At 35.7% G+C, this 133911-nt stretch overlaps 1 protein-coding gene and 1 long non-coding RNA gene across 5 annotated transcripts; both read right to left on the bottom strand.

Annotated features, from left to right (window-relative positions):
• Positions 1 to 16389: 16389 nt before the first annotated feature.
• Positions 16390 to 45821, bottom strand: LOC132598001 (uncharacterized). The gene is made up of 3 exons (XR_009565601.1): positions 45696 to 45821; positions 26612 to 26688; positions 16390 to 16852 (listed from the first exon to the last, which is right to left on the bottom strand). It is a non-coding gene; the product is annotated as an uncharacterized lncRNA (long non-coding RNA).
• Positions 45822 to 64715: 18894 nt separating this feature from the next.
• On the bottom strand, positions 64716 to 112873 carry SLC6A15 (solute carrier family 6 member 15). Of its 4 annotated transcripts, XM_060305555.1 has the most exons (13): positions 112677 to 112873; positions 112025 to 112131; positions 92288 to 92754; positions 88098 to 88267; positions 87617 to 87743; positions 86402 to 86583; positions 79446 to 79556; positions 76088 to 76329; positions 75797 to 75989; positions 74709 to 74901; positions 71696 to 71855; positions 67203 to 67365; positions 64716 to 66090 (listed from the first exon to the last, which is right to left on the bottom strand). In XM_060305555.1, the coding sequence occupies exons 3-13, from the start codon at positions 92574 to 92576 to the stop codon at positions 65710 to 65712; spliced, it is 2211 nt and encodes a 736-aa protein (XP_060161538.1). In that variant the 5' UTR covers positions 92577 to 92754; positions 112025 to 112131; positions 112677 to 112873; the 3' UTR covers positions 64716 to 65709. The 4 variants fall into 4 exon arrangements, with proteins under 4 accessions (XP_060161538.1, XP_060161539.1, XP_060161537.1 ...); XM_060305556.1 differs by lacking the exon at positions 112677 to 112873 and having other exon boundaries at positions 111988 to 112435; XM_060305554.1 differs by lacking the exon at positions 112677 to 112873 and having other exon boundaries at positions 112025 to 112435.
• Positions 112874 to 133911: the final 21038 nt, after the last annotated feature.

Raw genomic sequence — 133911 nt, 5'->3', positions numbered from 1 at the left:
AAACTAGGACATGTTTAATAACATAAATACAAGAAGTGGCATGATATTCTTATTTCTCCCAAATGAAGGAAATCACCCCTGTATCCAGCCTGAATTGGGAATTTCTTCTATATTTCCCCACTCCACCCCCCAATAAAACTTGAATTCATCATCACATTACTACATATAAAACAGAAAGTGAATCAGGCTAAATTCAGAGAACTGTGAGAGAATAAATTTCTGTTGTTTAAGCAATCCAGTTTGTGATACTTTGTTAAGATAGCCCTAGGAAACAAACACAATGTAAGTAATAGCAAATTTTGGTATGAGAGATCTATTATGAGGCTGCTTTGACAATTCACCATTCTGCATCATGCAGATTAGTGGCAGAATACGATGGTAAATGGGAGTGTTTCCTTAATTTCTCTTTCAGATTTTTCATCATTAGTGTATAGGAATGCAAGAGATTTCTGTGCATTAATTTTGTATCCTGCTAATTTACCAAATTCATTGATTAGCTCTAGTAGTTTTCTAGTGGCATCTTTAGGATTCTCTATGTATAGTATCATGTCATCTGCAAACAGTGACAGTTTTACTTCTTCTTTTCCAATTTGTATTCCTTTTATTTCTTTTTCTTCTCTGATTGCCGTGGCTAGGACTTCCAAAACTATGTTGAATACTGGTGAGAGTGGACATCCTCATCTTTTTCCTGATCTTAGAGGAAATTTTTTCAGTTTTTCACCATTGAGAATGATGTTTGCTGTGGGTTTGTCATATATGGCCTTTATTATGTTGAGGTAGGTTCCCTCTTTGCCCACTATCTGGAGAGTTTTTATCATAAATTGGTGTTGAATTTTGCCAGAAGCTTTTTCTGCGTCTACTGAGATGATCATATGGTTTCTATTTTTCAATTTGTTAATATAGTGTATCACATTGATTGATTTGCATTTGTTGAAGAATCCTTGTACCCCTGTGATAAATCCCACTTGATCATGGTGTATGATCCTTTTAATGTGTTGTTGGATTCTGTTTGCTAGTATCTTGTTGAGGATTTTTGCATCTATATTCATCAGTGATATTGTTCTGTAATTTTCTTTTTTTGTAGTATCTTTGTCTGGTTTTGGTATGAGGGTGATGGTGGCCTCATAGAATGAGTTTGGGAGTGCTCCTTCCTCTGCAATATTTTGGAATAGGTTAAGAAGGATGGGTGTTACCTCTTCTCTGAATGTTTGATAGAATTCATCTGTGAAGCCATCTGGTCCTGGACTTTTGTTTGTTGGAAGATTTTTTATCACAGTTTCCATTTCATTACTTATGATTGGTCTGTTGATATTTTCTATTTCTTCCTGGTTCAGTCATGGAAGGTTATACATTTCTAAGAATTTGTCCATTTCTTCCAGGTTGTCCATTTTATTGGCATAGAGTTGCTTGTTGTAGTCTTTTAGGATGCTTTGTATTTCTGTGGTATCTGTTTTAACTTCTCCTTTTTCATTTCTAATTTTATTGATTTGAGTCCTCTCCCTCTTTTTCTTGATGAGTCTGGCTAAAGGTTTATCAATTTTCTTTATCTTCTCAGAGAACCAGGTTTTAGTTTTATTGATCTTTGCTATTGTTTCCTTTGTTTCTATTTCATTTATTTCTGCTCTGATCCTTATGATTTCTTGATTTCTTTCCTTCTACTAACTTTGGGTTTTGTTTGTTTTTCTTTCTCTAGATATTTTAGGTGTAAGTTTAGATTGTTTATTTGAGATTTGTCTTGTTTCTTGAGGTATGCTTGTATTGCTATAAACTTCCCTCTTAGAACTGCTTTTGCTGCATCCCATAGGTTTTGGATCATCGTTTTTTTGTTGTCATTTGTCTCTAAGTATTTTCTGATTTCCTCTCTGATTTCTTCAGTGATCACTTGGTTATTTAGTAACATATTGTTTAGCCTCCATGTGTTTGTATTTTTTTACATTTTTTTCCCTGTAATTGATTTCTAGTCTCATAGCGTTGTGGTCAGAAAAGATGCTTGATATGATTCTAATTTTCTTAAATTTACTGAGCCTTGATTTGTGACCCAAGATGTAATCTATCCTGGAGAATGTTTCATGCACACTTGAGAAGTGTAATCTGCTGTTTTTGGATGGAATGTCCTATAAATATCAATTAAACCTATCTGGTCTGTTGTATCATTTAAAGCTTGTATTTCCTTATTAATATTCTGTTTGGATGATCTGTCCATTGGTGTAAGTGAGGTGTTAAAGTCCCCCACTTTTATTGTGTTAGTGTCGATTTCCTCTTTTCTAGCTGTTAGCAGTTGCCTTATGTATTGAGGTACCCCTATCTTGGGTGCATATATATTTATAATTGTTATATCTTTTCAGAATGATCCCTTGATCATTATGTAGTGTCCTTCCTTGTCTCTTGTAACATTCTTTATTTTAAAGTCCATTTTACTTGACATGAGTATTGCTACTCCAGCTTTCTTTTGATTTCCATTTGCATGGAATATCTTTTTCCATCCCCTCACTTTCAGTCTGTATGTGTCTCTAGATTTGAAGTGGGTCTCTTATAGACCACATATATGGATCTTGTTTTTGTATCCATTCCACGAGCCTGTGTCTTTTGATTGGAGCATTTAATCCATTCACGTTAAGGTAATTATCGATATGTATGTTCCTATTACCATTTTCTTAATTGTTTTGGGTTTGTTTTTTTAGGTCTTTTTCTCCTCTTGTGTTTCCCACTTAGAGAAGTTCCTTTAGCATTTGTTGTGGAGCCGGTTTGGTGGTGCTGAATTCTCTTAGCTTTCTCTTGTCTGTAAAGCTTTTGATTTCTCTGTCCAATCTGAGTGAGATCCTTGCTGGGTAGAGTAATCTTGGTTGTAGGTTCTTCCCTTTCATCACTTTAAATATGTCATGGCACTCCCTTCTGGCTTGTAGAGTTTCTCCTGAGAAATCAGCTGTTAACCTTATGGGAGTTCCCTTGTATGTTATTTGTCATTTTTCTCTTGTTGCTTTCAATAATTTTTCTTTGTCTTTAATTTTTGTCAGTTTGATTACTATGTGTCTCAGCATGTTTCTCCTTGGTTTATCCTGCCTGGGACTCTCTGCACTTTCTGGACTTGGGTGTCTATTCCCTTTCCCGTGTTAGGGAAGTTTTCAACTATAGTCTCTTCAAATATTTTCTCGGGTCCTTTCTGTCTCTCTTCTCCTTCTGGGACCCCTGTAATGCAAATGTTGTTGCATTTAATGTTGTCCCAGAGGTCTCTTAGGCTGCCTTCATTTCTTTTCCTTCTTTCTTTTTTACTCTGCTCCAGGGCAGTGAATTCCACCATTCTGTCTTCCAGGTCATTTATCTGTTCTTCTGCCTCAGTTATTCTGCTATTGTTTCCTTCTAGTGTAGTTTTCATTTCAGTTACTGTATTGCTCGTCTGTGTTTGTTCTTTAATTCTTCTAAGTCTTTCTTAAACATTTCTTGCATCTTCTTGATATTTGCCTCCATTCTTTTTCCGAGGTCCTGGGTCAACTTCACAATCATTATTCTGAATTCTTTTTCTGGAAGGTTTCCCCTCTCCACTTCATTTAGTTGTTTTTCTGGGGTTTTATCTTGTTCCTTCATCTGATACATAGCCCTCTGTCTTTTCATCTTGTGTATCTTTCTGTGAATGTGGTTTTTGTTCCACAGGCTGCAGGATTATAGTTCTTCTTGCTTCTGCTGTCTGCCCTCTCTCCTTTTATTATTCTTGTACAGTCTGCCATTGTAATATTCATAATAGTTGTGAAAATGGTGTGCAGTTTACCAGAAAGAAACTACAATGCCTAAAGAGCTTCTCAAGGTAAATCTTATTGGTGTTCTGGCAGAGTATATATAAGACATTATTTCGGGATTTTAACATCTTTCCTTACCCACTTTAGAAAGGCTGACAGTCGTTTAGTTGTGGAATTGAATACCTTTGTCAGGGGCTGGAATATGCACTCAGCTGATACATGGATATAAACATGCGATCCCCGTTCCCAAGTCCAGAGTGGAAATGTACTTATATGAGTTGCCATTTACAACACTTAGTGATAAATCCTGAGGGTGGGGGGACAGACAAGGTGCACTGGCCACAATGTCAGCTTAGTGGAATAGAAAATATCTGAGCTTACTTTTAATAAAGGAATAGTAATTTGCTCAGAAAATAAGGAAAAAGAGTTCCCTAGCAGGAAGAACTGTAAGAGCAATGATAAAAAGACCAGGGTATGTGTGGCATATTTGAGAGGTGAAAACTATTTAGTGTTCCTGAAGTATAAACAGAACATTTGTAGAGTCAAGATAGAAAGCAGGATAAGAAAAGCAGTCCTTAAACTTAAGTGGTCCTGAATCTATGCCAAGCAATTTAAATTTAATTTTGTAGGTAATGGGGAGTCATTAAGGAATTTTGAAAAGGGTGGAACTGGAAGTAGAAACCAATCCTAGGCTGACAAAAGTCCAAGGAAGAGGAACACAAAGCAGATAAAACAAAGTAACAGAGGAAGGTTAAAGAAATAAAGCTTTCATTTATTATTTAAGCAACTGCTTGAGAAGATTTACAAGGATGGACAAGTCTGCATGATTTTCAAGTTTCTAACTTGTGATACTAGGTGAATTGTATGCTATTTTGTTACATAGAATATAATAGATTCAAAGAAAGTCAGTGTATTTAGTTTTGAGGTAACTGATGGACCTGACGAAATTTCCAGAAGAGGCTTAGACAAAAAAATAATGTTGGCTCTTAAGAGAGGAAAGAGATATTGACTGCAAATAAAGTTGTTGGTGTATATGTAGCAATTAATGCCACAGGGTTAAATTCACTAATAATTTGACTCATCAATAAGTATTCATATATATCACAAGGTTATTAACTTTATATATTACAAAATATATAACGAATGTGAAAATAAAACATAAATCAACACCAATATCAATTTTATAATATAACCTCTATTCATTTATCATGCATCTAACCCATGATGTCTCATATACTGTCCATTTCTCAACACACATGAAGTCAGAAATATTTAACAAATCATTTAAGCACTTTGCAGACTTACAGTAATTCATATAGAACATAAATATCTAATTACAGTCAACAAAATCTGACTGCTTCTGTAAACCACAAAGAGATGTTTTTGACATGCACATCAGTTGTTAGGGAGCTATTATAATGTTCCTAACAAATAACATTATGGTCTTGCAGTAATGCAGTGACATGGATATAGAAAAACGAGCTCAGAGTAAAAGCACTTCTGTGTTTAAGAAAGAAGTTAGAAGTTAATTGAATATAATAGTAGCCAACAATTTTTATTTAACACCTGCTAGTCACCATTCTAAGCACTTTACATGTGTTGACTCATTTGATCCTCACTACAGTCCTAGGAGATAAATACTATTATTGCTTCCATTTTATGGATAGAAAACTGAAGTAAAAAAAGGAATCAAATTTAGGCCAGAATTTATACTATAGTAAACACCTTTTAAAGACTGGAAGTCTGGGTTCAAATACATGCTGTAATCTTCTACACTAGATTTGTGGTCGTTCCTAGCCTTTTGGTATACTCTACTATGTTCCATGAAGTAGTATCATACATATTTATAATAATAACTTTATCACAAATGAAAAAGCTTAATCCGTTCATGAATCCAAATCGGTAAACCTACACAGAGGTGGTCAAGAAGTATGTATTTTTTATTCTGTCATGTGAATGTAGGCTCAATAAAGATAGGTAGAGATTTTTGCTTATAACCCTGTCGTATCCACAGCGCGTAGAACTAAAGTACTTAGTGAGCACTTAAAATATATATTTAAATTAAGAAATGAATAAACAAATTAATTAAGCCATAATGGTCTGAAATATGGGAGAATAGTCTATTTTAATTGAAGAATATATATTGGCAAACACAAGTCTTTTCCTTTAAGAGATTACTGCATAGAAAATTTGTTTACTATTAACAAGTGATTAGAGAAAAAATAATACAATTTATTTGCAATATGCCCAAATACTAATGAAAGGCACTGACATAATTTTAATACAGGGGTTTGATTTCCAACTCCTCTTTAAAAATAACACTTTGTGATTGGTATGACTATACATATTTTTGAAGAAAATATGTACGCTAAAAGAAGATATAAATACAAAATTGAAAAGAACTTATAATGCATCATCCAGGGATAACCATTGTTAAACATTCAGGGTCTGAATATCTAATATCCACTCTATGAATGTGATTAAATTTCATTTAAAAAATTAGACTTAAACTATGTATATTGTTTTATTATCTTCTTTCTTCTCTTAAGAGTGTACCGTCAAAATTTCCACATGCCATTAAATATTATTTGAAAACTTAGTTTTAGGGATACATAGCATTCCATTTTATGAATATATCACAATAAATCTGACTTTTGTGATTCCTAGTACAGTAAGTCTCCTACATATGAACCTTCAAGTTGCAAACTTTCAAAGATGCAAACGTGTGTTCACATGTCCAATCACATAAGTTAGTTCACGTGTCTGGCGTACGTTGTCATGTGTGTGCTTCTTCTACAAGTGGTTGTACTTTTGTGTACTTTACTGTACAGTACTGTATAGAGTACAGTAGTATAGTTTCTTTATTTCAAGCCCAGGATGTCCAGAAGCAAGAGTAAAAGCAGTGGTGATGTAGCTGTTACTGCTAAGAAGCGCCAGGAATTGGAGGCCCAGAGAAAGGATGAAGAAAGACAAGAGGAAGAACTAACTGAAGAACTGAAGAGCTTTATGATGCAGGAAAGGGAAAGGGGATTTTCTTTATTTGAGGAGACACTGTTAGTTTTTTGAGGCATGGGACCCAAACGTAGAAAGATACACGAAGGTTGCAGCAGCCGTTCAGAATGCAATCCAGTGTTATTGTGTCATCTATGACTAGAGAAAAAGAGCTACTACCCCGACATCACTGGATCATTTTTTCAAGAGGGTAGATAGAATTGAATCCAGCAAGGAACCAGAACCTGTGCCATCAACGCCAGGCGTGAGTGAAACTGCAGCTTGCCCTCCATCTCCTATTGCTGACAATCCTTCAGCTCTACCATCTCCCACCTCCTCTCCCTCCTCCAGTCAGTAACTCTTCTTGCCTGTTCACTCGATGCCAGCCCCCGTATGCCAGCTGTTGTACTGTACTACTGTACTTTTCAAGATACTGTACTGTAAGATTAAAAATGTTTTCTTTATTTTTTGTTTGTTTTTTAAAGTATTATTTGTGTGAAAAGTATTATAAACCTATTACAGTATAGTACTATATAGCTGACTGTGTTAGTTGGGTACCTAGGCTAATTTTGTTGGACTTATGAACAAACGACTTAACGAACGCGCTCTCAGAACGGAACTCATTCCTATGTAGGGGACTTACTGTATTTCATTTTACTGATTTCTGTAAATAACACTGTGCAGCCATTCTTACATGTAAATACTTGAGCACATCTCTAATTATATTTAAGAATAAATTAGGAAAGCTTAAATTTAAGAGGTCAGAGTTGATTTAATAATTGTTAGAGCTTTAAGAAGGCTAAGTTATAATAGAAAATGATACATTTGTGTATAATGTCTATCTATTAAGTAAAAAATGGCTTGCATTATTCTATATAAATATCATCAGGTATAACTAAGCCTTCTTTATTTCTTTCATTATTTAGTATTTATAGAGAAGTCTACTATGGATCAAGCAAATTGCTGGTCATAAGACATAAAATTAAATGGCAATTATGTGATAGGTTTTCATGTATTTATTGTCTTCATCTATGCATGCTTAAAATTGACGAACTATTGATTTATGGAAGTGTTTGAAATAAAATTGGATCATTATTGAAAAAGAATAAATTTCTAGATTTGGAATCTATCATTATTTTTCAGTTGAAATGACTATCAACTCACTAATCATTAAATGTAGATTTGAGCGTCATATAGAATTGCCTGTTTCCCTCAAATGTTCTCTAATTTAATATGTTTTCCTTTAATCAGTAAAACAATTACAGGCTTTATTGGCACAACTTAGAGTAATAGGCATTAACACAATAAAAGTTAAGTAAATAGAAGTTAATGATTATGATCAAATATTATTCTGCTAAGAGTAATAAACCTCTGCCTAGAGGTTTAAATTCTCTTTCATAACTGTTTGTTTACATTTATTTTAATTTTATAGTGTTAAATTAATTTAGACATGATTTTTGATCCAAAATCAAATTTTGCAACTAGACAAGCTTGCAAAATCAAGAGATCTTAAATCACAAATCTATGAAAAGCCTGATAGCTTCCCGAATAGATGGCGGAGATGAAAATTTTAAAGCGAACCTACAAGAATAAACCCACTTATAAATTCTCATGTAAAATTCAACTGAATATTAACATCTTCACATTCCTTAAATTTAAAAGCAACACATTTATTCACATTTTTACCCTAGAAATCATGATAAAATCAGACAAGATTTCATCTCAGGAAATATTGCACTCACTGTAGGCACACATGCTTTTATATTAGGAGCAGAGAGCAGAAATTTTTTTGCATGGTAGGAAAATTAAAGTCTGTCTGTAACACTCAACTGATACCTAACATATTATTTTCTATTGTAATTGCCTGGTTGCTTATCTCTTCAGGTGTGTGGAGCATTTTGAGAACTACTTATATAAATAATTTAATACTGACCCCTAAGTCATCTACCATTGACCACTTTTATCAGATATGTCCATGACTCAGTGTAAACGATTAACCCTCACATATGTCAGCATAAAATGGCCTTTTAAAACTTTCTGTATTGAAACTATGAGAACTGAGGACGTTTGTAGCAAGGACAGAAAAGGGGGAAAATGAGTACTTTAAGAAAAAATACATAATAAACCTGAATCAAAAGATTAGTCAAATTAAATAATTATTTCAAAGAAAATAGAAACAATAAAGACATCACTACTTTGTATTCCTGGTAAACTATCCGTTCAATGTTACTGTTATTTTTGAATTCTACAGAAGTGTCCAAAGTGTGCTCTACAGACTATTAAAGCAGATATGTAGCTGTTAATATTTTAAAACAAAAACCAAGGAGAGACAATCAAAGTTCTGTAGCCAAATAATTTGAGGAAACTTGGTTAAACAGAACTGTATACTTTTAATTGTTGTTTTGGTTCTGTAGTTTCTTTTCTTATAGTTAATATGTTTATGGGTACTGTAAATTCTTAGGATATTTGTATCATTTATTTACTGATATATAATAAACCACCCCAAAGCTTTGAATCTATGAATTTTTGAGCAGCTCTGCTGACCTGGACCAGGCTCCACTGACGTCTGTGTTCTCTCATACTTCTCTCATCAGCAAGCAGGTCAGGTAGGGATGGTCTACTGTCCTCAGCTGGGGCAACTTTACTCTGCTTCACATGGTCTTTCATCCTCCAATAGGCTAGCCTGAGCTTGCTCTCCTAGCAGAGGCAGAATACAAAAGAGAGAATGGAAGCATGCCAGATCTCCTGAACCTACACTTAAAAATGGCAAACATCACTTTCCCTGTATTATATGGGCCGAAGCAAGTCACAGGTGCAGCACAAATTTAAGGGGTAGAGAAATAGATTGAACCTTTTGATAAAAACACCTCTTGGTAAGAGTTATACTGCAAAAGATATGTACAAAGAGAGAAATGGAATATGGGGAATAATACTGTAACCAATGTACTGTACACTTTGACTTGGGAACCCCTTTTTTTTCACATAATGCCTTTCAAGATTGAATTTGTAGCTCATATCTCATAAATGCTAACATATAAGGATTTTATAATCCACCTTATTCAATAAATATTAATTGAGCACTGAGTCCAGTCAGCAACTAGATTTTTGGCACACAGGGTGAGTTGAGAGCATGTTCTCTATCTTCAAGATAATTCAGGGACTTCCCTGGTGGTCCAGTAGCTAAGACTCTGTGCTCCCAGGGCAGGGGGCCTGGGTTTGATCCCTGCTCAGGGAACTAGATCCCACGTGCTGCAACTAAAGATCCCACGTGCAAAATATAAGACCCAGAACAGCCATATATCTATATATATATATATACATGTATATATATATACATATATATATATATATAAAAGATAATTCAGTGCAGCTTTCAGTGGTTGCCCATGTACGTGAAGCAAACTGTTGCATTGGTGTATTCCAGTAAACTACACTTAGTGTTATTACATACCTGTATTCCTCTTCAATGCTGAAGCTTGGCCATGTAATTTGCATATCAGTGGGATATTAGTGAGTGTGATGAAAGTAGAGGCTTGATAAGTGCTAGCAAAGAGGTTTGTCCTCTTGGAACATTACCTCTTGAGCCTCAGAGACCACTATCTATGGGAAAACTCAAGCTAGTCACATGGAAAAGCTAATGCAGAAGAACCAAGAAATTGAATGGATATCCAGATCCAAGACCCCAGATATATGGTCCCAGTCAACGTACTTTAATCAGCTCCAGCCATTCAAGCCACAACATTTTAGGCTACAGTCATTATGGAACTGATACCAGCAGTCTCTGCTTTCCTTGCCTGAAATTCTGACCCACAGAATTATGAACAAATAAAGTGTTTCTTATTTTAATATACTGTTTGGGGTGGTATGCTATGTACCAATAGATAACTGTGAGAGAAATTGATACCAGAAGAGTAGTGCTGCTGTAACAAAAACCTAAATGCAATATTGGCCTTGGGACTTGAAAGCAGGCAAAGGTTTACATGTACATGGCATTTCTTATGGAAAACAAAGATAGACTCAGATGGAAGGAGAAAACCCAGAGACAACAACTCTATGGAAAAGAACTAGCCTATAATCAAGGACCATGTCCTGTCTCCCAAAAAAGGATACCTGGCTATATGGAGCTGGTTGGATTTTAGACTTGTTATGGACCAGTGACTGCTATGTGTTATACTTTTTTAATAGGAATGTGTGCTTCAGTTTTCCTATTATTATCTCATCATTAAATAGTGGGTATGTAAAGGCAGAAGACTTCCCTTTTTAGTTCACAGATTTCTGGATTAAGAAGAGTAATACCTGAGCAGCTGCATCCAAAGAACTATGTCTAAAGATCCTCATTTGTACCTGAACCTTTTTCAAATGACAAGAGCCTAACTAAGCCTGATACCATAAGGAAATATGATGTTGAGGATCTTGGGAGGAGGGAAGTGTACTTTGCATATGGAAGGGCTGTGAATTATTAGACATCAAAGTATGGACTGAGGTAAACAGTTGCATCAGTTGCTGCCGCAAACCCATACCTTTCAATATTCATACCCTTATATAGTCTCCTCTAATTCCAGCTGATTCTGGAATCAGCTGTGTATCTTGCTTTGGCCAATGGGACATTAGAAATACACTTGATAGGCACCAACACATTGGTTTAGTCCTCATGTAGTGCACCCTCTTTGGACTCTGAGACCACCTTTTTATGAGAAAGTACAAGCTAGCTACATGGAGAGATCACATGCAGGAGAACTGAGGAACCCAGTTAGTCACTAAAACTGAATCTCCAGACATCTGGCCTCAACTGAGCTGTTGTAGTCAGCTCCCACCTGTTCAAGGCAGCCCACATGAGATCCCAACATCACGAAGCAAGATGAGTTACTTCCATTGTTCCCTGCTCAATTTCTGACTGTAGAATCATGGTCCAAGATGTTACTGTGAGTCACTAAGTTTTGGAATTGTTATGGAGAAATAGATAACTGAAACAACAGAGTATGCTGCAGGTTGGTAGAAGAGTGAACATCATTGAGGAATCAGATGGATCAACAAGTATCAGCGCAGGTATAACAGAAATATTATATAATGAAAAGTGTGGCTGCCTCACAGAGACGATAGATAGGTAGATAGATAGATATAGATAGATAGCCAGCCATTGGTCTTTTCCTTTTATTGAGATAATTGGATAATTGAAACCTAGCTCTATGACTTAGAGATTAAACTGTTCAAGTGCACATAACCCACCAAGTCCTTTCACATTATATTGTAAAATTTAATCACATTCTTACTTGATTAGCATAGGCTTTATAAAATCTAGACAGTCATATTATAAGCAAGTTACATATGCCTACTTTCATTTTAATTAGGTTTACGATCCTAAAGCAATTTAATGAAAACTGGCAAATAAAGGGAGATGGTCTTATTCCAAAGAAGTAGATGTAAAGAGAGACTACACAAGAAAGAAAATTTTCCTAAAGAATTCTTTATTAAGAATATCTGTTATAAGGCACAGTGTTTTATATTTGGATATTCTAAGTTGCATCTAACCCTATCTCGATCTGAGAACATTTTAATATGAAATATTATATATCTAATAATTTGAGAATTACTAAAAATGCCAATGCGGAAGTTTTCTATGATTTTCTATTTCTTAAAAAAAATTTAACGTGAAATTTTAATATTTTTCTCTGTATAACTTACTATGAAGTTATATATACTAGTTAAATGATACACCTGTAATAGAAGGGAGGAAACGCATTAACATGTTTTCACTTAATACAAATTAGAAATCCCCATGTATAAAAATATTAAACAATTAATTCCTAAGTTATATCATATTTCTGTGATCTATGCTGATTGAAGGGAGGTTTTATGAGTATGTTTGTTTGTTTGAAACAATCCTATGGCCAATTGGTTAAGAACAACAACTTCAGAGCTCAATTTGCCAAGGTTCAAATCCTCACTCTGTCACTTCTTAACTGTATGATCTGTGTCTCTGATTCCACAATGTTAAAATGGAGACAATATTAGTAACTTTTTCAGAGCGTTGGTATGAGAATTAAATAAGGTAATATACATAAGGCAATCAAAGCAGTACCAGAAACAATATCACACGCAGTACCTAAGTGTAAGATATTGTTATTCTTAGCAGTTTAGTTGCTAAATTTCTCTTCAATTTAGGTAAATTGTCCATCCCAGTCATTCGTACTTCTTTGCGAATTGTTAATAATTTCTTTAAAAGGAAAAAGAAATTAACTTACCGACTGCCAAGAAATCTTTTAACAGCTTTACTATTAGAAGTAATGTATTGATTGATTTGATCATTACAAGCACCACTATGAAGCAGAAACTATCATCATCCTTACTTTAGAAATGCAAAAACAGAGCTTCAAACAGTTTAAAGAGGCTGCCCATGATATGCCCCTAGTAAATGATGAAGTCAGCACTCAAAGTATTAGAGCTCCAGAACCTGCAATCTTAATTATTATATTAAATGACCTCTGAACCACTCTGGATTATATAATTTCCAATTTTTTCTGTCAAAATCGGACCCTATGAAAATTATTGCCTCTAACAGTCTTCTTTCAACATCTTTATCTTTGCAGAAAACACAGAGAAGAAAATAATAGTGCATGAAAGAATCAACAGAAAATGCAGATTGGTGAAAGAGGAGAAAAGAACAAAGGGGTCCATAAACCATTGCAGTGAGCACCTGTGCTGTTCTAGGAACCGTGGATACCGGAATAAAAAAACTGACACTGAGAAGCTCTTTGCCTGTGAGGAGTTTGCATTGATTCCAGAGAAGTCTTGTAATGAAATGATGACAAAATTAAAGAATCAATACAAGTTAAATGAGTAATAAGCACTGGATAAAAGGTAAGGGAGAATCAGGATATGCCACACCAAAATATGCCACTTTGGCATACTGATTAATTTGAGCTGAAAGCAATTGAGAAACAGCAGATGCAGGAAAAGCTCTCTATCTTTCCTCTATCTGCCTAAAAACAGGACATAAATTTCCCGTGAAAAAGGTGCCCTCCCTGTACCAAGAGAAGAGAGCACTCTTTATCACCAGAGACAGAGTCGATGCCAAGATGATTCTGCATAAGCAAGCATTTCTAAAATAACCCTTATCTTCCATTAGTTTCCTCCATATATTTCTTAGTCACTTTCCCACAATTTATTGGCCCTAGAAGCCCAAACACCCTTTTTTTTGCCTAGTCACTTCCCTACAAGTTAATGCCCTCTGTTTAAATTGGTGCATAAGCTGTTAATTTGCCTTTTGTCAGTTTAATTCGCAGGTCCCAGTGACTTAACCTAAAAAGGCAGAGGAAAAGTTTTTCCTCCCTTACAAGGGTAATGACATAGAGAGGTCAGGGCATGCTATTTTGGAGACTGTACCAAGCAAAGCCTCTCTAAGTAAACATCATTTGTATTAAGACTTGAGAAACTAAAAACGTGTGTTGCAGGTAGAGGGACCAGCAATAGCTGTGGCCTGAAGTGAAAGGAATGGTGGTCTGTTCAAAGCACAATGAGACCAATGTGAATAGAGTGTAGTGAGCAAGGGGGAGAGGTGAAGAAGATAAGTTTCTAGAAGACAGAGACCCAGGGAGGGATTTGTGTACCAGGCTAAGGAGTTTAGAGTTTATTCTAATTAAACTAGAAAGCCACTGAACAACTTTAAGCAGGAGACTGACTCCATTTGATAAAAGAATATTTCGTGTCATTCATTCATGGAGGTCACCATGCATACCCCTCTGTGACAGAAATGCAAGGCAGTATGTGGAATAGTGTTTGTTATTTATTTTGTTAAGTGTAGAAAGGAAGCCTCTTATTGAAACAGATCCATGTGTCCAGCATAATATAGAACACATCTTCTGCATTGCGTTAGGTCTTTAATTGCCATTCAGACTTGTTAATAAACCTTAAATTTATTCTTTTCCTGAACTATTTTTTTCTTTTTGTTTAAAACTGTACCCTAATGTGATTTAGTCTTAATGATTTTAAAATGTCACAGGTGTAGTAAATGTGAAAATTATACTTGAGACATTTTTATTAGCAAACAGTAAATATTTATACCATTACAGAGTAGGGTTTTTTTTTTTAAGATCTGACTTTTAAGGTTGAATTAATAACAGATTGAAGCAGTTAGAATAAAGATAAAAATCATAAACTCCTAAGGATTTTGTTAAATCTCTATAGCCCTCTAAGTATACTTTAGTTTTTTTCTTGCTAATTAGCATGCAATTGGGACACAAAATGAAGGCTTTTTCTCTGAGCCATTGTGGTCCCTCTGAAGCTGCTGCAAAAATTGAATAGTTCAGAAATAAACCAAAGTAGCTTTCAGTCCATTTTCTTGGAAAGGTCTTGCCTGAGGGGGTAGTTAGAGGTGTGCCATAATGTTTGATTTTAATGCTAAAGAGAAGTTATTTGATTTGCCCAAGGTCATCAATTGCCACTACAAGAACTGAGAAACAATTCCAGCTCTTTACATCATTCACTGTATCAATGATTTATATCATTTTGTTCTGAAACTGGAAAACATAACAAAACTTCCTACTGGGTAAGTGAATTTTTTATTATTTTTCACTGAGATATAATTGACATACAACCTTATATTAGTTTCAGGTGTACAACATAATAACTCAATATTTGTATATAAATTGCAAAATGATCACCATGACTTGTCTAGGTAATATCCATCACGATACACAGTTACAGCATTGAATTTTCACTTTTTATGTGACTTTCTCCATTTTGGCGTACTATCCAGGGTAGTGTACTGGAAAGAGCACAAAATGTTGGGACAGGTAATCAGAAGACTTTAATTATAGTCTCAGGTACACTTACTAGTTCTTCCACTTACTATTGCAATAGAACATATCATCCTGATGCTTAGTGACTTAAAACAACAAAAGTCATTGTGCTATTATCACTCCCAGTTGCCGGGGGTTATTGAACTCTCATCTGGAATTTCTTACACCGTTGCTGTCAGATTGTAGCTGAGAATGGAGTCATCTCCAATACTTCTTCCCTCATGTGCCTGTTGATTGATGCTAGCTGTTGGCCGTATGGCCTACAGGAGGCCTTTTCGCAAGGCTTGAGGTGCCTCACAGCATGGTAGCTTTTATAACCTAACTTCAGAAGTCGCATAGCTTCAATTCTAGTCTAGCCAAGGGCCTGCCCTGCTTTGGGGGAGTGAACATGGACACTTGCATCTCTCAGTGGGAAGAATGTCGATGTCACTGTGTAAGAAGAGCATCTGGAACTGGACAGCTTGTTACAGCCATCATGGAAAATACACTCTGCATACTAGCTATGCTATCTTAATCAAGTTTCTGAATCCCTCTGTGCTTCCATTCTTCCATCTATAAAATAGAAATAGTAACTGCTTGACTTATTCCAAACTGGGGTTATGAAAGTCAGATATTAGGATGTATAAGAAAAGATGTAATAAACTTTCAAACACAGTAGCTGAAAGCTGTTATTAGGATATACATATTCTCTAACTTATGTGACAAGGAGGAGAGGATTGAAATCTTAGATTCCAGCTACTCGTCTAGAGTTATTTCTAGCTTGGCAATGACTTGCCCATATGAGATATGCAATCGAATTAACTAAATATTAAAACAAAAAAAAATGAAGCCCTATAAAGCTGATTCCAAAAATTCTGTACATGTACAAACTTAAAAATGAATTGTCATAAGAATTAAAATGCTTTATTTATGATAAAATAATGATTCAATATGCTGTGCAATTGTCAAAATCTTGGGAACTTTAAATTTAATTTTTCTAATGAAACAGTGCTTTTGCATATAACTTTTCTATGCTTCAGTTGTCTTCATCAGTAAAATTAAAATACTAGCACTTTTTAATATATATTAAATAATCAATTAGATAAAGTTTAGAATAATACCAACATCAGTGGTAAATATAATCTGGTATAAAAATTATCGTTGGGGGCTTCCCTGGTGGCGCAGTGGTTGAGAGTCCGCCTGCCAATGCAGGGGACACGGGTTCGTGCCCCCATCCGGGAGGATCCCACATGCCGCGGAGCGTCTAGGCCTGTGAACCATGGCCGCTGGGCCTGCACGTCCCGAGCCTGTGCTCCGCAACGGGAGAGGCCACAACAGTGAGAGGCCCACATACTGCAAAAAAAAAATAAATATCATTGGAATTTGATTCTGAGTTAGGCTTGATCAGACCACATAGAAAGCATGAAATAATGACCAAATTTATGCCCCCTGCCAGATATCCTACTCATATCAAGGGCATATATTTAAGCATATCAAGGGTCTTATATTTGGATTTTTCTTTGCCTATGAAATCTGATGATAACACTTTTTAGTTCTGGCTTTCACTAAAGCTGTTTTCTAATGATTCAAATGCAGAAAAACATGACAAATACTATTTAACTAAGAAACTTAGAGAGTAGGATCATGGATCAATATGCGTGTACGTGCCTAAGAAAATAAACTGAAGACTATATAGTTTAGTAATTCATCGTCATTATCTTAGTGAACAATGATAGAAGGAAAAGAATTATTTTTTAATTAAAATCCAAACAATTATAATTTAAAAAATCATTTTGACTGAGCTATAAATTGATTTCTTTTTTCTCTAAATAAGTAAGCACAAATCATTCTAAAATAGGGAGATTGACTGCATATGCCATCACTTTTTTCAACTAAAATTTATACAATACCAGCAATACTAACTTTGAAGATTTTAAGGAATGTAAGTGGTACAGTGGAGTGTGATTAAAGGCAGCAATTTTCACAGTCATCTAAAAATATCACCCCTCACCAACAGTGATTCATTTAAAAAATATTTACTGGGCACCATAGTTTCTATGTGCATGGCATTTTTTCTTAGATCTAAGAAGACAGAAATGGAAGAGACACAAGCACTGTCCTTAAGGGACTTCAAACAAAGCAACATGATGATTTTCTATAAAGGAATCATGTGATTTAATTGTATAATTGTATTTTCAACAATTATCTTCCTATGGCAGAGACTAGTATACTGTTTATCAAACTAGTTGCATATTCTTTTTGGATACACAATTATCCACATTTTTCCCAGCCTCATTTGCAATTGAATGTGGCTTTGTGTCTGAGATTTAGCCAGTGGAATAATAGTGACAGTGAAAAGTACCACTTTCAGGACTAGACCATGAACTTCCTAGGGTATCATTCACTGTTATTCCTCACACAACCTGTTTGATATTGAAAAACAATGAAAACTTCAAAGCTATGTGAAGATGATGCAAAACTCAAGAAGTGACCAAAATCACTTTAATGTTTCCCTCAGCTTGACTAAACTTTAAACAGGTTTCTTATTGACTGTAGACCCCTGACCTCCCTTTTCTTAGAGCATTTACTAGAATATTTGCAATCCAGTACTTCTCCACTAGCTGACCCTAGCACTTAAAAAAATCTCCCATCCTATGTTGAGTTCAACCTCTCCCTCCGATTGCAATAGTCTTGACACCTATTGCCATAGTCTTGAATAGTCTTCTTTGCCAGTTTAACTTTTCTGATGCATTTTCTTTTGGTGTAGGAAAACTGGGTCTCTATATCACCTCATGGATTCCAACACAAGCTATACAGTAATACCTGTTTTGGACTTAGCATAAATGAAAAATCAATTATCTTGATTGAGCTATAAAACTTGGGATTTGTTGCTTAGAAAAATTAGCTTTCCCTTAGTTAACATAATCCCCACAATAATGCAAGCCTCTGAGGACAAATATCCTTTTTTTCTTATTCACCATTGTTGTCCTATAACTATGAGAACATAGAAGAAGGGACAAGATCTAATTAGGATGATTCAGGAAAGTCTTCATATAAGATAACATTGATTTGAAACATTAGTGAGAAGGAATTTTCTGAGAGTTGATGCTCTCCAAAGAGTGATCAACATATATGAAACCCTGGCCATAGAAGTAAGCATAATATATAGAAACTAGTCCTTAGCTATAATTAGGTTACTTAAAGGCAAGAAGTTTGCATTAGTATTAGATGAATAAATAGAGGGTGAATTTTAGTATCTGAATCTCTCTCTCACTGATTGATGAATTTTAAGGTTCACCAGAGCAATGGGTTTTCTTTGGACCAAGGATGAGAGAAAAAGGCAAAGAATCAGAGGACATGAAAATCAGAGGACTGAACAAATCCAGGAGGTTATTTGGGAACTTAATTTAAAAATCTGAAGAAATAATTAGGCCAGAAGCAAATACCAAAGCCAAGCTTATAGAGCCAAGAATATATGAATCACAGATATTAGCCAGAAGAATGTAGTTGGTTACTGCAACGGTTCAGGAGAAGTCTAAAGACCTACATTTGTGGCATTATGGTAGAGGAAAGAAACCAGACAGAAGATATGAAATCTGTAGAATTCTGTGATCAACAGACTTTGAGAAATTATATAGAGGAAAATCCACTGGGCTTTGGTTTATGGCTTCTGGCCTAGGAAAGTAAACGACAATGTACTCATTCACTGAAAGTGATTTAAAAGGGAGCAACTATTTTTGAAGTAAAAAAAAAAGAATTACAAGATCATTTAGGATAAATTAAATTTTGAAACCTTTATGGGCTATCCAGGTGGAATCCAATCTTCTTAAGTTGTCTGAAACTTGAATCATCACCTAGATACCCCATAAGAGTTTCAAAAAGAAGATGAAGGATGAAGAGTTGAGGAGTCTGGAAGTTTTTTTTTATTATGAAATAGGGGTGGTAGAGCACACAGTAGATTATAAAGGGGGTCATCAGTTGCAAATGAGTCAGTGACAGAGCAAAAGTAAAACACTCTGAACTTCAGTAATGAGAAAAAAACTGATGGCTGGAGGTGCTTGTCAGGGTCTGTGGATATTTGTTTTATATAAAAATAAGTCATGTACTACACAGATTAGGGTGCATGACACCTACTGGCATGGCTAGTGCAGTGAGGAAACTAGTCTTCAGATGCTATCCTTTTCACTGCCAAAAACCATCCTCAACAAAGTTACATGTTGGATTAGCCCAAGCTGAGAATAAATATGATATTGAAAGTAGGATTTATTAGATTATCTGTTTGATTCCTGCAATCAACAGCAGGTAATAAGCAGATTTTGAGTGAATAAGGCAAAAAATAGTATTTTTGATTAACTGAGAATTTAAGAGCAGTTGACATTGGAGCACCAGCTATCTGAACCAGAAAATGGTGGCCAGTGATCAATATGAAAGTTATTTTCCCCACTTGAAGATGTAGTAGGAGTGGACATATGATGTAGTAAGTGGGGTGGACATCGAACATACAGTACACACTTGACTTTTGTTAAGTTTGTTAAGTAATCATTGCACTCATTTTAGAAATGTTTTCACATGATTATTTTTTCCTAAAATTTAAAGAAAATTTTTTTGTAATTTTTACAACTATCTCAGGGAGATTGTCAAACATTGAGCTGTCTGTAAAATTTTGTCAGCTCTCTTTCACTAGATTGATTATACAGTCTTCTAATTAAAGTGTTTATTTTCCTTTTTCCATTATTAAAAAGAAGTCAAAACCTTGAGATTGAGAACTTGTATGTGAACTGTAAGATTCTCAAGCATTACATCTTAAGACAAAAGACTATTTATTGGCCTTTACAGAGTTACATATAACTTGTTTGAAGGTTTTAACTGGAAAAATGGTAAGAATATTTTGGAACCTCAATCATCACAGCACCTTGTCAATAGACAGTGCTCTCTCTCTCTCTCTCTCTCTCTCTCTTTAAAGCTATCCATTGTTCTTCATTCAGGTCAAAATTTTAAAAGCAGGGTAAAATACAAAGTATATGCACTAGAAAACTATCAGTTATTCTCGACACTACAGTGCAGTGTTTTGTGAGGTGCTGTCAATTTTGGAATGGGTTACACTATCAGGAACTCTGGGAAATATTGCAATGTCATTTTATTTAGGAACAATTGACTTACAAAGTAGCTAATTTATTTTTAAATACAGCTGTGCTAAGGCATCAAATAAAACTAATTAGGCAACAAGATGTTTATTGCTCAGGCTCTAAAGACAAGCCGACTGGTTTCAAATTAAGTTTCTGTCACTTACTGGCATGTGACTTTGTTCAGGCTGTTAAACTCCTGAAGCCTCAGTTTTTTCACCTTTAACATTAGTAAAATAACAATACCTACTATACCTTACTTAAATAGGGGTTTTATAAAATAATGTACATTAAATGCTTTAAAATACATATTGTTTTTTAAATAAATAATTGAAGCTTTCATTGGAAGATGAGTATAACAGGGCAGAGGTGCGGGCTAGGAGCACAATTAAAGTACTGTGGAGAGGCACTTTAATCACTGGATAAAATTATTTCCTTTATCCTAAACAATATGGTCTAATTTATAGCACAACACTGTTAACTGACTCATGACCAGATAATTTTGTTATTAATTGTGAAGATCTGCTCAAATTGCACCATGAGGAAAACTCTTTTACTTTCTTACATCTTTCCCCCTAATTCACAGATAGTAAGCATCCCCTTCACTGTACTTTCTTAATGTATACCTAGTGAATTCCAAAAAGAGGAATCGATTCAGCAGCATAATATTACGGTGATATCTGCCATCAAAGAACGGGTGCTATTTTGACAGCAATTCCCCTGGTGGTTGATCATTTATCCCTGGTGACACTAGAAATGCAAAGCCATCAGCAGCCACCAGTTAAGTGAAAAGATTAGTAGAGCACATGTTCAACAAATAGATTTACTCTAGAAAGATCCATTTGAGTCCTTATTTGATTTTACACTTTCTCTATAAATTGTAGCTTTATTGATTCAAGAAGCTACATTTGATTGAATAAAAATAACTAAACATAATTTCTTCCATTTACATATTAGCAGTCAAAGAAAATTCTGTTTGAAGCATGTAGGAATATTGAGTTTATCCAGATGCAAGGTGTTAACGAGGCTTCAAGATGAATGTGTCAATACTAAATGAGTGGAAATGGAGTGAGAGTGGGAAAGTATGGAGTCCGATTAGTCAGCAAGTGCTAGAAGTAAAGGAAGGTCATAATAAAGCAGTGACCATTCGTTGTTCAGCTTTTTTAATTTCTAAAACTAGCTATAGAGAATATAATGGGAAAGCCCTTCAGAGACTGAGAAGTGGAGTTTGTACTATAACAGATGAAGCAAAAAACAGAGTAAGAGAGTGTTACAGACTGAATTGTGTCCCTCCAAAATGTGTTTGTTGAAGTCCTAACCCCCCAGCACCTCAGAATGTAACCATGTTTGGAGATAAGGTTTTTAAAGATGTGATTAATTAGGGCTTCCCTGGTGGCGCAGTGGTTGAGAGTCCGCCTGCCGATGCAGGGGACACGGGTTTGTGCCCTGGTCCAGGAGGATCCCACATGCCGTGGAGCGGCTGGGCCCGTGAGCCATGGCCGCTGAGCCTGTGCGTCCAGAGCCTGTGCTCTGCAACGGGAGAGGCCACAACAGTGAGAGGCCCGCGTATCGCCAAAAAAAAAAAAGATGTGATTAATTAAATTTTGAGGTCTTTAGCATGGGTCCTTATCCAATATGACTTGGTATCATAGTAAGAGGAAATTTGAATACAGACATGCACACCCACAGATGCCTTGATCTCAGACTTACAGCCTCCAGAACAATGAGAAAGTAAATGTTTAAGCCACCTAGTCTGTAGTGCTTTGTTATGGCAGCACTATAAAACTAATACAGAGAGAAAAAGAAGAGGGCAAGGTTGGGGAAGGCAGGTATTCCAGGTCCTCCAAGATCATACTATGCCATCATCATCTCCTTCCTGCTGAGGTGACCCTTATTCAGTCTCTAATAGCCTAGATCTGCAAGAGGGTACTTGAGGTATAAACCTTTTCCTTGATCTCCTTGGTGGTCCTTATTTAAAATTCTTTGTACATTATGTTGAAAAAAATCATTGACTATTCCTGTTTCTTGGAAACTTTTCTGTAATAATTCTCAATCAAAGGTGGAAACCTTTGACCGGTTGAGTGTTGGCACAAGAAATCATGGGAGTTGATACATAGATTGACTTTCTCAGATATATAATATTACCCTTGGACATGAAATTTTCAAGTCTATATGTTAGTAAAAATTTTCAATTGTAAGTTAACTCATTAGTATCCAAGAACATTAATAAAGCAAGATAACTTATTGAAATATTAATGTCTGCTTGTTCTTTCATTTTTCTTTTTTGCTTCTCTGCCACTCTCACTGTCTTCTACCAAAGTAGGTAGCCAGGCTTTGGAAGTCCAGGGACTTTTGGTGGGGTGGAAAACTTCAGAAGTAAGTGATGTAATAAATTATTTTTGTCTTTTGAAAAAAAGATGTTTAACTGGGAGCTGAAACAGGCCAGCAGGAGTGTCAATATTGTTAAAAATATGAAATTCGCAACAAGCTTCACTATTCTTTATTATAGTCAGTCTGATTCTAGGAGACAAGTCAGCTTGAAATCCCTGAGCCCTAAACCAATAAAAAAAAGATTATGTTAGGTGTATGGGCAGAGTTTGGAAGAAAGAGTACCTTTAAGAATCAAGGAGGCAGAGAAAAGGATTATGGAATGGAAGATAGTATTCTGAGTTCCACAGGTAATGGGGCATCTAAGTACTCCTCCATGCGGCACCAGGGAAGATGACTCAGTCTTTAAAGAGACGGCTGTATAATCTATCTTAAGGAGATGCTATATCTATTACAAAAAGACAGAGAAACAGATCCAAGAGCTTGAAGAAAAGCAGTTTATTGGCTTACATGGCTGAAAATTTCAGGAGTTATTTGATCAGCTGTTGAAGTGATGCCCCAGGATTCAGTTTCCTGTCCTCTACCTTTCAGTTCTATTCACCTTAACATCAGTGCTATTCTCCAGCAGACTCTCCCCTCTTGGTTTTAAGACAGCTTAAGTAGCTCCAAACTATACATGATCTGAGCTTCATATTTTAAAGGAAAAATGAGATTCTCTTATCCAGGATCCCCTCCCTGAGGTAAGGTATCATTCATTTCATTAGCCCTGAATGTATCACATGTCATCTATGAACCAATCACTGTAGCCAGAGGAATGCACTGTGCTGATTGGCCAGGCTAAGGTAGTATGCATACTGCTGGGTCTTGAGGTTAAAATCAGCTTTACCCAAACCACATAGGATGAGATTGAAAGAAATGACAGCTTTCAAGGACAAAAATGGTTTCCAAAAATAGAATAATTAGACAAAGATTTCTATAGCCCACATCTAACATGAAAGCACAAAACTGCAGGACACCAAGGGAACACTGCAGACTTAGACAAAAAAGATACCAGCATTAAATAGTAAACAAGAGCTTACAACTCATTATCTCATTTGGGGGGTAGTGTCTAGATCTCCTGATTTCTGAGTGAAACTGGAAGAGGAAGGATCCTATAATGACTGAGAAGAAATTCTCATCCAGCACAGGAAAAGTGCAACTTTGAGACCAATCTGAATTGATTTAATGGTATGTACAAAGTAATATTTCTTTTACTCTTGGACTTGTGGAGTAAATTTAATATCCTTTCATAAGGGTCTTAGACTTCCTTTTAAATGCTGACCCAGCCAGGTTACTGAACTTGTAAGATTAAATGATATCACTGAAATCATGAAAAGTCACCACAGAAATGCCAACATATGATAACTATATATGACTTGGGATAATTTCGTTATGACATATTCATGAATTAATGAATATGTAAAACTATAACCATCCATTTACTGAAACCTATCTTAAAAACTATACCATTTCTTCCAAAGTTATCAAATGAATTTAAGAAAAATAAATAGAGTAGACAGCGGGGACTGTTTTACTTAAAGACAAAGCCTCATTAAAGAAATAAAATCAAAGAAGAAGACAAAATCCATGTATCACATTCCTCTTGATACCTCTCTAATTTAACTCCTATTTCTGGAAATATTAAAAATGTATGTCTGTACTTCAGAAAGAGGAGACCCTTTTGTTACCAGCGTTAGGGTTGTGTTTTAATTAAAAAAAAAAACAATGAAAAACTATAATGTGGATCCAACCATAAATAAATATGGAAGTATTTCAAGTCCTAAAAACCTAGATTTTTGCCCACACATTCCAGCAGAATAAAAAATGAAACCAGATGACCTCCAGTGGTGACAGATGGGCTCAGTTTTTGACAATGTGATTCTTATATTTTGCCCTAAGCTAGAACATCTTTAAACTTGATGAGGAATAAAATGAGAATTTTATTGCACAATTTAAAATAAGACTCAGTCATATAAATTGAGCATGAACCTGGAGAATTAATTTGCAATAACTTGAGCTACATATAATTATACAAACATTTATTCTAAGTCAGTAAAGCAGAAGCAATTTTACAATATAGTAGTTCAGTTTGCCAGGATGGTGTAGGGTTGATAGTTAATTAGTTTTTTCCTTTGTTTCGCAAGAATATTTGAAAATTAATTTGTTTTCTTTCTCTTGGTTACTTGGTTAATTTAGTGAATGTTTCTCCAAAAGTAAATACCTTCATGCCAAAAGTAAATACCTTCAAAAGCCTAAGAAATTGTCTTCATTTGATTACCTGTATGTCTATGATTTAGAAACCAGTTGTTCTCTATAGAAAGTTTGTTTTATTAATTATTAGGCTATATAGTTTTCTTTCCTCTCTCTGGTGCCCAAAACATTTATTTTAGAAAAATAGGTGTTCTTTTTGTTATTCATAATATTTTGAGTCAATAAGTAAGAAAAAATCCAAAGAAACTTAAAGTTTGAGATTTTACATAAGGTTTCGGTACCCCTCAGTATACTGAGATAAACTACCTGCCAAAACATTTATGTGTTTATTTCATGCAAGATACCAAATTTTCCTCTTCTTTTTCCAAGTTATAGTTAGCTAGGGATCTTTTCATTTTGGTCTTAAATTGAATCAATGGGGGGCAAGTATGTATGCATTTTAGAATATATCACAGAATGATTTTCCACTATAACTTTCCTATGGGAGCAGTCTGCTACCAGACAAGTGTTTTAGCTGCTTTCCACCAGATCATTCCAGTTATGGAATGCATAACTACTTTGAATCCTGCTTTTTATTAGGTTGGGTTGTTGACATTAATATCTAGGGTGCATTAAAAAAAAACCAAGTATAGGTAAATCAAGTAGTTAGGGAAAGGAGAGGGCTCCCTTTTTGACTCATTTGAACCAATATACATGTGAAACAAAAATTTTTGTTTGATTAATTGAAATATTTAAGGCAAACTGACCAATCAGCCTTCTTAATTCTCCTCTCTCTCTTTGCTTTTGCTTGTCAAGGGGAAGCTATAGGCAATGGTGAGTGGCAATACAGATTCTTCAGTCAGATTATTATACAGGTAATCAGAAATACTAAAATGATTTTTTTCAAAATGCAAAACTACTGAATGTCCACAGGGCAATAATTATTGTGTTCCACTTGACAGAATTCATTTATATTTCTATGGATATGAATTATTTACTTTTCTATCAATATCCTACACCTTGGAACAGTAAAATACCAACAACCAAAGTCACAGATAACCCAGCAGGCTGAGTTAAACAGGTCTTCCAGGAATCTTTTTTACCCATTTCAAAGTCTCCCACATTTCTTCTTGACAATAAAATGGATAGGAAGCAGAAGCATATTAGTTGTTTGATGAGAATAGCATGTTACATCTTCCAGATAAAGAAAAAAAAGGAAAGGAAGAGAGCAAGGAAGAGAGAGGACGGATGGGAAGAGAGAAGGCAGACAAATAGAAACTTCACAAAGAAAAGGAGTCTACAAAAACAATAGTCCAAATAGGACACAGCTAAAATGTGACATAATTTAAATGACTGAGGGATGTAAGAAAATATAATCCATTTGACCTTGACTCTAAGAACATTCTCTTTCAAAGAGCAATCCAGAACCTACCAGATGTTATCTGCAGTGGCTAAAACTCACAGTCATAATAATGGAAATGGAATTTATTTGTTTTCATCCTTTGGAATCTGTTAAAACAAAAGTGAAAGAATAATTTATGAGATAGCTAGTGGGAAGCAACTGCACAACACAGGGAGATCAGCTCGGTGCTTTGTGACCACCTAGAGGGGTGGGATAGGGAGGGTGAGAGAGAGATGCAAGAGGGAAGGGATATGGGGATATATGTATACATATAGCTGATTCACTTTGTTATACAGCAGAAACTAACACAACAATGTAAGGCAATTATACTCCAATAAAGATGTTAAAAAAATAATTTATGGTTTACACAAAAATATATAAATATGAAAGATATAAAATATACTGCAGAAGGATCCAAATGTGTCTCAGCATTCAAAACAGAAAATAAAAGCAAAGAATATTTCATCATTAAGCAGTAAAAAATAGCTAACATTTATTTAAAATGTGAAAGACACCTTAGTAAGCAGTTTACATTTATCATCTCATTTATTCCTCACAAAACCACTATCAGTAAGGTGCATTTTTATTGCCAATTTACTACTAAGGAAAATGAGGCACAGAGAAACTTTGTAGCTGGTGATCAGATTACACAACGAGTGTCAGAATCTGGACTTAAACCAGGCAGTTTGACACCTAGGTTAACATAGGAGAAATTGGAAACTAAGATTTCTCAAGAAAATACTACAAATACACAGAAAACCAAACATCTGTATTATAACTCTTTCTGTAGTGAGTATCAGAAAACAGAATCCAAACTGGATTGGGCCAAAGGAGAATTTATGGGTTAACAGATCTGACAGGCCCAAGAGTATAAATAACTTCAAGAACAGCTTTATTCAAGGGCATAGACAATGCCATCTCTCTCCGTTTGCAGTTATGTTTTCCATGGCTTCTATATTTAGGTTTCATTTGGTATCAAGATGGTTCTCAGCAGCTCTAAGTCCACATCTGCCAGGTTAAATTCCAAAGAGGAAAGGAAAGAGGGAGGGGGGAGAAGGAAGAGATATAGTTCCACAGATGTCCTAGCCTGTGTCCCTGTTGAATTGTTATAAAACCATCCTGAACCAATCAATGTGACCAGCACAATGTGATGTTCTGCTTGGCTTGGTTTAATATGCATATCTATTCTGGACCTAGAATCTGAGCTAAAGCAACCAAATCATCACAGACTGATCTTGGGACATATTTCACTTCCTGCAGAAAAATTGGGTTGCTAATACCTAAAGGGTGAAAAAAATACTAGTTGGTAAAAATGAGATATCTAATATATCAGATATATGCAGTCCTTCGTCAATTTGTAGGAATTACAACTCTCTCCTTATATATAAGCCTGTGTCCAGAAAAATGTCCAGAACTCACAAAAATAGAATAATAGCTTGAAATATGATAGAATATTGGATTTTTGTTCTCAAAAGCTCTAGCAGTATTGTAACTTCATTGTATGAATGCAGTGTGAGTAACTCTTAATAAGTCAGCTGATTACTCGTAAGAAATTATTGCTTATACCTAAAAATAAAAGGCAATGGGATAATATATCATTTGACTGTAAGAACTAAATAAGGGAATAGTCTTGTTTTTATCAGCTCCTCCCCATGAGGCAGATACTCCAACTCCACAGTTTGGGAACACCTGGCCTAGAGCACTGAAATACTTACCATGACATACAACATATTACAAAAGTTAATCTAACTTACCTTCGTGGTACACTGCTGCATCCCACAACTCTCACCTTCTCACATATGAAACATGTCATCACTTTTGAAACAATCTGTACCTTCATGCCTTTATGTTTTGGTGTTTTCTCATTTTTTTTTAGACAGCTCTTTCCTGTCTACCTGTCTTCTCAACCAGGTGAATTGATAATCACCCTTCATAACTAAATATATATCACTTCTTCTTGGAAATTTTCCCGGAAAAGGCCACATAAGTTTAGATGCTCCTACAAAGTGGACTCACATGACACAATTATATTACTGATTATATTTGTGTAACTGGTATATTTCCTTTCCCAAATTCTCACTTTTCAATGACAGGGATTGTGTTTTATTCATCAGTCTACTTCTAGCACCTACTATAGCATGGTGTTGAGAACAAAGAAGGAACTCATAAATACCATATTTCATTAAATCTAAAAACGTCATCTGATGTAAGATGCACTGTCATACTATATACCATTAAGAAAGAACATAATAACTTTAGCAATTAGAGTTCTCATTTTATAATTCCTGAGAGACTTTATCATACTTTCCTGAAACTTCTTGAGTCTGACTTCTCAGAATTCTTTTTCAACTCTGATAGATTGATACCTATTTTTTCCACACAATGTCAGCCTCTGTGCTATTACCAACATCAATGATGCAGCATTTCATTAAAAGTTTCCTAACAATTATTCAGAATTTTCTTTTCAAAGTGCTGACATGTTTTTATACTGGGCTTCCTTGGTATTAATAGACCAAGGACTCACTTGCCACTTCAGTTGTACTTAAATGTACTTAAGTACTTTAGCAATTAAATGTTTACTGATGAAAATGTCAGTAGTTTACAGTTGTCTTGTTTTATCACCAATAAGAAAAATCAAGTTAGTGTATGCCTTAGGCTGAAGTATGTTAAAAATGAATAAATAACTAAAAGAAAATTTATACCCTATATTTATTTTTTCTAAGATATTATAATAAAAACTTTCCAACATGGAAAAAACTTGAAAGGTTTTTTCAGTAAAGACCTAGTTCATAGGTGATACAATTAATACTTTGTTATGTTTGCTTTATCATATATCTGTTCATTAATTCATCCCTCTATTCATCCATCAACCTATATTACTTTTGGTGTACTACAAGATTATTTGCAGACATCAGTACACTTCCCTATAAAGACTTCAGGATATATATAATTACCTACAGTTTAAGCTTTGTTTCTTTTGAGATAAAACTTACAAACAATTAAATGCATAAATATTTGTGTACCATTTAAAGAGTTCTCACAAATGCATACACCTGTGCAACCTAGTAAAGATATAGAATATTACCATCACCCCAGAAAGTTCCCTCATGCCTCTTCATAGTAAATCACTGCACCAACTCCCCAGAGACAAATACTATTTTGATTTTTTTTTGCCTATTCTAGAACCTCTTTTAAATGAAGTCATACAGTATTTATTCTTCTGTACAATCTTTCTTTCACATCCATATTGTTTGAGATTCATTCATGTATGAATAGCTCATTCTTTTTATTGCTGAGTAGTATTTCATTTTATGAATATATCACAATTTGTTTATCAGTTCTGTTACTGCTGGACACTTGGGATATTTCCAGAAAGTTTGGGCTGTTATGAATATAACCGATATGAATATTTTTATAGGTATTTTTTGTGGACATGTTTTTAATTCTATTGGATAAATACCTAGGCTTGGAATTTCTGGTTTATGGGTAAATATGTGTTTGGTTTTTTCTTTTTTTTTTTTTTGCGGTACGCGGGCCTCTCACTGTTGTGGCCTCTCCCATTGCGGAGCACAGGCTCCGGACGCGCAGGCTCAGTGGCCATGGCTCACGGACCCAGCCGCTCTGCGGCATGTGGGATCTTCCCCGACCGGGGCACGAACCCGTGTCCCCTGCATCGGCAGGCGGACTCACAACCACTGCGCCACCAGGGAAGCCCTCAGACTGTGTCTTGAACATTATGAATGAAATGTTGTAGAAGTTCTAACTATTATATTCCTCCAAACTTTTTTTTTTTTTAACCAAGACTAAATTTACACTTCAAACTGCAAGTTCTTGTTTCCCCTTTAGTGGAAGATAGCTTAAACCTCAGATCAGTTCATTTAGCGTTTTCTGGGCTGCTTGGAGTCTTTTCCACACATACATATTCAGGGGTCAACCAAGATATAGGCAGAGTTTATACATAGAACATAGGTTCCTCTCTCTGACTTTCCTCCTCTTAGGATTTAACTTCTAGCTTTCCAGGAAGTTTGGCCCTGAACCCTGTCCTGTTCTTCATGACAGCAAGAAACAAGGTTTTCCATTGAAGTTTTAGCTGACCCACAAGGTGTTGTCTGGGACCTGCCCTTATGGTAAAAGCTGTAAAAATAGGATATTCACCTAGTGTCATTCTCTCCTTCCAAATGTCACCTCATCTTCAGAATCTACCTACTTCTGTCTACTCTCCAGGCTTCAGGTAGTTGTTTTATACATAGCTTCCAGAGTTTGCAGTTATTATCTATGGTATGGTTGGTCCAACAAGTGCTACACAACCATAGCTGAAGTAGAACTCCTACATTCATTCTTTACTTACAATTATATGTAATTAATTTCTTCCACCAATAAAACACATTGTGGTACATTGTGATTTTTCAATAGTATTGGTGATAATTTTACTCCATCTTTATAAAACTAATGGAAAATACTGGGTTAATAAAGTTTGAACTAGTAGTGAAAAGATAAAAGTTATTTAGAAAAAAAACAAAGATAATATTAAGCTTTCTCTTTTTGTTTGATAAGTTTTTGCCAAATGCATAAAAAATCCCAGAACAGAACTATTCCTTTGTCTTTTCTTTTTGGGAAATAGAAACATTTCATATGCCTAATAAATAGCTTTTATGTTACTGAGAGATAACCACTTTAAGGCCAATGCCTTAAAACAAGACACCAAATTTATCAGAAAATTCTGAATAAAATAATTTTTTATTCCTCTAATACTCCTAAATATAAAATGATACCTTCAAGCCCTTTATATATAAATGTGTAACTCTCTGTAAATGTAATAGGAAAATATGAAAATTGTAGAATATTGTTACAGTGAAATCAATAAAAAACACAAAAGCCAGCTAATCTGCCACTGTAGATTTTAAGATCTAGCCTCTTAGCAATTTTGAAGTATATAATACAGTACTGTTGACTATAGTCACTATGCTATGCATTAGATCTTCAGAACTTATTCATCTTCCAGAGGCAAGATTATACTCTTTAACATCTCCCCAATTCCCCCACCATTATTGATTTTAATACATTGTATGAAAACACTGGAATAAATGTGAATCTATCAATCTTGTCTCTATGAATTTACCAAAAATAATCCAAATTATCTAAATAAGTGTCTGAATGTTTTTAACATACTATATAAAAGGTGTTTTGGATTAGTTATTGCCATAATTCCATCAAGCAGTCAATATTTTTGAGTACTTACCTGTGCAGACCTGTACAAAGAAGAGTTATTAAAAATGAAAAAAGTTAAAAGAATGATAGACAGAGAAACAGAGCACAACCATAAGAAAGAAAAACACAAATGGCATTATTAAAAAAAAAAGATTGAGACTGGCATTTGGAAAGAATTAGCAATAGAAAATAGGAAGTTATGAGATTAAAAAGTTTAAAAGGTAAAAACAATGAAATCCAAATTAGAACCAGCTTTTCCAGAATGAAATGAAATCCAAGTTACAAGAGGGAAAGAAAATTATGAAACATGTTTATAACAAACTGAAATCCATCGTAGGGCACTTAAATGTTAAGTCCAGTTGACATAAGTGCTTAGTAGACAGATGACTGTAGTTAAAATTGGAAAAAATAATTAAGATAGAATTTAGTTAGAATATAAAAGTGTAAATAGACTCATAAAATCAAATCAAAGGTAAAGGGTCTAAAACAAGTTGAAATAGATGGGGCTTGAAGTATACCACTTCCAAAAAGCACAGATTGGTATTTGACAGTGTAAAGATATTTCTCACTAGACAGATGAAAGAATACCATTTGACATTTGTTGCTTTCCAAAGTTCATCCTTATTATAACATATTTCCCTAGTCTCATGTATAAAACTTAAATAAAAAACACACACTTTTTTTTTCATTTTCTATGAGAACTTGTGATTCATATATATTTGGAATGGAGTTATAATTTTTTTAGCCTGTGATGTTGAAGTTTTCATTCCCAGTCCTAAGAGAATTGAATGAAATTTTTTATCTTGAACTTGCAGAAATGAATAGTCAAATAATAAAAACAATAAAATGAAATGTGTTCCATTTTGAAAGAATCTTAGAGAGGTCTTGGTTCTCACCAAAAAAAAAAAAAAAAATTATTGGCATTTATATGTGCTCCTAATATCTCCTAGTTACTACTGTCTACATTTGATTCATGGGCCTGCCTTAGATTCCATTATCTAGAGTAGATAAACTATGTAATAAATGATTTAGCTTCATTTTTCAGTATGATTTTTAGATAAGAGCAATGTAGCAAAGAAAAGTGATAAGGGAGAAACTTTCAAAGATAAAAATGAAAGTTATATTTACTCTAAATATTTCTGTTTTTATAATAACTGAAGTAAGTTATCACTATTCTAGGAAATAATAATAAAAATATTTACATTTAAATTAGTAACAGATATTATTGCATATGTAGTATATCTTATATAGTACCCTATGTTGCTAAAGAGGCTGAGCTCTGGGGACAGGTGTTTTGTTCAAATCCTGTCTTCAGATGTTTTGTCACATTATTTAGTTTCCTTACGTTGCAGCTTTATATCTGTACTATGGGGATCGTGATGTTACCTTTCAGGTTTATTGTAAAGTTAGTATATAAAAAGTGCTTATAATAGTGCTTCCTATGTTATTACTATTATAGTTATTTGTACATAATACACAAGGAAGTGGAACTCAAAATTGAAAACTATGAATATTACTAACCATTGAGTGTTTACTTATCAGCCTTTTCTAGTCTCGTTATCAGTATGTGATCTTCGAAGCCAAGAGTAAGAGATGAGGCATGTGGAGAGATATCTGCAACCACAGAGGATTTTTTTTTTTTTCTCAAAATAGATCTGCCTTAAAGCTATATGAAGCTACAAAATTAGAATTCAGGACACGGGTGAAATTGAGAGGAGAGGCAAATTTTGTCTGTCACCCTCTCATCCTCAACCTTTGAAAGCCATTTGTCCAGGATCTAGACTCCTGAATGACTCACCCAGAGACTGCCTGATGACAGTAACTATGACAGTATTAGGCTTTTCTCTAGACGTATATAACACTTTCTGAAATGTTAGTTCCATTTTTGTGTGTGTGTGTTAATTTGGTGACTATTTTGGGTTCTCTTTGTGTGGTTATTTATAAACTTTTCATCTCTTCATTTAACAGAATAATTTGTGAGCCTATCATGTACCTGGCAAAACAAAAAAAGAACAAAGTACATTTCCTGGCTTCACAATAAACTGGGAAGAAAGCCTGAAACTCACTGGGGAGAAAGTCTAAATTTTCGAAAAAGAGTAGAAGGCAACTCTCCAGCTAGGCTTTCTTGAAGGTAGGGTTTACTGGGTTTCAGGTTAAGGTCTAAGATGAAGAGAGTCCACTGAAGCAGAAGCCCAACATTGTGAGAGAATGTTTTCCCCTGGGTTCTTGGAGATCTTAGAAGCAACAGCCATGAGAATCTCAACAGGGTAAAGAGAAAGGGAAGGAAATGTTTCATTATTTCTATGTTGCAAAATACACAAATATTCTTAATTTAAAAGAACCTAACTAGTAATTTGCTAACTTTCCACTTATTTTATAGCCCTGTTGGCATTGGTCTAATTTGTTTCCAGTACCTTCTCAATCTTTCCCTGCATTCATTCCCATTCTACATGAGAAGCCCCAAATGTCATTCCTGTCTGTGATCTGTGTTCATCAAGAAATTGAGCATTTATCTACCAAGATCATTTAGTCCCCAAATTGGAACCATTTACTTTTTTCTAAATACTTCCCATGCTTGATCTTATGTGTGACCCTTCCTCACTCTTCCCGCATTTCTCCCCAGCCCTACAGGTTAATCCTACTTATACTTCAAGGCCTGGTTCTCCTTCTGTGCTCTCAGCAGCCCTCTGTTCCTTCTTTATGATACCTCATATTGTATTTTGTCATAATTTATTGTTACCTGTTCCATTTTTATGCATTCTCTACCAGATCTATTCAATAGTTACATTCCTACAAAATTCAGTGTCCATTAAAATTATGCAAAAATATCCTTTGTGTTTATATATAAAATGAAAGGAGGTTCTAGTCTCAAATAATTATAAGTGAGTTTTTCCACCTGCAAGATTGGCTATGGAAATATTTAAAAGTCATTAGGACACAGGAAAATTATTTTTTATGTGGGACTCTCTCCCACATTCCAGGATTTCTAGCGCTCTGATGTGAGAGCTCTGAATGATAGCAGTGCAAAATGATAGTGACACCTAAAAACCCACTCCACAACATTCCAACTCCTGCCCAACTCTCAGGAGTTAATGTGATTTTTAAAGTAGCCAGTATTAAGATTAATTTTACTCAGGGAGAAGTACCCTACCAACACCATCACCATCCAGGATATAGTGAAAATATTTCTTAGTGATGGGGAAGTGTTTGAAGAACTCACGCCTTCCTGTTCTCTGGGAACTAATTTTTAGATGATTGTTTAATGGACCATGAAGGTATAATTTGACAGAAAAAGACCTAGGGAGGAACACAAAGAATGTGGGGCGGAACTCCAGCACAGCTTCCCGAATTATGTTCCAGAAAAGAAAGGAGAGAAGTGGAGTCCTGCTGTTGGTGAAGAGAAGGGAAAATAGGGCTTGCATTTATTAATGTTTATTTTTAATTTAGGGGCAGGTTGTCTCTGACCTGCTATCCAAATGATCCAGGTCATAAGACATTTGATCTGCCTCTTCCAGGCGGACAACAGGAGGGAACTATTCTTCCAAACCACCATATCTCACCTGCTAACTGCACACCTGGGAAGTCAGGCAGCCCAGAAGATTTTGCTCTGCCGCTCTCTGTCTACCACTGAGTACATATTCCACAATATCTGAGAACGCACATCGGCCTAAAATGAGTTTCTGAGTGTGCAGCAGTGCATTTCTGGTGGGGTACAATTCCCATACCTGCCTTTGACAGAGAGTGCTAGAGTGAGTGAACTGAGACCTTGGAGGTGGTTCTTATAATTCATAAGGATTATAAACCCCTTGAAGGTGAGATGATCATTTATCTTTGTAATCCCACCCCTACCACCACAACCACCATGAGATCTTAACACACTCTGCGAAAGATAGATTCCCAACACATTTTTTAATTGATTCCAATCTCTTTTTTCATTATTTACTATTCCTTTGCAAAGAGAGTGTGCTTTTAAAGTGTTGCCTCTTCGTTATACTCTAGGATTTTTCTAAACCCAAACTGTTTATAGCTTTCAAATGTATGTGTGTATAGTATGGAACTAATAATTGGTCAAACCAACTGTGCGTATGTACAGGTGTTATATTTGGAACACAAAATGAGTACCTTAAGAAATATTTGTCGAATTGGATATAAACTTGTTACACTCACTACATCCATGATCCTTTTTTCTGTTTTTTTTCCCATATTTTGCATAATTAGAATTGTTGAGGTTTGTCCCTAAGTGCTTTGCACAATATTGTGTACATTATAGGATTAAGTAAAACTTCTTGAGTGAATTAATAAATGAATGACTGAATAAAGTGACTACTAATTGTTAGGCAAGAGGTGTAGCCAGAGACCCAAAATGATCTGCATTTAGCTTCTATCTTGTCAATTCTGAATTGATTACTTTGATTTTAACCATTCTTGTAATTTTAGAAAATAAGACTGGGGGATTTTGAAGCTGAGAGTGGAGTCTTTTCTTCTTTTCTATACCTATACTTGCAATTACATCAAGAACAACAAATGCACAACCATCTTTTCATCTTTTGAGTGTGGTCTCCTGTGCCACAAACTACGTAAATAAATCACAACTGGATGGCCTAGGTCAGGGAAGAGCACACAGGCACCAGCTTCAATTCTGTTTAGCCAGTCTAGGGATCAATGCCTCATATATGCCCTGTCAGTGTGGGCAACCTCTGCAGCTACGGGGTTGCTGAAGTGCTGTATAATGGAAACTGTAGACCCTGTTGGACCAAAAGTAAACAATGATGAAATAGTGAGTTCTTGAGAGACCACAAGTGTATTTAAGTAGAAAAACAGCATCCCACCATGTGATGACTTTAGCCAGCTGTGTGAATTTTCCTTGGACTGAACCAGACTTTTGGCAGTGCCAATTCCTCATTAGTAGAACTCTGGGCATGCACCTTTTGGAGCCAAGAAAATGAGATGGGATGGGGGGAGGGAGACTCTGAGTACCTGGGTGCTTTTTGGCAAGCAAACCAGCTGGACACAATCATAATCTAAACTTTGCTTGGTCATAGCATAAATGTTGGGAATAAATGTCTAACTGATTTGTTTGCCCTTGCTTGCTTGAATAATAGAGCATTAAATCAGCCATGAACACCAGACAATGTTTCTCTATCCGGAGAAATGTAAAACAGCAATTATTCATTACATTATAGCAATGCAGAGAAGCTAACATATCTTTATACTCCCCCCTTTTTAAAAAGAGTCAACAAATATTTATTACCCATCTACTCTGTGCTAGGAGGTGTTATGTTTGCTTAGTACATACCTCTGAAATAATACCACTGTCCTTAAAAAATTTATGTTCTAATAATAAACTCAAAAACAAATAAAAATAATGTATGTGTATACATGTGGAGAGAGAGAGAAGGGGAGAGAGAGAGCCTAAGGAATATATAATAAGCTAGTGTAATAGGCTACTGTAATAAAGAGGGATGAAGATAGGACATTTGAAGGTGGGTACTTCTTTTACAGGGGCAGTTACAGAAGACCTCTCTGAAGTGACATCTGAGTTTATATGTTTTCATTCATTTATCAAACACATGCTATGGTATAGGAATTTCCTATCAGTTTGGCAATATCTGTGAACAAAGCTCCCCTACATCACTACCTTCTAGTGATGGTAAAGAGGAGTGAGAACAGAAATTGATTAGTAAACATAATAAATAATGTGGTAGAATGTGAAATGTGCTATAGAAAAAGTGATGCAAAAAAGGAAGAGCAGAAGAGCTAGTGGCAAGTTGTCATTTGAATGGGGTGATCAGAAGGCTTACTGAGGAGACAATATTTGATCAAATACTTGAAAAAGTAAGAGATCTGCTAAGGGATATTTGGGGTAAAATTATTCCAGGCTGAAGAAACATTTAGTGCAAAATTTGGGGGTGGTTTGCTTAGGGATTTTCAGAAACAACAAGGAAGCCAGTTATGACCAGAGCAGAGTTGAGGAGGGGAAGAGAATTGAGAAATGATTGCAGAGGTCTCTGGGTTTAGTTCTGAATAATGAGGCTGTGACAATGTGTCAGATTTTTACGTCACCAATCGGTACTTCTCTGTTTAGGAGGAAAGAAACTTTGAGAGGAGGAGGTTCACCTGCTCAGAATAAAACTCTCCTCTTCTTTCTTATCCGTAAAAAACTTCCACCCCTAAACCCCGTCCACATGCCTCCCCAACACACACCTATACCTGTGTGCACTCTCGGCAGAGAGAAACATTAGTCTAAGCCCGTGGTTTGCCACCTTAGCTGAGACTCAGAATCAGCAGTGCAGCTTATTAACTGCACACATGTCAGGGGCCCACTGGGTGATCCAGATTCAGATCTGTGTTATGGCACAGGCCTCTCTTTTGGTGTAGAATCTCCCCGAGGTAACTTTGATGGGCAGTCAGGCATAGAATCCAGTGCTCTACATGTACTTGGTGTGTGGTCTGAGCAATGTGAGTGTTATCTGGGAGCTTGTTACAAATGTACAATCTCAGACCTCATCAGAGAACTGTGGAATCAGAATCTGTGTTTTAACAAACTCAAGAGATATGTATGCACATCCAAGTTTGAGACACACATCTCCACATCGTTGCCTTAATTCTGTATTCTTTTATACCTAGTCTGTGTAGATATGCCCAAGTACTTCAGACCTGTTTCTTAGAGGGAAGTAAGCATAGCCCAACGAAATAGAATAATCTTCCCCCCAAGAGGAACTCTTCATGGGACTTCCTGTGTAAATCTGTTCTGCTCACAGTATTTTTATAACCTGGAAACAATTTGTAAAATAGTGTATGTGGCCAGAAATCCATGATGCTAATTATATGTAATTTGATATCATAATAATATAAGTATTCATTAATTCATTGGTTAAACATTTTTTATAAAGTTTTTCAGAAGTATTCTTGAAATTGAAAATTTCTTTTCTCTCAGCTTGAAAGTATGAGTAGGCTCTTCTGAATGTGTGAAATTAGAAAATGATCAAATTCATACGAAAAATTTATGGGGTACATTTTCAGGGTCTGGTAAACAATATGTTTTCTTTTTCAGTTTGTTTTTTTCTCTCTCTCTTTGCTTTTAATAAGTGGACATGAGTATTAAAGCTATGGGCTCAGAATTTCTTTATGTAAGTTTTTAAGAGTAAATAATAGCCTATAGGTGAAATAAAATATTTTTAATTAAAAAATAAATCAAAAGTATTTAAGGTCCCTTCTTCATATATATGTATATACATATATGTGTTAAATGCAGTAACATATCCAAAGAAATAATAAACTTCAAAACCATATATAATTATGCCCACATAATTTCCACAGCTGTAAGAGTAATATCTCATGAACTGCAAAACCACCACCAAGGAACAAAATAAATACATCAAAGGATATTTTTCTCGTCAGGTTCATGGCAAAGAAGATTTATAATTCGATTTGAACATCACATCTGAAAGTGAATATATTGCAGAAATAGGAACCTGCAATATCAGCTGTGGTTGACAATGAATTGAAGCCATTCCCAATGACTCATATCTTTTTTTCTGCACTGGCAGTCAGTTGAAAAACCGGGTAGGCTGTTTAATATCTAATTTTGAAGCTAGATGTGTTTCCATCATTAAGGGTCCACGCTTTATGACATGGGAAAAACTTCATTTGGAAAAGGGCAAAGCTGATTTGTTAAGTGATATTTAGTCCAATTCTGTATGGTACACTAAAGAATATCAGCCTTTGGTAGGGTCACCTCTAATGATGAAAGATCATTAATTGAGCCACAAATCAGCAAAACAAGTCATTTGTTCAGGACAGCAAAGTAAGTAAAATACTTTGCAAGGAACATCAAAACACTGTCACAAATTTTAACAACTAGCCTGTGTCTTCTAAATCTAAACTTGACTTAAAACTTTGTCAGATAAAATGTACCGCATATAAAAAGTGTTATTGGAAAACAATTCATAGATTTCATGTACAATATTTCATTTCAGCTACACTATAATTCTGTGAATTCAGAAGGACAGAAGTTTGATTGCTTCTCAGAAAACCATTTATTAACAAATCTTCCATCTAAATGTACACATTGCTGAAATAACTCCCTTCTCTGGTTCTTTCCACATCTTCTAAAGATCCAGTGGTATAGAAGGCATGGAAGGATGAGAGAAGGCATAACATCTGTAATATGATCTATTGGCGTACTGAGGATTCAAAAGGAAATGCCACTATTCCATTTTTAATACTACAGAAATTGTTCATTATAGTTAAATTAAATTACCCTTATTTTAACTAAAGCCATCAGAACGTCTAAGACACAGTCATGATAGCATAAATTAGAAAAAATATGCAGTTTTCAATATGCTATTAAGGTAGTTTGGATAATTCAGGCAAAAAAAAAAACTTTTACTGAATTATCTTGGTAAAAGAAAAATATGGGTTATATCTGTTTTCTTGAGTTGCCTGGAAATTGGAGAGATAAGAGACTAATTAAAGATGACTTATTTTTAGCAAATCTAAACAGTAATATCAAATCTTTCCTCAAAATGGAGCCACTGCAAGATTAAAAATATATCAGTTTGAGTCAATTACAATCAAAAGGCTGTCATCTGGGGAACAAAATTCTGGAAAGAAGTTCAAATATTTTGAAAACTATTTTTAAAGGAAAACAACTTTTTAGGGACACCCTCATCTTTTTGTCCTATTTCAATCATTCCCAAACTTGGCCACACACTAGAGTTACTCGTGTTATTTAATAAAAATAAAGAATTCAGAGGTTAATCCCTGGAGATTCTGACTCAGTGGAGAGAGTTCTAGAATTGAAAAAAATTTTAAAGACCTCAACAGACTTGGATGGGTCTAGTCTAGATACAAGGATTTAAGATCAATGCCAACAGATACAAATATAAAGGACCATGTTAAGGAGACTATAAACAAACCAATCAACAACAAAAACAAAAACAGGTAATAGGTAAGGATTGGCTAAAAGTATACCAGTATTGTATTTAAGTGCTGTTACTAGTCGGAGATTTAGATAAATCACACTTTTTTCTATAAACTATTAAATCTAACTTGCTTTAAGCATTTTATTGTCTCAGAGATCAACCATATTGACCACTAAGTGCAACTGGGCATCCATACCAATGTCCTGTGGTAAACAGGATCATTTCAGGCAAGAAGAAAACCTCAAGTAAATGTCTCGGCTATTATTATATTCCACACTCCATTATGTCATGTTCATTCTTACTGGTCTTTCCTATGCGATTGCTTGGGAAATAAAGGAATAAAGTGATTGCTGTAGAGATATTAGGGTTGTAAATAAAGGAATAAAGTGATTGCTGTAGAGATTTTAGGGTTGTAAATAAAGGAATAAAGTGATTGCTGTAGAGATTTTAGGGTTGTTGAGAAAAAGTTTATTAAAAACTTTTCCAGATTATTTTCTGGTTTGTGGTATTATGGGTGATTTTATTTACTTTTATAATTTTTCAGTATTTTCCAAGTTTATATACTGTATATAAATTACTTTCAAAATTAGAAAAAATAATATTTCAAAAATATACCAAATGGGAATTATAAGTGGAATGAATATTGTTATAATGATCAAAGATATCAATACCAGTAGATTTACTCAGTAGCATGATAATATATTGTGTTGATAGTTTGTGCATTTTCATTCTTGTTAATTTCTTTTTATTAAGTCATGACTTTGGGCTCAAAAGCAAAGCAAAAGTTCCTTGCAGCCCTGCTATCCTACCCTTCTTTCACACAGAAATTTTAGTTCATGGAGGGTATAGAGATTGAGGGCTTGAGGAGAAAGAAAGCAGAGAAAGTGTCTTTGCAAGGGGAGAGAATAAAAGAAACCCTGTGTGGTGGATCTAAGGGAGCCAGATTCTTTCGACACAGGTGTTTCACAGTGTGCTGGAGCTAAGAGCATTTGTTAAAGTTTGAAATAATTTGTGCATCTGAGTTAGTGGAATATGACATCTATTCACTACACTGTTTGCTTCATATATTTACACCTGATGGTAGCATATTTCTCATAGTAAATGATGCAGATCTTTTGTATCCAGATCTGCAAAAATATCCATTAAAAATAATGTCAATCACTGAGTCCTTCCCAGACTTATTAAATCAGAATATCTGAGAACTAGAAAGTAGTAATTTAAATAAGCTTCCTAAGTCATTTTAATCACAGTAAAGCTTGAATACTATTATTTAAAGGCATAAATTAATATTTATTAAAGACTTTTATCTTTAGAAATTAGCATTTATCATATCATTACACATCTAATTTTAACACTGGGAACAAATCTCTCATATTTCCCTCAAACAGAAAGTCTCCTTTGGTCCACAACAAGATGGGGAAATGAGGATCAAGCAGTGAATATGTAACTGAGACACCATGCTTCTCCCTTCCCTCATTCTTGACCCACCAGAGAATTGATTCTGATGGACAGAAGGATAATAACTCCTTCTTTTACCCCGTTCACTGACATCCATTTGCTTCTGTCTAATCTAAGGTAAGTAAACATATTTTTTTCTTCCAAAAGGACTTTTTGTGGAAGCAGATACCCACAAAAGACAGATGCTTGGAAAATGCACAGCAATTAGCACTATTTTTCATTGGCCCATAGCCCTCTGAATATGGTTTTGGAATTGGGAAGAGGATCGTAGGCGTGACTGATAACACTTTGGTATCTACAGGATAGGCGAAGTAGCCTAGAGAGAATAAAGTGTGTTTAATGTGAATCTGGACCACACTCCCTCTGAATTATTATTTGTCAAGGTATATGTGCATGTAAACATTTTACACAAAATTTCCACTAACAAATACCCATCTCCAGTCCATCCTAGTAGAGAGTCCTCAGAGGATACTGAAAATTGGAGTACCAAAATCTGACCCAGACCTGTGAGCTATACCTAAATTCCCATGTCTCACCCACAACAGTTCTGTTAAAGCCTCTTCTTCTACACTTGCTATTCATAGGTTGTTTTAAACAGAAAAACAGACCCATGATATTTACTCAGGTTCTTTTATTGAGTCCCCCAGATTGCACTAGTGGAGGGGAAGAACTGATTCTAGAATAAGACTGGAATCTACAGTTTTGAGTGGAGTTTTCTAAGAGGGGGCTGGAGGGAATGGACCCTAAAAAGGAGAATCTCTCAGGAGATGGAGAAAGCAACAGGGTTTGACGTAGGGGAGCACGACTAGCTTCCGGGAGTCTGGCCATGGGAAATGGGATTCTTCTGAAAATCTCTTGGTTAAATAGTTTATAATAGCATGAAAGTTTCCCTAATACTCATCATAAAAAGATATTTTTCTCTTATTCTCACAGGGTAGAGGTGAGATTAGGAACGTCTGATTATTAACAATTGACTTTAATATCTGTGTGAACTTCGGGGGGGGCGGGAAGGGGGGAGATAAATTAACCATAATACAAGCAACATGTAATGATTCCTTGCTATTCTAATGTTGTTCTTAGAGAATAGAGAGGGACCACGTGTTCATTGAATCCATCTCAATGAAGTGATAGAATTACGATTGCCTTTTATCACTACTCATTGTTTCTGCCCAAGAAGAAGTAATAAAAATGGCTGGAATCCCTCTCCCCTTTGCAAGTCACCCATTGTAAGCAAAACCCTCTGGGGACATTCAGAACAGCTAAGAGTTTTAGAAAAGAAAAGGAGTCATTTTAATTAGGACTAAGGGATGAAACCTATGGGGATAGAACCTAAATGTGTTTAATACTGTTTGAGGGTAAATAGTAAGAGGCACTGTGGATTCGTCTCTGCCTCTATGTAACCTCTGTTTATTTTAAAAGGACCAAATTAAAATTATACGCTGTCTGAGATTTGCTTTAAAATACTCCAGAAAAAAAAATAGCTGTGAAATAGATTAAACAAGATTGGCCAGTCCTTTAAAATTATTCAAGTTGGGTGAATGAAATACATGAGGATTTATTATATCTTTCTCTCTTTTTTGTGTATGTTTTAAAATTATATAATAAAAAAATTAATTGTGTTTTAGCCCAGAAAATGGTGCTATCTCTGATTTTTCCACACTGAACTAGAAGAAACTATACTCGGTGTGCAGTTTTTGTATTTTTTCTTCTATGCTTTCATGGTTAAGTTTCCTAGTTAACCCTGATTTCTCAGTAAAGCCGTATTAACTCGTAGCCTTTAATGGACAAATGCAGCACAGTAAAGTCTGACCTTTTGCATGTCAACATTTCTGTTGAAAATATTGTAGCATTATCCTGGGAGGAAATGGTCCTGAAACTTTAGGCCATAATCAGCAAAGAAGTTGCAGTGTGGCAGTCCATTTTAGAAGTGGGAGAAAGTAATTGGTAGACACACACACACACACACACACACACACACACACACACAACATGCTTAGGAAAACATGCATAACTGCTACAGCGCTTGTTTTTGTAATAAGCCATGAAGTCATAGTTGATGTCAGGCCCTGACTTGCAGCATTTGCTGATTTTTGTGCTGTACATGCTTCCAAAGGCTGATTTCCAGCTTCCAAGGTGATGTCACAGATGCAGAGCTGAGAAATGAACCACGTAGTTCTCAGGAGCCCACATGTGCCTGCTCTAGAACACCCCTGCTTTCATAGTACCGGAAGCTGAGACCGTACCTTTCTAGTTTGCACTGGGCCATTTTGCATTCCTCATGCCACTCAAACAAGAGGCAAATGGGAGGGGCTTCCCTGGTGGCGCAGTGGTTAAGAATCCACCTGCCAATGCAGGGGACACGGGTTCGATCCCTGGTCCGGGAAGATCCCACATGCGACGGAGCAACTAAGCTCGTGAGCCATGGCCGCTGAGCCTGTGCTCTGGAGCCCATGGGCCACAGCTGCTGAACCCACGTGCCACAACTGCTGAAGCCCACGTGCCTAGAGCCTGTACTCCGCAACAAGAGAAGCCGCCGCGATGAGAAGCCCTGCGCAGCGCCAACGAAGAGTGACCCCCGCTCGCCGTGACTAGAGAAAAGCCCTCGCACAGCAGCGAAGACCCAATGCAGCCAAAAATAAATAAATAAATATTAAAAAAAAAAAAAAAAGGCAAATGGGATAGTATCCTGGTGGGGGTGATAAATCCTAATTAACAAGGATAAACTGTGGTTGTTGCTACACATCGGGAACCTCTGAGATGCTCATTACTTCCATCCCAATCAGCAAAGTTAATGGAAAATTAGGGCAAAACAAACATATGAACAAACAAGTCGGCAAACAGACAGATAAACGAGGCAGGTCCACACATGATTTAGACCCCTTAGGAACAAACCTTTAGATCACTAACAGGTAAAGAACTTCAAGTAGCTCAGATCCTGACAGTAAGCAAAGGGCAGTGGAATGCGCAGTGGATTAAGATCATTGACTATTAATTTTTGTGCCCCCCCCAAACCTAATAGAGTTTCTGACACATTTAAGTGCTCCATACATATTTGGCAACTGAATAAAATTCATCTACCTGGTTAATTATGTAAATTGTCTTTAAACCAAGTGCTGTTTCTGAACTAAATTATCAAATATATTAATGACTTTGGATTTGAAATTCCATTGTTTGTTCCCCATAAATGTATACTGAAGCATAACAAAATTGACCTAGTTAACTTTGCCATCTTGATAAAAATCTTCTGGGTAATCCTGATTAGAGATTCCCAAATTCCTCACTTTACGTTTCATTATACTGATATAAGGAATTCTGGAGAAGTAAATAGCAACTGACTTTAATAGCAGGTGCAGAGAAATAACAAACCGTTCATTTGGGTACTGAGCTCAAAGAAAGAAAAACATCCATCTACCCGTGATAGATATGATTTGCTAGTTCTCAGTACCATCCCTGTCCTTCAAACCTCTCTCCAAGACTGCAGGGGAAGAAAACTAAAAACCATTTTTCCCAGACTCACTCACCATGTGGGAGGTGAAGGACAGGAGGAGAAGTGAGTATCCCACAGCAGCTGCAGACAGATATGTGGGCACGAGCAGTCAAGCAGCAGATGAAGGGTATTGTCGGCAGCCACTGGAATTTCTCCTGAGTGTATTCATTTCAGTGCTCTATGCCTTTAAGATCATTACTGGAAGCTTCCCAAGGCTTTCCTGAGCCATCCCGAAAAGAACCCACTGATACTGCAAGCAGCTAAGGTCACTTGTGTTGATCTCCCTGATCCTTCACTTTTCCATTTCCTGAGGGTGTCTTTACTGACCGTCACATCCTCTGCCCTTGCAATGGTTTGGAAAGCCTCTAGTTACCCATTTAAATGCCTTTCCTGTCTCACACTAATGAGCATCACCTCTGAATAATACACCATCCTATCCCATACTTTTTTCTTCATAAATGGCATGATGGAGAAGGATGAAGCAGAAAGAAGAAACGAAAGAGAAGGAAGCAGAGATCAATATTTGTTGATCTGTCTTTGAAACTAATGCAAAGATTTCCTAGGCCCATGGATCCTTAGAGAAGGATTAGATGAACGTTTGTCAGAAAATACTGAAATAGCGTATTTCTTTAGGAGTCTAGTAGTCACTTCTAAAATTACTTTTAATGCCGCAATGTTGTCTAATAGTCACTTCTGAAGTTACTTTTAATGCTACAATACTGTAATTCTATGAACCATCAGGTAGCAGCCAAGGAAAGGGAGTTCTGAATCACTATGGAATTATTATCAAATTATCTGTAATGTGATAGAATAATAGCAGTAATCACATTGATAGCACACATTATCACTTAAAAATGCTTCAAGGTACAAGCCTGCATAATTTCCTCATTAAAGCATTCATTATGGAAGCTTTATTCTGTAATTATGTCCACTTTTCTAATAATTTTCAAATGATATAAAAATTATCAATCAATATATATACAATATACATTGAATATATCATGTATACCAGACCCTATGCTACGCATGTACTTTGGAACATACCAAAGAGCATAATTTATATGCTCCCTGATTTTACAGAGAACCTGAGTCATCCTTAATCCCTTCATTCAATCCATCAGCCTATAGCTGTAGGTCCTGACTCCAAAATACATACCAAATCTATCTACTTTTCATCTACATCAAAGTCGCATGGGCTAAGCAGTCAGTTTCTCCCAGGAAACTGCCTCTTCACTCCTGCTTCCGCATTTCCTCACCACCACCAATCCAATCTACACTCAGAACACACAGTGTCGTTTTTAAAACATAAATCAGGTCATGTCAATTACCTGTTTTACAACTTTCGGGACTTTTTCTTTCTTTCACAAAAAAAATTAAATGCCTTTGGACAGTGAAGCCCTGCAACATACAGCTCCTGCCTCCTTTTCAAGCCTCATCTGGTGCATACACACCCCTTCCCTCACTGTGCTAAGCCACGCAGCCATTCTGTCTCTGGCCCCCTTCTCTGTTTTAGTGCCTTAGCTTTTACTGTTTTCTCTCCCTGGTACACTCTTCCCTAGTGGGTTTTTTTTTTTTTTTTTCACTTTGGATTTTAAAATAATTTCAAACATACATAAAAGTCATTGGATAGTATTAAGAGCTCCCATGTACCCTTTTTCCAGATTAGGACACTTGCTTTCATAACCCCAGGAAAATGATCACAATCAGGAAATTACTGTTGATCAAATATTGATTAAATATTACTATCTAATCCACAAACCTCACTCAAATTTCACTGATTGACCTAATGATATGCTGTAAAAGACTAAGATCCAATACAGAACTTTATGACGCACTTAATTGTTATGTTTCATTAGGCTTTTTTAATCTAGAACAGGTCCTCAGCTTCTTCTTGTCTTTAATAGGTTTCAAGAATAGATTAGTTACTTCATAGAATGTTTTACATTAACTGTGTTCTCCTCAATACATTGTATTGGAAAGTACACCATAGATAATTGCTGTATTACTGGTGATATTGACTGTCATCATTTGGTTAAGATGGTGCCAGTCTTCTTTACTGCAGTTAATTACTTAATGTATTTATTAATAATAACTTTAAAGTATTTTGTAGAAATATACTTTGACTCTTTATGTTAGTATTGTCATTAGCACTCTTCAGATTTATGTTCTTCAAGAATTTATGTATCCCCCAAATCAACTACCTGAAGATTTTTTTAAAATTATAAACTTAATATAAACTTATAAATATAAACTTATAAACTTAAAATTTTTTTAAATTTAAAATTTTTTTTTAAAATTATAAACTTATCAACTTAAAAGCACTGAAAAATATTGCATACTTGTGAGCAGATTATACGAAATGTGAGTAAATTTATGTTAGTAGACTATTTCAAAAAAGTACTATTTATTTTCTTAAGTAATTCATGGAATTCTACACACACTAATACACACACATGTAAAAAATGTCTAAACAGTGATGGAAAAATGGGCTAATATATTTTAACTGTTGTTATTTTAATAAAAGAAAAATATTTTACTAAAGTCCAAAATTGTTACTGGACTATCAATATATAATTTTCTTGATAATTGCTTTAATTTAGGAAAACAAGATTTTTTTTAACATCTTTATTGGAGTATAATTGCTTTACAATGGTGTGTTAGTTGCTGCTGTATAACAAAGTGAATCAGCTATACATATACATATATCCCCATATCTCCTCCCTTTTGTATCTCCCTCCCACCCTCCCTATCCCACCCCTCTAGGTGGTCACAAAGTGGTCACAAAGCACGGAGCTGATCTCCTTGTGTTATGTGGCTGCTTCCCACTAGCTATCTATTTTACATTTGGTAGCGTATATATGTCCATGCCACTCTCTCACTTCACCCCAGCTTACCCTTCCCACTCCCTGTGTCCTCTTCCTCGAGTCCATTCTCTATGTCTCTATGTCTTTATTCCTGTCCTGCCCCTAGGTTCTTCAGAACCATTTTTTTTTTTTAAGATTCCATATATATGTTTTAGCATACGGTATTTGTTTTTCTCTTTCTGACTTACTTCACTCTGTATGACAGACTCTAAGTCCATCCACCTCACTACAAATAATTCAATTTCATTTCTTTTTATGGCTAATATTCCATTGTATATATGTGCCACATCTTCTTTATCCATTCATCTGTCAATGGACACTTAGGTTGTTTCCATGTCCTGGCTACTGCAAATAGAGCTTCATTGAACATTGTGGTACATGACTCTTTTTGAATTATGGTTTTCTCAGGGTATATGCCCAGTAGTGGGATTGCTGGGTCCTATGGTAGTTTCACCTCACACTGGTCAGAATGGCCATCATCAAAAAAATCTACAAACAATAAATGCTGGAGAGGGTGTGGAGAAAAGGGAACCCTCTTGCACTGTTGGTGGGAATCTAAATTGATACAGCCACTATGGAGAGCAGTATGGAGGTTCCTTAAAAAACTGAAAACAAGATTTTTAATGATTGTTTATCTGTATTTTGTTTTGAAGAATCAATTATGTTGGTCTTTTTATATTCTTATAAAGGTTTTATTTCTATAAATTTTTTTTAATTTACATGGTAATAGAGGTATAAAAAAGAAAGCTTTAAGGCGTAAAAACAAGATTTTAACATAAACATATGCCTTCCAAAGCACCAATTATTACTGTCAATTTACTGGAAATAATGTGAATGAAAATAGTTGAAAACCTTCTACTGATATAGAAATGTACTACTGCCCCCTTATGGAAAATACTTTAATGACACTCAGTGGTTTTACACATCTCTTTTGAAGTGGAGAGAAATAGTAACAAGATTTTTTAAATGATTCAGTTCACAAAACAACACAATTTTTTTATTTGTATAATTTTTGCCTTAAACTAACCAATGTAGAATTTCTACAAATTCCCTTCTCACATAGTGTCCTTTGAATTTGTATCAGAATGACCGTAGTAGTATATTTAATGGAAAACTGAAATATAATAATTGACCATTTAATTTGGAAGGTGGATAAAAATACTCATTTTAATATTTAAACTATTATTGGTTAACATGTCTGGTTAATCTAGATGGAAAAACTGAATAAGAAAATGTTGAAAATAATAGTTAACACTATGTAACATGTACTATTTAATATGCATTAGTCGAGGTACAGAGCATTCTACATATATTAACTCACTATGTCCTCACATCAACTTTATGAGTTAGGTACTGTTATCATCCCTCATTTACAGATGAGAAAAAGGAGGTGTGGAGAAGTATGTGAATTACTCAGTCACTTGGATACTAAGTAGCAGAGCTGGTATTTGAACCAGGCAAACTGATTCCTTGTTTTTAACTACAAAACTCTACTGGTCTCAATGATCAAGATAATTTATTAAAACATTTTATACATTTATCCATGATCCCTGAAAAAAACCTAGAAATTGCCAGCTCATTATTTGTTGGATCTTTTTAGCAAATGGTCCTATTTAGTAAAAGTGCGGGTGTTTAGATATGACCCTGTTTATTCTCCTCTAATGCTTCTTCCTCCTTCACTATCTCCTTCTCACCTATTTCTCCTTCCTTAAAAAAAGAGGTGGGGGAAGGAAGAGGAGACAGAGAAGAAGGAGAGAAAGAAGAAGAAATTGCATGTCCATTCTGTACCAAGCACTATGTTAAGCCCTGGAAATACAATTCTAAATAAAACTAAACATCTAACATTTGGGAGTGTATAAGCTAAGGTGGAAAACAGAGAATCTGAATATTGTGTGATGATGTTACTCCAAAGATGACAGAGCACATAAGCAGGGCAAACAACTCCACAAAGAAAAATACCTTCTAAACTGAGAAATGAAAGATATGTTGATTCTAGCCAAAGATAAAGAGGAAAATGGGGAGGGATGGAGAGCAATCCAGATACATAGAATGGTGTGTGGAAAGAAATGGATTAGGAGGGATTCAGAACATTTGAAGTATAAATACATCAGTTACATGTGGCTGGGGTGTAGAACGTGCCAGGAAAGAGATGAGCCAGAGGCGAGGCAGAGACGTATTGCAGAAAACCAGGTCTGTCTGCCATCGTGAGCAGTCTGAACTTTATCCTGAGGGAAATGCAGAGCCTTAGACAGATTTTTAAGAGAATAATCAGAGCAGAATTATGCTTTTAAGTGCTCTACTTATCTGCCTTTTTCTCTAGAAATGAAGGAAAGTAGTGAAGTCTATACTTTGTTATTACTCTCAGCAGCATTAGATTTATATTCACCAGGGAAGCCGAACATAAATGAACACAGCTTCAGCCTCCTTCGTTGTGGGCTGAAGTGTGTTCTCCAGAAGTGTATGTTGAAGTCCTGACGCCTGGCACCTGTGAATGTGACATCTTCTAGAAATAGGGCTTCTGCAGATCAAATTAAGTTAAGATGAGATCATATTGGACCAAGGTGGGCTCTAATCCAATAAGACTGCTGTCCTTATAAAAAAAAAAAAAGAGGGGCTTCCCTGGTGGCGCAGTGGTTGAGAGTCTGCCTGCCGATGCAGGGGACACGGGTTCGTGCCCCGGTCCGGGAAGATCCCACATGCCGCGGAGCGGGTAGGCCCGTGAGCCATGGCCGCTGAGCCTGCGTGTCCGGAGACTGTGCTCTGCAACGGGAGAGGCCACAACAGTGAGAGGCCCACGTACCGCAAAAAAAAGAAAAAAAGAAGAGACACAGACAGGTGAAGAGAGAACACCATGTGACCATGAAGGCAGAGATTGGAGTGAGGCATCTTTGCCCAGCACCACTGGAACTAACAAAAAGGCATGGAAAAGACACTCCTCTAGAACCTTCAGAGAGAGCATGGCTTGATTTCAGACTTGTAGCTTTCAGAACTGTGAGAGAATAGATTTCTGAGGTTTTAAGCCACCCAGTCTGTGGTACTTTGTTAGGGGAGTCCTACTTAGTTCTGCCCTTAGGCCTTCATATGGGGGTCACTACAGAGCACTACAGAATCCACCAAGTGATAGGCAGTTGGCTCATGAGAAAAGGCCATCATTATATTTGGCAAGACATTTTTCCATATTTTCCTCTCTCTAACTTTTCTATATGGGTATGTCTTTAGGTAAATGCAATTGTCTAAGCACCCAAGAAGTTTCCTAAGTTAAGTGTAGTGTCTTCTCATTCACCCGCCAAGATAATAGTGCATGAAGAAATACTCCCTGGGCAGGTGATTCCCAAGATTTTATATGGATGCCATGATGGTAGTAAGAACAAATGAGTTATTGCATGTGGATGTGGTAGCAGACTGGCAGCCTGTTAGCAGAATCTGGCTCTTAGAATGTGTTATTTCATTAGAACATATGTTTCTTAATTTTTTTAACAATCATTTTGAATGAATTTAGATGAGGAGCCCAGTTTCCAACATTCCCTCCTGCTCTCTAGATTCTCAAATACGTTTAACTTGAAGGATCTGAGTTTGTCACTATACACTGTCCATCTTGCTTTGCATATATGTACCTGCCATCTGACTATATTATGCTTATAGAGGGCAAGAAGGGTCTGCACTGATCTGGTTCTTCTAAGGCAATACAACAAACCATTGCTACCCCCATATGAAGGAGATTTGGGTATCCCTGTTCACAGTCAAATTTCTGGTCCCTCAGGCTTCATTCTTTCCTTTGCTTCTTAGTTCCCATTTCTTCCCTCAGTCCCTGACTCTTGACTTTTGGGCTACATTGTCTATATTCAGCCCTGCATTCATTGGTTGTATCTTATATTTGGCTGTAATCTACAAGAGGCATAAGTTTGGTAAATATATGTGGAATAGAACAGAAGTATATAATGTCTTGGCCATTTCTAAATCAAGAAGCGTAATTTGTCTTGGCATCTCAGGGCCAGTCTTACACACAGGAAATATAGGAAGTACTTATAAGTGGCTTGATTTTTGTGGGTTCTGGAAAGCCTCAAGCTGGTAAAGAATCATCTTCAGCTTCTGGAAAATGCCTGAATATAATGTCCACTTAATATGGGCCAGCAACTGTGCTGAGCATTTTATCTCATTATCTTCTTTAATTCTCATAATACCCCTATATGGTAGATACTATTATTAATCTCAGAAACTGAGCTCAGATTGGCTTGATAAATTATCTAGAGTCACATAGTATTAAGCGGTAGAGCTCATATGAAGAAAAAATTAAATCCAATTCCAGGACCAAAGTCTTCTTTTATATATATCAAAGAGAATATTTGCATATAGGTTCTTATAAACTTAGACTTCATTTTTTAATAAAATGTTACCCAACCTAAAAACGGAAAAAAGTGGTGCTGCTTTAGTTGAATAGAAAGGAGGGTGGAGTAAGTAAAAACCTGAAAAAAACCTAGAAATTGCCATTAAGGGTGGATTAAGGGTGGAATGGATTTAAGGCTGCACTCGCTATTAAATGGTGGCTGCCACAGAGAGTGGAGCTAAAGCCTAAAACTCCTACTAGTCATTCATTCCTTGACTAGTGGATATGAATTAAGGAGAAAAGCACAGAAAAGAGCAGAACACTGCAGCCAGAAATGGGCAAGGAGGGAGGAAAGAGCTGAGAGAACCTCGTTGACGTAAAGCTTAAGGCTACCCAGGTAAAATTTATAAACACCTAGCTTAAAGGGTGTTAATAAAGAGCAGGGATGCAATAGATAAATTCTCTATACCTAGCTGCCCAGACCTCAGTATTGGAGCTCTTAACAGAAATGATTACATTTCACTGTTTCAAAAGTTTGGACTCTAATTTTCAGTAGCCGAGTCTCCAGATTTTCAAATCCTAAAACATACTGTGCTTCTTAAAACATGAATAATGTGCGGAAACTACTTTTCTTTTTTTTTTTTAATTAATTAATTAATTAATTAATTTTTTTGGCCACACTGTGAGTCATGTGGCATCTTAGTTCCCCAACCAGGGATCAAACCCTCACCCCCTGTACTGCAAGCACAGAGTCTCAACCACTGGACCACCAGGGAAGTCCCTGGAAGCTACTTTTCTAAAATTTCCATAGTTTATGCTAAGCAATGACCCTCTCCCAATTAGTTCCTTTGTGCTTTTTAAGATGCTGTTAGGGCTACATTCTAAGGTGAGAGTTCCTAGTATTTCCTTTGTGTGAAATCAACGAGACAAATCTGAAACCTGGATAGCACAAGGTTCCAAGTCAGCCTTGAGAGGTAATCAATAAGAGCAGGTGAGGCTGCCATGCCTGGCTGATCAGTGAAGGATATCACAACCTGGGAAAGGAACACAAGGTCCCACAGTCCACTCCTCTATCTAGTGCACACAAGTAAGCTCTTTCACCAGAAACATCTCCCTATTTTTTTCTGAACAGACCAGAATTGTTTTGCTTTCTTTAATGATATTACACAGGCAATGCCTTTTTTTTTTTCTGTTAAAAGACACAAACTCATTCACATATAAATTACTTTCCTTTCTGATGACTAGAATGATGATGTAAAGACAGAGATTTAGAATTTTATTCAGACTATTGTTAAATAATTATCGTCATCATTGTCATTCAGAAATAGGATCATTTAATGACAAAAATATTTTCTCTCTATCCCAAAAGCATTCTTAATGTCCTTGACATTACCTGAAATTATTTGGTCATAGTAAAGAAATACGTATGCCTTAATCATACACAACTATTGAATTCCTATGAAACAAACTACTTGTGAAAGTTCAGGTACTTTTTCATTTAATCATGACAAAATCAAGGCAAAATCTCTGAACTAGTGCTTGTCATCACTATATGCATTATAAAGTTTAGTTTTGTAATAAGAACACCAAAAAATGATGCTTCTATCTATCACCCCCATTCTAGAGGTTATGCTCACTCATCTGCCTGAAAATAGAGAACCAGTTTTAAAAGGCTTATTTGAAAAAGTTGGAAATGTGAAAAATTAAAAACTTTGAAAAATTCAAGTGTAGGATATGGACTACTGTATTTTTAAAAGAACACAGAAAGGTGTTCTGAAAGAACACCACAAAGTGATGACAAAAAGGGTGTGTTGTTTCTGCTATTGAAATTCAGCTGTAAAATTCAACACAAAGGTAGCTTAATGTACTTGTTGGGGTTGGGATTTGTTTGAATATAAATCTTTTATGAAGAGTGGCAAAAAAATAAAAATGAAAAACTTTTGGATGAGAAAATGCTCTCTGTTTAGTGGATATGAGCTATGATTATGAGTTGAAAAGTAAAAATAAAATAGTAAATTTCATATAATGATACTACAGTGTATACTATGTAAATAAGTAGATTTATTCTACTGAATCTAAGTCCTAGAACCAGTTTATCAGTGACCTCACTTGGCTAAAGAAATGGGGAATAGCCATTTCTATTTAGAATGGCTAGTTGGTTGTTCATTTAGTTGTCTACATCGACATTGCTGTACTTCATACAGTAACTCAGAAAAAAGGATTGAGATGATTAAATCTCATAGGATTGTTTATAAAAGGGCTGAATAAACATAATTCTACTTAAAAGTGTATTAAGTGGGATTAGGAACCAAGATGGCGGAGTAGAAGGACGAGCTGTCACTCCCTCTTGCGAGAACACCAGAATCACAACTAGCTGCCTGACAATCATTGAGAGGAAGACACTAGAGCTCACCGAAAAACATACCCCACATCCAAAGGCAAAGGAGAACTCACAATGAGACAGTAGGAGGGGTGCAATCACAGTAAAATGAAATCCTATAACTGGTGGGTGGGTGACTCACAGACTAGAGAACACTTACACCACAGAAGTCCACCCACTGGAGTGAAGGTTCTGAGTCCCACGTCATGCTTCCCAACCTGGGGGTCCGGCAATGGGAGGAGGAATTCCTAGAGAATCAGACTTTGAAGTCTAGTGGGATTTCATTGCAGGACTTCGACAGGACTGGGGGAAATTGAAACTCCACTCTTGGAGGGCACACAAAAAGTAGTGTGAGCATCAGGACCCAGGGGAAGGAGCAGTGACCCCAGGGGAGACTGAACCAGACCAACCTGCTAGTCTTAGAGGGTCTCCTGCAGATGTGGGGGGTGGCTGTGGCTCATCCTGGGGACAAGGACGCTGGCAGCAGAAGTTCTGGGAAGCACTCCTTGGCCTGAGCCCTCCCAGAGTCGGCCATTAGCCCCACAAAAGAGCCCATGTAGGCTCCAGTGTTGGGTTGTCTCAGGCCAAACAAGCAACAGGGAGGGAACACAGCCCCACCCATCACCAGTCAAGCAGATTAAAGTTTTACTGAGCACTGCCCACCAGAGAAACAGTCAGCTCTACCCACCACCAGTCCCTCCCATCAGGAAACTTGCACAAGCCTCTAAGATAGCCTCATCCACCAGAGGGCAGACAGCAGAAGCAAGACGAACTACAATCCTAGAGCATGTGGAACAAAAACCACATTCACAGAAAGATACACAAGATAAAAAGACAGAGGGCTATGTACCAGATGAAGGAATAAGATAAAACCCAAGAAAAACAACTAAATGAAGTGGAGATAGGCAACCTTCCAGAAAAAGAATTCAGAATAATGATAGTGAAGATGATCCAGGACCTTGGAAAAAGAATAGAGGCAAAGATCGAGAAGATGCAAGAAATGTTTAACAAAGACCTGGAAGAATTAAAGAACAAACAAACAGAGATGAACAATACAATAATTTTGAAATGAAAACTACACTAGAAGGAATCAGTACCAGAATAACTGATGCAGAAGGACGGATAAGTGACCTGGAAGACAGAATGGTGGAATTCACTGCTGCAGAACAGAATAAAGAAAAAAGAATAAAAAGAAATGAAGACAGACTAAGAGACCTCTGGGACAACATTAAATGCAACAACATTCGCATTATAGGGGTCCCAGAAGGAGAAGAGAGAGAGAAAGGACCAGAGAAAATATTTGAAGAGATTATAGTCGAAACTTCCCTAACATGGGAAAGGAAATAGCCACCCAAGTCCAGAAAGCTCAGCGAGTCCCATACAGGATAAACCCAAGGAGAAACACACCAAGACACATAGTAATCAAATTGGCAAAAATTAAAGACAAAGAAAAATTATTGAAAGCAGCAAGGGAAAAATGACAACATACAAGGGAACTCCTGTAAGGTTAACAGCTGATTTCTCAGCAGAAACCCTACAAGCCAGAAGGGAGTGGCATGATATGCTTAAAGTGAGGAAAGGGAAGAACCTACGACCAAGATTACTCTACCTGGCAAGGATCTCATTCAGATTGGACAGAGAAATCAAAAGCTTTACAGACAAGAAAAAGCTAAGAGAATTCAGCACCACCAAACCAGCTCTACAACAAATGATAAAGGAACTTCTCTAAGTGGGAAGCACAAGAGAAGAAAAGACCTACAAAAACAAAGCCAAAACAATTAAGAAAATGGTCATAGGAACATACATATCGATAATTACCTTAAAGTGAATGGATTAAATGCTCCAACCAAAAGACACAAGCTTGCTGAACGGGTACAAAAACAAGACCCATATATATGCTGTCTACAAGAGACCCACTTCAGATCTAGGGACACATACAGACTGAAAGTGAGGGGATGGAAAAAGATATCCCATGCAAATGGAAGTCAAAAGAAAGCTGGAGTAGCAATACTCATATCAGATAAAATAGACTTTAAAATAAAGAATGTTACAAGAGACAAGGAAGGACACTAAATAATGATCAAGGGATCAATCCAAGAAGAAGATATAGCAATTATAAATATATATGCACCCAACATAGGAGCACCTCCATACATAAGGCAACTGCCACCAGCTATAAAAGAGGAAATCGTCAGTAACACAACAATACTGGGGTACTTTAACACCTCACTTACACCAATGGACAGATCATCCAAAATGAAAATAAATAAGGAAACAGAAGCTTTAAATGACACAATAGACCAGATAGATTTCATTGATATTTATAGGACATTCCATCCAAAAACAGCAGATTACACTTTCTTGTCAAGTGCACATGCAACATTCTCCCGGAGAGATCACATCTTGGGTCACAAATCAAGCCTTAGTAAATTTAAGAAAATTGAAATCATATCAAGCATCTTTTCTGACCACAACGCTATGAGATTAGAAATGAATTACAGGGAAAACAACGTAAAAAACACAAACACGTGGAGGCTAAACAATACGTTACTAAATAACCAAGAGATCACTGAAGAAATCAAAGAGGAAATCAAAAAATACCTGGAGACAAATGACAGTGAAAACACAATGATCCAAAACCTATGGGATTCAGCAAAAGCAGTTCTAAGAGGGAAGTTTATAGCTATACAAGCCTACCTCAAGAAACAACACAAATCTCAAATAATCTAGCCTTACACCTAAAGGAACTAGTGAAAGAAGAAAAAACAAAACCCAAAGTTAGCAGAAGGAAAGAAATCATAAAGATCAGAGCAGAAATAAATGATATAGAAATGAAAACAATAGCAAATCTCAATAAAACTAAAAGCTGGTTCTTTGAGAAGATAAACAATAATTGATAAGCCATTAGCCAGACTCATCAAGAAAAAGAGGGAGAGGACTCAAATCAATAAATTTAGAAATGAAAAAGGAGAAGTTAAAACAGATACCACAGAAATACAAAGCATCCTAAAAGACTACAACAAGCAACTCTATGCCAATAAAATGGACAACCTGGAAGAAATGGACAAATTCTTAGAAAGTTATAACCTTCTGAGACTGAACCAGGAAGAAATAGAAAATATGAAGACCAATCACAAGTAATGAAACTGTGATGAAAAATCTTCCAACAAACAAAAGTCCAGGCAGATAGCTTCACAGGTGAATTCTATCAAACATTTAGAGAAGAGTTAACACCCATTCTTCTCAAACTCTTCCAAAAAATTGCAGAGGAAGGAACACTCCCAAACTCATTCAATGAGGCCACCATCACCCTGTTACCAAAACCAGACAAAGAATACTACTAAAAAAGAAAACTACAGACCAATATCACTGATGGATATAGATGCAAAAATCCTCAACAAAATACTAGCAAACAGAATCCAACAACACATTAAAAGGATCATACACCATGATCAACTGGGATTTATCCCAGGGATGCAAGGATTCTTCAATATATGTAAATCAATCAATGTGATAAAACATATTAACAAACTGAAGAATAAAAACCATATGATCGTCTCAATAGATGCAGAAAAAGCTTTTGACAAAATTCAACACCCATTTATGATAAAAACACTCCAAAAAGTGGGCATAGAGGGAACCTACCTCAACATAATAAAGGTCATATATGACAAACTCACAGCAAACATCATTCTCAATGGTGAAAAACTGAAAGCATTTCCTCTAAGATCAGGAACAAGACAAGGATGTCCACTCTCACCACTATTATTCAACATAGTTTTGGAAGTCCTAGCCACGGCAGTCAGAGAAGAAAAAGAAATAAAAGGAATACAAATTGGAAAAGAAGATGTAAAACTGTCACTGTTTGCAGATGACATGATACTATACAAAGAGAATCCTAAAGATGCCACCAGAAAACTACTAGAGCTAATCAATGAATTTGGTAAATTAGCAGGATACAAAATTAATGCACAGAAATCTCTCGCATTCCTATACACCAACAACAAAAAACCTGAAAGAGAAATTAAGGAAACACTCCCATTTACCACTGCAACAAAAAGAATAAAATACCTAGGAATAAACCTACCTAGGGAGACAAAAGACCTGTATGCAGAAAACTATAAGACACTGATGAAAAAAGTTAAAGATGATACCAACAGATGGAGAGATATACCATGTACTTGGATTGGAAGAATCAATATTGTGAAAATGACTATACTACCCAAAGCAATCTACAGAATCAATGCAATCCCTATCAAATTACCAATGGCATTTTTTACAGAACTAGAACAAAAAATCTTAAAATTTGTATGGAGACACAAAAGACCCCAAATAGCCAAAGGAGTCTTGAGGGGAAAAAACGGAGCTGGAGGAATCAGACTCCTTGACTTCAGACTATACTACAAAGCTACAGTAATCAAGACAGTATGGTACTGGCACAAAAACAAACATAGATCAATGGAACAAGATAGAAAGCCGGGAGATAAACCCACACACCTATGGTCAATAAACTATGACAAAAGAGGCAAGGATATACAATGGAGAAAAGATGGTCTTTTTAATAAGTGGTTGAGAAAACTGGACAACTACATGTAAAAGAATGAAATTAGATCACTCCCTAACAGCATACACAAAAATAAACTCAAAATGGATTAGAGACCTAAATGTAAGACCAGACACTATAAAACTCTTAGAGGAAAACATAGGCAGAGCACTCTTTGACATAAATCACAGCAAGATCTTTTTTGATCCACCTCCTAGAGTAATGGAAATAAACACAAAAATAAACAAATGGGACCTAATGAAACTTAAAAGCTTTTGCACAGAAAAGGAAACCATAAACAAGATGAAAAGACAACTCTCAGAATGGGAGAAAGTATTTGCAAATGAACCAATGGACAAAGGATTAATCTCCAAAATATATAAACAGCTTATGCAGGTCAATATTATAAAAGGAAACAATCCAATCTAAAAATGGGCAGAAGACCTAAACTGACATTTCTCCAAAGAAGACATACAGATGGCCAAGAAGCACATGAAAAGCTGCTCAACATCACTAATTATTAGAGAAATGCAAATCAAAACTACAATGAGGTGTCACCTCACACCAGTTAGAATGGGCATCATCAGAAAATCCAAACAAATGCTGGAGAGGGTGTGGAGAAAAGGGAACCCTCTTGCACTGTTGGTGGGAATGTAAATTGATACAGCCACAATGGAGAACAGTATGGAGGTTCCTTAAAAAACTAAAAACAGAATTATCATATGATCCAGCAATCCCACTACTGGGCACATACCCAGATAAAACCATAATTCAAAAAGACACATGCACCCCAGTGTTCATTGCAGCACTATTTACAATAGCCAGGTCATGGAAGCAACCTAAATGCCCATCAACAGATGAATGGATAAAGGAGAAGTGGTGCATATATACAATGGAATATTACTCAGCCATTAAAAGGAACGAAATTGGGTCATTTGTAGAGACATGGATGCACATAGAGACTGTCATACAGAGTGAAGTAAGTCAGAAAGAGAAAAACAAATATCATATATTAACGCATATATGTGGAACCTAGAAAAATGGTACAGATGAACCAGTTTGCAGGGCAGAAATTGAGACACAGATGTAGAGAACAAAGGTATGGACACCAAGAGGGGAAAGCGGCAGGGAGGTGGGGGGGGGGGGGTGGGGGGGTGAATTGGGAGATTGGGATTGACATGTATACACTGATGTGTTTAAAACTGATGACTAATAAGGACCTGCTATATAAAAAATAAATTAAATAAAATTCAAAAGTTAGAAAAAGAAAAAAGAAAGTATATAGTGAAAATGAAGCATACAATGAAACTACCTGTGCTGAAATTTGGGGGATATTTAGGTCCTTTAAAAAAAACAAAAAGTATTAATAATCACTGACTACATCTATGATAAAAGTGCTTATTTTGGTTTACTTAGATAATGCTGCAGCTGGTGGAAATGATAAACGTTTAAAGTGTTAACACTCTGTGAATGTATTTGATTTAAGAGAATAAACATTTTACAAAAATAAAAGAAAAAAAGAAAGTACATAGTGAACAAACTTCTAATTGATTTATTTAGCAGAGAGATTGGGCCATCCAGATCTCCTCTTGCTCAGAGAAAATATCTTGTTTGTTCAATCCTACCAGATATTGATATAACTGATCTCAAATGATCCCCTATTAGTACTTTTAATATTTACTCAGATTCAAGCAAAGCTTTAAAATGAAAGGGAAAACAGGCATATTCCTGACAAAAGAGACAGAGAGTATTCTGGGGGAATGAATATAAGCCAGGCATCTGCATCTTTGAATTCTGCTGACCTCATCAATAATGTGGGTAAATGCCAGTGATGACCAGATCAAATAAATGCCACATTGCTACCATGCTTGAAAATTTTCAAGGTTTATTCAATCTTTTCAGATTGGAGTACAGTGCTGTGTAGTGTTCTGCTTTGTTTGCTTTTTATAAGCATTCCTTTAAAGAACAGTGAAATGACTATTGTTGCAACTCTTTTAATGGCTTTTTCCTGAGTAAATTATATTCTCAGAAATGTAAATATCAATCTCTTCTAAAGAACCTTTATCTTCCTTACTATGCAGTTGACTATCCCCTGAAAAGTTAATAAATAGGAAAGGAATAGCAGATGAGATATCATCATTAATCTACAAGGCATGTTTTCTTTTACTTACATGGCACCAAATATAGTATTGCATAGGCACCACAGGGCATGTTTCTTTTGCTATTCATGTAGATCAAGTGTTTTTGTTGTTGTGGTGGTGGTGGTGTGTGTGTGTGTGTGTGTGTGTGTTGATGGTGGTGCTGGGAATGACTGTGATGTTTTAAAGTAATAGTAGAATCCAAAGGGCTTTGGATTTAGGACAAGATACTGTCCCAGTTCCTTTTCTCTTTTTAACACCACATGATAGACATTCTTAAGGCAATGTTTTAGACGAGAATTATATTAGTACAACTAGAATTTTAGCCATTTTACAGTCAGTCATTTGAGGCAAAATAACATATGAAATATTTTACATCAGTCCCAACTTATGAAGGTAAAAATATTCTATACTCAATAATGGATAGCTTAGAGGAAATGTTATTTTTAATAGTTCCAATATTTACCTAGAGGTTTTTCCCTTTTTGTCAAAACTTTTTGTCTCAAAAAACCTACAACTAAAATTTATGGAAAAATCTATGTAATGGCTATAATTGATATTGATTTTATTCATATTTAGTTGACATAGATATGTATCTATTTTGGAAGTGTTCAGAAAACACAGTGACCAGAAAAAATGTCAAAGGGATAAAGATATTTTACTTTTTAAGGAATTTTTTTAAAATTATGAATTCCAAAATCTATCTACCCAAATTATTTTCCTCCCTAGATATCACAGATACTGAACTTTAGTTTTTATTCTGTTTGATTAAAGACAATTAGAGTTCATATTTTACTTGATTTCCTCTTAATCTTCTTCATATTCATAGTTCCTAACCAAGAATGCATATTAGAATAAGTTTTAAAAGAAATACTCATGTCCTGCTTCCAATCCTAAAAGGATTCAGATTCATTAAGTTAGAAATAAGGTTACAAGTGACTCAAATTCATAATTATTGTTAAGAAGCACTATATCTTGATTTTAAACATTCTGGAATCACATACCCATTTGGAGAGCCAATGAAAAAACTAACTTCTTCTTAAAATAATGCACATAAACACAAACATATGGAAATGAAAATGTACTTTCATAACATATACCCTAAAATGTCATTTCACCAAGATATTAGACTTCCTCATTATGACTCTAATACCTAAAAGTGAGTACATTTTCTCCCTCTTCCTTTTATTCCACTCTGAACACTTTACTAGCCCTCCTGTCACACTCCCCAGACTGCTTTCCACTTGAAGATAGACAGTCTTTGGTTATGTTACGTCTAGGTGCAAGTTTAGGCCAGAGTTTACAGAAATACTGGAAAGTAATACAAAGCAAATAGCCTCAAATTTTGGAGTATAGAGAAGGATACTTCATACTACTGTTTATTGATTAAATACTACACTGCCTGGGAAAAAAGCAGGTAAGGGCACTCCCAGACAAATGTGAGAAAGTTGGGAAAAGATGAATAGTTTACGCCTTAATTACAGTAGTGTCTGGGATAAGTGCTAAGAATAAGGCAGATTCTTGGTGAATAGATGCTGAAAGAATGGGTGAATAAATGAATGAACAGCTGAAGAACTGACTGAAAAAAGCAGAAAGGAAAGATTGTTCATTCCCTTTCACTTCTGTGGCCTTAGTTTCCTCATCTGCTACATGGGCGCATTAGAAGCTGTTCAGATTCTCTTCCATCTCAGACAATTCCTGTATTCTTCGTATTACTCTGTGAATGGAAGGGAGAAGACCTATTCCCTAGTGCAAGGCAGGTATCCAGACTGTAAATTAACAGCCCTCATGGCAAGAGAGGGAGTGTAGAGGGATGGTGCTATTTGGCAATGTATTATCATGTTAAGCTAAAAGCTGGCAGGTAAAGTAAGTAAGTATTTGCTACAAACTTTCTAACATTGAGTAGCTTATGGAAGAAAATACTGCTTCAATGCAAAAATAAACAAAATTTATATTACCTCAACTTCTGGAATAAAGAGGCAGATTTATGTGCCTTCGTGTGAAACATGGTCCAAAATCAATTATTCCTCGAAATAAGTAAGATTGAGGAGAGAATACCAAATGCTGTCATTATGTAATGTGTATACATGGAAATGGGTGGCTAGGAGAAATTTTGAAAGGAAAATTTAATTTACACTGAATTGGGATAATTTTTGAGTTTGTATAATGTGCATATATTGCCTATCTATAAAATATTCTTAAACTTTAAAGTACTACAAAATATAATATTAATGAAGATGCAAAAAAAAAAAAGCCTGAAAGTTTTAGTGGAATTATATTTTAAATGCTGTGATGCAGTCTGTTTAAACGTCCATAGCAGATGAAGAACATTTGGCCAAAAATAATCAATGGATACAGAGTGTATACTACCTCTCCTATTGTGCTGCTTTATCCACCATTATTTTTAAAGTGTGGCCGATATAGTGGTAGGACAGTTAAATGAGAGCTTTTTAACTAGGTGGCACTCAGTGGAGTTCTGCTTCATCCAATGTCATATATAGACCAGTTTCATAGAAATCATAATTTTTTACACTTCAGAGACAGTACTGACCCAGCAGGCAGTACACACGGTTTCCTGGGAGACGATAAGTATTTTTCCAAGAATTCTGGGACTACATTAGAACACCATTTAACCATAATACTATCTTTTTCCTTTGTCTCTAAAGTGGTGGTAACTCTATTAATCAGTTTATTAATCCCTCTTGGAATATGACGATTAATTATTATGAAATGCCTAAGTGCTGACAGAAGTGCAAGATAATCTAGTTCAGGTGGCACAAGAAAAGTCAGTGAGAAAAACAAACATCATTTTTTAACTTTGTTTATTTGTAGCTTAAAATGTAATGCCATACAATTTTAACAGTCACTTAAAAAAGGATTTATATTTGCAGAAAACAGAAGCAAAACAGAAAGATATGAAATAAAATGCCATCTTGCTTCAAGTTTTCAAATCAGTACTTAGAGTACTAATATACATCTATATACATTGCAAGTATATTTTACAAATATACTATGAGTAATCTTGAAACCGCAATAAATACCAAGTAGGTTTTTAGGCACACGCATAAAAAAATGCGAAATCTGCATAATTCTTGAGAGTGCTGAGTGACTCATTCTTAGATCATTTTCACACATATATTTTACACAAAATATACAGCCATCACACACATGATCCCCAGTCACCTCAGAACCTCACCTTTCATCCCAGCATTAGTGCCTTCTTATTCTTTGATACTATTGCTCTATACAGCTATTACGTAAGAAAATATTTTGCAGTTTTCTTCAACTAATTGCCTAAGAAGGTATCAATGCTACCAAAATAAGTACAGCCTATCTACACAATATGTTCATGGAAGTGTGCTGAGTGGCACCAACTTACAGAACTGGTCAGTGTAACCCTGGGGGTTACCCTGAAGGCAAACTTATAAATTTTGAAGTATACCATTTTTGAGTTGCCCATACCATGACATCCAGAAATTATTAGAAACTGAGGTAACACCTGTGGTTTTTAGAGATAGGAATCCTTGAAAAAAACACCAAAGGTATTTTTGAAAATTCTGACCAACATGGACCTCAGTTATTGTACACTGTGTCTGTGGCTCTTTCTGTGCAAATGTAAACCAGAGAATCCAAAGGAATGCTCATGTTGAATTTACATACACTGCTAGGATTAAAGATCACAGCCATGGAGCACCTGAGATCGCCCTCTGATAAGCGAAGTCTATCGCTTCTCTTAGTAGAGCCAATGTTCATTGACAAAAATGAACCAGATAAAATCCCACTGATTTTTGCCCCCCAGCTACAAGTCAGATTCTGGCATATCTGGCATATCTGGCATATCTGCCATCAAGTACCCTATTCCATATCGTCCATTGGGAGCAGTATCCAGAGTTGGTGATCCACTCTGTTTTCTATAAATATTTTTACCAAAATTTGGAGAGGACATCTCGCTTGATATCTTTCCATGAATGAGGCTTGCATCATCTCCCTCTAAGTTTATAGGCTCCTTCAGAACCCGTCCTCTCTTATAGGTCACAGATGCTAAATTACCAGAACTATCGTCTATAAGGTTGCAGCGACGAACGATGAAGACAATTGGGACAGGCAATATTGCCAGGACCATCAGAGAGATACAGACAACCATTCCCCACGTTGGGTAGCTCAGAAATTCCTCTGATGCCTGTTAAAGCCAAAAAATAATTATTAATAATCTTTTTCTCTGCAGGGACATGAAAAAACATATATTTGTCTCAGGTTTATAAGAAAAGAATCTGGTCTAGTCTTATGATTTTGACTAATGAATTGCTGTGGAAGTGACAGTAAGCAACTTCCAGGGCAAAGCCTTAAAGGCCTTGCTGTTTCTGCCTTTGTGTCTTAGAATGCTACCCTGAGTCCATAATGCCTGGAAGAAACCAAGAATGAAAGCTCACATAGAGCCCAGGTCTCCAAGTTTAATCAACTGTATGAGTTAGCTCACACAAGACCCAAAGAAGAACCATCCAGCTCATCCACAGAACCCTAAGAAATAATAAATCATCACTGCTTTCAGTCATTAAGTTTGGGGGTCATATGTTACTAAGCGATAGTTACCTGTTACATGTGCCACATCATCTTTCTAAAATCTGAAATTAAATTTTGAACTACATCTGGCCCCAAGGGTTTTGGTAAGGGATAACAGACTTATTTGTTTAGAATAGTCTTGAATTTAGTTGTTATTATATTGAATTACTGACCATAGGATAAAGGTCAGAGGTATCTGAAAAATACGCATTCTGATTTTCTAACTGCTAATATGCACTTTAAGATTGCATTACTATATAGCTACAGCAACATGACATCAGAAATTGAAATAGTCGTGGCTAATATAAAACAGTTATAGCAAAACTTTACTTCAGTATTTACTTAAATTATGTATACATGGCTAATGAACAGTTTCATTGTTAGAGTATCTCAGATATAAGTTAGTAAATTTATACAGGAAAAAATATTTCTGGTGGTTTGATCAATATGTTTTCTAAAGTCAAAGGCCCAATTGGTTCATCTATGGTGACATGAATAAAATTACTTTAATGAGGACCAAGTCAGTACTTTTCATGTACTAATAAAGTCCACAACATATAAAAAAATCATACATATTTGGGGCCAAAAGAACATAAAAATCTCAAGATCCTCACATAAAAGCAACACCATTCATTTAACCGCAAACTATACTGTGAAAAAAGCAAAAAACAAAAACCTCTAAAATGACATTTTATGTATATTTTTATCTACCTTCCTTATTTTGCATTTTACCTTATCTTCAATCCATGCATTATAGCCAGGAGGACTTAATCCCATATTCACAATGCTAGCAATTAGCAGTGATAATAGCATTAGAGGAGAAATATATTTCCACATATAGTAGTAATATCTGTTGGGAGCAAAGCCCAGCATATCCTTTAAGTCTTCCATGAACCTAAATAGAACGAAGGAATTTAATTATTCCTCGAGTTAATATAGCTATATTAAAATATGGTAAATTACATGTCCTTTAAAATATGCATTATATCAATGGTTTGATGGGGGTTAACCATGATACCCTATGACATTTTACACTGAGTCTAAAAGTCATATTGGAAGATGACTTATAAATTAAGAACATTTATAAAGTAAAATGGAACCAGTTTACTGTAAGTTTCATTTGGAGAAAGTCCCTGTAAGTCAATTACTGGAAAGTCTCCTCCAACTGATGATTTCCACTCTATGAACACAATATTTGCAATACATTAAAATTTCCTTGTTTCTTTTTTTTTTAATTAGCCATATGTTATATCATCCAATCCAATTGGTGTTTATATTATCTGACCTCTCATTTCTTTCGGTAGTCTGTTTTTTCAACTGAAAGAAGGTCCATACATTGCAGTTGATGTATGTGTTTCTCAGACCATTTTTCATCTCTAAGTTCCTCGTACATGTCTTCATCGTTTCCTCTGATTTTTTGTTGAATCAGCTGATCACTTTGTCCCACAGTCTGTATTTGGCTGATTGCATTCCCACAGTTTTGCTTCACAAGAGCATTTGATCCTCCTATTTCCCATGAATTAACACTTAGACCTAGTAATGATTAGACTTAACATGTTCTTTTTTTTAAGAGTCAGGTTACTGAGGTACTTTTTACCTGAAGTAAAATTCACCCTTTTTAATTGTATGATGTTAACACTGTCAGGAACATGTAGCCATTTCGTACTAGTCTACATCCCTTAATGTTTATCTCGAGATAAATATTTACTGCCCACCCACCAGCCCTTGTATTAATGTTTCTGCAGACTTCTTGGTTGTCTAAACCTAGTTCTCTCGTAGATTCTTCAAAAAGAGATCGTAGTAACTATATTTCCTAATTTCTTGCATGTTTCTAATTGTTTGTCTGTGGTCACTATACCTGAATGTCAGTTCAGCTGAATTTAAAACCTGTGGCTTACGTTTTTTCCTTGAGAATCATACATATGTCTAACTACATAATATTGTTACAAAAATTTTGTTAACTATTAGATTTTTCTCTTATAAATAATCTTCTTTGCTGTGTTTTGTTTTGTATTATTTTTGCCTGGATGCCCTTTTTCTTTGTCTTGTAGTAACAAGGCTATGTTAGCTAGGCTATGTCCTCGTGTTGGCCTTTATGTCTATTTCTCCAAGTATATTGTTTGCCCTTTCAACATTCAAATTAATTATTTCAGGCAAGTTTCTTCAATTATAGTTTTTAGCATTTGTTCTGGCTACTGTTTTTAGAGGCCTTCATTGTACATATGCTGAACCATCTTTGCTTAACTACTGTGTTTATTTATTTCTCTTAAATCCTTTGTTATTTCTCCTTGATTTTCAAAAGCATCCCTCCTTTCTAGCTTCTAATTCTTCTGAAATTAGGCACTGTGCTTATCATTTTTGTTTTCTTTTTAATTTGATCTTCATTTCTTAAGTGTTTTTCTTTTATTTACAATTATTTCCTGAGTTCTATCACCTCTGTTTTCAAATCTTCCTTTTCTCTAATTATTATAATTCTCAATTTTAAAATAACTGATTTCTGCTCTTCTTTGGTGGCTTCTATCATTTTTAAACATTTATTTCACCTCATTTTGAAGTATTGTTAGTTTTCCATCTATTTTGCATGTGTGCTTTTGTTGTCTGCAGAGATTTTACTCTTTTTTTTAAAAAAAAGATTTTACTCTTTTTTTTTTAAAAAAAGAAACTTTTCTTAAGATTTGGCCACAGTTAAGTGAAATGAATTTTCCTGTGTGTTTTAGGAGGGAGGGATGGGCCTTTCCTCTCTGTTTTTGCAAAGTAATCAAAAAAGGTGGCCTCAGAATTTCTCAGTTCTGTTTACCTCTGCTCTCCTCCTCATACCGACCTGGACTTTCTTTTCCATGGACCCTACTACCTCTCTCCTACTCAACTCAGGTTTTGCTCCCACCACTTTTTCTTCAGTGAAGAGCTTTATCTTGGAAGAGAACTTTGGGTTAATCATTTCAAGAGTTTTTAGAGACCAGCACTGATGATCTTACTGTATTTTGGTCCCTCTGCACTCCGCAAAATGTGGGCAAAGATCCTATAGAATTTCTCCCAGTTTAGCTCACTGTCTTCCGATTAGCCTGCCACACATTGCAGGGAGGACCTGGGGGTGACTGGAAAGCTGTCAGAAGCCCAGCTGCATATCCTCTACCATCTCCCACACGGAAGTGATATCACACAGGTCCTGTGGCTGCCAGTGGTTTGCCCCAACCTTTCGTATTTGAGGGTTCACAGGAATATCTTCTTGCCCGTGTTTATGGGTATTTAGTTCTGCTTTCTAGTCATTCTTTTTCTCTTTCATTTTTAAAAGGAGACTCAGGAAAATACAATCTACGCAGCCATCACTTTCAGCTTTACAGGATCTTCCTTCTCGTTTCCTCTCGTTCATATTTCTTCCTAATCCCTAACTTGCTATGCTCCAATATTTCTTTTTCTGCATTTGAATTTACTGTCTCAAAGGTTTAGGTTTTGAAAGCCTTCTTTCTCTCAACTCTGTGTCTGGAAATGTAGGTAAATGTGGCAGAAGACAGAGAAGAGCTGAGCTCATGACACTGTTGAAGGTGAACAGGAAGAATATAAGGTTGCTACGACATTTAAAGGAGGGGAAAGTAAATAAATGAGAGCATTTTAGACAGGAGAATTCTAATTCTGCTCGTAGGACAAGATATGGGCTTTAGAAACCAACAGACCTGGTTGCGAATCATAGCTCCATCATCTTTTAATGTATATCTTAGTCCTTCTGAGCTTAATTTTTGGCATTTTCGAAAAAGATAATACCTGTCTTGGAGGATTATTGTTAGACTCATAGACAACATATGCAGAGCACACTACCTCACATACAGCAGAAATTTATAGATGCAAGTATTATTAGTAGTATTATTCTTCCTGTTGTTATAATGATTATTATTTAGGAACTACTAAAAAGAAATATTTACTACTCTGCCTATTGTAAATGTTGAACTGTCTAAATGGAAATCTAAATTATGACCTTATTGATCCATAGATCAGTCCAATAACAATGTCAAATTCCAACACAGTGCAGGTTAGGAGTTGGGGGTAGCTTGGTATAGAAATATCTGGTTTTGAAATTAAAGTCCTGGCTCTGCAACTAACATACTGTGTCCTGTACAAGTAGGGCCAATTTTCCATCTAGGATATGGGTAATAGTAGTTACCACAGATTGTTATAATGACTAACATTAACTGCGTGTCATACAGCTATTACTACTATTGCTATATAGTACATGATCATTAAATGTAAGTTCCCCTATCTTTCCTTGCCTGGAGCTTTTGCCAGTAATAAAAACGTTCTTTAAGTTTTGTCGCAAAGCTCACTCAATACCAATAAAGTTCTTTATGTTGTTTAAGAGGACTCTGGTCCTCAATTAACTTATTCCTACTTCACAGAGACCTCTAATAAGCTTGATGGTCTTATTACCTTTAGTTAATCCATATATGTTAACTAAAGACCACAACTTTAAAAAATATTGGACAAGGCCTCCAGAAACTTTTTTTATTCTGAGACTACTCTAATGCTTCATTTCACACCAAGTATATATACTTTTCAAACCGATCAGGTATATAATTCAAAGGTTTAAGCATCTCATGAAGTCATGACTCCACATAAATAAGAAGTTTATGTACAGCAAATGGCATATATATCCTGGAGCATCATATATATATGCCACTTCCCAAAATTGGCCTGCGACATAAAACATTGTGTAACATGATAAAATAAGGCATTTTATAGCATAACAAAATAAAATTCCTCTTGTAAAACAGGTTAGCAACGTAATTAGAAGTATAGTCTTTAGAGTTAAGCAAAAATGGCTGTGAATCCCAGGTCTGCCTCTGTTCAGGTGTGTGACGAGCAAGTCACTTGCTGTCTCACGAAGCCCGCATTTTCTTATCTGTAACAATAGCTGAAAACAACTTAACGAGGTTCTTGGAACTTTGCCAACATGCTCTAAACCTTGGAAGTTCCTCTCTGATAGCCAGAATTAAATCAAAGCTCCAAAATCCTAAACTACATTACCATCAACACCATTCTATCTAATCACCTAATAAGGGGATAGACTTCATTAAAATTATCGAATGAAGAGGAGCCTACAAAAGACTTGATTTTTGTGGCGAGGAATTTTTCCCTCTAGTCACTTCCCTCCTCTTCTAAATGAGATATATATTAACAATTGGTCTTTCCAAGAGAGAGATGAAAAATGAATGCATAAGAGAGAATATACTTACTTATCTATGCCATAAACAAAGGATACAGCAATATTCTCCAAAATGACTACAATTAGCAGAGGCAGGGTAGCAGAATAATCATCAAACATTGTAACAAAGTAATTCCCAGAGCGCTGCACAAATATCAGGCCAATACAAAATGCCAGAAGACAACAGATAACTGGACCAAAGGAATAAATAAGAAAATTAAGCCCTACTCAGAGTCAAGTCTTTTAAACTTCATTATAAGTTATTATACACAAACAATAATTTTGTTTCCACTTTTATAAGTTGTCAATGATACAAATAGGATACCTTTCCTGATACCATGGAATATAACATATTGGGAATTAGTTACCTGGATTTAGTCCCAGATTTAATATGAATTCATTGTAAGACAGTAACTCAACTCATCTCGAGTCTGTGGAAACGTGTTTACTAAACACAGATAACAAATGAGGCAAAACTGAGGATATATTAAAAGTATAAGTCTCCATGCCCTTCTTCTCATTATTAATAGCAAAGTGACCTTTCCAGGCAGCAAATGTTTGTGGGTCATTTCTACTTTTAAGAATGTTTTATAGTTTTGGAAGCAATACTGAATTTTGAAATTAATAATGAGATTAGTGTAGCTTATAATAAGACTATGATAGCATGTATTTTTCTGTCTGACTGAAATATGGTTATTGTTAAAGCATAACTGAAAAAAATCTGATGAGACCTTGCCTTAGCAGCAATCCATAGCTCTGTCCTGATAGTGCCCAAACAGATTAGTTGGGAATACATCTGTGACAGGGTTGGGCAACCTGATTCTCCAGGTAACTAAGAAGAACCATCTAAAAGGAGTTTCTGCAGCAGTACTGAAGAAAGATGCAGAAACTTCTAACCAGCTACCCTTAATATAGAAAGTTAGAATTCTGGAATCCATATGATATTCCCATATTTTTGTTAGACTCTTTATTCTCTCTTGCACGTTGGTAGAGAAGACCTCAAAAATAAGAGATGACTGTGTTCTCTTTCTCAAACAGCTTTTAGCAGAGGTGAGTAAAAGTGAAAGAAGTGGAGCAGGTAAGGGCAGTTCAGAAGGGGAGAAAAGACATCCTGGGGGTTCCATCTGATGGGGGTTCCCTAAAAATCTCAATAAGTATGGGTTAAATTAAGCCATTTCCTCCATCTTGTAAGCGCTATGCTAGTGGTATGAGTTACATCGTACATAAGTGAATATTATATATAAACATACCATGCAGAAAAGGAAAAGTAGCATTCACTTGGAGTCTAATGCATATTGAAATATTTGAATGCTTGTCACAGCAAATTGTACTCAAAGTCTCAGGATCCAAGTAACTAACGGAGCTTGGATTTGAACCACAGCCTGTGTCACTCTCACTCTCTCCTAATTACATTATAGTATAAGGTAGATAGGAAGAAAGTGTATTCCAGGTGGTAAAGACACTGAGAGTTTTGCTGACGATGTGAGAGGAACAGATAATGAGTAAGTCACTTATCTAAGTCCTACTGTCCTATCAGAGGAGATGAAAACATCTGACAAAGGTGATGGGGGAACATTTCATCTAAGTATATAAAACATGACTCAAAGTAGAAGTATGATCCCAGAATACAGGTAACAGGCATAGAGAGTATATTCCTCTTTACTCTGACCTAAAGGTCTTCCACTGGGAGTTACCAAATACTCACATGTGTGTTTCTCCCTCTACACTGTTGTTTTCCCTTTAATTTTGCAAACCCTCTTACCACAGGAGGGTTGGGATATGGGGCAAAGACGAGGAAAGCAGCAAAGATGACTGTTACTTAGTCTGCATGTCAGGCAGGGTATTGATAGCCTTAAAATAAATAGAAACTGCAGAAGTAGAGACTGCCTTTCAGGAAAAGACAGAGACATTTCTCATTTATGTTCAGCTGAATCAAAGATATTTAGATGTAAATATCTCACAAACTGCTGAAATTGTTTTATACACACACACTTAGCAGAAGGGTGAGTGATAAAGATATATATGTATTTGAGAGTTATTTACACATAAATTATTACTAAATCTTTCAGCGCTAAAAACAGAGCCTTGGTGAGCTTGTGTACCACTGCCCAGCATTTAAGATCATCTATGTATTTTTTCCAATTAAGTATTGCATCACTTACCAACACTCTTGCTGCACTCTGGTCTGGCTGGCTTCCCCGCTGCTTCCTTTGTCTCTACTTGGCTATGTTTATGAACACTATCCTCTGACCCCCTGAGAAGACCCCTCCCCTTTCGAATTCAATTTCCATGCCTTTCGCTGACAGTTCCCTCATATATTTAGATGACCTCTGCTGCGTCTTAATTCATAGAACAGGTAAAGTCCCTATCATGCTATCAGTATATTACATGGTACAAGTCTTATCTACACACCTTGATTTTAATTATCAGTCCTATTCTTTTTAGAGGAGAGGCTCTCCTATATCTCTGTATCTCTGTTGTAATTTCTCTTATATCCTTGATATCCCTCAAATGTGAGGACCATGCAACACACAACCAGTACTTTAATAACTACTTGTAGATTGGACTTTTAACAACCATCAATATTGATAAATTGTGTTATTGTCTTTCCTACCTAGATGTATTAACTTCTATCAGGCTACAATTGCTCTTTTATATGAGAACTCAGTTTAGGTTTATCAATTTCAGCTATGCACTTTTGGAAAATCCAATGACCTGAACTACTATTTTTATAATTATCTGAGTTGAATACAAAATTATACATGAACATTCTGTGACTTTGTTCTAGCGCCAGTAATTCATGATAATGACATTATTACTAATAAAGAGTAATAGAATAAATGATCACTAATAATTAATAGAATCTGTATTAAATATGTCATTTGCATATTATATAAGTAAAGCCCTAAATAACAAATACTAGTATTATTAATAAGTAGACATTAATAATAAACACTTTTCCTATTTCCATCTCCGATCTCTCACCAAGGGTAAAACAGCCCGCCACATCAGTTCAATGAAAAGTCAAATACATAAAAACTAACCAGTGAGAATTTCTTTCCTCACTTTGAATGTGTCCACAATGGGTGTGATGATCCCTTCAATGGTTCCAAACATGCTGCCAAGCCCTAGATTTACCAGCATGAGGAAGAACATCACTGACCAGAAGGGAGATGCAGGGAAATGTGTCATTGCTTCTGTAAAGGCAATAAAAGCTAAGCCAGTCCCCTGAACAGCCTGTAAGATACACAAAACAGCCACGTTAATACAGAGCAATATGAAGTGCTGGCTATATATACATCAGTTGCAAAGGGCAGGAGAACTCTGAATAATGCATGGGAGTTACTGGAGATAAACACGCTGATACCATGTTGTCTCCTAAGAAACTGTGCCTCTAAATAAAATTCAAGGTGATCGTGTTATCTCATAAAAACAGCAGGTAGACCAAAATTTTAAAAGAACTTTAAGAGTAAGTTAGGAATTAAATCTTTCCTTCCAGAATTCGAGATTTTTATGTTAATGATGGCTTCATCCATAATTTCCTGCACGTGATTCTTTATGTTTAGTCTCAAGTACAGTTAGCTATCTTAAAGCAAGTGATTAACAGCCAATTTCTCCATTATATTTTCCTTTTTGCCAATGTAAAGAGAGGGTGACAATTAATGCAAGGCTATTTATTCATGTTCACCTATGTCGTGTTTATTAAAATGTATGACAGTAGCTAGAAAAAGGACTTAATCATGACTTATTGAACACAATTATTAAGATGAACAAATATCATTCATGTGTCCAAACAACCATACAATATGTAAGTGATAATTGCAATTCAAGTTTTGTATTAAATATTATACCAGGAAAGGTACCAGACTAATTTCATTTTCTGGGATGAAAATCACCTAATTTATACCCATATTTTAAATTATTGTGGCTTAATCAGTGAAACTGCTTTTCAAAGTAAAACAAACATTTTTGATTTAAGAAAATGTGTTCTCTGAAATAAAGAATGTGAATTTTGAAACAGCATGATCTTCCACAGGTATTTTAAAGATCATTTTCCTAAAAGAAGTCTTCTGGGTAATGCATATTTTAAGTTAATAAGAATTATTTTATCGCATAAACATAGCCTACTAACTTTATTTAGCTCATCTTCAATTTGACAGGAATTGAGTTGAAGAGAAGGAAACTCTTCTTCTTTCACTTTTTGAATGATGTCATAAACTAAGTGATAATCTTCCGCAGTAACAGCTGAAAAGTTGATATGATGGGGAATAATATCTTGACTAATGTTGCCCATTTTCACAAGTTTGATGACCATTTCCAAATTTCTGAAAAGGAAAACAACATTAGTGAACACATGGGTTTGGGAAGGAGATTTTTTAATATAATTATGCCATCAAAAGCTAAAGGAAATCAACAACCATACTCTGCAATGCATTTCTCATTTATGACATTTGCTTTGAAGCCCAGAACTGCAAACACCACCAATGTTGCCAGGATAGAAGTAAAAAAATTGATGAAGGACACCAGGACGGCATCAAAGTGGCAGTTGTTGTCTCTCTTGTTGTAGCTTGAAAAGGCAATGACGCCACCAAATCCCAGACCTAAGGCAAAGAACACCTGAGCTGCAGCTTCTCTCCAGACCTTGGGCTCCAGCATTATTTCAAGCTGTTTAAAATTAAACAGAATATAAGTCAGCTGCAAAAAAATATTTCAGAATAATCTACAAGGAATTGGTTCTGTTGTTTAAATATATCATTATGCACCCAAAGATTATTTAAAACAGGGGGATAGTCTGTTCTTAAGTAGAAAGAACAAATTTTTCACTTAGGAATAATACAAGGAATATGAATAAGAAAGGCTACAGACTATTGAAACTTTAGACGGAGATGTTACTTAAATACACGGAGAAAATACGTATATGGGAATTTTTAAATATCTTTAAGACAAATCATCAAAGGAGTATTTGGGAGAGAAATGAACTATCTTCAGTTATTCTTATTTATTATCTTTGTTTTCTTTCCAAAGCAAAATAAATCAGTTAGCCATAAAAGTTAAATAATTATTTAACAAATACCCTAAGTTTTGTGTTTTCTGAAGTCTAACAGCCAAAGCAGATAATAATTATAAGCTGGGTAGAGCTGAACTATTTGTACTTTGCATATTCAGATAGGTATTATTCATTCATTGAGTAGTTTCCTGAAAGCCTTTTCTTTGAAAACAGAAGAAATTCAACCATATCATCACTAAGACCTTTTCAGATCCAAAGTTCTAAAGTTTGGAATCTGTGCTGAACATATATTTCAAGTAACTGTGCTTCACTTCTTAAACAATTATCACTGTATATAACCAGACCTTTTAAATGGAACTATTAATATTAGCCATACCTGGCACAGACCTCAATAAACAGTTAAGTCTGATTTCAGTAGCAGTAGTGTTTAAATTGGTATTTTATCTCTTTTCACCATTGCAGTGAAATTGCCTTTATTGGGAACAATGCCAAATGTGGTTAAGAACATGAGTTACATAGACACTTTCAGATCCTGATTCTGCCATTTAATAATCTAAAAATAGTGCAACCTAGGGCAGGTGGCCTGTCCACTCTGAGTTCAAGCTTTCTCAACTGAAAGATGAGAGTAACAAGACAGGTACTACTTATCACATTGCCTGCTGCCCTCGAAGTCCTCAATAATTGCTAACATATGGACTATAGTGGCAGGCAGACTGATAAGCACTTTATATGGATGATCTCATTTAATATTCACAACAATCAATGAAATTGTGGCTAATATTATCTGCATCTTAGAAGAGTTAAGTAACCTGCCTCAGGTTACACAGCACTTCTGGGGTAGAGCTGACATATGAACACAGGTAGATTTCAAAATGTGTAAGCTCTCAAACATTAGGATATGTTGTTCAATTAATTTTAGTGATTATTACTGAAATTTATGCAATGTTATCATGAAACATAATCATGGTTATATTTATAATTTATTTTCAATTAACTAAAATATGCATACTGTTTACTGACTATCGCTGCTACATTACCATTCTACGGTTGATGCCCATCTAGTAAAATACACTCATTCAACTGTCTATCTCTACTTTGCCCACTAGATGGCAGACAACACCTATGTAATAAAGACATTCTGATTATTTCCAATTCAGGAATTAAATCTCCATTCACTGGGAATATTTCGTGTGCTTAGGTACTTTCTCCCTTACATAAATAATGTAAATTAAAAAGTTATTGACAACTTCTTATCGTTATTATATTAACTATCATCCTACAGTGGCCTAATACAGAATCTTATCAACAGTCCATGAAAAGTGAGCTGAAGAAATAATTAACTCTATTTTAATAGTTATCTCCAGTTCTTGTTTAAAATGTTAACAGTGCTGCAGCTTTAAATACGGGGACCGTGTAAAAGCATCATATCAAAGTATTTAGAGTCTAAAGTATCTATTTAAATTAAATATTTAGAATTATGTCACAAACAATTGCCAACACAGGGAAAGGTGATATTCCAGGAATTCACAACAAAGCTAGTTGTTTTTAACTCAGAGAACTTTTTTTTTTGATATTGCAAATATAAATATTTTGGTCACTAAGTACGGCCCATCTGAGGCTGATTTAAATTATAATGCAGCTGAAATTCATAAATCTGAAGTAATTTTTCACTGAGGAGTTCCAACAACTCTAAATGATAAACAGAACTTTAGAACTATTCGAGAAAACCAGATCACAGTGTCAACATTTTTGCTACTCGAGAATGAACACCACGTTGGAACCAGATACACAAAGAACACAGCCTCTGTGACACAGTATCAAGGCAGCTGCCAGGAGTGACAATTCCAAGGAGGCTAAAATCTTCTGCCCACATCTCTCAGCACCATGCTTGGCTGCACAGTCATCATTCAGACAACTTCCAATTTCTGAGCTAATTTTGAAATTGTGTTTTTATAACTCGTTGTCTGCCTATGATAGAGTTAGCAAACTAATGTGAAGTGTAATGTCAGTGTATAACCAAAATATATGTACACCTCAAACTTGATTTTTCCTGTCAAATCAATATAACAAGTCCACAAGGATTAATCAAGTCAGCTCTAAGTTAAACAACGGAGTCTAAGTTCCGAGCCTTTTAGGAAACCTAATGAGAATTTTCCTAAAATGCATATGCATTTATAAAAGTTACAGAACTTCCCAAATGCACTAATGTTAAGTACTATTCTAGAAAATACAAAACTGCAAAACGAAACAAAGTAAGAAAACTTGAATTTCTCTGAGACAGGATTTAGAGGGCAATAGGGTTCTTAACCTGGGTCCATGGATTTTAGGTGATCTGTCAACCTCCTGAGACACTAAGCAAATTAATATGTTCTCTATTTGCTCTGGTAAGAAGATTCCATTATCAGGTTTTTTTCAAAGGGGTCCATGTCAAAAGGTTAAGAACCACTGAAATAGAGGAGGAAGAGTAAAGACTGAAAAGTTCTAAAATATACCAGTGTAAAAATGGGAAGTTAATTTATTATAAAATAGGAATTTTTGAAGTTTAAATAGTGAAACTCACTAATGGGGCCTTTAAAATTGGAGAGAGATGGATATAATTATAGATGTCCAAAAGCTCCGGTTTTACTAGGCTGGTTAACATAACAGCTATAATTTAATAGTCTAGTGCACATAGGTTAGAACAATTATCCCTTAAATCTAACTGTGGGAACATTTTAACAATAAACATAAGGCTTTTGTGATCATAAGCCTTAACTAGAAATACAGTACATACCTCAGGGGTAAACATGTGACGGATGCCATCAATTGAACCATTTAAAAGGAGTGCTCTGATTAGGAAGCATATAAGTACCACATACGGGAACAGAGAACTAAAATACATGATCTGCAAAGTAAGAAAGATTTAAAAAAAGTGAGACATCCTAACGACTATTTTCTTTTTCATAGTTAAGATTATGTGTTCTGTTCTATACCGTGAAAGTGGCACTTTTTATAATATGATAAATAATACTTTTAATACCTTGCATAGCCATCATATCAGAGTGGCTTAATAGCCTTGATTCAATGTGACTAGTTAAGATTCTATTTGAGATATAACAAAAAATAAAATTTTCCTTATTTAAACCCCTTTTAAATAGCCCATAGGTATGGTGTAATTTGAATAGTGTTGATTCCTTACAGTTCACAAAACAAGCAATATTTAAGAGAAATGAATGGACACTAACTCATTAACAAATTTCTACTTTATTGTTTGAGGTAGCAAAAAAAAAAGTCCTTTTTTTGTTTGTTTTTAATTAAGCAAAGTTCCATTATAATTCTTTAAAGCTTCTGGAGTAGAGAGTGGTCCTGTTAAAGTTCCTACAGAACTTGAATAATAGTGTAGAGATTTTATGTTCTACTTCAGAAGTTTCATCATTAAAGTTAAGCAAATGTTTATCATAGAAAAGCAGTTGTCCTAACCAGACATGTACTGCCTCCTTGACATCTCCATGTGGTATCCAAAACTTTCCCGATTTTCCCCCAAAGCTGTCCCCACCCAACTCCATCTCCCACCACCCATCCATTTGCTAAAGTCAAACATCCAGAAGTAGTTCTGCACTATTTGTAATATTCTAGTTTCCAAGCTACCACTCAGGTTATCTCATTCCCTGCTTAACCCACTCCAGGGATCTCTAATGCAGTTGGAGTAAAAGGCAAATTTCTCCCTCTGTCCTGCAAAGCCTTAGACTAGGCTGCCTACCTGCCTGCCCCACCACTCTTCCCCCAGCTGAGCTTCAGCCCCGAGGGAAACCAAGCTCTTTAGCTTCAGGGCCAGAGCAGGCTGTGCCCTCAGTCTGAGGTATTCATTTCCCTCATCTGTCCGAGACTCGCTCCTCTTTGTTATTTTACGTCTTATCTTCATTTTCTCAAGACTACCTAGAACACCCAGAATAAGGTGATGCCTTTTTCTCATCCAGTATACCTCCATCTGCCCTCCTCTATGCCCCATGAACCTTCAATATTATTTTGTTTTGTCTTGACAGCATTTAACACTGTTGAAATTATCTTGTTTATTTGTTAATTTTCAATCTCCCCTACTGGAATATAAGCTCTGTGAGGGCAAGGACTTCTTCTCTCCTGTTCACTACCAAATCTCAAATACCTAACAGAGTTCCTAACACATAGTACGTATATAATACTTATCTGAGGAGGAAGGAATGGAGGAAGGGTAGGAAGAATGGAGAAAAAAACTGCCATAGCAGAGGATGGCTCAGGCAGGTTAGAGATATGGAATCCTATAGTAACTGTAGACAAACAATAGGTAAGTCAACACAATAATTTGCCCCTCTTCTACTGTTCTGTATACCTTATAATTATATTAAGCATTCTAAGAAAAAAATTAATATTACAAATAAAATCTCAGCATAATTAGAAACCCATATTTTTTCTAAAAATAATTATATTTTAATTAGTTGTAAAGAAATATAATTTTTTGATCATTTCAAAATGGTATAATTTTTTAAATTTTTATTTATAAAAATGGTATAATTTTTAAATTGCATCCATTCATCCACATTTCTTGATTTCTTCTTATCAGAATGCTTTTAGATGGAGTACATTTTTTTCATTCTTTCTGCCCCCTTTTAGCATTCTTTAAATTTGTGGGTCTACTATATATCTATTCAAGTAGCCTTGATCTCACTTGATTACAGCTATTCCTTTTATGATTCTTCTTTACAAATCTTGGGGCTAACCAGAAGCATGGATTCACCTTTGCACAATTGCTTTGTTTTTTTTTTTTTTTTAACAGAACTCAAATTTGCTGCCTTATAAATGACTTAAAGGACTTCCATTAATGCATTTATTTTAAAAATGAAAATGAAGGCTGCACACTAAAATAATCTGGATAGTTTGATTATGATTTTTTCCAATAAATACAGTGTACCCTCAGTATATTTTTAATATAATTTCAAATTAGAAGCTAAAGGAAGAAATGATTCTTCCTGTATGTGTATTTGCCCAGGCTAAACAACTCTAACACACCTGAATATGGTTCTCTTCCCCACATCCCATAACAACTGACCAACAAGTCCAATTGACTCCAAATTTCATCTGTCCCTTCGTTTTCATCCTCAGTGATGTGTCACTTTTCACTATTAGCTTCCTCCTCATTTTGCCTCTTGATTTTCCCTGCCAGCTCTCCTCTTCATCCCTGAAATTCATCACCCACACTGCTACCAGAAAGATCTTTCTAAGGATCTGATGGTGTAATGAACTGCTAAAAATCTTCAAATATTTCACACCGTTTGTTAAGTAACAGCCAGTCATTTTACCAGTGTCCATAGATACTTTAATACCTGCAGTCAACTTACATTTCCAGCCTCATTTCCCACAAGCTTCACAAATTGTATGTAAAAGTCACACGGGGTTACTCAGCAAACTTTGGGCTTTGCACATGCTGTTTTCCATGCCTCCAATGTCCTCTCTCTGAAGTTTCTGGTGAACTCTTCTTCAACTGTCAAACTCTAGCCCAAAAGTTACCTGCTTTGTGAAGCCCTCCCCCAATTCCAGGTTAATTTCAGTGGCTGCCTCTATGCTCTATACTGTCATACACTTTTTATTTGTACATCTTACTGCATTTATTCTGCTGTCATTATTTGTCTCACCCATTAAATTATGGGTTCCATGAGGATAAAGATGGTGGCCTATTAACCTTTGCACATTCTTAGATACTCAAAAATATTGTACATTAAGAGAGAATTCATAGGAAGTTTTCCTTTCTGTACACATTCCCTAAAAAAAAAAAAAAGAAACAAACAAAAAACCCTCATCTTTATTTTACAGTATTTTAAAAATTAGGTACTAATTATATGATGAGACATTTCAAATTTCATTTATTAATTCAACACATATTTGAGTTCTTAATACTCATCTGGCTTCAGTGATAAGACTCTGATAAGATAAGGATAGCTTTGTCCAAAAAGGAACAGGACAATTTCATGTTGGATGCAACATGGAGAAAAGTAACAGTCAAGATTTTAAACACTTAAAAACTTAAGTAGTAATAGGTAGTGTTCACACCTGAATTTTTTTCTTCTGTGAGCAGGTAAAGGACAAATATTTAATCATTAAATTCTGAGATTTAAAGATGTGTCTTAGGTCAGCATTTTACAGAGGTATCCATGTTGTGCTTTTAAACACAAATTCATTTTATTTAATCATATGGGTCTCATAATAATAAAATTGTCAGTTGAATAATATTATTGAAAATAGTTTAAATTCTACCTGACTATATGTAAAATGGTACCCCAAACACTTTCTCCTTATTTTATATTTTGCATTGCTACCTGATATTATTTTATGATTTGTTTATTGTCTGCCTCTGCCACTAGAATGGACATTCCATGAAGACAGGTATTTTGTCTGCCTTGTTCACCACTGTACCTCCTGAGCTAGATCAGTGCCTGGCACATAGTAGGTGCTCAATAAATATGTGTTCAGTGAGTAGATGAATGACCCTTAAGTATTATTCTTAAGAACTTGGAAGTGAAACAATGAAATATGTTTCTCTGGCTGATTTTAAGACTCCCTGGGCCTTAAAAACTGACATGCCTTTCACAGTAAGTACATTCAGTAAGAGACATAAGTTTATCAATCAAAATGTTGCATGAAAATATTTTCATTTTACTCAACTATTAAAAAAAAGAAAATATATGAAATCATTTAGTTGTTTTTCTCTCTTACATATTAAAATGTTTATTTTAAACATACCTTCAGAAAGAGTCATTCTCTTTGAGGATTTCATAGCCTAGTTCTAACTTTGCCACTTATCAGTTGTTTAATTCTGGCCAATTATTTATTTTCCCTAAGCTTAACTTTGCAGTAAAATGGGGATAAGAACATGCAAATCATCTTGCTGCTAGAAAGATTAAACAAGCTAATGTATGTAGAGTACTTACTTAGCACAGTAGTAGTACTAATGGCAAAGTAGTGCTAGTAGAAGATATTAGAGTTAGAAGAAAGCCTAGAGCTTCTCATTTCTATCTTTCCCCTGGGGGCAGGCATCCCTTGCATAGAGGCTCCAACAAAGGGACATGCAACCATACCACCTCTGTTGGACCACCTCCAGTAGTGCTGAGCTCTCTACCACTGTGCAACTGATTTCATTGTTACTAGGCTTGATTCCTGAAAGGTCTTCCTTTCCTTGAAGATTTACCACCATCCCGCCACTCTGCATAATTCCAAATATTTGATCATGGTCCTGTTCTCTGTGACCACACAGAATAAGGCTTATTCCTCTTTTTATTCAACTATTGGAAGACTGTGATCACAAAGCTGAGATGGCTCTTTTCCATAACAAAGTAGTAAAGATTTCAGTAAAATCCAGTATTACAGGTGTGGTTCAACTGGCATGTGCCTACCTGACCTAAAGGAGAATGACACTGTCATACTCCTGTCTTAATTCATGCAGTTTCAAATTAGCATTGTGTGTGTGTGTGTGTGTGTGTGTTTTGGCTAGGGATATCACAAGTTGACTTTTCTTTCAGCTGCTAAATTCTCTAAGTTTTTTTTTCACATACTACCCTTAAACTTCATTACCCTTAAACCATATATCTCTATACTGCATTTGTGTGATTGTTTATTTGGAAGCTTTTTTGTTTGGCAGGCAAACAGAGCTTTACATTTATTCCTAATAAATTTCTTATTATATTTAGCTCATTGTCTCAGAATGAGGAATTGTCACAATTTAGATGTTCATAACTTTGTTCATATTACTTACAGCTTTCTCCCCATCTGTGCCTACTAAATTTTTTCTTCAAAGTCTGCTGAAAAGCTACCCTCTCCCTGAAGCCTTCTTGTTGAAATAATAAACTACATGTAGTCTATAAATTGTATTAAATTTTTCCAGATAAAGTTATATTACACGACATAAGAAAAACATCCCCAATGTTGTGATAAGAAAAGGATGAATAGTTCTTTAAATGATAAGACACATACTCAGACAAAGAAGAAATAAAATGTGGTGGTAAGACGCGAGCAGAGGGATTTTTGGACTTCTTTGGCTGACCATAGTTGGTTCTCTTTCTATCAAATGACATCACCTTAGGAAGCACATAAATGTGGTTAGATTTGGCTTAGGAATCTAGTCCTTTATTTATAACTTGACTGTAATGGGGCCCTGACATAGTAGAAGACACACCAAATGGAACGAATTAATTGAACTTACTTAATCACAGAATACACTAACATTCACAGAATATGGTGTTATCTACCACATTCATTTCTACAAAGGAAAAATGGTATAGAAGTTCCATCAGGAAGGTAAATGTAAAATCAGCTGTGATTAACAAGTTTAAAAAAATTGTCAAACATTTCTAATTAAATATGAAGTAACAGGAAGCAAAGATGAATTAGACAGACTTCGCCTAAAAGAGTTCACTTTTTGTGGGAAAAAATATACCACAGTGAGAGACGTTATAGTGTTGCAATTAAATAACATGGGCTTTAGATTTAGACAGAGCTGGGTTTGATCCAGGTACTAGCATTTACTAACTGTGATTCTTTGAGCAAGTTACCTGTTTTCTCAAACTTGTTCTTTTATCTGTAAAGCAGGTCTGAGAGTAGCAATTACTTCTTAGAGTTGGTTTTTGTTTTCTTTTTTTTTTTTAAGATTTAATTGAGATAAAGTATATATAGCATTTATCACAGTGCCTAGAACAAAGTAAACAGGTAATAAATTTTGCCTTCTGTTATTGTTCTTGTTCTCATCATTATCAGAATCATCTCCATCATCGTCATTTATTACCACTACTACTGCTGCTGCTACTACTACTACTATTCCCACTCTTACTAGTATATCATGGTAAGTGGCAATATGTTAGCCTGGAAAGATATATGATCAGATCTATGCTTTGGAAAGAAAAAACAGTAGAGATGGGTTGTTAAAGGGCAGAGAGAAGATGAACCAAGATTAATTCTTGCTATGGTCCAAACAAAAGAAGTAGAGAGCTTTAAAACAATGGCAATAATAATGGGGAAAAAATGTAATATGGAAGCAAAATAGTGAATAACAATTACTTTCCTAATGCATCCTTTTAAAAAATTATCTGATTGACTTCCTGGGGTATCTAGAATTGACTTACTGTCTTTCTCAAGCACAGCCTTATAAAATTTTCCATTTGCCCTGGCAGGCATGCCCTTTAGTCTTTTATATTACTCTGAATTCCTTGTTGAGATATATCATAACTACCTAATGTTCATATCTTTAAGAAACACTCCACACTAGACTATTTTAAAATCTTTTATGCAACTTTTCCCTAGAGCACCTGTAGTAGAGAAAAATGAATGATATAACACAAATAAACAAATTCTTTATTCTACCACTTTTCCCAATTTCCATGATTGGAACTAATCAGAGAACTAAAAACATTAAGGTCAGCTGAATACCAGCAACGAGAAAGGACTTTTAAGTATTGACAAAAAAGCTCAAAACAGATCTTGATAAAATAGGGAAAGATTATAAACAACTTTAGATTTCATTATAAAACACTTCTATCTTTATTTATGTCCTTTCCTTGATTTAAATACATTTTTTAAAGCACTACTTTTTACCAATCTTTAATTAACTGCCGAGAGAGTAAAGTGCTACTTGCAGTTTGCCCACACAGGTTTATAGTGGGTGGGGGAGATAGTTCCCAGGAATGGTGTTGAGGTGATTAGCAGAAGCAGGAGGGGCTCTAACATACTAACTTTTCCAGAAGACTGAATGCCTTTGATCATAGCCAAGCACACCACAACCCAGGCAGCCAGCAAGCAGACGGTCATCTTCCAGTTTAAGCCCCCACTTTCAGAAATGGAACTGGAAATATTCAGTGCTTCTCTGTACCAATAATAGGTAGTGGCAGAACTTTTTTCGCATTCTGGCTCTACGACTGTAGAAAGAAAGGTAACACAGTCATTTCAGACTATAAAGAATAATGAGGCCATTTCCCCCCCAGTAAGCCTGTAAATCAATTCTTAACTTTTCCTAGAAAAGTACTACTATTCTACAGAAGTATTTAAATCCACAATGAAACCTCAACTGTGCAAAAATGTGAAAAAGTCAACAGACATGAATCCTCTTTGACATTTGTTATTACACATTTCTAAAATAGGAATATGTGAGATTTTTATCAAGGTGATTAAAATGTATCAGGTTTATAGCCCCTTCTGCCCCCAGAATTATCTGATTGACTTCCTGGGGGCAGAGCTGTCAAAAATGCTAGCTTCTAGCCATGTGTGACTTTTGAAATGGAGCTGGTTTAGAGTGACTAGTGCTGTAAATATAAAGTACAAAGGGGCTTTTAGAGACTTAGTATGAGAAAAACAGTGTAAATTATTACGTAACTAATGTTTATATTAATTATATGTTGGAATGTTAATATTTTGGATATATTGGATTAAATAAAATATTTCACCTGTCCCTTTTTACTTTCTGTAAATATGGCTACTAGGACATCTTAGACTACATATGTGAGTTGCATTCTATATTTACTGGACAGCGCTAGGGAATTGTTCTTTATATTCTAGGATATAAAAATAAATGATAAGAAAACCATAGAAAAACAACCCAAGACATAAAAACAATTCCTTCAATCTAAACTCTTTTTGTCCTCTTTTTTATTTTAATGAAACTGTAAGGCATCAATAAAGATATACAGAATAAAATATTGTCAAAATTTACAATTGAAGGCTTATAATTGTTTACCCTTAACATCATGGGGCACAATAAAATTACTTGGAAAGAGCTAGATGAATTAAATGATGCCAGACATCTATCTTTCTGAGTATATCAAGGAAAGTTTGTTATAGTAACAATTTTGAAAGATTTTTCCACATTATTTAAAAAAAAGAATCTTGAAAGCTCCTGCCTTTACCAACTGTATGATCTTTATATACAAAAACACTACATGGTACATGTCTTACAAGTGTGTGAAGCATTTTTCACCAAAGGACACTGATCCCAAGGTAGAGGTTGCTGAAAAGACTGAGAAAAATAAAACAAACTCCAGCCAATGATGACATTGTAGTAGAGAGCCACAAAAAAGCATACCTGCAAAATAAAATAGTGTGATTATATTAAACCTCTCATGCCCCTTCCTTTGAAACAATGAGATGAAATGCATAAAACCCATTTAATACTTTAAAAAAAACCTCCTTATTTTATTTTTATTTGAAAAGCATTATCTTTTCTAAAACGATGACTCTCATAGACCTTAAGAACATGTGTTAACAAGATTGAACTACATTTAAATTTACAGCTTGTTTTGTGTATTAGTGCAAGCTCCAGTAGTGTTTTTTTAAAACATGATTAAAGAGTTGAGTAGAAATACACACTCAAAGGTTTCATTTAAATTCAAACTATATAATTACAAACCCTGTAAAAATTATAAGGCATATACCATACCAGGAAACTTACTACACAACTTGCAAATCCAATCCCTCCCAGTTTAGGGCTTATGTAATTCCACACACCAATGCTTCCTCGCCGAATTCTTTGACCCACAGAAAGTTCCAGGAAAAAAAGGGGAATACCTATTACCAGAAGCAGTATTAAGTATGGCAAAAGATAGGCACCTACAGAAACAAGAACAAATAAAATAGATTATATTTTCAACAGTCACAGGAGAGAATACACTAATTCTGATTATCTCACGAAAGATGATATTTAAACTTCCATATAGTATAACTACAAAGGACTTTAAAGAAAATGCAATTTCATTACTTTAAGCTTTCTGGTATTTGAAACTTGAATTTGACTGCTACAAAGAGTTTCTGATAAAAAATAATTATGAAAAAAGTAAGGATACCAATGAATAGTTTTAGTTTCATTTTATTGAAATGGTAAACCAGCTTTATTTTTTGTAAAAATAATTGCTTCCTTAAAATTAATTATTTTCTCAAATAGGTTTCACAAACTCCTGGAAATCTTATTCATACGACGTTAATGAAGTCATTTATTAAATTTTATTCAAACTCATCTAAATCATGCATTTCAAATCTGATAAATCAAAATGAGTGAGATGTTATGGTATTAAAACTGACTCTTCCTAACTAACAACAGGGAAGAAGAAATGGCTGCTTAGACTGAAAGAGAAAAAAAAAAAAAGGAAAAAGAACTTCTACCACAGACAAATGTCATTTTTTCCTATATATATATATATATATATATATATATATATGTCATATAAAAAGTTCACTTCAGGAAACAAGTAATTTTTTGCTTTCCAAAATTCTGTTAAGGGGTAGGGAGGACTGACTAAACTGAGCTATTTAATAGCTATTGTAAAATATATGTGCTATTTTCCTTGTAGTAAAGTTTTCGTACTTGAAAAATATATATCTTATTTTACAGCTAAATTTCAATTTAAGACACATGATTAGTGACTTTAAAATGTACTGAACAGCTTGACAATGTTAATATTAGACTCTGTTAATTGATAAAGTCAAATGTGAAACCTGTACTCATTTCTACATGAGAATACATATGCAAATTATTCATTAAATGACTTCTAAAATGGACTTGCTACATTCAAATTTCCTGTCTGGAGTTTTGTCCAACCAGATACTACCAAGTGGGTCATGTAATCGATGGTACTAATTCCCTTTATAAAGTGGCCATTTATTATATTTTCTCATTTAAAAAATGTGTTTAATGGTATTGAATAGATTTTGGAAACTATTCGAATTGTTATGGTACCTATTCTGCTGAAGAAGTAAATATTAATGATTTTATTTTCAAATCATTTATCTCAGTATCTATATATCTCTGAAATAATTATGATATACAGGAATTTCCCAGGACTTCCCTGGTGGTCCAGTGGCTAAGACTCCGCGCTCCCAGTGCAGGGGGCCCAGGTTCGATCCCTGGCCAGGGAACTAGATCCCATATGCTGCAACTAAGAGATCGAATGCCACAACTAAAGATCCCGCGTGCCGCAACTAAGACCCAGCGCAGACAAATAAATAAATAAATAAATGTTTTTTTAAAAAAGAAATTGAATTAAAAAAAAATTTCCCTTAACATGGTGGTTAGTAGAAAATCTCTACTCTCTTACAGCTGATTTTCAGTCTTTGAGACATGAGTTGATCTACAAAGAGGTATGCAATGTAAAGCATCGATGCATGAGATTATAAAACAGAATTATCAAAATTCAAATTCTAAAATGATTAATAACATTCAGGCACTAATGACCTGAACATGTTTCCTGAAGGACCGAAAGTGCATTTTAACACGTCTCAAATCCTGGGGTGTGAATTGGTTTATGTGTGTGTGAATGACTAGGATGAAAAGAGAGAATGAATTAAGACTGGACTCATTGGGAGCATTTCCTCCGTTATGTGTTCATGACACACTATTAGATACCTGGCCTTTTCTTCTAACTCAAATTTCTCTAACACGAGCCTCCATAACAAAAATAGTCATAGCTAAACTACAGCTGAGAATTTACTATTTGCCAGGCACATTTCTATCCATGTTACATGTAGTTACTCATTTATTCCTCACAAGAATCCAATGGGGCAAGTACCAGTATTTTCCTCATTGTACAGGTGTGGGAATTCAGCCAGAAGAAATAGTTAACCTGTGAATGGTCACCTGGATAATGTGGGAAAGAGCCAGGCTTTATAGTCAAACTGACTTCAAAATTTGAGCTGGTAGCTTCTACATTATTAACACTTATTAAGCTTAACCATTGTGCTTTCAGTAATATCTTCAGACAAATCAACTTATATTGGTCTATTACTTTTTATTCTGTTATTCATAAAGTGCCTCAAATGATGAATAAGATTTAGGTAACCTGAGACTGTTTGACTAAACAGTCAAATACCTAGACAGTTCAATGCCATACTGCACGCTGAGTACTGCCTTTTGAACTCCAACAGCCATCTTGAAACGATAAAGCCCATTGGTGTTTTATAATGTCACTCTCTAGCATTTGTAATTAGAAGAGAGGAAACAATACTAGGAAGGGCATCTTGACTCTCTTTATATATGAAAGAAAGTAAAGAGGAGGAGCCATTTTTGCTAACAACTGATTACTATGAAATCCTTTAGAGCTCTCCACCAAGACAAATACTGTATTAAATGGAAAGCAACCTGAGTTTTCAGCCAAGATAGCGGTCTTCCTTAATAGTATTGCCAGTTAGGCTCATAAGGTGAAATGTCTGAAAATCAGAATTCATCTTTTGCCAGTCTTGCAAATGGGGATGATTTGTGAGAAACAGAAAGCAGGGCAGTACATAGCTGCTTGTAGCTGATTTAATAAATAATTCATCTGTGATGTTAAAGACTAGCTAGAGGAGCTTGCTGTTTCAGTGGAGCGATGGGTAGTGCATCACCAACTTCATGTACTGATTCTTACCTCTCTGGCAGATTTGTCAGACAGGCTACTTTTCCCCAAACCTGTAGTTTTGTCCCTGGTTGAATTAACTAAGCAAGACCTTAAACATATTTTGTCACCATGACACCTTAGCTTTTTATCTATTAGTGACTGAAAAGAAACCATTTCATATATGAATGGTTTTATTATTTCATCTGATATATAGGTTGTAACTACATCAAAAATAAAATAAAACCATGTTTTTTTCCAGTCAGCAAAACTATCACAAACTGGAATCAAAGACCAAAATATTCAGTCTTTCCTTTACGTGCTGAAATGCTGCTTACAGAATATTTAGTGTTTAATCACACTTGTTTGAACAGCTTCCATATATGTATATGGTAAAGATAGTAATGGTAAAGAAAGTAAAGCTTAATATTAAAGTTATTTTAATTTAATAACCCAAATGTTAGTTAACTTAATGTTCAGTTTGACTTTGGTGTACTATTGAGCTTGTATCCTACATGAACAATGTACTCTCTTGTATATGGTTTTATTTTCTTGATTTTAAGACAATTTTCACTAAATAACACCTGGTAATTATATGCACAAATACAAAAAGCTAAATATCATGTTGATCTAGATAATATGTTTAAAATTAGGAATGGTAATTATCATCGTAAGGATGCTAATATCTGAGGATGAAGACTATCTGGCATTATATTAATTATCTGGTTAAATTCCTTCTACTAGGATATACAAAGTTCTGGTCAGCATTTGAAGACTATAATCATTCTAAATTATATGAAATTTTTGCTTTTTTGAAGAGGGAAACAACTTAAAATTCAGAGTTAATAAATTGTGGACAGAAAATTCTCTCTTGTCTTGTTCACCAATATCGTCTCATATCAAAAACTTGAGGACTTTTCTCCAAAGTGAATAACTGATAGGCACAAGGGATGAAACACTGGTTAGAAAAGTCAGTAATTTAGAGATGTTAATAGCATCCACAGAAAGAATTTGAGAATTTATGACCTTAAGCAATCCTTGAGTGTTCAAAGCAAGCCATCTGCTCCTATGGAAACCTAATCTGAAAACAGAGCTGAAATTCAGAGCTGAAATTACTTCCAGCAAAAGTGTCTCCCTAGTTTTACAGTGGAATTCATAGTTTCTAAAATAGTGAAACTACAGCAACAACAGGGGCTATTTGACATAATCAACTGCAATTTGCTCAGCAATGTATCACTCAAAAAAAAAGCAGAAAACAGAAACTTACCACCCCCATTCTTCTGACAGAGGTATGGGAATCTCCACACGTTCCCTAATCCTACAGAAAATCCAACCTGGGCCAGGATGTATTGTAGTTTACTGTTCCAAGCTGGTCTTTCATCTTCGACTTCAGATCCTTCTTCAACATCTGTGTCTTTCTCTTCTTGGACGTCAACAATTAGTTCACTTTTCTTAAAGGCATCATCAGCTGAGTCTTCATTGGAAAGAAGGTCTTTGACAGACTCAATAACCTCATCATCTAATTCTCTTTTTACCACCTTGCTATTCTTAGGCATTGGAAAGTGCGGGCAGTGGTATTTTTTTAAATTCCCTTTTGGTAAGTTTGTTAATCCTTTTTAAAAATATGTTAGTTGATAGGAATAAAAGATGGAGGAGGATATCAAAGGAATCTTTGATTCAAGGTGATAAAGTCTTATGGATCCTGGATCTCTATGTCCAATATTCTGTGGGTACCTGTAAAATTTTAAGTTGAAAAACAGTAATATTTAATAAGGAAAAATATTTAAAATACCAAAGACCCTTTCTTATTAATTTTTAAGATGCAAACTCTTTCTACAGAGTGTAAAACATATGACTGTCCTTGACCTTTCAGAGCTTATTATTTCCAGAAGTATAAGAATTGTAAAGTACACAAGGGCTTCACACACATTTTCTTTTAGCTAACTTCTTCCTTCTTGCAAAAATCTACTTTGATCTCAGATATACCCCACTGCATAATGTTGACTCAGTTCATTCGTAAGTAAGTAGAATTTTGAGACCCTTTTTCTTAATTCTTCCTTTTTCCCCTCTCTGACTAAAGTACATCCCTTATTTTATTGCTGATAGAATTATATACACAATTGCATGCCATCCCTGTAAATCTGTCTTATACAGAATTTCATCTGTTGGCATGTTCATCTATTTATTCATTTGATATTAAGGGAAAAGACATTAAGGGATATATTGGGGGAGGGGAAATTTTGCCTCTTTCCCCTCTTAGTTCTTTTGGTTGGTGATTAAAATGACATAAGACAGATTCACAGGAGAAAAAAAGTTTATTATTTTCATACAGCAAATCCACATAAATATGAAGAATTCCAAAGACAACAAGGCAAGGTGAGATATATATATATTATTCTGGACTAAGAAGGAGGTAGGGATCTGAGGTTTTAAGGGGAAGTAAAATAATTCAAAGGAAGATAAAAGGAGTTGTTTGGTAAACAAATGTTTGCGGGTCATCCAAAGACAATAGGACGCAGAGAGGACTTTGATCAAATGGGCTTGGCTAGGTTCCTTCCTGTCTAGCACACCTAATACTTGACTATAGTTATCAGTGGTGATAGCTCCTTCCTGGGACAGGCCTCCTATCTTAAATTCTTTTAGGCAGTAAGGGAGGAATTCAAAGGTTCTTCCTGAGTCTTTTGGGCTTTCATTTTTTCAGCTCAAAGTAATCTGCATGCTGGAGTGGCACATCTTGTGGCAACGTACCCTGAATCCCATCAGACACAAACATTAATGAAACATACAATATCTGCTTTTAACGAGCTTATATCTACTATAGAGATAGGTGCATCCCAAATAACTGCACCATGCTGCACAATGTAAATGACCCAACATCCTTACAATAGGAGAGACCAGGAACGTTGGATACAAGTGAACTTAGAGTTGAGCAGAAATGGAGTGGGCCACAACAAACATAAGGAAAAACATAAACAGATTCAGGAAGTGGTAAAAATTTGTGATATTTGTGTGTACATTCTCTCAAACAACTCAAGAACAACACTGCCATCACCTTGGCATTTTCCCCTTTCTCCATTTCTGTTTGCATTATATCTCATCTCCTTTCTCTATTCAGATACAGACCAAGTAAGTACACAAGGCATATCTACGAACCAATGAGACTATTCTTTTTTTTAATTGAAGTAGAGCTGATTTACAATATTGTTTTAGTTTTAGGTGTACAGCACAGTTGTTTGCTTTGTTTTGTTTTTGCAGATTATATTCCATTATGGGTTATTATAAGATATTGGGTGTAATTCCCTGTGCTATACAGTAAATCCTGGTTGCTTATCTATTTTATGTATAGTAGTTTGTTAATCCCATATGCCTAATTTGTCCCTCCCCGACTCCCCTTTGGTAACCATAAGTTTGTTTTCTATGTTTGTGAGTTTGTTTCTCTTCTGTATTCATTTGTATTATTTTTCAGATTCCACATATAAGTCATATCATTTGGTGTTTGTCTTTCTCTGTCTGGCTTACTTCACTAAGCATAATATTCTCTAGGTCCATCCATGTTGCTGCAAATGGCAATATTTCATTCCTTTTTATAGCTGAGTAATATAGTGTGTGTGTGTGTGTGTGTGTGTGTGTGTGTGTGTGTGTGTATACCACGTCTTCTTAAGCCAATTGTCTGTTGATGGGCACTTGGGTTTCTTCCATGTCTTGGCTACTGTAAATAGTACTGCTTTAAACATTGGGTTCATGTATCTTGTCAAAGTAGAGTTTTCCATTTTTCTGGATATATACCCAGGAGTAGAATTACTGGATCATATGTTAGCTCTATTTTTAGTTTTTTTAAGGAACGTCAATACTGTTTTCTACAGTGGCTGCACTAATTTACATCCCCACCAACAGAGTACAAGGGTTCCCTTTTTTTCCACATCCTCTGCAACATTTATTTGTAGACTTTTTGATAATAGCCATTGTGTCCAGTATGAAGTTGTCTATTTTAAAAAGTGACTAAACATATGAGAGCTTCTCCTCAAAATTGGATCAGGAAGCTTTAAAAATGATATCCCAAGAATTCTATCATTCACTGCTAGAAAAAAAATGGAATTCTTTGATGGAACTGCTGTTAGATTTACATTAAAAGTCAGAGAAAGAGTCTGTCATACTTTATCTTATAATCTTAATGAAAAAGACAGGGTGCTGGGTAACGCAATGAAAAGAAAAATTCTTTAACTTAACCATATAACTATTCATCATTTTTAGGTTTGTATGTGTTTCATTGTTTCCAAAATTAAAATATATACTCTAAGAAAATACACTCATTAAGATCTGGTGAAGATTAACAGGAAGACTGTGAAGGAAAGTCTGAAAGAGAAGCATTCCCAAAATATTCTGAATAGTAGACATATCTCTGGAATAACTGAAAAACTTCTCATGGTGACTATTTTGAAGAGGCCAACACGGGTTGGATACAGAAATAGTTTCATGCAGTTAGGGATTATGTATGTTTAATTTGTACTATTTCCCCCTAGAGCTCAGTAATTATTAGTTGAATAGATGAATAAATATAACCACTGAAAAACTGAAATAAGCTAATTTTCCAAATAGTTTTTGCTGGAAGAAAACAACCTGACATATAAGAAATTGTGATTTGTGAGACATGAATTATCTAAAGGTCTACATTTTTTGGATCATCTAATGATAAACTGTTTGCATAATAACTTTACTGATACATGGATAAGAGCATTTGTTTTAATCTGACAAGCTTGGAGTTATGCCATAGCTCTTTTACTTAGTTGTGTAACTTCTCATAGTTATATGACTCTTAACTTAGTTTCCTCAATAGACATTGGTCTGTTACTCCTTTTGCTTTTTTCCATGCAAATAGAAAGGTAAGGAATGTATTGAAGTTTAAAGATATTACAGTAAAATCACCCACCATTTCATGAAGAAAAAATTTAAAAGACAGTGTTATTCATGAGTCTCCCTCAAATTAATTATCTGAAAATTGTTGTATTTCTTCTACAGATTTCTAGTCTTTGCAGGAAAAAAATTAAAAATAACATCTTTGGCCACTGTTGCATATTTTTTACATATCCAATGAATAATCATACATAGGATATCTTTTGGCATAGTTTAGTTTAAAAATTCCTGTCAGACTACCCAAAGTTCACATTCTTATGAAAAAAAAAATCAATGTCTAATGGAAACAAAATTTAAATGCAACTTTCTATTTTAAATGCCTAAAATGTACTTAACTACATATACAGATTTATAATGCAATAATCTTAGGCAACCTTTACAAAATTTAAAACTTAAAAAGTGATGCTAAATATGTATTTGCATGCATTTAGAGTTCCTTTTCTATTATAAGCAAAAAAAAAGAAGTGATAGTACATTAATATTATCACAAGTAAAATCATTTACATTCTCTTATCTCACTTTGTTTCTCCCACCTCCTGCTCCTGTCTGGGATGGCTATAGGAAAATATTGGGTGGGGTTGCAGTAACATTGAAGTTTCCACAGTAACACGTAAGTCTTGGGGGAAAATGTATAACTCTTCTTCAATAGGCCATAAACTCTACTTGGAGAATGACATTATCTTACCAATCTCACATTCTCAATGTTTAAATTTGTCTGTCAAATAAATGAACTGAAGTATGACAGAATAATATTGTATAATAACTACAAGTATTTTACATTATTACACGTTTGGTTGTTTTTTCGTTTTTTGCCTTTTACCCCAAGTCCCTATATTTACTGAGTCAGAGGCATATCTTTCTTATATAGCTGCTGCATATAGCCAAAAGATATAAATGCAGTTTCTGAGTGGATTTGTAAAAACCTAGTATATGAGACAATTTGAAAGCCAAATTAATTTCAAAATTTTCAAGATCCAACTTTTCTGAAAGAGAAATTTTTTAGGAATGCCAAAAGCTTGCCTGAAGAACTTAGCCCGTAAAAGTATGCCATAAACAAAGATTTAAACGTGTAATCGACTATTGCCAAAAGTGTATTACTGTTACTACGAAGCAGGAATGTCCAGGGAGGATGTGAAGTAGTGGGTGATAAATTTTTCATATTCTACCGGTCACATGGGCAGTAGGATAATCAGAATCAATTAACTGCACAGTCCCTGCCAAGTTATCACCATCCACTCCTGGGAGAGTAAAGTTGGCAACAAGCTATCATATTGCTCTTCACCTGTACCTAGGAGTTGCGTTAGCTGTCCTCATCACTAACTGATAAGGGCCTCCTGTCTACAACGGAGTAACAGGTGAGAGCAGGGGTCAAGAAAATACTGCCCATGAATCTAATACAACCCACGGTCTGATTTTGTAAATAAAATTTTATTGGAACATAGTCATGCCCACACATTTACATATCTCCTATGGTTAATTTTGTGCTGCAACAACTGAATCACTTTGTATGGATTGCAAAACCTAAAATATTTACTATTGAAAAAATTTGACAACCACTGTGCCAGAGATTAAATCTGAATTGAAGATGCAGAGTGCCCCAGATCACTCCATCTATGTTTCATTTGCACGGCACTAATTTTTTTATTACATGGTGTGACAAGATAGACATCTCCCCATTCAAAAAGGAGATTATTTAGTAAGTAACTATGAGATTATGAGTAATTATGAGATTAATTGCTAAGAATGAAAAAGTTTTACATAGAAACAGGGAGATGGAGGGGTAGTAGTTGAGAGGGAAACAAAAGCAAAAGATAAATGTAGAATATATATCAGGAAACAGAATAGAATAAAACACAAAATACTAAAAGATAAAATAGCAGACTTTTGCTAAGACTTGTATTATTTAATAATAATAATAATGTAGAACGGTCAACACTGAGAAATTACTAGTATGGAGATTCCTAGGGATTTCAAGCAGAAGTAGAAAGGAGAAATAAGCCCAGGATATTCAATCACCTCTATAAAAACTAAGAGAAAAAAATACTTGATCTTCAGTTTTTATACTCAAGTACTTTGTATTCCAATTATAAATGTCGCAAATATTCTCATCCATAAAAGATCTGATGAGCCCTAATGGGGAGAAAGAGGGACAGGCTACATGATCATGAAATTTAGCCAATCGAGACAGAGACCCGTGTTAAACGACAGACGTGAACATTAATTTAAACAAGGAAATAAGGTTCAAAATCTATAAGAATTATGTTGAGGAGAAAAATATAAATTAAAATCCAAAGATAACCTGACTAACAAAATCAGGAATTTAAACGGGAGAAAGAAAGAAAGAAAGGTATGAGAACGTTCTCATCTTTCATAGCAGAAAGATGAGGATTAAACTGTAATGAGGATTAAATTGACAGTATCAATTTAGGATACAGTCTAAATATGAAACTCATAGTCCAAAAAAGGATAATGACCCCACTTCTTCATGTTTTTGTATAATCCTTCTTATTTACTTTTAATGAGATCTTGTAGGAATTAATATTTATTGCTGTGAAAAGATATGTGTTGGTGCCAGACATTTACTTATTTATTTATTTTTTTGGCTGCATTGGGTCTTCATTGCTGCGCGCAGGCTTTCTCTAGTTGTGGCGAGCAGGGGCTACTCTTTGTTGCAGTGCACTGGCTTCTCAATGCAGTGGCTTCTCTTGTTGCGGAGCATGGGCTCTAGGTGCGTGGGCTTCAGTAGTTGTGGCACGTGGGCTCAGTAGTTGTGGTTCGCAGGCTCTAGAGCGCAGGCTCAGTAGTTGTGGCCCACGGACTTAGTTGCTCTGCGGCATGTGGGATCTTACCGGACTAGAGCTCGAACCCATGTCCCCTGCATTGGCAGGTAGATTCTTAACCACTGTGCCACCAGGGAAGGCCATGGTGCCAAACATTTACATCTAGGTTCTAGAGACAGACTGAGTTCAAATCCAAACTCTATCACTTATGGTTTTATGACCTTGGCTAATTTACTTAGTTATCTAATAATAAAGTGCTTGGATAAACGCAAATACATTGAGAGTACTCAATATATGTTTTCTTTTTACTATGATTATCGCCCTCTTATATTTGTGTTATATTACAACTTCATTCAATTAAGGATACTGTGAGTCCAGAGCCAATGCTACATGTTTCAGGTGTCTTAACACCAGTTTTTTATAAAACCAGTTTTCTATCTCTGCATAATAAATTACCTCAAAATTTAATAGCTTAGCAAACAAAAACTGTATTTGCTCATGATTTTGTGGATTAGCAATTTGAGCTAGGCTTAAATGGTCAGTTGTTTTGCTTCTCTTGACTTGGGTCACTTCTGCTCTGTAGTCACCTGTCAACTCGAGTAGAGGAGGATGGCCTAAGAGGGTCTCAAATCACATTCTGGCAGGGACAGCCTATCAGCCAGAGCACTCTGGTCCTCCTACACGTAGTCTCTCCAAAATGCTAGCTCCAGCTTGTTCACATTATAAGCTTAGAGTTCCAACTCTAGCCCAAAGGGGTAAGCCCAACACACAAGTGCTAGTAAAGCCTGTTTGTGTCACATTTGCTGATGTCTCACTGACCAAAGCAAGTCACACAGCTAAGTCCAGATGACCCAAGAGTAAATAAACTCCATGTTTTGATGGAAGGAACAACAGTCAATTTGCTAAAGGTATGAGTAGAGGGAAGAGAGAAATACTGCCACCATTTTTGAGAATAATCTGCATTTGTCCAGTTAGATTTCCTCTCCCTGGATTTTGAACCTTGAGGAGAAGAACAAAGAGATCAAAAAGTTGGCATCTCATTTAATTCCAAAGGGATTATGCCCAGGCTGTAACTACTACCATAGTCATGGATCCTGGATCCAGTTTTCAGAACTGTTTTCATTCTTGCCCTTTTCCATCTTATTGCCAAGCACCCCATTGTTTCTTTGAGTCCTTGCAACCCTGCCAATATTTCTTTTTTTTTTTCCTCATAGCCAGCATCAGTTTCTGCAGCTTGCAAAGAACCTTATTATACACCTATTATAAATGTAAACCAATTATAAATATAAAACAATTGGTGTCTTCCCATTTATCTATTCTATATAGGGAGTTACATACATTAAAAATGTTGAAAATGTTACATTATTTAAATTTGGACTTATCTTTATTTTTCTCATTCTCCCATTTTTGTATTGCTTTAATATCTTCATGAGTAACTTTTCAGAAAAAAAAATCTATTTTAAACACTTAAAGCTAGATTCAAAACCTTTTAAAATCAACATAATAAAATTTTAACTTGTGGTTCTCAAGCCTAACTATTTTTAATGTGTTTTTCCTTTCTTAAGATTGTTTCATTGCCTCTCCACATAAATTTTGAAATCAGCTTGTCAGTTTCTACCCAAAATAAAACAGTCTGCTGGAATTTTGAATGGGATTACATTGATTCTATAGACCCATTTGTGGAGCACTCACATCTTAAAAAATTGAGTTTTCCAATCTATAAACTTGGTATATCTTTCCATTTATTTGTATCTGCTTTAATTTCTCTCCAGAAAAAAGTGATTTTTTAAAATACAAGCTATATACCCTGCAACAATGCTAAATCAAGTTGTTATTTTTAAAGATTCCTTAGGATTTTTATATAGACAATATGTCATTGGTAAATAAAGATAGTTTAGCTTTCTCTAATTGTTTGCCTTTAATTTCTCTTTCTTGAGTTATTTTCTGGCTAGGACATCCACCAAAATTTTGAACAGAAGTGTTAAGAGCATATTTCTACATCTATGCCCCAATGTTAGTGGGGAAGTACTCAATATTTTACTTTTAGGTACAATGTTAGTTATGGGTTTTTTCATCAGGTCCCTTTTATCTGTTTAGAAGTTTCTTTTATTCCTAGTTCAGTGATTTTTTTTTTGAATCATGAATACCTGTTGAATTTTGTCACATAATTTCCTGCTTTTATTAAGATAATCACATAACTTCTTAATCTGTTAATATAGAGTATTATATTGATTGATTGGTTTTGTATCTTTTATTATGGGATAAACCCCACTTACTCTAGATGTATTACCCTTTTAATATATCACTGAATTTATTTGCTAATATTTTGGTAAGGATTTTTTTCAACTATATTCATGGGAACATGGATCTGTAAAATTTTTTTTCTTATATTTTACTTCTCTGGTTTTGGTGGACTCCTTAATAGAGTTCTGAAATGGCCTCTCTTTTATTTTCTGAGAGACTATATGTAGGATTGGTTTTATTTCTTCCTAAAATGTTTGGCAGCATTCACCAATAAAGCCATCTGGGCCTGGAGTTTTCTTTTATGGAATATTTTCAATTAAAAATTCAATTTATTTTATTGATATACAGCTACTTAGGTTTTCTTTTTCTTGCTGTGTTAGTTTTGGTAAGTTGTGCTTTTCAAGGAATTTATATCATCTAAATTGTCAAATTTATTGGCACAAAGTTATTCATAATAGTCCCTAGTGTTTTTTAACACCTGCAGGTTTTTAGTCTTATCTCATTTTTTATCCCTGCTATTGGTAATAGGTGTTTTCTCTGCTTTTGTCTTGATTATTCTTGCTAAAAATTTCACTATAGAGTTAACTCAAAATAGAAAGAATTCACTATAGAATTAACAGAGTTCTTACTCCATCTTTCCAGACTTTTAAACTACTATTGTTACAACATCTTTTGAAATTATGTTATATTAGACATTAATAAATGTTTCCAGTGAAAATATGCAAAACCCTAAAATAGCAGGCAGACACTTGCATCTTAGATATGAGAGATGACTCAAACAGACATGCCTGTGCTGGCTAATTACTAGCATTTTCCACAATCTTAATATTCTATAATAAAGAACTAGAACAACAGTAAATTATCTCCCTGACTTGGACAAATTCAAATTTTACTGAATAAAGTTTTCTTTAAATATGAACCAATTCTGAACATTGAATCTGAAATTCATTGTGAATTCAAATGAAATATATTTTTTCATAGTCTAATGTATAAGGTAAAAAGTAAAGACTATTTGAACAAAAATAAAATGTTGAACCATATTGAAATACCCAAGAAAAAAAAGGCACATGTTAAGAAGTTTATAGTTATGAAATAATCACCATAGAAAAAGACAAAATTTGGTAACATAATGAAATAATGATTTTAACAAATAATACAAAAAATATTCAACCATATAGAATTCCACCTAAGCATTTATTTTGCAAATTATATCTCTTTATATAAAATGTCTGCATTAAGCAAAAAGATAACAAAAAAAATCACAGAATCAATCAAAAGGAGGAGAACATTTTTACAAGTGAAATACAAAGTCACAACTTACACTTGGTAACATACGTTTTGCCCAAAAATGTGGACTATAACACATCTATCAGAATGGCTAAAATAAATAGATAAATAAATAAATAAATAAATAATGACACCAAAAGTTGGTGAGGATGTGAAGAAACTAGATCAATCATACATTGCTGATAGAAATGTAAAATAGTATAGCCACTCTAAAAAATAGTTGGCAGTTACTTTTAACACTAATAATAGAGTTACCATTGTGACCATCATTTTGCACTCTTAGGCATATATCCCAGAGAAATAAAAACTTATTTTCAAGCAGAAACTTGTACATAGATGTTCATAAAAGCTTTATTCATAATAGCCCCAAACTGAAAACTACCCAAACGTCCTTCAATGGGTGAATGGTTAAACAAACCAGAGTACGTCCATATCATGCAATATCAGCCATAAAAAGGAAAGAACTATTGATACATGCAACAACCTGGATAAACTTTAAGGGAATGATGCTAAATGGAGGAGAGAAAGCCAGTTTGAAAAGGATACATATTTCATGATTCCATTTATATTACATTTGTGAAATTAGATAATGACATAGATGAACCACAGAACAGTGGTTGCTAGGAGTTATGGTACAGAAGGACAGGTGGGTGTGCTATAAAAAGGTAGCACAGGAGAATCTCGTGCTACAGGAGAATCTCGTGTGGTTCTCGTGGAGAACCACAGGAGATGGTTACCATTTAGTATCTTCATTGTGATAAGGGTTGCATGAGGCTATACATGTGATAAAATTGCAAAGAACAATACATACATACACACACATACAGAAAAAATGACTGCATAATCTGGAAAAGCTCTATGAATTTTGCCAATATCAATATGCTGGTTTTGATATTGTACTGTATTTTTATATAAGATTATAAAGTGGGGGAGGCTAAGCGAAGGTTACCCAGGACCTCCCTTTGCACCTTCTTGTGAGCTTGCAATTATTTCAAAGTTAATTATAATTATACAGCAATTCCCAGAAATTGAAATGTATTTTTGTTGACTTCTATAAACCAAGGACAGATCTTAAATTTTATTTAACTAAGTCTTTCAAAAGGCCTTTTAAACATTTTGAAAATATACAAAAAGTCTTTTAAACATTTAAAATTTTATTGAGAACACCTCAGATTTAGGCACTGTATTCATTTCCTGAGGGTGCTGTAACAAATTCAGATTTAGTGGCTTGAAACAACAGAAATCTGATCTTTCAAAACTCTGGAAGCCAGAGATTTGAAATCTGTTTCAGTGAACCAAAATCAAGGTGTTGTCAGGTCTGCAGTCCCTCAGGAGGCCCTAGGGGAAAGTCTGTTCTTCGCCTCTTCTAGCTTCTGGGGCTGCCGGTGTTCCTTCACTCATAGCCGCATCACTCCAGTCCATACCTCCATAGTCACATTGCCTCCTCCTCTTCTATGTGTGTCTAATCTCCTCTACCTCTTTCATATAAGGACATCTGAGATGGCATGGCATATAGGGCCCACCTGGACATTCTAGGATAACCTCTTCATCTGAAGATAATTTCTGCAACAAGTCTTTTTCCAACTAAGGTAACAGTCACAAGTGCTAGGAATTAAGAGGTAGACAAATCTTCAGGAGCTATTATTAGCCTCCTGCAGGCACATTCTATTGTATTACACTTATTTATATATTTGTATTATCATGCCTTATGGAAAAAATGAATTTGAAAGCATTCAACATGCTTCATTGTCATCATCATAGAATGTCAAGTATGATCTCTCTTAGATGTTTCCTACAATAGATAGCAAACACAAATGTTAACAATTCTTCCCAATGCTGTATTATCCCTGTTACTCATCTCATTAATAAGATGGAGTCTATTTCCCCTTCTTTTGATTCTGGGCTGGTCTTGAACTTCTTTGACCATTAGAATGCAGAAGTGACACTATGCAAATGTCACTAGGCCTCAGGAAGCCTGGCAGTTTCTGCTTTGACTCTTTTGGAAGCCAGACACAATATAAAAAATGTCCACCTGCTCTGTTAGAAATCCCACATGGAAAGTGAGAGAGACACTCTATCAGCCACCAGCTGTACCAGCCATCTGAGCGAAACCCACAGGAACAAGAACAAAGATGTTGACATTCTAGCCCCAGTTGAATAGCCAGCTAATACCAACTAGAAATATCAACTAGAACAGATGAAGCACCTAGCTGAGCCCAACCAACACAGAGGATAATGAAAAATAATAAATCATTATTGTTTAAAGTCACTACAATCCCAGGAAGGTAACAGAGGGTGAATGCTTCAATATAACATTGTTTCAAACCTACTAAAAAAAAAAACAAAAAATGGATAGTTTGTTATGTAGCATATGTACTAACTACCTAATGGGGGAGAGAAATTGAATAGTCACTGAATTTAGCTGAAAGTAAAAATACTTAATTAAATTTGAAATATTGTCCAAGGAACCATTCACAGTGGGGCTAGACCTGTGTAAAAAAAGGTGTGGTTTAGGTTTTTAAATCCATGCAGTGATTCTCTTGTAACCACAAGATAAATATTAGCCTTGAAAGACACGTTTAGTTACCCTAATGTAAAGCTCCATAAGGTCGATTTTACGCTTTTGTATATCATTTTATATATCAGAAATGAAACAAGGATTATAAGAAAACCTGCAGACATCAAAATGACCATAAAGAAATACTAGCAAAAACTCTACGCACGTAAATCTTGACAACTTAGTTGAAATAGGCTAATTCCTTGAAAAACACAAACTACCACAACTTACCCAACATAAAACAGGTCATTTAATATCCATATAACTATTTAGAAACATGAATGCATTATTTTAAAACTCTCACAAAAGAAATCTCCAGGCCCAGATGGTTTCACTGGAGAATCCCACCTAACATTTAAGAAACAATTAACACCAACTCTGCACAATCTCTTCCAGACAATAGAAGATGATAGAACACTTCGCAGTTCATTTTATTAAGTCAGTATTACTCTGAATCCAAAACCATACAAAGATAGTACCAGAATAAAACAAACAAAAAACTATATCTTTTGTGAATAAAGACAAAAACTTCCTTAACACAATATTAGAAAACAGAATTCAGTGCTATATAATAAGAATTGTACCCCATGACCAAGTGGGTCTTATTCTAGGTACACAGGCTTGTTCAGTATTCAAAAACGAATAATGTAATATTTTCCCTGAAGCTCAGGAACAAGACAAGAATGTCTATTCACATACTTTTATTCAGTGTAGTACTGGAAGTTCTAGCCAGGGCAGTAAGGCAAGAAAAGGAAATATAAGGCATATAGATTGGAAAGGAAGAAAGAAAATTTTCCATATGTGCAGACATCCTGATTGTCTATATTGAAAATACCAAGGAATCTACAAAATATGAACAGTACTTTTATATTGAATACTTCAACTGATGAAAGAAATCTAAGAAGATCTAAATATATGGACAGACATACCATGTTCACGGACTGAAAGACTCAACACAGTAAATATGTCAATTCTCCCTAAATTGGTATACAGGTTTAAGACAATTCCTATAAAATCCCAGCAAAAATTTTTGTAGATATAGATTATTCTAAATTTATATAAAATGTCAAAAAACTAAGATAGCTACAACAATTTCAAAATGGAAGAATGAAGTAGGAGGAATCTTTCTACCTTATTTGAAGACTTATATAGTTACAGTGATAAAGACTGTGTGAGGTTGACAGAAGGACAGACAAATAGATCAATGAAACAGAAGAGAGTACCCATAAGTAGGTCCACACAAATACATCCAACTGATTTTTGACAAAGGTGCAAAAGCAATTTCAGTAGAGAAAGGATAGCCCTTTCAACAAATAGCTCTGGAACAATTGGGCATTCCCAAGCAAATATAGCCTGGACCTAAATTTCATACCTTATACAAAAACAACTCAAAATGAATCATGGACTTAAATGTAAAACATCAAACTATAAACCTTTTAAAAAGAAATCATCAGAAAAAATTTTGAGATCTAGAGCTAAGCAAAGAATTCTTAGACATGAAACCAAAAGCAGAACCCATCAAAGCGAAAATTGGTAAAATGGACTTCAAAATTTAAAAATTTGCTCTGTGAAAGAACCTATTAAGTGGATGAAAAAAATAAGCTAAAGACTGGGAGAAAACATTTGCAGACCACAACCCCAAGAAAAAAAAAACAGTATTTAGGATCTATAAGAACTCATAAACATCATCAATTAAAAATAATTTAGAAAATGGACAAAGGACATAAAGGGACATTTCACTGAATATGATGTCTGGATGGCAAATGAGCACATGAAATGAGGTTTGACATTATCAGCCATTAGCAATGGTAACTAAAACTACAATGCGATGTCACTACATACTTATCGGGATGGCTAAAATAGAAAGACAACCAAATTCTGGCAAGGATATGGAGAAAACTGGATCATTCAAACATTGCTGGTGAGAATGTAAAATGGTACAGCTCTCCAGAAAACAAAACATGCAACTACCATATAATCCAGCAATTGCCCTCCTGGGCATGTATGCTGTAGAAATGAAAATTTCGCTTCCATAAAACCTGTAAACAAGTTTCTATAGCAGCTTTATTCATAACAACCCTAAACTGGAAAGAACTCAGGTGTCATTCAATGGGTGAATGGTTAAACAGACTCTGGTAAATCCATACCATGGAGTACTACTCAGAAATAAAAACAAGCCACTAATACACACAACAGCTTAGATGAATCTATAGACAATTATGCTGAGTGGAAAAAGCCAATGCCAAAAGGTTGCACATTATATGATTCTACTTACATAACATTCTTAAAAAGACAAAACAACAAACATGAATAATAGGTTAGTGGTCACCACGATTTAAGGAGAGGCTGGGGACAGGACTGAAGTGGTTGTGCTTATGAAAGGGCCACACAGGGATCCTTATAGTGATGGAACTCTGTAACTTTGCTTTATCAAAGTCAGTATTCTGATTATGATGTCATAGTATAGATTTGCAAAAGGTTACACTTGCAGAAAACTGCATAGAGGGCATGCAAGAACTCTGTGTTATTTCTTATATATTATCTTATATAATTATTTCTTAACAACTTCATATGAATCTATAACATCTCAAATTTTTTTAAAAAAAAACCTTAGTCAACTCACTAAAAAATGTGCATTTTTATGCTGATATAACCAGTTAATTTTAGTGAATCCACTAAATCTCATCTGCTGTTCTAATACAATTTTATTACTAAGAATATTCGATGTAGGAAACTTTCCTATAAATTCAGAAACTACAAAAATCATGGACCCAAAAGATCCATTGATTTTTTTTTTTTTTTTCGGTACGTGGGCCTCTCACTGTTGTGGCCTCTCCCGTTGCGGAGTACAGGCTCTGTACGCGCAGGCTCAGCGGCCATGGCTCACAGGCCCAGCGGCTCCGCGGCATGTGGGATCTTTCCAGACCGGGGCACGAACCCGTGTCCCCTGCATCGGCAGGCGGACTCTCAACCACTGCGCCACCAGGGAAGCCCCTCCATTGACTTTTATACCTTACTCATTTGATGGCATCTGATGCCTGGCTACTGTTCTCCCAAGAGTACTTTTTATATACTACTGTTTTCACTTTAGAATATGTTTAAATTTATATTTAGAATAAATAATACAGTAATATGGGGGTATAGAGTGAAAAATATCTTCCCACTCTTTCCCCAGCACATCTAATCCCACCCCTATCTCTCTATAAGTCACCAAAGTCCTCCACAGATATTTGGTATATATTCAAGCTAATATGTATGTTCAGGCTAATATGTGTTTTCTTTCCACCTTCCCAACCTTTTTCTTTTTACACCACTGTTACTATATACTATATGAAACATAATTCTGCATCTTGGTTTTTCACTTTAAAAATCTTTAAAACCTTTTGCTCTCAATACAATATTGTGTTTTTTTAAATGATCGTATGGGTATGTCATATATTACTGTGTTTTTTAAAATGATTGTATGAGTATGTCATATATCGGTCATTTCTGACACTTTGCTTCAATGTTCAAGCAACTCACTTTGTATATCTGACATTTACATATCTGTAGAATAAATTCCTAGAAGCGGAACTGCTTGATCAAAAGTTATGTGCTTTTATAATTTTGGTAAATATTGACAAATGACCCTTTATAAAAGCTGTCTCAATTTGTACTACCACAAGCAAAGTATGAAAGTGCCTGGTTCCCTCTGCCTTCTTCAATACAGTGAGCGATATATTTTTTTAAAATCTTTATTGGAGTATAATTGCTTTACAATGTCGTGTTAGTTGCTGCTATATAACAAAGTGAACCAGCTATATGTATACATATATCCCCATATCCCTTCCCTCTTGCATCTCCCTCCCACCCTCCCTATTCAACCCCTCTAGGTGGACACAAAGCACTGAACTGATCTCCCTGTGCTATGCAGCTGCTTCCCACTAGCTATCTATTTTACATTTGGTAATGTATATATGTCCATGCCACTCTCTCACTTCGTCACAGCTTACCCTTCCCCCTCCCCGTGTCCTCAAGTCCATTCTCTACATCGTCTGCGTCTTTATCAGTGAGTAATATTTTTGATCTTTGCCAATCTGATAGGTGAAGAAGCTCCCAGGTTAAGCATTCTGTTCAAAGATAACAATCAATTAATCTTATGTGAAAGGATACCTTAGCGCGTCAATCACAAGGAAATAAACTGAACTTCGAGACTGAAAACAGCTCTCTCCTATATCAAGTGGTACCGTGCATTTAATACCACCCTGTAGCCCAGTCTCTAGGGTTTGCTGTTCACCAAGAAATATGAGACAATCATTACTGGTCAAAGTTAATGTATAAGCAGATAAATTTGTTTATTAAAAAATTATTTACTCAATATATCCAGAAGAGTAGTTAGGACTTGTTTTAATTTATAGGGCAAACTGGAAGTAAATCTAAAGATGCCTGCTATGTAACCTTGAATGCTTTCACGCATCAGACTACACCCATGGATTTTTGTTAATAATGCAATCTGCTCAGAAACTATTTTAAAATCGACTCTGCATAGGAATATATTATTACAGCCAATCATGCATATGTATGCAGTAATAAAGGGGTTAACACACTCTCCAAAGGAAGTTGAGAAGTAAGTTGAGAAGTAAAAGCTTTCTGTGCTTTTGATCACCAACAGTCTCTTTCAGGTCTATCATTCTAAGTCAATGATTTTTTAATTACCTGGATGATAACCCCAGAGTTCAAAGGAATGCAAAATTCTTACCAATTAAAACAAAAGTTTTGTCATGACAGGACAAGCATATTTTCTAACATGTACAAAATAAAATTTGAACTGTGATCACTGGGTAAACTAACGCTTATCAAGTTTAGGTTTTAGTAATTATTCTAACTTATTTTAAAATTTCAACTACTGACAACTAAGCATCTCACCTGATTATTGGTATCTCAAACAGCTATGATCCAATTTAAAAATTCTTTACTATTTGCTATGGTTTGAATGTTTGTGTCCTCCCCCCATCCCATATATGTTGAAATTCTAACCCCAAAGTGATGGTATTAGAAGTTGAGGCTTTGGGGGGTTAATATGAGATGCTAGAGAACTAACTAGCCCCTTCGACCACGTGAGAACACAGTGAGAAAGCACCCTCTATGAACCGGGAAGCAGACTCCCACCAGACACGGAATCTGCTGGCACCTTGATCTTGGACCAGCCTCCAGAAGTGTGAGAAATACATTTCTGTTCATTATAATCCACCCAGTTTATGGTAATTTGTTATAGCAACCTGAACTAGACTGAGATAGTATTTCTTATTTACTTTATTAATTGGATAACAGAGCACTTATTTCCTAAAAACACGTGAACATCTTTCTTAACGCCATTAAAATACAATATCTTGAGTTACATATATTGGAATATAAAGTAATTCTTGAATCAAATATATAACGTGCAATCAGAAAAAGAAAACTTGTCAACAAATGATGACATTCTCTTCCTTTCACAACAACATTAATTCCTATCTTTCTGCAAAAAAAGAATACACTGAATTTTCTTTTCATTTGGAGGAAAATGGTCAACGAATTCAGTAATATACTGATAATATATTTTAAGCTAACAAATATACATGGATCGCTGGTCATGTAAGACACAAAGCCCACTCATTTTCGCAAAAATACAATAGACAATTTTGATGGTTAAATGCTCCGAATTTAGTGAGAGAAATACACACACTCTTCGGTCCATCATCAAGTATTTATTAAATACCTACTACAAGTCAAATCCAATACTATGCGTTGAAGACAGAAGCAGGAGTGTATCTCAGCAGCATTCTTGCGGAACTGAGGCTGGGTGGGGTAAGGAGCTCTTCACGGGGTTGTTCGTCAGAGAATGATATTTCTTAAAGCAAACACATTGTTCCCTGTGTTTCGGGAAAGCAACCAGGCAATGACAGGTATAAAACAGCTTTAAAAACGGGGAGACGAGAAGCCCAAATGTAGCACAGAACGCAAACGCTTCGGTCCTCTTGTGTTTCTGGGCAGTGGACCAAACAAACGGTGCAGACTGAGACTGGGTCTACCTTTAAGACCTGGAGGGGAAACGGCCGGCCTAGGGGAAACGGTCGCAGTCTCATTTGCATAAGCACCCAAACACTGCTGACGTCACGGCGCCCAGTGCGGACCCCGCCCCTTCTTACTCCACTGTTTCCCCGCTAGGGAAGAGAACGGAAAGCGGAAAGAAGAGCTCAGCACCGGAGAGCGCGAACCTGTGGGCTTCCCTCTCCGCGAACGAGCAGCAAGCGCCGCTTTTCCGCTTAACGGAAAAGCATTCCAGCCACTGCGGCCTCTGAGACCGGGTAGGTCATAACTGTCCCCAGGACAGCTCGAGCGTTTTTAATCCATTCGTATTTATAAGGCGCGTTACTGACTGAAAGTCTACCTCTATACTCAAAACGGTCCTCTACCCAGGCCACGCACAAACGAGCCGAGTTCATGAAACGTAGAAACGGTCTCCCATCCTCTCCTTAAAATCCCGGCGCCAACACCCTCACCACCACATCCTCAAATCCCTGGATGCGCAGAAACACACAGGCTGTGCTTTCTCCGAGAGCCGCGTGCCTTGTGCGGGAGAAAGGCCCACTTCAGGACCATTTAACGCAGGATACCTCAGGCAAAAGGGAACTGGGGTCACGTGAAAACACACCGCCTTGGGCAGTCGCCTTCGGCAGTTGCAAAAGCAACCAGAAGCGAACGAGGAATGAGGTTGGCTCCTCTCCCCGCCCCACCCTAACCTGTACGAGGATCAGCTTCCAACTCACCGAGAGCCCTGGAAGCATCTCGCTCCGTCCCGACCCTGGCAACTTTCCGACTTGCCGCAGGCGGACCCCGCCCTTCGGCCAACCCTGACTGGACTTGGAAACGACTAGTCTTTCGGGGATGCTGTGGTCACGGCAGGAAGGAAGAAGGATGGCGGCACGTTTCGACCCATGTGCTTCCCGTTACACACCGCTTCTAGGCCCCCCGATTGTGCACAGGTGCAGGACGCAGAGCCCGAAGGGTCGCCCGCTGAGCCCAGCTTCGCCCTCCTGGGTTTCTGGAGCCGCCCTACCTCCCCTCACCCCCGGACACAGCCTGAGCCCTTCCCGGGATCCATCCATCAATTCCGCTCCCTTCCCCGGCCCCGAGCTCCAGGGTGCCTCACGGTGAGCCCCACCCTACCTACACCGTGTCCTTAGCGGTAGAAGCGTGTCCTCACCGTCAGGGTGTCTTGGCCGGCGCCTCTTGCTGTGTCCACGTCCCGACAGTAGCAGCAGTGGCCAAGGGGTCGGGTCCAGGTGACTGACCGAGGCCGCGGGGAGCTGTCTGCAGAGAAGCAGCTGCTGAGGGCGGGCGGGCCCTGGGGCAGGGTGCAGGGGGTCTCTGCCCTGCGGGCTGGCAGGGGACTACTCCTGAGCGCCTGTGTGTCCGCCAGGCGAAGAGCACGAGATGCAGGCGCGCGGGTGCGTGCGCGCGCGGGTGTGTGTCAGTGTGTGAGTGAGGGTGTGACGGAGGCGCCCACGTGCCCGGCCCGCCAGAGCTGCGGCCGCCAACAGGCTGCGGGGGAGGGGGAGGCTGCGGGCGCCTGGGGGACGCGAGCCAGGTCTCCAGGCCCGGCGCCGCACCTCCCCGCCCCGCCGCCCCTTGACGCAGAGGCCGCTGCGACTGCCTCGCTGCGTCCTCCCTGCGCTCCCGGCGGGGGACGGGAGGGACTCCGGGAAGCCGGCTTCAGAGCAAAACAAAACAAATCCCCCCGCGCCATCCCGTACTCCCCCAACCTACGCAACCGAAAGGATGGGCATCACTTGCCCGCCCCCACCGCTGCCACCCCGCCTTTGTCCCAGCCGGGATAACAATAGAAATGGTCCTACCTTACACCCTTTGAATATTTTCCGAACGTCGGGGACCGAACTAGAAGCAGTGAATGACCCAGAGAACACTCTTCCCTAGCTTTCTTTCCCAGCCTGCCATTTACATCTCTCGCAAAAGGAAAGCACTCTGGGCATTTGCTTCTCCATCAAACGGTGGCCTGATAGCGCTCAGTGATTCTGGCCAAATGATGAAAGGCTCTTTTAAGGAGCCAGTCCTCACCCTATGTTGGTCCCTTAGCATCCCACTCGTCTCCAAGGGGTCTTATTACAAAATGAAGCCTGACTCACCTCTTGTAGCAATGAAGACATACTCATTAAGCCACGTGGAGAATTCCTTAAAATATACATCACGGAGCACAAAAGCTTAGCCTACTTTTGAAAATGGCTGAATCTTCCCCCAAACAGGGCATATGCTCTAGAGATTAAATTTTATGTCCTTGAAACTTTAAAAGAAATGCAAAATGAACGTAAAATATGTTATAGCAGAAAGGCTTAGTGACTTGGTGAAGGACGTTTTCACTTCTAGATGATTGATATTACCATTAAAAAAATACCTTTGTGCACTTTTAGGCCTTCCAACAATCCCTCAGATTTTGACGGTTTGTATCCAATTAAGACTGAATTAAATAATAAGGCCATTGCAGACAGGTTTTTCATGCAGTGAAAAATCTCCTGGAAAGAAATCACAAGACCTAAATTTCAGGTCAGAACATTGCTACTAATCCCCAGCTTTTAATGCAGCCAAGAGAGCTTTTTCTCAGTCTCTTCCAAACCCACCTTTAAAAAAAATTTTTTTAAGAAAAAATTAAATTAGATTTGATCCTCTGGATGCCCTTCTCCTGGCATGGGTAAATAAATACTCTGATAGATGCCCCACAGGAAAAGCTAAAAACAGTTACAATAAAAGTCTTACAGAACATCTTGTCTAATTTACTTTTACTTCACGTATTTGTGACAGGCAAATATTTATGTTAATATATATCATTTTATATATATTGAAATTGAAACATAGTACAAATAATACCAATAACAACTGAGGAGAATTTAAGAAAATAAGTAGAGCTCTGTCCTCCATAATCAGGATTAGGCTTATCTGTGGGAAACCAAGTTTTCTGTAGGCTTGCAGGAATTGTTTATAGTAGTACCAGGAAGGCCTTCTGGCCTACCAGTATTCCCCCCTCACACTTTTTCACTGATGTGTGACACCTGTCTCAAATGCATGTACAAAGGTACAAGTGACAAATATTTGTGGAGTAATGCCCTCAAAAATGATCGATACAATTTATGTCTTGATGCCAATGAGGAAAAATAAGATAAAGTAGCTACTGAGTTGCCCCCTAAGCACCTGGGGCTTTAAAATGGTTTATTTAATCTTCTCAACTAATTAATGATGCGATTTTCCTAAGTTAGAGATTAGATAGAGGTGATACCCAGAAAAAAAAAATGCAGGACTTCCCTGGTGGTGCAGTGGTTAAGAATCCGCCTGCTGATGCAGGGGACATGGGTTCAAGCCCTGGTCCGGGAAGATCCCATATGACGCAGAGCAACTAAGTCCATACGCCACAACTACTGAGCCCGCCTACCACAACTACTGAAGCCGGCACGCCTAGTACTGGTGCTCCGCAACAAGAGAAGCCACTGCAATCCATGGCACTGCAACGAAGAGTAGCCTCCACTCCATGCAACTAGAGAAAGTCCATGCGCAGCAACAAAGATGCAGTGCAACCAAAAATAAATAAATAAGTAAAAATTAAATTAAGTTAAAAATTTTTAAAAAGAGAAGAGAAAAGGAAAAAAAAATTGCAAACAGTCACACGGTGACGTTCAATGGCAGAATGGAGATTTAAACCCAGATCTGGCTGGCTTTTTTTTTTTCCCTCTATGCATTTTTGTAAGCCTTTAATGGATGTATAGATTTTAACAGATGGAAAGTGTAGAATTACCACCAGGACTAGGCACCTTAGAAGATAAGAAGTGGAGGAGGGTTACAAAGGTCCTAAAAGGAGATCCTGGGTAATTCCAGTCATGGAGGTGAACAGTACCGTTTAAAATTTTTAACAACCAAATCTTTCAAAGATTGACTGTTCAACTGGTAACATCTTTTAGCTAGCAATTACTGAGTGCTTTCTCTGTCACATGGTAGGAAAATGGCCACCATGTGGTGGTGTTGGTGCAGCGGCAGGAGGCAGCACACAGAAGGGAAGAGCAGAACTTGGAAGAAGATTTCTCCCTACAGGTAAAGGTAGACCCATCCTTATGCCCACGCTGTACTGATGTGTACTTACATATCAACAAGTATTGATGTGATGCTGAGTATGTGCCTTTGCAATGTGTGGAATGATCCATATGCTTGATTTTTCTTAACGCTTACACCAACCCTATGAGGTAGGTACACTGCAGAAGAAAAACCTGAGGCTTTGGTTGTCTAAATTCACACAGTCAGGAGGCATCTGTTAGATACAGTAATAAATACCTGCCTGTATCTAAATCACCTTCTGAATTTGACACCTACTTTTAAGCAATCAACATTATACTTCTCATTTTTAAAAAAAAAAGTAATAGAAGGGCTGAAAGAGAAAGTAAGTGAGTATTCCCTTAAGTGTGTGTGGCGTGTGTGTGGTGGGAGGAATCTTGACTTGCCAAGACTTTCTACCATAGTATTTTTTAAAACCAAATCCCTCAAAATGACAGTATTATGCAAAAACGCCCAGAGTTCAGAAAAACAATTCAAAGATTCTTTTAAAAAGGTTTAAATGCATGATGCTAAAGGAAAATATTGAAATCATTTCACATCATGAGATAATATTAATTCATGTTCAAAATTCTGCCTTTTGGCACTTCTGCATGCCAATTAACATAGGAACAGTTGTTTAATTAATCATTTAATTAAAATTTTAATAATTTAGAAGTCTTTCCAGTTCAAAGGATCCCATGCATTTTCCGGCCATTGATGAGTAGGATCTTAATAGCAACTCAAACCAATAAGCCTTTTTATGGCTTAACTAAGGATGTAAGAGGTGTCCCACAAGACAGTGCAAAGGATGCAGCTCTCATAAGATCCAGAAATTTCACTCCCAAGGATAGTCTGAGAAAGTAAAGGTCTTCATTATACAAGTGGAAACAACAATTCAAAGGAAAATATTGAAATAGATTCACATCATGAGATTATATTAATTCATTTTCCTATTGTTGGGGAGGAAGAAATTTTTCTCTACCCTTCTAGGTTCTTCTGGCTGGTCTAATAATTAAATTGACATGAGATCGATTAACAAGAGAAAATCGAACAAATTTTAATAACATGTATACATGAGCGAGACCCAGGAAAACTGAGTAACTTACCAAAATGGCCCAAGCCCTCACCTTAAGTACCATCCTCAGTTAAAGGCAAAAGAGGATGTTGAGGATGCTGAGAGTCATTATGGGAGGTGACCAGGAAAAGCACAGTAAACAAGGGTGATTGTGATGCATATTTAAGTCTTTGCCTTCTCCACTGATAAGAGTTTCTAGAGATTTGGTCATCTTCCTCTTCCATAGACAGAGCGGGAGACACACATACAAATGGAGATGTCCCTCATAAATGTAAATGTTTCCTACAAAAGGGCAACTCCTAGTGGTTTTTAGAGCCCTTTCCATGTCTGCTGTTTCTCAGGGGGAAAAAAAATATTTTTAAACAGCTTAAATTCACTAATATGACAGAGACCTGTTTTAGGGTGGCAAATTCTGCTTCCCGACACCATAATATTCAGCATATTGTGGAGATTCTATTTTTCATTCCAGTAAAAATTTTTATTATATCACCCTCCATACCAAATGTTATGTTATATAAACAAATGTTATTTGATACATAGTCTCAAAATGTTTCTAAAATAAAGTCTGTGCAATCCCCAAATACCTAGTGAATATTCTGTTGATCCTGTATATTCGTGACTGATGAAGGACTGAGAGGTAAAAGCAAGGCAATTAACCATGTTGTCTGATCTCTGTATAAGCAGACAATGGGTTAACTGAATAGATAGATGTCAAAGCAATCAAATCAAATTTTTAAACAATTGACTAAGATAGCGAAGCATTCAAAACAGTAGACAAGGATCAAATCTGCTAGTGTTTCTGCATTTTGTAGATAAAGCCATAATGGCTCTGATACGTGCAAATACGAACAAAAGTGATAACTTTTTAAAATTTTTTGGCTGAGCCACACAGCATGTGGTATCTTAGTTCCCACGTCCCCTGCAGTGGAAGTGCCCAGTCTTAACCACTGGACCACCAGGGAAGTCCCTTAAGTTACTTTTTAATTATAAATTTCTTTTATATAATAATAGATTATGCTTCTAAAATACTTTATATATGTGGACAAAGAACATCACCTACCATTTTAGTAAACAAAGAATATTGCCTGCTAATACAATAAACAACATGTTACCCACCATCAAGCCATCAGCCACTGCAGCAGCTCCCCAAGTGGTGCACCCTGAGGGGAATTCAGGATGGAGAAAAACTGGAAACATTCTGTGCTAGATACTGGCTCTAGTAGTTAAGATGCATATCTGAGGAATAATTTCAATGATCCCAGACTCCTGCATCCTCCCATACTTAGAAAAGCACTAAAATCATTCACTTGAGATGTCTGTATTTTGTGATTAGCAGTAATCTTTTGATGTTTGACTACATGGTTTTTTTTTCAGCAAAAACTCCTCTATATTATAGCTCCTCCCTTACCCCTTTGAAACAGTTCTTCAGTGCTATCTGAGAGGTGTCTCCCAGGCTATAGTGCTCTGTATGGTCCCTGAATAAAACATAACTCACAATTTTTAGGTTGTGCATTTTTCTTCAGTTGACATATATGTCAGGTACTGTGCCCAAGCATTAATCTGGGTCTACAGCTATGTAGAGACGTAAAGACAAAACGTTTTATAGTATATGTTTTGCATGTCATGCCTTTTCTGCTTTTTCTTTGATTCATTTCAAAATCTCATTACCGATTTATTCAAGTTCCATAGACTCCATAATCTAATCTAAATTCTAAATTATTATTTTAATACAACAGTAATACCTACTCATTGAATAAATGTCAAAGTATGAACTTGTACATGGTAAGAAGTTAAAAAGTTAAAGTCCCTGTGTTTAAGTTTCTTTGCCTTTCTGTCAATTCTACAAGCTAATTTTTAATAGTTAAATATTGTTAACTATTTTATATGTATTCTTACAAAGTTTCCTTTCCTTGTCTCGCTTTCTCTTCCTCTCTCTCTATATATGTCTATATATATATACAATATACAAATATATAGTTTTGTTTGTTTTTATTAGTGTTGTTTTATAAAATGTTACAAATGACTGCTTTTCTCATTGAAGCATAACCAGAATGACTCAAGAAAACTAGGTTGATACTGGGATTCTATTAAATTAAGATGATAGTTAAGTACTTAGGGCACCTATAGGCCTTCTAGGATGCAATCAGTGGTTGTCTTTTATAAAAGTAAATGCCTACAGTTTTCTTCTGAAGTCTTAACAACCCCTTATCCATCTTCTTTATAAATGTTGATGGCTTTAGGGTTCTGTCCTTGGTCCTTATCTTTTTTCTTTCCATACTCTCCCTGGGTGATTTCATTCACCTACATTTTCTTTCATGTTTGATTCAAATAATGGTGATATTAAAATATTTAATTTTATGTAAATAATAATCTATAATTGGCACTGACCAAAGGAAATTGATGATAGAGAAAGCCAGGGTTCCATGAAGGGAGCAAGGGTGACTGAAGTAGCAGAAAGGAGGCACTTGGGGGACTCAGGGCACAAGTATTTCTCCAGAAGTAAAAAATATTTCCATTTTCCTTCAACTGATACAGCTGAATAATGTGGGATAAGTTAAAATTATTCTGTACATTGAAGTGGTTTTTTGGACATATACTATTTGTCATGTTAAAGCAATTCCTTTTCATTACTAAGTTTTTAAATCATGAATTATTTCATTCAACAAATATTTATTGAGCACATACTAAATAGCAGGCACAGTTCTAGGTGCTTGAAATACATCAGTAACCAAAACAGACAAAGATCTCTGCTGTCATAGAATGTAAACTTTAGTGGGATGGGAAGAAGGAAGGCAAACAGTTCACAATAAACATAATAAATAATTAAATCATATGGTATGTTAGAAAGTAAGTGCTATATAATAAAAAAGAGAACCTAAACCAGGCTAAGGGAGTTCAGAGGGTCAGGGGAAGGAGAGTGGATTTCAGTTTTAAGTAGAGTGGTCAGGATAGGCCTCACTGGAGTTTTCTGGAGCAAGCACTTGAAGGACTTGCAGGTGTTCGCGTTATGAATGTTGGGAGGTGGGTGTGTTCCAGGCAGAGGAGTCAGTCAGTGAAAAGACACTAAGAGAAGTTCACCTGGCATGTTTGAGGAAAAGAGAGGAGACCCAGATATATCAAATGCCCGTATTACTTTATAAAGTCAAGCTTATGTTTTTTAAACTTTAAATTGTTATATAAAATTTATACTCATAGATTTTCTGTTGTTTATCCATGCTTGCATTCCTGGTATAAATTTTTTCTTGACTATGATATAATATTATTCTCTGTATAAATTGATGGATCCAACTTTTTCATATTTTATTTAGTTTTTTTAATCTAAATACATAAAATAATTTATCTGTGATTTGTTTATATTCCCCTCACAAAATTGTTTCTCAAGGTTATTCTAGCATCATAAAATGATCCATAGTTTACACTCCTATTCTAGTCTCTCAAATACTCTTTTATAAGATAAAAACAGTTTACTACTTGCCTGGGACATTGAGAAAATTAGGAAGGGGATGGTAGATAGAGATACTTTATTATTAATTCAATTTTTCTGTTTGTCTATTTAAGTTAACTCTTGTTGGCACTATATGCATTTTTAAAGTTTTTCCAATTGTATTGAGAAATTATTGGCATATATCTCTGTATAAGTTTAAGGCATACAGCATGATGGTTTCATTTACATATATTGTGAAATGATTACCACAATAGGTTCAGCTAACATCCATCTTCTCATATAGATAACAATAAAAAGAAAAGAGTAAAAGAAAAGAATACTCCTTGTGATGAGCACTCTTAGGATTTACTCTCCTAACAACTTTTCTATATCTCATACAGCAGTGTTAGGTGTAGTCATCATGTTGTACCTTACATTCCCTAGTGCTTATTTGTCTTCTAACTCCAAGTTTGTACCGTGTGACCACCTTCCTCCAACTCCTTGCAGCACACTTGCCTCTGATAAGCACAAGTCTGATCTCTTTTTCCATGTGTTGGGTTTTGGTTTTTGTTTTTAGATCCCACAGACAAGTGAGGTCATACAGTCTTCCTCTGTCTGATTTATTGCACTTAGCATAATGCCTTCAAGGTCTATCCATGTTGTTGCAAATGGCAAAATTTCAGTTTTTTATGGTTGAGTAATATAGCATCATATATTACTCAACCATAATTAATATGCTTTGACTTCTTTTATGTGCTTACTACAGGATTTTCCCATGGGGTTACCGTGAGGTTTACATAAAATATCTTAAACTTTTAATGCCCTGTTTTAAAATGATAACAACTTAACTTCAATAGAATTTGTACACTTTACACTTTTAGTTGGTTTCCTCTTCACATTTTAGGTTATTGCTGTTACAATTTACATTTTTTATTGTTTTTTAATTGTGTAACTAATAACAGGTTATTGTATTTATGGTTATTTTAGCCACACTCATTTTTTTTTTAAATGAGAGTTGTGAGTTATGCATCACAGGGTCTGTACAGCTTACTGTTTCAGGACCTGAATCAGGCCTGAGGTTGCATTGAATTCCCTGGTCCAGTGAGGCCACCGGTTTTGCTCTGCAGATGGGGGAAGCCACTGGCTGTGTTCTCTTTCAAGTGCCACTGTATGTAGGGCTATCGAATGGGCTATATTGCTTCCCTGGTTGGACAGGCTGAAGGTTACATTCAGAGATGAGTGGGGCTATGAATTAGGTGCCCTGCTGAGGCACAGTTGGAGAAGCGTCTCTAAAACTGGTAATGCTCTTTGTTGTCTTTAGTCAAGCCAACCCACCCCCCAAGCTCCCTGGCCAAACAGGGCCACTAGCGTTGTTCCGCAAACTGTAAGCTCTGTCTGCTCTTCTCTTGTCTTGAGCACTGCTGGGCTGCACAGCTTTCAGGTGTTTTCACCAGCCTTTCTCTCAGATGGGGCCAGAAGATACTCTCCACAGTGGGTGAGGCTGTTTCTTGGCCCCCTTGCCTGGGTAGGAGTGGGAGGGCCACTGCAGGCTACACAATTCCCTAAACAGTTTCTCCAGTTTAGAGGGGCCAGAAGCTACCCTCAGCTTTGGCTACAAATGAATCCCCCGCCTATGCGTACACTGAAAGCCTCCACGTCTAGCACTGCCTTTCCTTTTCGGGTGATTAGCTTTGTCCACCCACCTCTTGGCTTGAGTGCCGCTGGGCCACACAGCTTCCAGGAGTTGTCACCAGTCCTTCTGGTCAGATGGGACTGGGAAGCGCTCTCCAGAGGGGATGGGATTGTGACTCAGCACCTTGCCTGGGGGTGAGCAAACCAGGTTCTGGGTCTGACAAAACTCCTTGTTTGAGGATCCAAATCAGGTAGATCTGCACCCCCCTGAGTTCCTCCAGAGCATACCCCTGATTAGTTCTGCAGATGAGCAAAGCCACAGGTTGGAATTACTACTTGGGCACTGCAGGTATGAACTCAGTCTGCCAAGATCCCCGTGATGGTTTTTGCAAGCCTTCTTTGTCACCGTCAGATTCCCAGCGACTGAGCCCTGCAAATTCTTAGTGTGAGGTCAGAGTAGGGGCTTCTGAAAAGTGACCCACAATGGGGAGGGGGGGAGCTGCTTGTACCTCCTGGATTCTCTTCTTCCACTGGATGAACCAGTGGCTCAGGGAAGACCTCTCTGTGTGATGCTGTGCTGTCCTGGGGGAGGGGAAGTGCAGTCAACATGTAACTGCTTCTGTTACCCTTGTAATGCAGTCTGTCTTGGTCTCTGGGGGTGGGGGGTTACTCCAGCCTCACTCTCTTATCCCAGGATTCTTTCAGTGGTGTCTTGTTCTTGAATAGATGTTAGTTGTTCTTCTTGTAAGGGTAAGTGAAGTCAGGAATGACTTACGTTGCCATCTCAGTGTCATCATTCTCCTAAGTTAACTGTTTCTTATTGAGTAAATTTTGGTAATTCATTTCTTTTAAATTTTTCTAATTTTTTAGTGTGTTGCAATAAGTTTGTTAGTATTATTTTTAATTTAAAATTTTAGATCATACTTGTAGATATAAGTACTTCTCCATAATATTGTGTGTTTCAACCTTTCTCTTTTCTAATCAGTTTTGCTAAACATTTGTCTACTAGTCCTTTCAGAGAATCAACTTTTGATATTGTTGGCGATGTACTTTTTGCTTTTTTGTGAATTTTCTTTTCCCACATTATTTATATATTTCTTCTACTTGTTATTTTTCCTAGCTTTTGGGTTTGAACAACTACGATTATATTTTAGTTTGTAAATTGCTTAAAGATTATAATTTACTCTATAAGTACAGCTGTAGTAGCAAACTACTAACAACCTCAGTCTCAAGCAATATAACAGGTAGAGAGTCCCAAGCTTACAGGGAATTCCAAGAAACCACTGCATTAGCTGTGTGACCTTCTGAGAGCTGTGACTTCCATTTTACTCTGTCTTCCAAATTACATACATGTCCCTCTTATTGGCAAACTCTAAGAATCTACAAGGAAAGAGATTCCTGGAAATGCAGTGCTCACCCTTACAAGGAAGCAGTCATGATAGCATATTGAACACAGCCAATCCAGCACATAGCATTCCTATCCATAATTGAATTTTTTATGAGTTCCTTTGTGTATGTGTGATATTTTCGTTAGATTTATTATTATGGTTACACTGATTTTACAAAATGAATTGGGAAGATTTTATATTTTACTAAATTTTTGGCTAGTATGAATATATCTCCTTGGACATATCTCTTCTTTGAAAGATTGAAATGAATTAGCTTGTAAAGCCATCCGGGCCCAATAATCTTTTAGAGGTAGTTCTTTCACATTATTTCCAAGAGCTTTTAAAAATTCTTCCTCTCTAGGTTTTCTTCTTCATCTTTATTTGCTTTGGAAAAAAATTTTTTTCAGAGACTATTTTTTATTTTAACAAAATTTTAAACCAGGATTGTGCATACTAAAGCTGTATTTATAGAATACTTTAAAAATCTGTTTTCTAGCTATGCTTGTAATAAACAGCCTTGCTGCACAACTAACCATCCAATAATCTCAGTTGCTCACAACAGCCTTTATTTCTCACTCATAATACACTTCAGCAATTGCAGTTTGCTCCAGTCTACTTGACTCTGTTTGACTTTGTTCCATGTGTCTTCTCATCCTGGGACCTTGCCTGAAGGAGCAAACCTTATATGGAACACACCTATTCTGTTAGAAAAAGGGAAGACAGGAGGCCAACGCAATTGAAAATAAAACTTCTGTTTCGATGTGGTGTGTGTCACATCATTTACTTTTCATTGTCCAAAACAAATCAGACCCAGGTGTGGTTCTTCTTGATCTGAAGACCCGGAGGAGGAGAGGTGGGAACCCAACCTTCCACACATGCCCACAACACAAATCCAATGTATAATGGTGGAATAGGAACAAGACAACTATAATAAACAATGCCATTCGGAGCAGTCAGTCGTCCAAAGCACTTCTGAAATCTCACTGAGCTAACTTATAATGTGTTCCTGTGCTCAGTGAGGAAATGTTAGTTAGAGGCCATAGTTCTCCTTAAAAGTAATGCCCTTGTCATTTGTTCTCCATGGCTTCTGAGTCCCCCCACTCTTTAATTAATGTTTCCTTTTTCAGTATCACCCTTGGCCACATATGAAATGGAAATTTTGGTGCCTAAAATAGTTTGTCAGTTTAATCAGACTGGTGGTACTTAAAAAATTATTTGCTTCCAATCCATTCTGTGTATTAATAGGCACATGCACAATTCTTTTCAAGACATGCCTTTCTCTTTAGATTTAAGCATAGGTACTTTGAGCTTATCAGATACCTGTGAGATTATGCTTTTGGTCTCTTTCCCCAGAGATATGTTGTCCAACTTAAAGGATCTGATGGGGGACTGGCAAATTAATTAAATCTGAGTTTAAAACAAAAAATGTGGTGGCCATGCCCTCACTTTGTTCACTGAAGTTGCTCAAAACATTTTTTCGTTTTGTTGCTCCCATTTACCAATTAGAGAAGGGAAAACAATATATCTCTGAATCCTGCAAGTTCTGGAATGAATTTCTGAGCTTTTTTTCTTTTCTTTTCTTTTTTCTTTTTTTTTTTTTTTTTGGTCTCTTCTTGAAAATGAGCCAGCTTTCTCCTAACTCATCTCCTCCTTGGCACACCCCTTATAAAATGCAGCTAATACCAACAAACGCATACTAATAACATTCTATTTAAAAAAAACCCTCTCCCAGAACCACAGGTTCATTAGATTCAGTACCTGTTTTTTTTGTTTGTTTGTTTGTTTGTTGTTTTTTTTTTGCGGTACACGGGCCTCTCCCGCTGCGGAGCACAGGCTCCGGACGCGCAGGCTCAGCGGCCATGGCTCACGGGCCCAGCCGCTCCGCGGCATATGTGATCTTCCCGGACCGGGGCACGAACCCGTGTCCCCTGCATCGGCAGACGGACTCTCAACCACTGCGCCACCAGGGAAGCCCCAGTATCTGTTTTTTAAATGATTTCAGGTGACAGTTTTATCAAATATTTCACCACTGTATAATGTTGGTTGCCATTTTCCAGTCTCTACTAACATTTTACTGTTCATCCACTATCTGATCCCAAGCTAATGCCATATGTGTTAGTTTTTGTTGCTGTTGTCGATGGTGGTTTTTTTTAAATGACAGAACCCACTTGTGTCAATTTCCCTATTAGTTAGACTTGTGTCATAACAAGCATGTTTCATGTAGCTTCTCATTCCGGAAGCCAGACTGAAGGAGTAGATCCTATGCAGAACATTTTCAAAGCAAAGGGAAAGGGCAAGAATATGAATCAAACCAAACAATCATATTTAAAACTGTTTTTCAGACATGGAGAATGGTTTACTTTGTGAAAGACCCAGCTCTTAAACTTATTTATATATTCTACTGATTTTTTTCTATTTCTTAATTTGCTAAATTTGGTTTCAACTCTGTTATAGTCTTCTGCATGTATCAATTTGCTTTGTTTTTCTATTTCTAGCTTTTTAGATTAATGCTCAATTAATATTTCCCCCTTTTTTGAATAAGAAAAGGACCTCACTAATTACAAAGTGATGCTGTATTCAGCCTCTGTCCTATTGTTGCTCCTCAGTGTTAGAGATTTTCCCCAGTTGCTCCTCAGCTTTCTGAAAGTTGCTGTCTGTTTTCTGTATGACTTCCAGTCCAGCTGCTTTCAAATTTATACTGTTTCATAGTGTTAAAAAAAAAAAAAAGAGAGTGATAAGCTCTATCCCTGTTCATTGAGGACTTTACTCCTTGCTCTACAAATTAGAGTGTATTTAAGATGTTCTAAAAAGGTATACCTTTATTATTTTGAAGTGATACAACATTTTCAAAGAGAGAATATTCTTTGTGTCTCCCTTCATTATATCTAGTTGAAATTCTTGAGTTTTTTTTAAAAGCATCTTTCTTTAGTTTCAATTCATATCCAGAAACTCCCTCTTTGAGATTCCCTTTGATAATTGCAGTGGGATTCAAAAAGGAGGAGTTAATTGCCTGTGTTCACATCATTATCTACCCAGGAATCTTCCCCTGAGGATACTCCATACGTGGATAGTATATGGCAGGATTTGAGCTATGCGTAATATATTGATGTTTTTGGGAGGCAGAGTCTTCACTGGTTGGGTTGGGTGATACAAATATGCAGTGTTGGAAGTGAAAGAAGTTAAAAAATGTAAAGAGAACACCCTAATGTTGGAGTGAAATTGGAAGTATCAGAATTAGCTCATTTTAAAAATGTATAATTTAAATATATGTACATATTAAATTCATGAAATTCCACTGAAAGGGCCTAGAAGCAAAGACACACATAGCAATGAGCACATCTAGAAGTAAGGTCTCAGTTTCTAAATATCATTGTGCACTGAAAAGAATCAGTGTTTCTGAAATGGCTAAACCTAGGTCTGAGACAAAGAAAATACAAGATGAGCTTGGAAATATCTTGTGCCAGAAGTGATCAAAAAGAGATAGGGACATAGCAAAAGGAAATAGCTAGCTTGAAAGGTTTCCAACTTGCTAAATATGGGGAATTTCAAACTTGAAAATTAAGAATGACAGTAATGTAGTAATATAGTATAACAGTAAATAGAATAAGAATACATATGTCCATACTCATAATAAATAAAGCAATAAATATGAAAGAAGAAAAAGATCTTTCTTATAGTAAAAGGCCAAATACTAAATGTACATGGAATGGGGGTTTATAAAATTACCATCTTGCAAATAGCAGAGTAGTAATTAATTTGAGTAAGATAATCTATGGTTTCTAAAACTAGTAGTTAAAATTTTTTCCAGTACTTGTTATGAAAAATTTCAAACATACAGAAAAGTTTCAGGAATTTTCTAGTGAATGCTTATATACTCACCATTTAGATTCAACCATTAACATTTTACTACCCTTGTTTTATCACAGATCAACACCTTTCCACCATTCTACTTGTCATAAATCCATCTTATTTTATTGAAGCATTTCAAAACAAATTTTATACATCCGTGCATTTTCCCCCTAAACACTTCAGCATACATATAATTCATTGGAATTCAATGTATATTTATAGTTTTTTTTTCTTTTGAAGTAAAATTTACATAAAATAAAATTAACAAGTCTTAGATATATCATTTGATGAGTTTTGAAACAATTGTGTAACCCAACCACCTGCCAAGATACAAAACGTTACCGGAGGGCTTCCCTGGTGGCGCAGTGGTTGAGAGTCTGCCTGCCGATGCAGGGGACACGGGTTCGTGCCCCTGTCCGGGAAGATGCCACATGCCGCGGAGCGGCTGGGCCCGTGAGCCATGGCCGCTGAGCCTGCGCGTCTGGAGCCTGTGCTCCACAACGGGAGAGGCCACAACAGTGAGAGGCCCGCGCACCGCAAAAAAAAAACGTTACCAGAAAACATCACTCCAGAAAATTGCCTCTTCCCAGGTAATACCTATATCACCCCTCCAAGGCAACCATTGTTCTTATTTTCTCCAGCATACATCAAATTTTACTTCTCTAAAACTTTATACGAATTAAATCATACAGTAGTACTCTTTTATTAAGACTTCTTTCACTCAGAATAATACTTTTAAAATTCATCCATGTTAGAGGAGTAGTTCATTTCTTTTTATTACTGAAGAGTATTCTTTTGTATAAGTATACAATCATTATCCATACTCCTACTTATAGATACATAGGCTATTTCTAGTTTTGACTATTATGAATACATTTGCTATAAACATTCTTTCACATTTATTTTTATTGACATATCTTTTCATTTCTCTTGGGTAAATTTTTAGGAATAGTATTTCTGCACCACATAGTAGGCATATACTTAGTTTTATAGGAAACTGAATAACATTTTTCAAAGGGATCTGGTGTCAAAGTCTGTGCTCTTAACTACTGTGCTGTACAGTTGAAATGGGACTTGCAGGAAAAATAGGATTTTCCACATAGAAAATCGAGGGAAAGATATTTCCGATAAAGAAAGCAAAGCGTACACTCGTGAAGTTTATTCATGAGAGGGAATTGAGGCATGTGTTTGATGAGATTTCGAAGGTAATTAAGTTATGTCCTAGAGATCTGCTTGATCACAATGATAAAGATTTATGGCTTAATGCCATAAAAGATGGTAACTCATAGGAGTTTGGGGAGGGAGGAAGAAATCATTCATTCATTCATTGATTCATTCTCTACAGTAAACATTTGCTGAATACTAAGCATGTTCAAACACCTCAGTGATCTTTGTGGTGTTTTAAGAAGATGTGCTAAAGTTTTGAGACAGCACGATGTCAGGAAAGGAAAGGACATCTTCGAGAAACACTGAAAAGACAATTCCAAAGGATTTTTTAGTTAATTGAATTTATCTTCCTGAAAGAGAATAAGAACTTAACAGTAGTCAAAGCCTGAATAATTGGGAAATTTCTATTGCTTTTAACCACAATAGGGAAGTTAAAAGACAATCAAGTTAGGGTTACGAAGCTGGAAGCAGAACGTTTTTGAAGGCACACTTTCTAGGGAACCCAGTACTTCTGTTATAATATCAAGTACAAAGTTCTAAATGTAACAAAATTTGTGTTCTTGGCTTTTACATAGAAAAGACCTTAGGCTACTTAAACGAACATAGGGCTATTTTAATTCTAAGTTGGTATGCCACGTCTTAATTATATTTATAAGTTCTGTCAAATAATTTCCTAGAATAGTTTTGTTTGTTGTAGGAAATATAGCCAAGAAGTTCAGATTTCCTTTGAAAGTAACAATATTTAGGGATTTAAACATTGATTTCAGGGCTTTTGAAATTTAATAATGCATACATATTGGTGCTTTTTTGTATTTAAGCCAAACTAATTTGCAGAACTTAAAGTTGGAGGGAGATATAATAGCGTATCTTTCAAGGGAAAGCAGTGTACAATCATATTTAATAATATGTTATTATAATGTTATGCCAATAAAGCATTTAGAGATGCGTGTAAAACACGAGAATTCAGAGTGAATCAGAAGAGAATCTATAGTCTTAGAAAAGCCCTACCAGCAATCTTTCTCTTCCATTACTTTCATACAACCTTACCCTGAGTCTAATTGTCACATTGTAATCTGTTAGTTATTTGCACATGCTTCTCTTGTAATATTTGAGCATTATATTTCCAGCCCAGCTAAGTAGATTTTTATATTAAATTAAGTTCTACTTTTTTTTTCATCATTTAGATTCTCTTTATATTTGATAACACTGGGGACCACCATTTAATGGTCCCTCTCCACCTCCCTGCACACCTCTGTCAATCTCTGATTATGAAAGGTATGATAAAAGTCACAATGTGAAATAATAGCATGACAGGAATAAATTGGAGGTCCTAGGGAGATTCAATTGGAAGATAGTACTAATTCAAGAATAAAGTGAGGGGCGCTGAATAAGTAAGTTACTGTCACAAAAATGATGTAAAACCAAATCATTCCCAAGCTCAATGGCTTAAAACTATGATTACTATCCTCATCACATATCTATAGAGTGGTCAGGAATTACGTTGTCTAAATTGGCCTGGCTCTATTGGTTCTAAGCTTCATTCAGGGCTGCTCCACATGTCTCTCACCTGCCTTGGACCATTAACTTCCAAGGCATGTTCTTTTCATGGCAAAAGGGCCAACAGAAACTTGATGCCTCTTAAGGACAGAATTAGAACTGGCACATTATCACAACTGCCCACATTCTATCAGTCAAAGCAAGTCACTTGGCCAAGCCCCATATAATGAGGCAGCGATGTTTATTTCTCCCATAATGTTGGGGAAAGGACTAAATATCATGAACAATAATCTATAAAACCCAAGCACTTAAGCAATCTAAAATATTTTCTGTAACTAGACTTCTCTTTTTTGAGTTTCACACCTATACATTTCCATACCTAGCTGTCCCCCAGGTACCTCATCTTCTCAGTCTTTGACAATTCCAGTCTTGTCCAATGGCATGTTTTAAGTACATTTTATGTGCAGGCACAGCCTCACGCAGTCCCTGAGTCATCAATAATGAAGAAGGCAATTTATTAGTCATTCCATTTATATTAAGTCTTGCTGTAGAAAGTGAATATCATTGTGCCTGGGCTGGGACTATAGGCTTGCTGAGCATTGACCTTTTTTTCTCCAAAAAATGTTTGCAGGGAGGTGGGTAGCTTGTAAACTAGGATTCTGTATCAATTTTCCTAAGTTCCAGAAAAGAGGTAGCAATAAGTTATAAAGGATGCATTGTGTAGACTGGACATTTTAACAAGATTAATTTCAATCCATGAACACAGAATACCTTTTCATTTATTTATGCCTTCTTCAATTTCTTTCATCAATGTCTCATAGTTTTCAGTGTACAGACCTTTCACTTCTTTGATTACATTTATTCTTAAGTATTTTATTATTTTTGATGCTGTTGTAAATGGGATTTTTTTAAATTTCTTTTTTGGATAGTTTGTTGATAGTATGTATGAATGCAGCTGATTTTTGTATATTAATTTTGTATCCTGCAATGTTACTAAATTCATTTATTAGTTCTAATATATTTTTGGTGGAATCTGTAGGGTTTTCTACATAAGATTATTTCATCTGAAAACAGAGACAGTTGAACTTCTTCCTTTCTCATTTGGATGCTTTATATTTATTTTTCTTGCCTGATTGCTTTGACCTGAACTTCCAGTACCATATTGAATAGGAGTGGTAAAAGAAGGCATCTTTACCTTGTTTCTTACCTTAGATAAAAAGATTCCTCTTTTTACCATTAAATATGATGTGAGCTGTTGGTTTGTCATATATGGTCTTTATTATGTTGAGGTATATTTCTTCTGTACCTAATTTATTGAGAGTTTTTATTATGAATGATGTCAAATTTTGTCAAATGCTTTTTCTGCATCTATTGAGATAATTGTATGATTTTTATTCTTAATTCTGTTAATGTAGTTTATCACATTTATTGATTTGGTATTTTGAAACATCCTTGCATCTCAGGGATAAATCAGTCTTAATTATGATGTATGATTTTTTAAAGGTACCATTGGATTCAGTTTGCTAGTATTTTGTTGAGAATTTTTGCATCTATGTTCATCAGGGTCTCAAGAAAGCTGGAAATATATAAAAATACATATATACATATGTATAAATGTATATATATATATACACATATATACATTTCTATACAACCAAACAACATAAATGAAATTAAAAGTCAATGAAAAATAAAGAATACATTGTTAGCACAATGACAAGGAAAGAAACCATTCTCATTCATTTAAGCAGTAAATATATATTGAGAATCTAGCTTGTGCTAGGCACTTTTCTAAATTCTAGACTTCAGAGAGCTGAGAAAGAAGCATTTAGACAAGAAGTGGACCTTGAATCTGGGAATAAAAGGAAAAAAAAATGACAGTGTCATTAGTAAAATAATTATTTGTTTTGATTTTCAACTGTAACACATCTGCTCTGCAGCAAGCTATATATTACTCCATATCCAAGTCCACAACATCTAAGTGCAGATTAGAAAAAAGTAATATCTATCTAAAATATCAAATTCATGCTCATCTTTGCATATTAAGGATTTATTTAATTATTTTAATTGATGGTAATAAAATGTTCCTATATACTTTAACTTAGAATATTGGTGTTTTATAATATGCTCAATGCATATTTGAAATGTCTATGTATTAAATCATAAGTAAATCTTGCTTTATCTTTCCATTTTTAAAGTCAAAAGTTATCTCTGATTGCTTTAGAAATAATGAATTGAAAGGTACAACCAATTGTGTTTTACAGGAAAATGTATACTGTTCAGATAAAAAGTAAATATAATATACTTTATTCCCTGTTTTAAACCTTATGCTAAAGGTTGAGTACATTTTTCTCTTCATTCTTAAGGATGATTACTATACTCCAGGGTATAAAATTGGGAAAGTAGGTACATATACACATAAATATATAGACCAATAAACCCATCAGTAATAAGAATTACCCTTTGCTTTCAAAAGAACAGTCATTCATGGAATAAAAATAAAGTAACTTGCACTCTGTAAATAACTGGATACATTTAATAGTTGCTTAATTTGTGGTTTGCAAAAGCTTGGCTTAGGCAATTAGAAGGAATAATTAGCTGCAGCATCAAAAGTGGCATTTTTATTTTGTGGTACTTTGTCTTTCTAAAGAAATGATTAAATATATTGCATTTAAAGTGGTAGTGCAAAAATATGCCAACCTCACTATATTTAATTAGTAAAAATGTATTATTTTATAATAATATTAGTTTAAAAAGTAAAATATACCTTTCAATATAGCACATAATTAAAAACTATCATTCTAGCAGAAAGCTTTTTCTGCTTCATAAAAATAGTTCTTAAATATAGTTCTTTAATATAATGGGAAGTGAACTAAATAAATAAATTTGATAAGGCATTTCACCATTTAAAAATAATTTACTCAAAAAATTTTAAATTTTAATTTTGTAGTTAAAAATTGATTAGGACGATCACTAATTTGCATCAAAACTGGCTCATTATCATACCAGCTGCTGAAAAATTTGTGAAACAAGTTTCATGTTGGCAAGCAGAACTACAGGCTGTCTTAGATGTAAAAATATCTGCAGGCATGAAAGATGTTCTATGCAATTAGAGAAGAAGTACAGACCCAGATTTCTGAGGATTTCTCTTGTGGATGATTTTCATTCTCAGTGAAGATGGGAAGTTACAAGGAAAGGTTGCCTGGCAAAAGTGGTCATCCTGCAACTAAACTGACCTATTCTCAAATAAAAGTATTATTATAGTTAAAGGTATTATATAGTTATTATTAAAGGTATTATTATAGTTATATAATAAAGGTATTATTATAGTTAAAGGATCATATAAGCGTGATGAATTGGCTTGCTCCCAGATGTAGATTTGCATTAAACACTTTTCATAATAAACTGGAATCAATGGGTGTTTCAGAATTTATTTCTAAATCTTTATATTATTTATTTCTGAGAGAGTCAAGAATTTTGAAGAATCTCCACATAGTTCCACTCGAATTATTTTCCACGAGACAGTGAAATAGTCAAAGATTAAAATATCTTTATCTACAAAACTTCTGTTTTTTAATTTTTATTTTTAATTTTTTTAATTTTTTGCTTTCAAATTTTGGCAGGCCAAAAACAAACAAATAAGAAAAGCCACAAGGAAATAGTTTTGTAGATGCACCTTATTGTCAATTTTATAGAGGCTACTAAAGGTGATCTTTTTAGAAGAAAAATATTATAAAATTATCCAACAAACTCAGATTTTGGAAAAGCAAATGCTTCAAAAGTATATTTAAACTGGACTAATGTTGCATGAAGTTCTACAAAAATTTATCACTAATCATTTTGCCCTATGTCCTAAATATCTTCAATCTATCATGTATAGTTGCTAATGTGCTTATTTTTTTAGCTAGAAAAACTCTGGTTTCCATTACATTGAAATTTAAATATTAATGTAAAGTAGTCTGAGCTTTATATAGGCAAAGTGTGGTTATCTCAATAATGCAAGCAAGATTCTTTGCTTCTCTATCAATTAGACATGTTATGTCAAAGTACTTTCTGCGTAATTCCTTACCGATTTCAATTTCTTGGATTATGTATCTTCACTAATATTATGGACTTTAGATCAAAATAACAAAAGAGAAAAATTAAGCTTAACATTAACAAAAGAGAAAAATTAAGCTTAACATAATTAAATGAATTTTTACTTTATAAACTTAAGTCATAATTTGTGTTGAATTTTTTTGTTCTTTTTTTGCGGTACGCGGGCCTCTCACTGTTGCGGCCTCTCCCCTCCCATTGCGGAGCACAGGCTCGGGACGCGCAGGCTCAGCAGCCATGGCTCACGGGCCTAGCCGCTGCGCGGCATGTTGGATCTTCCCGGACCGGGGCACAAACCTGTGTCCCCTGCATTGGCAGGCGGACTCAACCACTGCGCCACCAGGGAAGCCGTGTTGAATTTTTTTTTTTTTTTTATTTACTTTAGGACAATGTGTATTCCCCCAGTTGAAATACATATTGCCCTCTATAGAAAATAAAAACAGGGTACATATTTTCAATTTGTTTTCAGATTTGGAAGCTATATTACCTGGTTTGTTTCACTATAGCTTAAATTATAGAGGTTATTGGATATTTCTATTTTATACTAAAGATTGACATAAACTTTAAGAGAACAAAGGTAATTATATTTATTGTACTAATTTTCATGTCTTTATGAAAAAAACTGTATCAAAGCACACTGTGTTCACTGTTCCCAGGAATATCCCATTAACTTAAATTCTCATCTCTTTCATGGGGCAGATTTAGGCTTAAACTAAATTTCACTCTTTCCTTCTTTTTTTCACTGGTAGTCTCTTTTTTTTTTTTTGATTGAATATTTGCATCAAGAATGTAAAGAATATTAAATTCTCTTGCCACAATAACATCATAATTGATGAAAACATTAAGTGAATTAACATTTGTCATCATGCTATTTT

This window comes from Globicephala melas, chromosome 10 (assembly GCF_963455315.2).
Source record: "Globicephala melas chromosome 10, mGloMel1.2, whole genome shotgun sequence".
Classification (NCBI taxonomy): Eukaryota; Metazoa; Chordata; class Mammalia; order Artiodactyla; family Delphinidae; genus Globicephala; species Globicephala melas.
The sequence above is the reverse complement of the archived record's forward strand: the minus strand, read 5'-3'. Positions and strand labels throughout refer to the sequence as shown.

Excerpts from the sequence above, each read along its gene's own strand:
- SLC6A15 (XM_060305555.1), bottom strand. The coding sequence starts at position 92,576 with ATGCCTAAGAATAGCAAGGTGGTAAAAAGAGAATTAGATGATGAGGTT. Across the intron at positions 79,557-86,401 it reads GCATTCAGTCTTCTGGAAAA|ATCATGTATTTTAGTTCTCT; the intron begins GTTAGTATGTTA and ends CTTACTTTGCAG. Across the intron at positions 74,902-75,796 it reads TTGAAGATGAGCTAAATAAA|GCTGTTCAGGGGACTGGCTT; the intron begins GTTAGTAGGCTA and ends TGTATCTTACAG.